The sequence below is a fragment of the Xenopus tropicalis genome, chromosome 9 (genome assembly GCF_000004195.4).
Source record: "Xenopus tropicalis strain Nigerian chromosome 9, UCB_Xtro_10.0, whole genome shotgun sequence".
Lineage (NCBI taxonomy): Eukaryota > Metazoa > Chordata > Amphibia > Anura > Pipidae > Xenopus > Xenopus tropicalis.
This window is the reverse complement of record NC_030685.2, coordinates 6,848,566-6,992,744: the sequence shown is the minus strand read 5'-3', so window position 1 is coordinate 6,992,744 and position 144,179 is coordinate 6,848,566. Positions and strand designations below refer to the sequence as shown.

The following is a 144,179-nucleotide window of genomic DNA, read 5'->3' as shown; positions in this document are numbered from 1 at the left end:
ATACTCGAGTCAATAAGTTTTTCCAGTTTTCTTGGGTAAAATTAGGTACCTCGGCTTATATTCGGATCGGCTTATACTCGAGTATATACGGTATTTTATCTACATGTATGCGGAAGTTTCCATCTCTTTAGCTGTTTAGTACCAGTTGTTGCACCCTAACCCCCAAATCTTTAAGGAAAGTGTGGTCCCTATACATATACTAAGGGGCTGATTCATTAAAGTGCGTTCAAAATTAAGTACCGATTCATCAACGACTTTTCACACGCGTTAATATGCATATCGCATGCGCTAAATAACGAATTATCGCAATGCGTTATTTTTATTGCATTTCGGTAATCAACAAATAGAAATAATATGAACTTATAATTCACAAACGCATATGAAGCGTTAAACGTGCGAAATATCGCAATAATGTGTGCGAATATTAACACCTAATTCGGGGAGGCGGTACTTAAACCACATTGTGATTTCTGAGGATCAGCACCTTCCGCACTCTCCATCTCAATACTCACAGCAGAACTGCACAAAATGGCGTTAGTCATATGATACACGGCGCGTTACGCTTACGTGCAGAATATCGCGTGTTAATATCGCATGTGAAATATATCGCACAAAACGAATAGTGACGCACTAAATCGCTCATCGCCAGATAAATAACGCCAAGAACATCGTGTCTTAATTATGACACGTGTCCTTTTAGTGAATCGATCGTTAAGTCTCAAGAAGTGATAACATTTTTAACGCATGCTATAAATAGCGCTCGTTTTATCGACCTTTAGTGAATCAGCTCCTAAGACTAGTGGTGTTGCTGAGAGATTCTGGGTTAATGACCTTCCTGGAATTGAGGATTTGAAGCGCTACAAAGGCGACCATTTTAGAGAATTCACTTTCACTTAGTTTATATCCTCCCAACCCCACCAAGGAATCCTGGTTGCCAGTAAAATGTTTCACTAGATGTGATTATTTATGGTGCAGAATTCAGAAATCTAAAGTATTTATGGATAAGGCTACTTGTAAAAACGATTTTATGAGATACAGTATGTCATATATATATATATATAGCTGCAGTAGGCGCAAGGGTCATTATAAAGGATGTCTTAGATGAGAGAGGATCTACATAACATCTGTATTCCTTATTTGAAATCTCGAGTAGGTAAGCAACTTGCCTCTTGTAATGCTGCTGATACTGATACAGAGCATTTGCTCCTAGACACCGACATAGATGGCAGGGGGACTGCCAAGCAATATTGCCTAAAATGCAGATTTGTTGCATGTATTTGTATATTTTCTTCACTGTTGGTGGAGCTAACTGATTAACAGACCCTGGAGGAGAACAGACTTCTGCTACATTACTGTCAACATATACTGTATAACTCATAACTTTTAAACTAGTGGAAATGTGTGTATATTAGTTTTATACATTTGTAACATGTTTCAATTTGCAAAAAAGAAGGGTTCAGTACCATATTAAAATCCCCAATTAAACACATTGGGGCAACGGGTATCTCTAGGATCTTATTCATTATAGCATTAAGTATGCCCAGGGTGAGAAACATACAAGGAGGAGAGTGCTATTGTAGTTTCTGGGTACTTACCTTTATCTTTTTCTGAGAGACCTACAATACGAATGTTCTTTCTTCTATAGTGGTTTTCCAAGTCCTCTACATGGGCCTGGGTCTGCCTGAGTTGTTTAGGAAGGTTTTGTAGGTCATCTCTCACCAGCCTGGTGGCATCTTCTACAGTGCTGACCTCTCCTACTCTCTCTTGAACATTATATACAGTAGATCATGTTGTAGCAGGGTAGCCATGCTAGTGGTGAGAGCTGTGGTATTGTTGTTTATGGAGGCTAGTACTTGTGCCATGTAGGTTTCGGATCCTTTCTGAGTTGCTCTGCAGGTGACATCGGAGTTTACGTGTGCAGCTCTACAGGCCCAGCATGGTGGTCGGTGCCATGTTAAGGAGTGTGGAGGTACTGGTCTAAGCGATTTACTGGATCACCCTTCGCTTTGTTCCCATTCCTGCCCATCGGATGGTAGATTGAGGCAGTGGTTCCAGGATAATTGCAAAGGTTAATGGAAGCTGCTAAAAAGTAGGTCTTGCTACAGCGCCATCTTGGACACACCCCCGCCAGAAATTTTTTATTTCTAAACCATGTATTTTGTATGTAAGGTGGAATTTTTTAAGCACCTGAGCAAAAGTTTGAGAGAAAGATTAAATAAAAGTGGAGAAAAAGGACACCCTTGCCGGGTACCTCTTTGTAAGTAAAGAGGATTTAAAATCTTTCCCATAACCAATACTTGGTCTCTTGGAGTAAATATTTTTTATAAGTTCAATAAAGTGGGTTGTAGTTGTACTATTCCCTAGCTCCGTTTGATCCCTTCCACTTCGGGAAGGCCCATCCTAAAGGATTGAGTCGCAGGTACCCCATGCTCTGAACCTATACTAGCCGTGCTATTGGCTTGGTTACAGCCAAGAAGGGGTTACACCTATATCACCAAAGGATGAATAAATTATTTTAAACACTTCTTACACTGGCCAGAGCACCAAAGCAATGATCGTAGCCATGACTGCATATATAGAGAACATTATGCTCATGATTAATTTATGTTTAAGTAGAGGGCTCTCCTACAACTGAGCCAAGATATTGGCTTGGCCAAGCAAAGCATTTTTTATCTTGTTCATGATAACTGGACCACTTGAAACTACTGGTGAAGAAAGGAGCCAAGTGAAGGTACTCTGTGGGCAGAAGAATCTGCTACAAACCCAAGTAATAATTAATAATTTACACAGACCACATTTGTTCAAGGTAAATACATTGAACATTTCAATGTCTTCGTCGTCCTTTAATGCCTCACTTCATCTGTTTTACAGGTCAAAGAATAGCTTTAGGCAGCTTTCTGAGTAATCCTCAATCCCATGAACCCTAATAATATATCTCCCAGGTAAGGCTAAACTACAATGCTTCAAATAAATTCACATTAAAATCTAAAGAACATGCATGAGTAATATGACCCAATGGAACCTGGTCTTGACCTGCACTCTTAACTTTGACAGCCTTATGTTGAGTTTCTTATTCTCTCCAGATCCAAGGCCAACTAAAACTTGTCTATTATCATCCTCCTGGATAACTCCTCTGCCTATGATACAGTCAGTCATTGGCCTCTAATGCACTAAGGTTGCATCCTGGTTCTCGACTTACCTTTCTTACTAATCTATCTCTGTCTCTTTCATTTTCCAGTTTAGCTTAGGGTGCATAGAGGTATGAACTCTGTCCTTTGTAGTTCTCCCCATACACTCTCTTTGGGGAAGCTTATCCGTTTTAAAATTTGTATACAAATGCACCGAACCCCCGAACCCACCCTGATGGATTCTGCCGAATCCCGAACCGAATCTGAACTATTTACTATTTTTGCCCCCTACAATGTAACCCTTTCCGAATGCTAATTAGCATATGCTAATTTATGCTAATTGGGATTCGGCCAAAACTGAATCCATCAAGAAGGCTGGATTCGGCCCAAATCCTGAACCTGGGATTCAGTGCATCCCTACAAATAATACCCAAAAAATTGGACACCCCTTCACTAACTACTAATACTCAGATCCAGATCTCTAATTGCCTCCTATGTACAGGCCCGGATTTGTGGCGAGGCCACAAAGGCCCGGGCCTAGGGCGGCAGAATCTTCTGGCATTTTGCTCCCATACAGAGCGCTGAGGACTTCTCCCCAGCGCTCCTTATGGGAGTCTAAATGTCCGCGCATGTGCGCTTGCGTCGGCGCAGCGCGGGGGGAGGTGTTTTGTTTGCGCATGCGCAGGGGGGAATAGGGGGCGGCCTAGGGGCGCCCGGCGCTGCCTATGTACCTGCTTTTGGATGAATCAACAAAATCTCCAACTGAATCTATTGAACGTTCATTGTCACCAAAACAGGCACTAATTCTCCTGTATTACTGTCTGTGTATGGGCATGACGGGTCTACCAGGATACCAGGAAAACTCCTGGTGGGCCCAGGTGTCGGTGGCCCTCCTGCTCCTAACCATTTGGCCTGCTTTATGGCCATTCCCTATTTCTGTATGGGATAAAGAGGAGAAATAGATGGAAGAATAGATGCTAGCATGTAAATAAAAGAGACTAGGAGAATAAAGAGGTTGGGCCAGGAAAGGAGGAAAAATGGATTGGAAAATGGGCCTAGGGTCTAAGGTTTTCTGGTGGGCCCCTGAGGTCCCAGTCCGACACTGACCCACCAACATCTGGCCTTAAAGGGTTGATTTTTCAGTTGGATCGGGGACCACATCGGCTCATTGATGTGGTCCCAGAACCGACGACGCCTATACCCACCATTTAATTTTGATTGTTTGGCGAAAGATTTTCCTCATCACTAGAACTCACAGAGACAGAGGGGGTGGGGTTTGAGAAGCTTCAGGGATGTGGCCATGTCTCTCGGACTTTACTTTCCTGCTGTGTTTTATGGCGGAGTTTTGGCACTTCCAACAAAAACAACTGTAACCCTTTCCAACACTCAGGGTCGGACTGGCCCGCCGGGACACCGGAAAAAATTCTGGTGGGCCCCGGCGGCCCAGACCCAACCCTTGCCAGCACTCCCCCTGCCTGACCGCTCCTCCCCTGATGCGATAAATTTATGCGCTCAGGGGAGGACGCCAGGTGGGGGGCCCTGCGAGGGGGGTTAGGGGGGTTAGGGGGGCCCCTGCGGGGAGGGTTAGGGGACGCGGCTGGCGGGGGCACCTGCAGGGCCCCTGGGGCGGGAGCCCCGGTGGGCACTTCACCCTCCAGTCCGACCCTGCCAACACTCCACTCCTGGTGGAAATACCCTTGCCCAGTTCAGTCTCTGGCAAACTCTCTACCCCAAGAGCTCTTTAGTCCCCCCATGTAGCACTACATATGGATTGGCAGTTGCTCCTCATTCAACACCTGCCCTCACACAGGGGACACACCCTGGAGCCTTCCAATACCTTCCCTCAGATGGATCACTCACCGGGGACCCACATGGTGGTATAGGCATCCAGCAGCAGCTAAGCAGATCTCTCCCTTTATAGGCTGGAGCTCAAGCTACAGCAGGGCACCCTTAGCACTTTTACTTTCTGTTTATGCTCTCTGGCTGGCTCTGCAGCAGGGTTTCCTTTATAACCTGCTGGTCCAATCCATGGATTTGGCTCCAAAGCAAGACACTCCCACTTTTGCAAGAAGTGCACAGGGGCTCCCAGCCAATGCGGCTACACCTTTTAGTCACCACCTACTATAATTAGATATTAAGTACATGGCTCTGCACTCTGCACCGTGGTTTGGATTATTTATCTGGATTCTGAATTTCAGTTGACCACAACAGGAGCACGTGCTCTATGGCTGGGCCCCAAGGGGTGCAAGTTTGAGTACCATTATGCTGCATGCTTTCATTTTGTTGTGTATTATGTATAAATATATATCTTGTATGTTTTCAGACCCTGGGTATCACAAGAAAACAAGAATTCTGGGAGAGTTTCATTTAAAAACAAAAGAGAAAGTTATGCTGGTAAATAGAAGCCATCACTTCTCAAACTAAAGAACTCTTACAACCAAGTGTATACATTTCTAGAGCAGAGAGAATAAACACTGTGTTGCATTAACATACCATAGGATAGGAATTCTGGGTAAAATGCTATATTTTCCTTTTTCCAAAATTTCCTACTGGCATGCCAATTCTAAGCAACTTTTCAATTAGTCTTCCTTATTTGTTTTTCATAGTTTTTGAGCTATTTTGCCTTCGTCTTCTTCTAACTCTGCAGCTTTCAAATGGGGGTCACTGACCCCGGCAGCCCAAAACTATTGCTTTGTGAGGCTCCAGTTTTATTGTTAAAGGTACTTTTTGTAACTTTTTTTTTCTATTCAGACCCTCTCCTATTCATATAACAGTCTCTCATTCAAACCACTCCCTGGTTGCTAAGGTAACTTCGACCCTAGCAACCAAATAGCAGCTGAAACTGAGCTCCTGAACTGAAAATGAACTATAAAACTACAAATAAAAAATGAAGACCAATTGCAAATTGTCTAAGAATATTACTCTCTACATCAAAAATTAACTTAAAGGTGAAGAACCCCTTTAAAGGGGATATAAACCCTACTGCACAGCGCGGCTCAACCAAACGTTACTCAGCTGTTGCTGGACTACAAATCCCAGAATAATGTAACATATAATGAAGGGTGAGGCATGCTGGGAGCTGTAGTCCAGCAACATCAGAGCTGTATTCTTAAAGCAATATTGCACAATAAAACTTTCCCAGCTCTCTAGGGCCCGCATTGGCAGCATTGAAATGCAAAAGAATCCTCCAATGAGAATCCCAGCTGATCTGTATAAATCTGGCTCCCTGTTCTCTGTTCCTGCAATTGGAGTTGGGAGCATTAAGCACAGTTTGGTAGAATTCTCATTGGTGAATTTTCTTGCATCTATAATAATGTTTTTTTGGCAACTTCTATAGCAAAACTAGGGGGCGCAGTGGGACAGCATCATGGCTGGGTTTAAGACCCCTTTAAAATGGGGTGTAGCCACTGTTTATGCTGCCTTCATTAGACTTGTTCTTTCTTTATAAAACTATCCATGGTTCTGCATAAGCTGATGAGAATATCTACATTATGGGATCCATTAACTAACAATAATTCTCCATTACAACTTCTTTTTTACAGACTGCAGTGATCCAGAAGAGATATCATCCCCTACCAGCCCCCACAGCCCTAGCATCAGCCCTCCAATGGCCAAGAACACCGAAAGGCAGCTGCCAGCATCATTAGTAAGTTCTGTTCATCATTTGTGGATTTTTAAAAATGTATATTATGCAGTTTGAGCCCCCTTAGCCCATAACAAGGTTACAGATATATAGAAACATTGGGGTAACAGTCAACCTGCTATAGTTCCAGGGGTACCCAGGGCACAAATAAGCACTCAACCCAAATCCCCCCTAACTGGCCTTCAGGCTGGGCCCCCTTAGCCCATAACAAGGTTACAGATATATAGAAACATTGGGGTAACAGTCACCCTGCTATAGTTCCAGGGGTACCCAGGGCACAAATAACCACTCACCCCAAATCCCCCCCTAACTGGCCTTCAGGCTGGGCCCCCTTAGCCCATAACAAGGTTACAGATATATAGAAACATTGGGGTAACAGTCACCCTGCTATAGTTCCAGGGGTACCCAGGGCACAAATAAGCACTCACTAAAAATCTGGGGCTGGCCTACCAGGCTACCAGAAAATAACCCAGTGGGTCTCAACCCTGTTGGGCCCTGCCACGAGCCTGCACCCTGCTCTGCTGCTTACTTTCTCTGAATTAATAAAGATGGACATATGTTCCAAAGAGCGGGAGTGGCAGTGGTTGGGGGTGGAGCAGGGATGGGTGGTGGCCCTTGAGTTGGGTACTCCATGGGCCCCGGGTACCCCAGTCTGACTCTGGCTAGAAATGTATGGAATCTTGATGTGCTCAATAAATTCCCTTTCTTCTTCCCTTCCAAACACTGCTTTAATACTAGGATCAAATTCAAGGAGACAGTGGGTGAGTCTGACATGACTTTACTCCAAACATACTTTACTAAAGAGAAGCATATTTCTGTCATTGATTTAGCAATCTTGCCCATTGAAGGAACATGTTGAAGATGAACAACAGGAAGGAGGCTGGTCTAGTGATCACAGTGAGTACCTTGTATTGCACAATTACTTGCATCAATAATTGTTGTTTTAGAAATAAATGTACAGGTATGAGATCCAGAAAAAAAAAACGTTATCCAGAAAGCTCGACATTACCAAAAAGGCCATCTCCCATAGATTCCATTATAATAAACTAAATCTCATTTTTAAAATTGTTTTTTTTTCTCTGTAGTAATAAAATAATACCTTGTACTTGATACTAACAAGGTTACAATTAATCCTTATTGGGGGCAGAACTATTATACTGGATTTATTTAGGGAAGATTTTTCAAAATTCTATTATCAAAATTCGAAATTCGAGTGTTTTTCAAAATTCATTTTTAGCCTCATTGAAAATAAATGGAACAATGTGATTCTTACCAGCATGTGACTTTCTGAGACAAAATGTGCACAGGAATATTCTGTCACTTTTTTCTTAAATAATCCAGAATTAAAAAATCTGCCTACTCTATGCTGCCTGTGTGTGCCATACTCTGCCTGCCCTATGCTGCCTGTGTGTGCCATACTCTGCCTGCCCTATGCTGCCTTTGTGTGCCATACTCTGCCTGCCCTATGCTGCCTGTGTGTGCCATACTCTGTCTGCCCTATGCTGCCTGTGTGTGCCATACTCTGCCTGCCCTATGCTGCCTGTGTGTGCCATACTCTGCCTGTCCTATGCTGCCTGTGTGTGCCATACTCTGCCTTCCCTACCCTGCCTGTGTGTGCCATACTCTTCCTGCCCTATGCTGCCTGTGTGTGCCGTACTCTGCCTGCCCTATGCTGCCTGTGTGTGCAATACTCTGCGGCCCTACCCTATGCTGCCTGTGTGTGCCATACCCTGCCTGCTCTATGCTGCCTGTGTGTGCCATACTCTGCCTGCCCTATGCTGCCTGTGTGTGCCATACTCTGCCTGTCCTATGCTGCCTGTGTGTGCCATACTCTGCCTGCCCTATGCTGCCTGTGTGTGCCATACTCTGCCTGCCCTATGCTACCTGTGTGTACCATACGGTGCCTGCCCTATGCTGCCTGTGTGTGCCATACTCTGTCTGCCCTATGCTGCCTGTGTGTGCCATACTCTGCCTGCCCTATGCTGCCTGTGTGTGCCATACTCTGCCTGTCCTATGCTGCCTGTGTGTGCCATACCCTGTCTGCTCTATGCTGCCTGTGTGTGCCATGCTCTGCCTGCCCTATGCTACCTGTGTGTACCATACGGTGCCTGCCCTATGCTACCTTTGTGTGTGCCATACTCTGCCTGCCCTATGCTGCCTGTGTGTGCCATACTCTGCCTGCCCTATGCTGCCTGTGTGTGCCGTACTCTGCCTGCCCTATGCTGCCTGTGTGTGCCATACTCTGCCGGCCCTACCCTATGCTGCCTGTGTGTGCCATACCCTGCCTGCTCTATGCTGCCTGTGTGTGCCATACTCTGCCTGCCCTATGCTGCCTGTGTGTGCCATACTCTGCCTGCTCTATGCTGCCTGTGTGTGCCATACTCTGCCTGCCCTATGCTGCCTGTGTGTGCCATACTCTGCCTGCTCTATGCTGCCTGTGTGTGCCATACTCTGTCTGCCCTAAGCTGCCTGTGTGTGCCATACTCTGCCTGCCCTACCCTATGCTGCCTGTGTGTGCCATACCCTGTCTGCTCTGTGTTGCCTGTGTGAGCCATACTCTGCCTCCCCTATGCTACCTGTGTGTGCCATACGGTGCCTGCCCTATGCTACCTTTGTGTGTGCCATACTCTGCCTGCCCTATGCTGCCTGTGTGTGCCATACTCTGCCTGCCCTATGCTGCCTGTGTGTGCCGTACTCTGCCTGCCCTATGCTGCCTGTGTGTGCCATACTCTGCCTGCCCTATGCTGCCTGTGTGTGCCATACGCTGCCTGCTCTATGCTGCCTGTGTGTGCCAGACTCTGCCTGCCCTATGCTGCCTGTGTGTGCCATACTCTGCCTGCCCTATGCTGCCTGTTAGTACAATACTTTGCCTGCCCTATGTTGCCTGTGTGTGCCATACTCTGCCTGCCCTATACTGCCTTTGTGTGCCAAACCCTGCCTGCTCTATGCTGCCTGTGTGTGCCAGACTCTGCCTGCCCTATGCTGCCTGTGTGTGCCATACTCTGCCTGCCCTATGCTGCCTGTGTGTACCATACTTTGCCTGCCCTATGTTGCCTGTGTGTGCCATACTCTGCCTGCCCTATACTGCCTTTGTGTGCCAAACCCTGCCTGCCCTATACTGCCTTTGTGTGCATACTCTGCCTGCCCTATGCTGCCTGTGTGTGTCATACTCTGCCTGCCCTATGCTGCCTGTGTGTGCCGTACTCTGCCTGCCCTATGCTGCCTGTGTGTGCCATACTCTGCCGGCCCTACCCTATGCTGCCTGTGTGTGCCATACCCTGCCTGCTCTATGCTGCCTGTGTGTACCATACTCTGCCGGCCCTACCCTATGCTGCCTGTGTGTGCCATACCCTGCCTGCTCTATGCTGCCTGTGTGTGCCATACTCTGCCTGCCCTATGCTGCCTGTGTGTACCATACTTTGCCTGCCCTATGTTGCCTGTGTGTGCCATACTCTCCCTGCCCTATACTGCCTTTGTGTGCCAAACCCTGCCTGCCCTATACTGCCTTTGTGTGCCATACTCTGCCTGCCCTATGCTGCCTGTGTGTACCATACTTTGCCTGCCCTATGTTGCCTGTGTGTGCCATACCCTGCCTGCCCTATACTGCCTTTGTGTGCCAAACCCTGCCTGCCCTATACTGCCTTTGTGTGCCATACTCTGCCTGCCCTATGCTGCCTGTGTGTGTCATACTCTGCCTGCCCTATGCTGCCTGTGTGTGCCATACTCTGCCTGCCCTATGCTGCCTGTGTGTGCCATACTCTGCCGGCCCTACCCTATGCTGCCTGTGTGTGCCATACCCTGCCTGCTCTATGCTGCCTGTGTGTGCCATACTCTGCCGGCCCTACCCTATGCTGCCTGTGTGTGCCATACTCTGCTTGCCCTATGCTGCCTGTGTGTACCATACTTTGCCTGCACTATGTTGCCTGTGTGTGCCATACTCTGCTTGCCCTATACTGCCTTTGTGTGCCAAACCCTGCCTGCCCTATACTGCCTTTGTGTGCCATACTCTGCCTGCCCTATGCTGCCTTTGTGTGTCATACTCTGCCTGCCCTATGCTGCCTGTGTGTGCCGTACTCTGCCTGCCCTATGCTGCCTGTGTGTGCCATACTCTGCCGGCCCTACCCTATGCTGCCTGTGTGTGCCATACCCTGCCTGCTCTATGCTGCCTGTGTGTGCCATACTCTGCCGGCCCTACCCTATGCTGCCTGTGTGTGCCATACCCTGCCTGCTCTATGCTGCCTGTGTGTTCCAGACTCTGCCTGCCCTATGCTGCCTGTGTGTGCCATACTCTGCCTGCCCTATGCTGCCTGTGTGTACCATACTTTGCCTGCCATATGTTGCCTGTGTGTGCCAAACTCTGCCTGTCCTATGCTGCCTGTGTGTGCCAAACCCTGCCTGCTCTATGCTGCCTGTGTGTGCCATACTCTGCCTGCCCTATGCTGCCTGTGTGTGCCATACTTTGCCTGTCCTATGCTGCCTGTGTGTGCCATACTCTGCCTGCCCTATGCTGCCTGTGTGTGCCATACTCTGCCTGCTCTATGCTGCCTGTGTGTGCCATACTCTGCCTGCTCTATGCTGCCTGTGTGTGCCATACTCTGTCTGCCCTATGCTGCCTGTGTGTGCCATACTCTGCCTGCCCTACCCTATGCTGCCTGTGTTTGCCATTACCTGGCTGCTCTATGCTGCCTGTGTGTGCCATACTCTGCCTGCCCTATGCTACCTTTGTGTGCCATACGGTGCATGTCCTATGCTACCTTTGTGTGTGCCATACTCTGCCTGCCCTATGCTGCCTGTGTGTGCCATACTCTGCCTACCCTATGCTGCCTGTGTGTGCCATACTCTGCCTGCCCTATGCTGCCTGTGTGTGCCATACTCTGCCGGCCCTACCCTATGCTGCCTGTGTGTGCCATACGCTGCCTGCTCTATGCTGCCTGTGTGTGCCAGACTCTGCCTGCCCTATGCTTCCTGTGTGTACCATACTTTGCCTGCCCTATGTTGCCTGTGTGTGCCATACTCTGCCTGCCCTATGCTGCCTGTGTGTGCCAAACCCTGCCTGCTCTATGCTGCCTGTGTGTGCCATACTCTGCCTGCTCTATGCTGCCTGTGTGTGTCATACTCTGCCTGCTCTATGCTGCCTGTGTGTGTCATACTCTGCCTGCCCTATGCTGCCTGTGTGTGTCATACTCTGCCTGCCCTATGCTGCCTGTGTGTGCCATACTCTGCCTGCTCTATGCTGCCTGTGTGTGCCATACTCTGCCTGCTCTATGCTGCCTGTGTGTGCCATACTCTGTCTGCCCTATGCTGCCTGTGTGTGCCATACTCTGCCTGCCCTACCCTATGCTGCCTGTGTTTGCCATTACCTGGCTGCTCTATGCTGCCTGTGTGTGCCATACTCTGCCTGCCCTATGCTACCTTTGTGTGCCATACGGTGCATGTCCTATGCTACCTTTGTGTGTGCCATACTCTGCCTGCCCTATGCTGCCTGTGTGTGCCATACTCTGCCTGCCCTATGCTGCCTGTGTGTGCCATACTCTGCCTGCCCTATGCTGCCTGTGTGTGCCATACTCTGCCGGCCCTACCCTATGCTGCCTGTGTGTGCCATACGCTGCCTGCTCTATGCTGCCTGTGTGTGCCAGACTCTGCCTGCCCTATGCTTCCTGTGTGTACCATACTTTGCCTGCCCTATGTTGCCTGTGTGTGCCATACTCTGCCTGCCCTATGCTGCCTGTGTGTGCCAAACCCTGCCTGCTCTATGCTGCCTGTGTGTGCCATACTCTGCCTGCTCTATGCTGCCTGTGTGTGTCATACTCTGCCTGCTCTATGCTGCCTGTGTGTGTCATACTCTGCCTGCCCTATGCTGCCTGTGTGTGTCATACTCTGCCTGCCCTATGCTGCCTGTGTGTGCCATACTTTACCTACCCTACCCTTCCTGTGTGTGCCATACTTTTCCTGCCCTATGCTGCTTGTGTGTGCCATACTCTGCCTGCCCTATGTTACTTTTTTTTGCCATACTCTGCCTGCCCTTCCCTGCCTGTGTGTGCCATACTCTGCCTGCCCTATACTGCATATGTGTGCCATACTCTGGCTGCCCTATGCTGCCTGTGTGTGCCATACTCTGCCTGCCCTATGCTGCCTGTGTGTGCCATGCTTTACCTTCCCTACCCTGCCTGTGTGTGCCATACTCTGCCTGCCCTATGCTGCCTGTGTGTGCCATACTTTGCCTGTCCTATGCTGCCTGTGTGTGCCATACTCTGCCTGCCCTATGCTGCCTGTGTGTGCCATACTCTGCCTGCTCTATGCTGCCTGTGTGTGCCATACTCTGCCTGCTCTATGCTGCCTGTGTGTGCCATACTCTGTCTGCCCTATGCTGCCTGTGTGTGCCATACTCTGCCTGCCCTACCCTATGCTGCCTGTGTTTGCCATTACCTGGCTGCTCTATGCTGCCTGTGTGTGCCATACTCTGCCTGCCCTATGCTACCTTTGTGTGCCATACGGTGCATGTCCTATGCTACCTTTGTGTGTGCCATACTCTGCCTGCCCTATGCTGCCTGTGTGTGCCATACTCTGCCTACCCTATGCTGCCTGTGTGTGCCATACTCTGCCTGCCCTATGCTGCCTGTGTGTGCCATACTCTGCCGGCCCTACCCTATGCTGCCTGTGTGTGCCATACGCTGCCTGCTCTATGCTGCCTGTGTGTGCCAGACTCTGCCTGCCCTATGCTTCCTGTGTGTACCATACTTTGCCTGCCCTATGTTGCCTGTGTGTGCCATACTCTGCCTGCCCTATGCTGCCTGTGTGTGCCAAACCCTGCCTGCTCTATGCTGCCTGTGTGTGCCATACTCTGCCTGCTCTATGCTGCCTGTGTGTGTCATACTCTGCCTGCTCTATGCTGCCTGTGTGTGTCATACTCTGCCTGCCCTATGCTGCCTGTGTGTGTCATACTCTGCCTGCCCTATGCTGCCTGTGTGTGCCATACTCTGCCTGCTCTATGCTGCCTGTGTGTGCCATACTCTGCCTGCTCTATGCTGCCTGTGTGTGCCATACTCTGTCTGCCCTATGCTGCCTGTGTGTGCCATACTCTGCCTGCCCTACCCTATGCTGCCTGTGTTTGCCATTACCTGGCTGCTCTATGCTGCCTGTGTGTGCCATACTCTGCCTGCCCTATGCTACCTTTGTGTGCCATACGGTGCATGTCCTATGCTACCTTTGTGTGTGCCATACTCTGCCTGCCCTATGCTGCCTGTGTGTGCCATACTCTGCCTGCCCTATGCTGCCTGTGTGTGCCATACTCTGCCTGCCCTATGCTGCCTGTGTGTGCCATACTCTGCCGGCCCTACCCTATGCTGCCTGTGTGTGCCATACGCTGCCTGCTCTATGCTGCCTGTGTGTGCCAGACTCTGCCTGCCCTATGCTTCCTGTGTGTACCATACTTTGCCTGCCCTATGTTGCCTGTGTGTGCCATACTCTGCCTGCCCTATGCTGCCTGTGTGTGCCAAACCCTGCCTGCTCTATGCTGCCTGTGTGTGCCATACTCTGCCTGCTCTATGCTGCCTGTGTGTGTCATACTCTGCCTGCTCTATGCTGCCTGTGTGTGTCATACTCTGCCTGCCCTATGCTGCCTGTGTGTGTCATACTCTGCCTGCCCTATGCTGCCTGTGTGTGCCATACTTTACCTACCCTACCCTTCCTGTGTGTGCCATACTTTTCCTGCCCTATGCTGCTTGTGTGTGCCATACTCTGCCTGCCCTATGTTACTTTTTTTTGCCATACTCTGCCTGCCCTTCCCTGCCTGTGTGTGCCATACTCTGCCTGCCCTATACTGCATATGTGTGCCATACTCTGGCTGCCCTATGCTGCCTGTGTGTGCCATACTCTGCCTGCCCTATGCTGCCTGTGTGTGCCATGCTTTACCTTCCCTACCCTGCCTGTGTGTGCCATACTCTGCCTGCCCTATGCTGCCTGTGTGTGCCATACTCACACTTTCCAACCGAGCACCAGTGCACATTATATATACACACATACCAACCTATTTGTACACTCACATATATATATATATATAGATACACAAACTCTTACCGACCCATATACTAATTGTAGATCTTCTTTCATGTTTTTGTCTTACCAGATCCTCGATCAGATCTGATGTCAAAAAGAGATAATAAGATACTCCCTCCTCCCAGGCCTCCATCCAGGCCTCCACCCCCACAGATGGGAGGCAAAAAGAATACAACTCATACACCCAGTTCATCAGTAAGTCTACAGACATATTAAGTTATATCTCCACATGGGAAAGTGACTATGGTAGATTCATTTAAGGAGCTGTTAATTATAAATATAATAAATAGAAAGTGCCCCATTTTCTATATACAGTACATTGATAACAGTTTCATGATTTATCACACATGGATTCATCTAGAGCTGATAGCATAAGTCAGCTATAATATATATATGAAAATTCTCCAAAAACATACAGGCAGTTTAATTGGCTTCAGACTAAAATTGACCATAGTGTATGTGTGTGATAGAGACCTTAGACTGTAAGCTCACTGGGGCAGGGACTGATGGGAATGTGATAGGGACCTTAGATTGTAAGCTCACTGGGGCAGGGACTGATGGGAATGTGATAGGGACCTTAGATTGTAAGCTCACTGGGGCAGGGGCTGATGGGAATGTGATAGGGACCTTAGATTGTAAGCTCACTGGGGCAGGGACAGATGGGAATGTGATAGGGGCCTTAGATTGTAAGCTCACTGGGACAGGGACTGATGGGAATGTGATAGGGACCTTAGATTGTAAGCTCCACTGGGGCAGGGACTGATGGGAATGTGATAGGGACCTTAGATTGTAAGCTCACTGGGGCAGGGGCTGATGGGAATGTGATAGGGACCTTAGATTGTAAGCTCACTGGGGCAGGGACTGATGGGAATGTGATAGGGACCTTAGATTGTAAGCTCACTGGGGCAGGGGCTGATGGGAATGGGATAGGGACCTTAGATTGTAAGCTCACTGGGGCAGGGGCTGATGGGAATGGGATAGGGACCTTAGATTGTAAGCTCACTGGGGCAGGGGCTGATGGGAATGTGATAGGGACCTTAGGTTGTAAGCTCACTGGGGCAGGGACTGATGGGAATGTGATAGGAACCTTAGATTGTAAGCTCACTGGGGCAGGGGCTGATGGGAATGGGATAGGGACCTTAGATTGTAAGCTCACTGGGGCAGGGGCTGATGGGAATGTGATAGGGACCTTAGGTTGTAAGCTCACTGGGGCAGGGACTGATGGGAATGTGATAGGGACCTTAGATTGTAAGCTCACTTGGTCAGGGACTGAATGATGTATAATTACTGTAAAGCACTGTGTGGTACTATATAAATACAGGTAATAAATAAATAGTATTTAGATACCAAACACATTGAAAAAGTTGTTCTTTATTATCTCCTTGATAACAGATAATCATTACAGACCATAAGAAGACAGCAGCTGATTCACAACGTGAGTATTCCTATTATAATAAAGGTGCCTCCATAAAGGCAAAAGAATAAGTTTATAATCTGAACTAAAAATAAACCGTGGAAATATAATTAAAGGAAACTAAGTGGGAGTAAGAGCTCTGTCTATTCATTGGCTGATATTACATAGCATGTCTATTGACCTGAAATGTCTAAACACATTTTATTACCATACCTCCCAACATTTTGAAAATGGAAAGAGGGACAAAAAGAAATGCCGCATGTAATGCAGCAAATTTTTTTGACCACGCCCATTTTTGCAATCACACCCCCTAAATACCACTCCCATTTGACTAAATTTGGCCTGTTATTTAAAGTTTGAACACATTTTGGGGGGTTTTGGGGTCTTATTTTATGTGTTATTGCAGTTTTGTTCAAAAAGCTGAAATTGCCCTTTAAATTGTGAGTCTCAGTTTCCCCATGAGACCTGTTTAGCTTATTAGTTATAACTGTATCTCAGTGCTCTCTGCCAAAAGCCCACTTATTAAATTAAATGTGAGAAACAATGTATCTAAGTGCAGGTAACACTCGTTAAAATTTCTGGGCTCTCTGCCAAAAGCCCACTTATTAAATTAAATGTGAGAAACAATGTATCTAAGTGCAGGTGTAGCTTTTTACCTTTCTGGGCTCTCTGCCAAAAGCCCACTTATTAAATTAAATGTGAGAAACAATGTATCTAAGTGCATGTGTAGCTTTTTACCTTTCTGGGCTCTCTGCCAAAAGCAACTTATTTAAATAAATGTGAGAAACAATGTAACTAAGTGCAGGTGATGCTCCCTAAGATTTTTGGGCTCTCTGCCAAAAGTCCACTTATTTAATTAAATGTGAGAAACAATGTATCTAAGTGAAGGTGAAGCTGTTTACCTTTCTGGGCTCTCTGCCAAGAGCTACTTTTAATTAAATTTGTATTGTTTTTTAGCATTCAGTGCAGGAGATCAAAGGGAAATTAGGGACTTTTCACTAAGAATCCGGGACTGCGGGTTGAGCTGTCAAAAGAGGGCCTGTCCCACGAAAGTCGGGACAGTTGGGAGCAATATATTACTTACTCTTTACTGCAAGCTAGAGTGCTATATTTATTCTGCAGAAAGCTTTACCATACCTGAGTAAACAGCCCTAGAAGTTCCCTGTTTGTTTGTTTAAGATAGCAGCTGCCATTTTAGCCTGGTCTCAGTAGCTTCCGTGCTGCATCTCTAGCTGGTAGCTCAGATTACACAGCACAGTTGGGAGGGGGAGAAAATTCTGATGGGAGGGGAAGCTAATTCCGAGGGGGAGCAGGAGAAGGAAGGGGGAGAGGAGTAAACTGAGCAGACTCGTGCCCGTTGCCCTGAAGGATTTTTCTGAGAGCAGGAAGTCTGACACAGAAAAACATGTGTACACAAGAAATCCTGTGTTTCTTTTGATAGAGGACTCAGTGCAGCGTTTCTGTGAGTGCTTATGGCTGTTTTTACATAGACCTTTCCGGTGTTGGACTGGCCCACCAGGATACCAGGAAAACTCCCAGTGGCCCCAGGTGTTAGTGGCACTCCTGCTCAACCAACCATTTTCCTTGTATGCCTTTGCCTAAACAATAATATGTATGGGGAAGTAATTAAGCGAATAAATAATGCGAATAAGGTTTTCTGGTGGGCCCCTGGCACCCCAGTCTGACACTGGAACTTGCATAGTTTTTACCTTTCCTTCTCCTTTAACCCTTTAAGTGCTTTGTGACGATTTTCAGAAATGTCATAAAAACCGTTCTGTTTAGCATAGCTTTGTAGTTTGGTAGTTTGCAGTAGAAAGTTGTATTTACCCATTTTTGTTTTGTCAGAATGTGTACTTGCAGATAATATATATGGTTTTCTAGGGTCTCCATACTGTTAGGGGGGTATTATGGCACATAATACACATACCGGGTGCAAAAACTGCACGAGCCGGATAGTCTTATGTGAAAATTCATATGCACTATTTTTATTTGGGTGCCCCTGTACCCCACATAGTTTGGTAAATCTATGCATATAGGGCATCAAACTGTTCAGTAGGCCCCTGGCATTCATATTTAGAAAGTTTTATATTGATACATTACAAAATGTGGGGGTACATAATGGGGTAAAATGCAAGCTTTGTGACGATTTTCAGAAATGTCATAAAAACCGTTCTGTTTACATAGCTTTGTAGTTTGGTAGTTTGCAGTAGAAAGTTGTATTTACCCATTTTTGTTTTGTCAGAATGTGTACTTTCAGAGTTAGGGGGTCTTATGGCACATAATGCACATGCCGGTAGCTTATATTGCACTAACTTTCTTTTGGGGTCTCTAAATGCCAGATACAGTGCTGATCCTATGCACAATGGGCATCAAACTGTTCAGTGGACCCTTGGCTTTCATATTTAGGATGTGTTTTCTTGGTACCTAATGTTATGTGGGAGATAAGGTGCTTGAAAGTGGAAGGTTTGATGCGATTTTCAGGTATTTCATCAAAACCGGCAAATTTGGGAAAGCATTGCGACTCTGTAGTTTGGAGTAGAAAGACATGGGTGCCCATTTTGAATGAACCTGAATGTGTACTTTCTGAAAATATATGGTTTTGGGGGGTCAATGTTTTTTGTTGTGTTTTTATCCCACAGAAAATGCAGTAAATGTGTTGAATTTTTAGTAGCTAAAGAGATCGTGGTACCTAATGTTATGTGGGAGATATGATGCTTGAAAGTGGAAGATTGGAGGCGATTTTTTAGAATTTTCATAATTTTTTATAGAACTTCTAAATTCAGTAAAGCATTGCCGTTTGGTACTTAGGAGTTGGAAGACATAGTTACCCATTTTGGATTCGGCAGAATGTGTATTTTTCAAAAATATATGGTTTCCTGGGGTAAACCTAATGTTCCAGGATTTTTGGCTTTGGAATATAAAGTATGCCGTATTCTGCTGTAATGCTTTGAAAATTTAGTAATTTACTGCTGGGAGTTTTTGATCTATAGAAGTGAGAAATCTCCATAAAACTATATACAGTATATCAGGTATTGGCACGTTCGTGAGACATGAGGCTTTACAAATCAGTTGAATTTTTGTCCATGAAATAAAATATATTTCTGGTATAATCCCTATATCATGAAAGATAGCATTTTTTTTTGTATTTTGAGCTCTAAATCTTGTTCCAGAAGTGGAAATACACAAAAGATTTGGAAAGCTCAGGTTCTCCTGAAAAAAAACCAATACATAGTTTGCCTACCTAAACTTAACCCTTCCCCCTAAATTGAGAGAGCACAGAATGTTTACAAAACGTCTGGCACTGAGGGGAACCGAAATGTCAAATTCTGCTGGCACTTAGAGGGTTAAAGTGGTATAGATGCCCTTTATTAAAACAATAAACAAGGAAAATAAAACAAACATGGTACAGATCATTTGCACCTTGCCACAGAGGTTGTCATAAAAAGTAGCTTTTTGCACTCCTACAATGTCGATGTTTCTCCTCAATTCAGCAAGGCCTGTGTTCAACTACACTAGAGTAGGCAGTGGATATGAGCCATAAGGGAATACCCTGAATTTCACTCTAGCTTGCATGTCATTCGTGCATTTGTGTAAACTATGGGGTCCCAGTGGTTGAAAGGCTCTGGGAAGCCCTACACTTACCACCAGGCAGGGGTTGAGCAAGGTAGTGCCAGTGGGTACAAAAATCTAGGAAGTCATTGTCCTTGCAACCTGGTTACAGTTAAGTATGGCATCAACAGCTTTGGCAACCCCTAGCTGAGCCAGTCCCACATTGCTGGAACCACTGTTTCATGGAAATCCAATGTATACTGCATGAGTTATGTGAATATCTTTTGATTTAGAGAGGCTTTCACTGCATCTCTATATATGAAACTCATGTAAAGAAAACAAAAACTACTGACACTTTTTATTGCCAATAAAGAAATGTGATTGATACATTTAACTGATTAATATATTGCTTTATTGTTTCCCTACTAGGCATAAGAAAAGCATTTCACGATGTAGTATCCCAGCTAAAACTGGAACCTCACACAACATCAAAATTAACATGTATGGATATTCTGAGCATAGGGAAGGAATCAGTGAAGAACACTGAGCTTGATACTTTTGGAGACATTCCTTGGTGTTTTTTACATAAAATAATGGCTCTTGATAGCACTGCAAGGAACACAACTATAAACAGTGAGGGAGGAGATGTCAGCTGGTATGACAATCCATTTCAAAATCTGGAACCAATCACTCAGAATTCCATCCATCCTCTAGATGTTGTATGTGCTGTCCTCCATTGTTCAGATAACTTTTTGCAGCAGGAAATAATATCTAAAATGTCTATGTGCCAGTTTGCCGTCCCCTTGATACTCCCGCCCAGTCATGAACAAGACTGTACCTTCCTGTTGTGGGCCTTGAGAGGTATTGTGAAACGATGGAGACCTCAGTCACTGACAGAAAGCAAAGGCTTTATTGAAGACAATTTAGTAAATATCAAAATGCCAACATTTTCCTTTGTGAGACTTGGAGACTGCAACATATCTAAATCCAGAATTCTTAATCAACTACTTTGCCAAACTCAGTCGTACTATGACATTTTTGTGAATCGGGATATGCTTTGCGAAAATGCAGAAAAAACAATTGCTGATGGCTTAGTGGAAATGTCTTGGTTCTTTCCAGGAAGTGTTAATAAATCTGAACTCTTTCCAGAACCAGCTGCCATTATTAATTTGCGGGGAGATTTGGCGACCCACTGGAGACAGTTCAACTTCCTGACACATGTTTCATCGGCTGTGTTCATATTTACAAAGTATTTTTCTGAGAAGGAATACAAGTTATTTTTAAATTGTAAAAATATCAACACCGACTACTATTTTGTCATTGATTCAAGTGACGACATAGAGACAAAGAAAATATTTGTAACTCTGAAAGAGTTGTCGAAGGTACTGAAAGTCCATGTACTCAAAAGTAATCACAGAAATATTAAAGAACTAATTAGGGCAATGCAACATTATGTTGCAAAATATCTAGCAAAACATGAAGCCCAATTGAGCCTCCAGGATCTAGCAGATGTCGCCACTAAATTTGGTTTCCAGGTAGATGAGAATTCTACAGAATGTAAAAAGGCTAAAACACATGCAGATTCAATTACCAATGAGATTAAGAATGTGTTCGAGTATAAGAAAAAAACAATGCCTCTCCAGGGAGTTCCATGGAAAGAAATATCCAAGATAGAAAAAGAGCTGTGTAGAATGAAACACCAAGGAAGCACTAACATCGATATTTATAAAAGGAAACTAGAAAAGAAATGTTCTGAGCTACACAGGACACAATACGAGTGTGAGATACCTCATGGTATAAGAAACTATATGAATAGTTTAATGACATTGTCTGTAGTTGAAAAATGTTATTTGATGGGATGGATGAAGTTCTATCTGGATGGAATAACAAGAAGCAATCTGTCAGGCTTGCAGGCTGAGTACAAAGAAAAATGTAATGAGTTGCCTGCAAATCCAAGTGAAATAAATAAACTACATGACAACATTTCTGATAGTTCTTTAGGAGTCGATCATTTTCTACGTGAGGTTGGGCAATTCTATGAGGCAGAATGTGCCATGGTCAAAGAAAAACACATACAACCAAATGAAAAGAAATTTTATAGGCTCCCAGGATTAGCTGCTGATCTACTTCTGAATGGGTTCCCATTGGAGCTGATAGATGGAGATGCCTCCAATATCCCTTTACAGTGGGTCACTGATGTTCTAACAGAGCTAAATAAAAAGACAGCTGGAAGATGCAGAATGAGAGTAATCACAGTGCTGGGAGTGCAGAGCACAGGGAAATCCACCCTCCTGAACACCATGTTTGGGCTGCAGTTCCCTGTGGCCAGTGGGCGATGCACACGAGGAGCCTTCATGACTTTGATTAAAATAAAGGAAAACTTACAGAAGGAGCTGGGTTGTGAGTTTATTATGGTGATTGACACTGAAGGTCTGAATGCTCCAGAACTGGCTTCTCTGGAGGACAGCTATGAACATGACAATGAGTTGGCAACTCTAGTGATTGGGTTGAGTGATATCACCATAGTGAATATAGCCATGGAAAACACCTCTGAAATGAAAGACATTTTACAGATAGTAGTCCATGCATTCCTTAGAATGAAAGAAGTCGGAAGGAAAAGCAACTGCTTCCTCGTCCATCAGAATGTCAGTGATGTGTCTGCTTATCTGAATAACAGAATAAATAGGAACAAACTCTTGAATGAACTAAATGACATGACACGCGTTGCGGCAAAAATGGAGAAGATAGATGCTCCTATGCAGTTTTCTGACATTATGAACTATGATCCTGACAAGCACAGTTGGTACATCCCAGGGCTTTGGCACGGTGTCCCACCAATGGCTCCCATAAACTTTGGGTACAGTGAAAACATCTTCAAACTGAAAAAATATTTGATTAATTTCATGAAAAAAAGCCAAAACTCTGGTCCTCAAGACATTGATTCTTTCACAGAATGGATGAACAGTTTGTGGAAAGCTGTAAAATACGAAACATTTATATTTAGTTTTAGGAACTCACTTGTTGCTGAGGCTTATGAGCAATTATCTATGAAATACTCTGAGCTGGAATGGAATTTCCGCAGTCAGGTGTATTCATCGCTGACAGAGCAAGAAAATATTATCAAAAACCAACCTCAAAGCAGAATTACATGTGTAACAACAGAAATATTAGAACATAAAATGCCTCAATTACTGGACAGAGAAGAGGCCTATATGAAGGAGCAGTTAAAACTATTTTTTGACAGCAGCAGTAGCAGAATGTATGTTGCAGAGAGATATCGGGCCGATTTCATGGGCTATGTCAAATGCTTGCGAAAGAACATGGAAGTCATTATTTCAAGTAAATGTTGGGAAGCAGTGAAAATCCAGAGTGGGAAACATGAAATACACAACATGCAAGAGACTTGCCTTAGATTAATTGAAGAAAAAGTGGGTATATATTTGAAAACTCATACCAGGAATGCAAGAGATATGAGTAACGCGGAGCTGAGAAAAGAATTCGATTTAATTTGGGATAAAATTCTGCAAGAGCTGCAGGTGGGTCGGTTAAGAAAACGCAGAATTGATAATGAAATGTTGGAGCAATTAAAAAGAGAAATGACGAACAGGGGAGGTAGTGTAAAACAAACACTGCATAATGTACTCACTTTGAAATACTACGGACAGAATGAATTTAAGATGGAAAAAACCTATATCAACATTCCTTTTTGGTCAGCAAAAAATTTTCAAGAATTCTTTACAAACGGCTGCTATAACAAACTAGCTAGTGCTGCATGGCTATTGGAACATCAGTGCCAGATCTACGTCACCGACAGAATTAACACAGGAGAAGATTACAATGAGATTTACTGTCAGGAGCTGCTGAACATAATCAATCAAAAACTGAACCAAGAAGAAGTTAGAAAACTTCACCCCACTGCCTCATTCGAGGCTAATCTAAAGTTACACATTTTGGGAACGGCGGCTCCTCAGTTTCAGAAGATGCACGATGACTTTGGCTTGAAAAATGACCCCAGACTTCTCATCAATAGACTAAAACCACAATATTTTGATATATTTAAGAACAAACTACAAGAGAAAGATGAATCCAACGCCCGAGCTAAAGATTTCTGTGATCAGTGCCTGAAGCCTGCAATAACTGACCACATTTACAAGAATCTGGGCAAAGACATAACCCATGACATTCTGAAAGATCCTGCTGACGTCAGGTTCAACAGTCAGAATCAGTTTCACTTTAGGATTCTGAAAGAGCTGCTCGAAATGAACACATTTGAAAATTACGCAGAATATATAAAGAACTATGAGATTTATGTGAAAAGGTGGATTTCAAAATACATCATCACGAAATATAAGACAACAAGTGGCTTGGATGTGTTGATAACAAAAATAATTTCTTCTATTGCTGAAAAAATCCAATCTGCTCTTAATGATAAAAATGTCCAACGGAGTCAGAATGTTTCCGAATTTTGTAAATTCTTTCGGCAGAATCTGGTTAAACATTTGGTGATTTCCGACAATGCAATGAAAGTAATCATTTTCCAAAACACAGTGGATATCCACCGACTTTCAAGCAATATTACATTTCATCTTAAGAAATGTCAGGAAGAAATCAGATCAGAAATGAAACAATTGGGCATTGAATCTATACTTGCCTGTCTGTCTCTAAAACCTCAAGATGAGTTGCTCAAGAAGGTGTTGGGATGTGGGAAGAAGTGTCCATTTTGTAATGCTCCTTGTGAAACCAGAGGAGATGACCATCAGGAACACTTTGTATCTGCTCATCGGCCCAAGGGTTTAGCCCAATACACATTTGCAGAAGACAACAATCTTTGTACAGCATCATGTTCCACCGATATCATTTCTAATGGGGCATTTAGGAATCCAGACACAGAAGGAACTTGGCATCCATATAGAGAATATAGATCTGTCTATCCCCAATGGATCATACTGCCAGAGATAAACCCAACATATTCACTTTACTGGAAGTTTGTTCTTACACAGTTCAATTATGATTTTGCAAATCTTTTCCAAGCGAATCCAGCAGATATCCCAGAGGAATGGCTGAAAATTACTCAGAGACAAGCTCTCAGCAGTTTACAAGACACCTATTACATAAAATAGATACCACCATTCCATGCAAGAAAACAGACATCCATAAAAGGAAAAAAACCCCGTTGCTGAATTAAAAGTTTAAGTAAAGTATTCCGTTAATCAGCTCTATAACAAGGACAATCTTGTAAGGAACTATAATTACCCTTTGAATACCTGGGAATCACAACACAGGCCATTTTCAACCCCTTACATATACAAAATGCAAGGAAAATAACATTTCTACTTCAACATGCTGTGCAACAATTGTAGAGCTCAGTTAACGCATTAAAACAAATGTTGACAGCTTCATTAAAAGAATATTGTCAAGGAAAAACATGTTTTTAAAAACAAACAGTTTTTTTTCAATTTGATTTTAAAATTTGACATGGTGCTTACTTTGACACAGCCTTACTTTCCCAGTTGCCCTCAACCATGTGACTTGTACCATGATAAACGTCAGCCTGTCTTAACTGCTGCCCTACAAGTTGACGTGATGTCACCCCATCCCTTCCCCCCAGCAGTGATTAGCAGAACAATAGGAAGGTAACAAGATAGCAGCTGACACCTCTGCTGAAGGATTCAGCTGCCGGAACTGATAGTGCCCCCGTGGGCTAATAGCTTTGCTGGTACTGCCTCCCAATAATTTAGGGTGACTAAAGGCATTTCTCTCCAGCTAAAATGTCCCATGTTTGCAGAGGTGGGCAGTCAAGCACGGGGGGGGGGGGGGTCGCAATGCGATGGATCATTGCTTCCACCTCTTAATGACAAGCGGCGGGGGCAATGACTAAAGAGAGGGTACTAGGAGAGGCTCCTGCCTGGTGCCCCCCAATCGTTGCGCCCTAGATAGATGCCTCCTCTGCCTACCCCTAGTTCCATCCCTGTGTGTATCTATACAGTAGATACACATAGTATGAACTTTGTAAATAACGGTACAATGAATTTAATAAACAATAACTCCGGATCTTAATTACATTATACAGTGAGAGGCAGAAGTAGTGGCACCCAAAATACATTAAACAGGGAGAGACATTGGGTTGTGGCACCACAAACAGATTAAAGGTGAAGAAAACCCAACCTTTTATAATACTCTTCTCTCTTTTACTTTACTGTTTGCCTGAACCAAGCCTGAGTTCTTTTCACCCCTGATGTTCATGTATCATGAATTACATAAGGCTACTCAACAACTCCAACTACTTCTATCGTTTTGGAGAAGATGCACATTTTTCTTTATAATTATATGGGATGGTAAAGTCTGTATTGCTAAATATATCAATATTAGAAGGCAATTTTATCATTGAACATTGTACCAATTGTCAGTAATAGAAGCAGCTTTTAGCCCCATAACAAGTACATTTAGTATGCTGTCTTTCTTGCCCAATATACAAGGAGATGTTCCTTTAGAGAAGCATTTTAGTATCTGATGCCGATGTCAGTGCCTTTGGGAGATGGTGATCTCTAAGGGGCAATGAATATCTTTATACAGCTTTTTCAAAATAAGTAGAGTTAATAGAATTTATGCTGAAAATATAGTCTACATATTCTATTCATTAAAATTATTTTTTATTTTTTATTATTAATAAAGCTCTAATGGATCAATATTTTAGCAGATCAATATTTTAGCAGATTTACTAAAATTTTTAAATTCAACTACACTCGTTTCCCAAATGTCTAACATTTACTATAAAAAGTCACAAGGAAATGTCCCAAAAAACTTGACTTTTTTCGAATAACCGCTGCGACAATTCAAAAAAGTCAAGTTCTTGGTCAAAACCCAGCATCAAAAAGAACAATATACAAGGAAAGGGAAGGGACCTCTGCCACTCTCACCTCTCACAAAAGTTGCAGCGTTTTTTCTGTGTAACTTTTGGCGCTAAAAATTTTATTCGAAATTAAAAAACAAACAATGGTTAGTAAATGAGCCCCTTTCTGTACCTTTGTAATCAGCAGAGTTAGTTTAAATAGAGATAACGAGCTTTGAATAAACTACTTCCTTCCTTAACCCTTTGTCAGGAAAACAAATTAGGGGCCAAATTGACTAATATTTGTTTTTTTTCTGGCCTTAAAAGTCATATAAACTCGACGTGGTATAAATTCAAATTAAACTCGATCATTGCTACATTATAAAATGTCCCGATAATGCTTGAATCATTCATGCGAAAATTTCAAGTTTGCATTAGAAACTTCTAAATTTTTTGAGTTGAAAGTATAGTTAAAACTCAAAAGTCAAAACAAAATTTTTTGTTTATTTTTCCCAAACAGGAATTTCTCCGGCAGCCATTTTAGGAGCATTGGCACTCATTCTTGGAAAACAATAATGTGTTTAAGTTTCACTTGAAACTGGGTGAAATAGAAAACAATGATGGAATTAACTTCCCCTTGAAACTGGGTGAAATAGCAAACAATAAGGGGATTAACTTCCCCTTGAAAATGTGTGAAATAGAAAACAATGATGTGATTAACTTCTCCTTGAAACTGGGTGAAATAGCAAACAAGAAGGGGGATTAACTTCCCTTCAAACTAGGTGAAATAGCAGACAATAAGGAGATTAATTTCCCATTGAAACTGGGTGAAATAGTAAATAATAAGGGGATTAACTTCCCCTTGAAAATGTGTGAAATGGAAAACAATGATGGGATTAAAGGAACAGTAACACTAAAAAATAAAAATGATTTAAAATAATTAAAATATAATGTACTGTTGCCCTGCACTGGTAAAAGTTGTGTGTTTGCTTCAGAAAGACTACTGTAGTTAATAGAAAAAGCTGTTGTGTAGCCATGGGGGCAGCCATTTAAATTGAAAAAAGGAGAAAAGGCACAGGTTACATAAGAAGATAACAGATAAACAGTGTAGAATACAATGGGAATCTGCTACTTATCTGTTATCTGCTTAGTAACCTGTGCCTTTTCTCCTTTTTTCAATTTAAATGGCTGCCCCCATGGCTACACAGCAGGGTATTAATATAAACTATAGTAGTGTTTATGAAGCAAACACACAACTTTTACCAGTGCAGGGCAATAGTACATAATATATTAATTATTTTTATACACTTTCATTTTTTGGTGTTACTGTTCCTTTAACTTCCCCTTGAAAATGTGTGAAATAGCAAACAATAAGGGGATTAACTTCTCCTTGAAACTGGGTGAAATAGTAAACAATAAGGGGATTAACTTCTCCTTGAAAATGTGTGAAATGGAAAACAATGAGGGGCTGTCACTCACTATACTATTCCCTACTATTCTAAGCCTCCATAGGACTCAATGGTACTCTACAGATCAAACCTGCTGAATTTGTTTTGACAAAAAAAAGTTAACTAAACATTAATAAACCATTAATTATCGGCGTTATTTTAGAAATACTCGAAAACATCCGAGTTCTGGTAAAAATCCATTCATAAATCTCGAAATTATCTAGAAGTAAGAAACAAATCTGATTTATCTGATAAATGTGCCCCCCGGGTGTCGAGATATAATTAAATGAGGATGTGAGAATACTGACACTGGTGTAAAAAAAAAATTTAACTCTTCATAAATTAAAAAAAATGATAAAATAAAAACTTTCTCTTGATTGACAACCATTGTCAGTGTTTTTATTTTCTTTTTGTTGTGTAAACATTTAGAATTAGATTCCATTGACCATTGTGTTACTGTATGGTACATTGTTACAATCTCCCACCATATTGTTCTGCCCTCACTACGTATTACCCTGGGGCAGTGTGTAGTTTGACATACAGCTAAACTCCTCCCTTCATCCATTCACTGAGACAGGTTGGTAGGCTTCAGTTTATTTATTTATTTTATGACTATGAGCTGTTAACACTGCTAAGATGGCAGCTATAATGAACCTTTTTCTGTATTACCCATAGTCACATGGTAAAGTATGGTAGGCTGAAAAGGCCATTTTTTTAAGCAATCACAACAAACCACTAGGTGGCGCAATAAAACAATGCTGGAGTCATAACAGTATGGCTATATATAAATATTTATATATACAAAAACAAAATATATACAGAAAGAGTTTGAAGGGCATTAATTACAATAAAACACAACTCGTTGAGTTTGGTGAGTTTGGTGTCTGTTCCACATTCTTCCAAATGTATTCGAACAGTCTTCAGTCTTTCTCAAAATGTGGGTGCTCATCCCTCTAGAGGGAATAAATCCAGTGGCCACAAAATCTCCCTGAAATGACTTTCCACCAGCAATAAAGTGAATCGTTGGTGGGGAGACACAAGTCTTGCTTCGTTGTCAGAAGTTGTGTGAAGTTTCCTTCAATTCGCTTCATTGCCGGTGGAAAGTCATATCGAGGAGATTTCACAGGAATTGGATTTATTCCCTCTAGGGCAGGGATCCCCAACCCTTTTCACTTGTGAGCCACACGCAGATGTAAAAAGTGTTGGTGAGCCACACCCAGAAGCAAAAAGTGTTGGTGAGCCACACCCAGAAGGAAAAAGTGTTGGTGAGCCACACCCAGAAATAAAAAGTATTGGTGAGCCACACCCAGAAGTAAAAAGTGTTGGTGAGCCACATCCAGAAGCAAAAAGTGTTGGTGAGCCACACCCAGAAGGAAAAAGTGTTGGTGAGCCACACCCAGAAATAAAAAGTATTGGTGAGCCACACCCAGAAGCAAAAAGTGTTGGTGAGCCACACCCAGAAGTAAAAAGTGTTGGTGAGCCACATCCAGAAGCAAAAAGTGTTGGTGAGCCACACCCAGAAGAAAAAAGTGTTGGTGAGCCACACCCAGAAGCAAAAAGTGTTGGTGAGCCACACCCAGAAGCAAAAAGTGTTCGTGAGCCACACCCAGAAGCAAAAAGTGTTGGTGAGCCACACCCAGAAGTAAAAAGTGTTGGTGAGCCACACCCAGAAGCAAACAGTGTTGGTGAGCCACACCCAGAAGTAAAAAGTGTTGGTGAGCCACACCCAGAAACAAAAAGTGTTGGTGAGCCACACCAAGAAGCAAAAAGTGTTGGTGAGCCACACCCAGAAGTAAACAGTGTTCGTGAGCCACACCCAGAAGCAAAAAGTGTTGGTGAGCCACACCCAGAAGCAAAAGGTGTTGGTGAGCCACACCCAGAAGCAAAAAGTATTGGTGAGCCACACCCAGAAGTAAAAAGTGTTGGTGAGCCACACCCAGAAGTAAAAAGTGTTGGTGAGCCACACCCAGAAGTAAAAAGTGTTGGTGAGCCACACCCAGAAGTAAAAAGTGTTGGTGAGCCACATCCAGAAGCAAAAAGTGTTGGTGAGCCACATCCAGAAGCAAAAAGTGTTGGTGAGCCACATCCAGAAGCAAAAAGTGTTGGTGAGCCACACCCAGAAGTAAAAAGTGTTGGTGAGCCACATCCAGAAGCAAAAAGTGTTGGTGAGCCACACCCAGAAGTAAAAAGTGTTGGTGAGCCACATCCAGAAGCAAAAAGTGTTGGTGAGCCACATCCAGAAGCAAAAAGTGTTGGTGAGCCACATCCAGAAGCAAAAAGTGTTGGTGAGCCACACAAGCATGAATAAAGTTCCTTGAGGATGCAAAATAAGGGCTGTGATTGGCTTCTGGCTGTGATTGGCTTGTGGACTTCTGCCCCCCAGGAGGCTCTGCTTGGAGCAAAATGGTGGCTTTGTGCTTCCAAAACTTGTCTACAAGCCAGAAATGTAAAAATTGCACATACTCTGAGGCCTCTGGGAGCAACATCAAAGGGGGTGGTGCCCACAAGCAACTGGTTGTGGATCCCTGCTCTAGAGGGATGAGCCCCCACAGTTTGGGAAAGACTGTTCTAGACAGACAGATGAAAGAGGGACTTTTTTCTCCTTCCAGGGGAATCTATCTACCTACTTAAGAGACCCTAACACAAGCTGGGGCTGCTTTCATCATCTTAAAAGCCCCAAAGTAAATGACGGTGTTGAATTAACTGTCCTTGTCTACTTCCTTGGGGTTTTTTTGAGGTGTGTTTTAAGACAGAGATGTTTTTGTATAGTGCAATAAATTGAGGGTGGAGGGTGGAATCCAATTACTTATCTGATTTCCTGCTTCAACTACTAAAGAATGTAGCCTGACTGCCAGTGCCTCACATTGCCCGACTAACATGAAGCCGGGAGAGATACGTTGTAATAACGGACTGATTCTGACTGGATGACAGGTAGGCAAATGATCTTGGGAATTTATGAAATGCTCGTGACCTGGGGTTTCCAGACAAGGGGTCTTTTTTTCATAATTTGGAGCTCCATTGCTTAAGACTACTAAAGAACATTCAAACTTTAAATAAGCCCTTAAGTTGTGGGATTCTGTTAGACCCTTATAAATGCAACTCTGCTGTTTGGCTCTATTAACTGATTTCTACCTTTTTCTAGTTATTTTCTCTGGTGCCCCGGCCGCATTAGGCAGCTCTGAAGCTTAGAAATGAAAGTGATTGCCCGATGAGCCAGACGAGCCAGTTGGCCCCAAACCAAAAACATTGACGTTTGAGCCAGAGCACTGGCTGTAACTAAAAAAAACTTATAAAAAAGACCTCATTTCTTATAATTCTACTAGAAATGAGTGATCCAGAGGGCCACTGGTATTTTTTGGAAACCCATTTCTAGCACTTACTGGGCAGCTGGCTAAATGGAGGAACAGTGTCAGTCTGCTGCTCCCAGAGAAGGTACAGGTTGGAGCTAGAGAACAGATAACTTGTCAAATCCCCTTGAGATAAGAGTTTTTCAAAAATGTTGGGGTTTTTGCTTAAACCGTGGTGTGTTGTATTTGTTGGGGGTGTGTGCAATGGGCTATTGTAGAAGTTCTATTGTGTTCCGTTTTGGTCATAATTGACCTAAAGAAAACAGCATGTACCTTTGCACCCATAATAACCATAATATAGAATATGAAAAAATAATCTTCTGCATAAGAGTGCCCTCCTATCATTAAATTTTGATCAAGATGGCTGAAAAGAGGCATTACTTGAGCTGACTTAATTGTCCAAGCAGCCAGAAGAGGAAAATTCTGAAAAAATTCCCTATAACATATGAAGATGTATTAATTTATCCCTATCACTGTCAGCCCAAACAGTGCTTGGCTTCAACATATTGTTGATTTGATAACTGGAGATGGAGCTGGAGATGGCGCCAGGGTCTTGCAACATATCAGTACCAAGAAGATTATAGAAGTGACATCATCTGACCTGTCAAATAATTGTTTGCAGGTTCCCAATATGTTGTTCTGTTAGCTTTATAGCCTTTCTAATTAAGTACATTTCATATATTGTCTTTATACGTACTTCTTTGTTCTAAAAAGTTATATCTCTATATACGACGCTGTACAGCTGGGGAGTTGTATACTTGTTGCTGGGGACCCATAATTAAATATATTCTACATCCATTAATGGATACTATGAAAATAAAACAATGATAAAAGTATACCCCCTCAAAAAAATCAACATTTATCCCAAATGGACCATGGCAGCCAGCCTACCTATGTTTAAATAGAATTGAATCAATATATAAAAAGACAAATTTGCGATACCCCCACCTCAGTTTGCTGTACTTCCACCTCATAAATTCATTAAGCTGGGCTTGGTAGTCTATTAAAATACAAAGTTCATAAATCTTTTGATAATGATAATAAAAAATGGTCCAACGTTCATATCAAAAGGAATAAAATATTTACGATGAGATAATGAGCAATGACTGATAGTAGTTACATAGTTACATAGGGTTGAAAAAATACCAGTGTCCATCAAGTTCAACCCTTCCAAGTAAACCCAGCACACCTAACCCACACCTACCAATCTATACACTCACATACATAAACTATAAATACAACCACTAGTACTAACTGTAGGTATTAGTATCACAATAGCCTTGGGTATTCTGATTGATCAAGAACTCATCCAGGCCCCTCTTATAGGCATTAACAGAATCTGCCATTACCCCATCACTAGGAAGGGCATTCCCCAACCCCCTCACTGCCCTCACCGTGAGGAACCCCCTACCCAACATCCCCCGGCAGGGCATTCCCCAACCCCCTCACTGCCCTCACCGTGAGGAACCCCCTACCCAACATCCCCCGGCAGGGCATTCCCCAACCCCCTCACTGCCCTCACCGTGAGGAACCCCCTACCCAACATCCCCCGGCAGGGCATTCCCCAACCCCCTCACTGCCCTCACCGTGAGGAACCCCCTACCCAACATCCCCCGGCAGGGCATTCCCCAACCCCCTCACTGTCCTCACCGTGAGGAACCCCCTACCCAACATCCCCCGGCAGGGCATTCCCCAACCCCCTCACTGCCCTCACCGTGAGGAACCCCCTACCCAACATCCCCCGGCAGGGCATTCCCCAACCCCCTCACTGCCCTCACCGTGAGGAACCCCCTACCCAACATCCCCCGGCAGGGCATTCCCCAACCCCCTCACTGCCCTCACCGTGAGGAACCCCCTACCCAACATCCCCCGGCAGGGCATTCCCCAACCCCCACACTGCCTTCACCGTGAAAAACCACCTACGCTGCTTCAAATGGAAGCTCCGTTCCTCTAATCTAAAGGGGTGACCTCTGGTGCGCTGATTGTTTTTATGGGAAAAAAGAACATCCCCTATCTGCCTATAATCCCCTCTAATGTACTTGTACAGAGTAATCATGTCCCCTCGCAAGCGCCTCTTTTCCAGAGAAAACAACCCCAACCCTGACAGTCTCACCTCATAGTTTAACCCTTCCATCCCCTTTACCAGTTTAGTTGCACGTCTCTGCACTCTCTCCAGCTCATTAATATCCTTCTTAAGGACTGGAGCCCAAAACTGCCCCCCATACTCACTGTTACTGCCCCCCATACTCACTGTTACTGCCCCCCCATATTCAAGGTGAGGCCTCACCAGGGACCTATAAAGGGGCAAAATTATGTTCTCATCCCTTGAGTCAATGCCCTTTTTTATACAAGACAGCACTTTATTTGCTTTAGTAGCCACAGAATGACACTGCCTGGAATTAGACAACTTATGATCTACAAAAACCCCTAGATCCTTCTCCATTAAGGATACCCCCAACACACTACCATTCAGTAGATAGTTTGCGTTTATATTATTCCTACCAAAGTGCATAACTTTGCACTTATCAACATTGAACCTCATTTCCCAGTTTGCTGCCCAGTTTTCCAGTTTAGCTAAATCGCTCTGCAAAGCGGCAGCATCCTGCATGGAACTTATAGTTTTGCACAATTTAGTGTCATCAGCACTAATAGAAAAAGTACTCTCTATTCCCACCTCCAGGTCATTAATAAACAAGTTAAAAAGCAAAGGACCAAGGACTGACCCCTGCGGTACTCCACTAACCACACTGGTCCAATTAGAAAATGTTCCATTTACCCCCACTCTTTGTAATCTATCCTTCAGCCAGTTTTCTATCCAATTACAAATATTATGTTCTAGGCCAATATTCCTTAATTTGATCATTAACCTTCTGTGAGGTACTGTATCAAACGCTTTAGCAAAGTCCAAGTAGATGACATCAACTGCCATTCCAGCATCAAGGTTCCTACTCACCTCCTCATAAAAGGCAACTAAATTAGTCTGGCAAGATCTGTTACGCATAAAACCATGCTGGCACAAACTAATAGTATTGTGAACTGCAATGTATTCAAGTACCCTATCCCTTATTACCCCTTCCAAAAGTTTTTATAAGCTAAGAATAAAAGTTCTTAGAAGATAATAAATGAGCCAGAGCCAGAAATGGAGAGCAATGTCTTCTCCATTGACCAAGCAAGTCTCACCCAGCCGTATTGACCTCTCCACCAGTACTCAGGGCCGCTGCTGGCCAAATGGGTGCCCTAAGCAGAAATTTACTTTTGTGCCCCCTCCCCCAAATATTACACACAGTGCCCCCAATATCCCCCATAGACAATGCCCCCATAGTAAGTGCCCCCAATAGCCCCCATAGATAATGTCCCCATAGTAAGTGCCCCCAATAGCCCCCATAGATAATGTCCCCATAGTAAGTGCCCCCAATTGCCCCCATAGATCGATCAAACTATACGGGACAGCGGGATGCGCTATAAAAACTGGTGGGACAGTGTTCGGGGGTATGTTATAATATATAAAAACAATTTTTTGAGCAGCTGGGATGGTGCCCCTCTGGGAGTTGGTGCCCTATGCAGACTACTCTGCAGAGTACTCTGCTTATAGGGAGCGGCGGCCCTGCCAGTACCAGCTACTTTTCCACTGATGAACTCCTCCATACCTGCTCCCACAACACCCACCAACCCACACAAAGTCCATGGCTAGTTACATCAAATATATCTGTATCCACAGTATGTTACTATGTACATAATGGTACTATATTTAGGGGCACAGTTACTAAAACGTGTTTTTTTCTGGCCTTGAAACACGATATGATACCCACAATCATTTTTGTAGATCTAAAATGTCATGACAATGCTTTTATCGTTCCTACAAAAATATCACAATTGCGTTCCAAGAGTCAAAAAATGTTCATGCTGTTAGCGCCACGAGAAACTTTCTCGCTTTGATGCCTGGCTTTGGAAGCCTCCATAGGACTCATTGACACTCGACAGATCAAACCTGGCGAAAAGATAGTCCCAATGAAAGTGTAACCAAAGCGTTAACGAATTCCGAAATGTGCGTATTTGCACAAAATATGATTTTTTCGTGGAAATTTACTGAAAACCACAAAAAACTCGTGAAATTTTAACAAACTTTTCACATACATTCCGAAATGTTCTATAATTTAGAAAAAACACGAATTTATCTCAAAATTGTTTAGTAAGTGGGTCCCTAAGGACTTTTTTTTTACTTTTTTTTAACTTATAGAACATTTTTGCAAAAACTTTGTTAAAATTCCACAAGCTTTTCATGGTTTTTATTAAAAAACCACAAAAAAATGTGTTTTACGCAAAGACTATGAACATTTCGGAATTCGTTAAAGCTTTGGTTAAACTTTCCTCACGACTATGTCTTCACCAGGTTTGATCTGTTGAGTCCTATGGAAGGTTTCCAAAGCCAGACATGGAAGGCATCACAGGCAGAAAGGTTTTTGTGGATTAACGAACTTTTTGGCACAAAAATTTTGTGACTTTCGGAACGCAGTTTGTACAAATGATAAAAGCATTTTCAAAGACATTTCAGAACTTCAGAAATTATCGTGGTTACTACGAATTTTTACCATATCGTGATTTAAGCCCAGAAAAACATCAGATTTTAGTAAATGTGCCCCAAAGTCTATAAACTTTATTCAAGTGGAATAAAACCAATGAGTGGGAAATACAAATTTCTATAGAAATGAGATTGTAAAAGAGACATTTTCAGTTGCGTTAGAAAGCTGGATAATTGTTTCACTTTATATCTGTTGTTTTTTTTGAGGCTTCTACTGCAACAAATTTCACAAAATAAAAAAAGCACAAATGTCTACTCATTTATTAAAAGATCAGGATCTAAAAAGTATGAACGGCTAAAACCGTGGAACGAATAGTTATGGGCGGAAAGATTCGGCATGGATGGATTTGTGGCAAAATTTCCACGTTTCAGCAAAAAGAGCGACAAAATTCACCGCAAGTCCAAAGATTGTCATGAGCCCCAAAAGAATTGTTGTGCGTGACAATTTTTTTTTGATGTGTGTCATTTTCACAGTTTCGCAAATTGTTTTAACAGACTTGTTCAGTGCTGGGAAACTGTGCTTAATGCTCCCAACTCCAATTGCAGGAACAGAGAACAGGGAGCCAGATTTATACAGATCAGCTGGGATTCTCATTGGAGGATTCTTTTGCATTTCAATGCTGCCAATGCGGGCCCTAGAGAGCTGGGAAAGTTTTATTGTGCAATATTGCTTTAAGAATACAGCCCTGATGTTGCTGGACTACAGCTCCCAGCATGCCTCACCCTTCATTATATGTTACATTATTCTGGGATTTGTAGTCCAGCAACAGCTGAGTAACGTTTGGTTGAGCCGCGCTGTGCGGCAGGGTTTAGTGCCCCTTTAATCGTACTTCATCAATAACTTTTTTTTTTCATTTTTATATTAACTTTGGACTTTTTGTTTTTACTAAAGAAGAAGGCTCCACTTTATCCTGATAGTTTATCATGCAAATGAACTTTGAATTGTTGTTACTCCGCTATGAGTTCTTATTCTTATGGTGAGTTGGAAATATTACATTTTTTGTTTATCCCTAATTAATTGTAGGCATCCTTCCATCCACCTCCCACAACACATACTGGTAAGTCCATACACGACTGAGTGGGCCTTGTGTTTGTGGGTGAATAAGGGGGGGGAGATCCGATTCCATAAAAATCTATAGCCGTTATTGCATACTGCTGTAGAGTGTCAATGAGAAATCATTTCTGATAATATAAAAGCAAAAAGCTACTCCTTTGTTGTGTTTAAAGGGCACATACTGTGTCGGGTATGTTTCCCTTGAAGAGGGTAGCACCAGTAAAGTTCTAATTTAAAATGTTATCCTAGACTGTGTGTTCAGACATTGGCCATGATGATGTAGGTGGAAAGATCAATCATGTCTGTGCTGGGGAACAGATGTTCTTTGTTTGGGTAATGCCACTGTGGTAGGGTTGCAGCTGTGTGATAAATAGGACTGAAAATTAGGGATGCACCCAGTCCAGGATTCAGTGGTCCTTTTCAAACCCCTTTTCAAGAAATCAGATTCGGTTCGGTAATCGGGAGAATCTCTCAGGAAGGATTAGGGTTCGGCCAAATACTAAAATAGTGGATTCGGTGCATCCCTACTGAAAATTATGGAAACTTTTTGATTGTGCCAAAAACATTGACCGTCCTTATGACTGGGGAATGACTTGTCCCCTTTCTGACAACTGTGTTGTCTACAAAAATGTTGATGTTTTTGGGTGGAACGTTGCTCAGAATGCTGACTCCCTCACCTCTCTAAACCATACATGCACTTTCTATCTGTAGCTGGTTTAGGTACCTAAAGAAAAGAGGAAATGCCTTACCGTTGGAGACGCCCGCAACCCAGGCTGAGAGGTATAAGTGGAAATTCTACTGACCTTGCATGTCTATAAGCTTGTTAAGCCTTAGTTTGGTCGTGTTGTGCATCTTGTAAGAGTTTGGTCATGGTTAGATAACAAGATGGAAGGCTTAGGTGAATGTTTATGAATTAGTAATTGATTGTATATAAGGAGTGAAGGACAGGGCAGAATCAAAGATAACCCCCAAGGCACCAGGTCTAAGGAAATGGTTTGATAATGGAGTTGTTAATTGTGATAGATACTTTTGGGATGTTGTAGTTGTTGAATGGGGGAAAGAGAATTTTTGTCTTGCCAATGTTTAATTTAAGGTATCGTTGGGATATCCGAGTAGATATAGCAGATAAGCAGGAAGAGACAGGATTTATGAGGGCTGAGATCAGGAGAGGAGAGATAGGTTTGAGCATTGTGTGCATAAAGGTGCATTTCAGGATGATGAATAATAATTTTCTGATAAAATTATATCTGTCAGTAGATGTAAAAATCTGTGTTGTTTAATTTGCTCCAAAATAGGTACTGATGGCGAGCCAAGAAGTAACTATGTTAAGGACATGATCGAAAAAATGAATAGCATGGGCAGACCAGATGCCACTCACAGCAATACCGGGAAACCAAAGAATGTAAGATGTCTGGAAAGACAGCCCCCATCCCATTCTCCATCCATGCTCCATCCTATGCTCCATTCCATTCTCCATACCATTCTTCATCCCATGCTCCATCCCATTCTCCATCCAATGCTCCATTCCATTCTCCATTCCATGGTCCATCCCATTCTCCATTCCATTCTCCATACCATTCTTCATCCCATGCTCCATTCCATTCTCCGTCCCATTCTTCATCCCATGCTCCATCCCATGCTCCATCCCATGCTCCATTCCATTCTCCATCCCATTCTTCATCCCATGCTCCATCCCATTCTCCATCCCATGCTCCATTCCATTCTCCATTCCATGGTCCATCCCATTCTCCATTCCATTCTCCATCCCATTCTTCATCCCATGCTCCATCCCATTCTCCATCCCATGCTCCATCTCATTCTTCATCCCATTCTCCATCCCATGCTCTGCTCCATCCCATGCTCCATTCCATTCTCCATTCCATGGTCCATCCCATTCTCCATTCCATTCTCCATCCCATTCTTCATCCCATGCTCCATCCCATTCTCCATCCCATGCTCCATCTCATTCTTCATCCCATTCTCCATCCCATGCTCTGCTCCATCCCATTCTTCATCCCATGCTCCATCCCATTCTCCAACCCATTCTTCATCCCATTCTGCATCCCATTCTCCATCCCATGCTCCATTCCATGGTCCATCCCATTCTCCATCCCATGCTCTGCTCCATCCCATTCTCCAACCCATTCTTCATCCCATTCTCCATCGCCTGCTCCATCCCATTCTTCATCCCATGGTCCATCCCATTCTCCATTCCATTCTCCAACCCATTCTTCATCCCATTCTCCATTCCATTCTCCATCCCATTCTCCATCTCATTCTTCATCCAATTCTTCATCCCATTCTTCATTCAATTCAAAAAGCCCAGAAATCATGAAATTGAAGGCTGGAAACAGAACCCAGCATGTCAATGTGAGTTTTTTTCTATTTCGTGCATCATACTGATAAGGGGGGACATAGGTCCTTACTGCTTTCCCTCAGTGCCTGGGCCTCCCCAAAGGAGCCGGTTATGCTCCCTCTATTCTTATTTCACTAAATATAGAATCTCATTTTGCCTTTGCTATTTCTCAGTCTTTGGGAGAAATATAGCCTACAATGAAGCCATGAATATAATATACAGAGCAATTTTAATGTTCATACTTGTTACTTACAGCAATCCTATTTAGAGGAAAGATCTCCACAGCCATTGGATGTTCCCAGATGTGAGTTCTTTATTCCAAGTTCAATCATTTGAGATTTTGGTATCTTTATAGTTAAGTGATGTACTGATTTAATGCAAAAGATCATATCTGTATGTGCACGGCTGGCTTTAGTAAGGATTATGCTTTGAGCAATATCCCACTTGAAAAAATTGCATAAAAAATGGCTAGTAAGCCTGGAACTAGAATTCCAGACAGATTTCTAGTACATTTATCATGATCATTTCATCTAATTTAATCCTAATTATTTTATTTATTTTTCTTGTAAGACCCCCAATCTAATCTGAAAGCATGTCTTAGACAAAGGCCATGTTACTCACCACCCCCTATACCAGATACGTCAACCACAACTCAGAGTGGAACTTCTTCACCTACATCTCCAGTAAGTCTACAGATTTTCTGTGCGTGTCATGGAAAGTAATAATTGGTACTTGGTCAGTAAATAAAATATATTTATTTATTGAGTTAAAGTCCAACTTGGGAAGTGCATTGCATTAAATTAATAGAAACTTTGTATTGTAATCTTGATTGACTGACTGAGTACACATGGGGCTCCATTGTTTTCTTTGGCTTTTGGTAGGACCAGGCAATACTTTGGGAGAGAAGAATATTGTCTACATATGCAGATGTTTGTTTATCATGTTCAGGTTTTTACTGAAATAATTCCTATGTTCTAGCGTTGTTGATCCCCCAAAACATAGGACTGCCCCTTAAGGGCAGCAAATAGGAGCAACCTAAAGGGCAATTATGGCTTGAGGGAGCATTCTCATTTCACTCTTGGGTATAGGAGAACAAATAGACATTCTTTCTGAAGAGGACTAACGAATACATTCAATTACATTGAGATTTGGGTTGAACACCTAAATGCTTGTTTGCTGTTGTAGATGCTATTGGCTATTACTAAATGGCTTACACAACATTGTGTTAAGATATCTGTTTTGTGCCCATTATTGCGGACCTAAACTATAGCTGAATGTCAAAATGGGTCTTACAACAGGAAAAGCTTAAGAAAGTTGTAGCACCCAGATGTGGCAGTTGTTCTTCATAGGTTTCACAGCCATAAGGTATAGCTTGGGAAAGGAGTATTAAATATTTGCCGTTGCCCATAGATTTGCCTTTCTATAACACTGTGTAACATCTCAGTGTATACAAGAACAACCATAGCCAAGTGTTGTGTCCATTATGTTTTGCTTGCATTTGATATATATATGGCTGCAGGTTGCCAATAAGCAGCAAGTATAGGCCAAAAGGAGATGGCAGTAACGTAGTTTCTATGTTCCCTACGTTTTAAGATAATAGCAGCTGGTAATTCTTCTACTTTGGGTACCAACCCTATATCTAAGAGTCAGCAAACCCACAGACCATATGGTAGAAGATAAACACATTTTTTTTTTATAGAAGTCTTTAAATCAATCAATGATTAAACGTCATGAAGAAGATGGCATCACCAAAGTTTTTCATGGTGAGTTCTGTTTTATGATTTGAACTACATACTCTCAGTACTATTGGGTGTAAGAATATTAACTGATAAATGCACCTTCACTAACTCATTTTCAAGCAGCAATTGCCTGATCCCTGAGTGCACCCCGGGGGTACATGCCATTTCCAACTAAGTGAATGGTAAAGGGATTCAGGGAGCTTTGTCAGCCGCCATCATGGTTCTCTTTCACTAAACTATAAACATTATTTTTAGGCAAGAACTATTTTTATTTAGATGAAAGTGTGCTTTTTTTCCTTTAAAATGGCTACCCATTCCATCCCAGGGAATTTATAAACACTCATTACTGGTCCTCACAAGGCACAGCCTTAATATTAGGGAACCATAATGTATAAAACTGTAACTAAGCCAGTCATTGGTTACATGGGGGTCAATTTCTGTAAGTAGGACAAGTCAAAGGGGATGTAAACCCTACTGCACTGCATAACCAACCAGCTGATCTGTATAAATCTGGCTCCCTGTTCTCTGTTCCTGCAATTGGAGTTGGGAGCATTAAGCACAGTTTCCCAGCACTGAACAAGTCTGTCCCTTTATCCCCATGTCTGATTCCTGTGCCATATAATGACGGGAAAATGCCATCATTATCTCTATATGTAAGGTACCAGCAAGGGGCCTGACACAGTGCTGGGAATCAGCATTCTCATTGGTCACTTCTCTTGCATCTATTATAAAGTTTTTTACTTAATGCTTACTCGGAGAGGACTATCTTGATCAATATTCATGTTCAGTTCTGATATAAAGTCTCAAAGTCTGATATATATCTCATCTTAATTATTTACGTTTTCTCCTTTACTAGACGTTCAGTCGGATCAGAAAGTCAGAAGAACTAATGAATGGTGTCTCCCTCCAAAGCCCAGTAGGAATTATCAGCTTACATCATTAGTAAGTCTGCAGAGCAAATACATGATTTATGGTCCGAGAGAATTGAAGTATGTGCAACATTTATTTAAGATATACATATATGTAAATCCATAATTGTTAGTGCATCCCAATGTACATTTTAGGCCATAGAGACAGAATTTTCTATGCTTTACAGATAAGCAAAGATCTTATGTCAAATATTGAGTTTTAGTTTAGGAAGGCCTAGCCTTGCTTGGCTTTCATTTACGCCCATGGAGTCAGCATTCGCTGGTCTGTGTATTGTACAAAATCCTTGCCAGCATCAAACCCTCACTCTCAGTTTAACCAAACATTTATTTTTTTATACAGGAACCATCATTGAATGAAGAGGAAGCTTCTAGTGCTGAAACAAGTAAGTGATTACCCATTTCATCACCATTAGCATCAATGAATTTCCCTGAGGCCAACTGGACATCTTATACATTACTTTGAAATGCCCTTTGTGACATAACTTGATGTCCCATGGGGTTTAATCTTTCAAAATGAGACCTTAAAAAGCATAGAATTAGGCCGTTATAGGAATTTCCCCATGCTAAATGCAATTGCATAGGGTCATTTGAGGTATAAGGACCCTTTAAAGGAAAACTATACCCCCCAAACAATGTAGGCCTCTATAATAATATACTGCATTAACAAGCTCATATGTAAAACCCTGCTCTAAATAAACCATTTTCATAAAAATATACTTTTTTAGCAGTATGTGCCATTGGGTAATCCTAAATAGAAAACTGCCATTTTAAGTACTAAGGGCCACCCCCTGGGATCATAGGATTCACAGTGGAACTTATGGAATACCCCCATAAGTCACACGTTTTTAGAAACTGCACACCTCTAGATTTTTAGTTGTGGTGTAGTTTTTGCTCTAAATTTAGCCCCTGTCATACAGATACCATAAAAACAGATACCAAATTTTTAATTTTTTTTTTTCTGAAACACTATCACAGTCACAAAGTCCAAAGTAAATTTGAGAATTAAAAACCAACGAAAATTTTAAAATGAAGGCATGATATGAAAGAACAAGTTATCCCGAGTAAAACGATACCCCACATGCATGGGTGCACCTAAAGACACGGCCTCCAAACACCCCAAAACAGGGGCAATACATGAGAGCAATTTCAGCTGGAAAGTTTGGAGCTGCGCTCTAAGTGCACATCATGCAGCTTTTCAGTCTAAACACCCCCTTACCTGTGAAATACCCCCACACACTATATGTTTTATGAAAGTGCACACCTGTAGCTAGTCAGCAGCACCATTCTTGCTTTCCTACATGCAGAATTGTGGACGCAGTTCTCCATAGAAGTTTGCGGTTTGGCCTGAAATAAAGAAAAAAAAATATCCAAAGTTAGATTTGTCCTCAAAATTGCCATAACAACAAAAAACCCCCACTAAAATATCATTCTGCAAGTTCCCCTGAACAAAATGATACCCCACATGCATGTGTAGGGAACTGGTAAAACTCTGGGTCCCCTAGTATTGGAGAGCTATGAAGGGTCCTGAATGTAATGGGAAGTAAGTCCCTTGTTCCTGGGTCACAGCATGACCCCTTGTGCAGTTCCACAGTTTGGCCATTAGATGTCACTGTGGTTATAAAAGGCTGAGCAGCCATGAGGCTGAGGCCATTTTTTGTGGAGCTCTCTTTGAGGAAACATGCAGAGAAATCTAGGTAGGTTTAGAAAGAATAGGCAGCTCCTGTTATAGGTCACACAAGGTGTGATAGACAGGCAGGGCTATTTAGTGAGCAGCATTCGCTCCAACCAGGATTGTAGAGGCATTATAAGCCGGGGTATAATACTGCCCAGAGTAGGGTAACAGTGTACAGACCTAGGGTTAGATAGTGATCACCCAGGTTCCACTGGAAGCATATACCTGAAAGCTGGGAGTTAACCCATTGTGCCCTGCAGCTAAAGGGTCATTGTGACTATTCCTTGTAAGTACTGCCTATTCTGTGTAATGCTACTGCCTGCCTATTCTGTAATTACTCCTAAGTGGCTGTGTAAATAAACAGTTCATGTTTCAATGTTAAGAACCACTGGCGCCCATTTATTGAGAGATACAACACATATCCACCCGGCCTCCATACAAAGCGAGGGCTCACCCTTGAAGGATACAGTCTCATCCTGGGTAAAATACGGTGTAGCTTGTGGTAATTAAAGGGCTAATTTACTATAAGCTTACATTTGGCGCGGCCTGTACCAGGTGTTGTGTTGTGAGAAAGACGCTGGCAGGAAACTTCTGTGGTTCTTAGTTTCCGCACACGACACGTCTACTAATAATTAAGGTACAATGGAGGCAGAGCAGAAAAGCCCTGAGATAGGAAGTGAAATGGATGACATGACCATGATAGAGCACCGTGAAGTGTATGAATGGGCAGTGTATGAAAAAATAAATCCACGGCAAGCATTTGCTGTGGACCGAGTTCACAGGGACAAACCCTTGGACCTTGTTGATAAAAATGTGGAAAGTTACGACAAGTTGTCCGGCTCCTATCGGCTTGCTGACAAGACATCACGAAAAAAGGGGTGTTTAACATTATTATATAGGGCTCCGAGGGATGTGTATGATAACACAGGGCCCTATACTATTTTCCCGGAGGGTGCCTTTCCTGATGGCTGCCCGGTCGTATGCTCCAAGCGATGCAGGTCTGAGACAGAGAAGGGTGGTGTGAAAGTGGAAGCACCGACACCCATGGCAGTATCAGAGGGTGTGGAGCGTATGAAAATAAGAGAGTCTGGCCCTCTCACAACCTATAGCCCTCAGACCGTTGTAGTAGCAAAGACTAAATACCCAAAGCTGAAGGTTTTCTCAGGGATGGCCCCTGCCCCCGAGGGAGAGCAGGAGTTTGAGGAATGGCAAGAAGCTACTATCCAAATGATAGAAGAATGTCCCTGCTCAGAGAGGGAGAAAAAGATTAGGCTAACTGAAAATCTGCTTCCCCCTGCTAGCCGAGTGGTAAAGATGTTTTGCAAAGCCCACCCTGACGCTTCAGTTAGAGACTGTTTAAGGGCGCTAGAAGATGTATATGGTACCTGTGACAATCCTCACACCTGGCTTCATATGTTCCAAAGTCTGAAGCAGAGAGAGGAAGAGGATATTTCAGCCTTTATTAAAAGATTGGAAGATGCCTTGTGGAAGTTGGTATCTAAGAATATAATTACTATTGCTGAGGTAAATGAAAAAAGGAGAAATCAGCTCATGTATGGGATGTTAGGAGGACATCCGGTGGCCACTGAACTGCGTATAATGTATCGCCATGGGTCACCCCCGGCCTTAAGTGAGCTAATGAGTAAGGTGAAGGAACAGGAGGCTGAACTCAGATACCTTGCCCATTCGGCCAAAGGCGAGGAAGCTTCTACCTCCTCTCCCAGGAAGTTAATAAAAGGGGAATCTAAGGGACAGCTGGGAAAGAAAGAGGGCTTCTCCCCCAAGTCTCCCAAGTATAAAGCGCATAATTATGTTGGCCACCCAGCACGATCAGAGTGTTACTGTTGTGGACAGACTGGGCATCGGGTTCATCAGTGCCCTCTGCCAGCTAATCAGCCAGATATTCATAGTAATATTGGACAGCTCCCAAAGAAAAGGAGGAGACTTGTAAAGAATTCCTGGCCCGGGAGTTTACCTGTTAAAGGGCATAGGTGCATCTTTAGCCTCCTAGTAAATGGTGTTCCAGCCACTTCTTTATTTGACACTGGCTCTCAATTGACTATTATATACCGGCCCTTCTATCAGCAGTACCTCAGCCATGTCCCTTTACAGCCTGTGGGTCTTGTGCCTGTTTATGGAGTGGGAGAAAATCCTGTCTACATGGACGGATGTTTGGAAGTGCAGTTGCATATCCCTGGCCTGGTGGGAGACAGTGAGCCCCCACTTAAAGTTATTGCTTATGTGAGCCCTCTCACCGCTGGCAAGAATTCAGCCCCTGTGATTGTTGGCTCCAATGTGAAAGCAGTGGAAGAAGCCTTCATTAAATTTCTCCAGCCAAGAGAAGGGACTCCTTTGACTGCATTGCCGATAACTCCGGAGTTGCAGGAAATATGTCAGACATTTGCCCCTGAATCGCCTGGAGGCTGTGTAGGAAATCCTTGGCGCCCGGGGGAGATTCCACCAGGGGGAGAGCAAAGTCTTCAAATTTATGTGGAAATTGTGCCAGCGACCAGTGGTAGCTTCTTCCTGCTAGAGACTGATCCCAAGGAAGCTATCCGACAAGGCTGGGAGGTAATTCCAGAACGAAAGGACTACCGTCATAAATGCCCCCGGACTGATGTGGTAACGGTGAGGAATATCACCTCCCATTCAGTGGTAATTCCTGCATGGCACACTGTAGCCCACTGTTATCCCATGGAGTGTCTAGACTCTTTCCCTGCTCAGTTGGGGAAACCTGATACTCAGTTAAAGTTTAACCTGGAAGACTCTGATGACTCCCCAGAACACCAGCAAATGTTGGAAAAGAAATTGGCTAAATACAGTGATGTATTTTCAGTTGACGACATGGATGTGGGGTGTGCCAAACATGCTGAGCACAATATTCGATTGAAAGATCACACTCCATTTAGGGAGCGGTCTCGGCGGATACCCCCAAGAGACCTTGATGATGTGCGGGACTACTTAAAGAAAATGAAGGAACAAAACATTATCGTGGAGTCACGAAGTCCCTATGCCTCCCCCATGGTCATTGTCCGGAAGAAAAACGGCAGTGTTAGGCTATGTGTGGATTACAGAACCCTGAACAGACGCACCATCCCTGACCAGTACACCTTGCCCCGTATCGATGAGGCTCTTGATGCCCTGCATGGCAGTGCTTGGTTTTCAGTAATGGACCTGCGGTCTTGGTACTATCAAATCCCTATGAGTGTGGAGGATCAAGAAAAGACTGCATTTATCTGCCCTTTGGGGTTCTATCAGTTCACCCGCATGCCCCAGGGCATAAGTGGGGCACCGGCAACATTTCAGCGCCTTATGGAAAAAGTTCTGGGTGATTTAACGCCAAGGCAATGTATAGTGTATCTAGACGATATTATCGTTTTTGGCTCTACTGTGGAAGAACATGATAGTTGCTTGTTCAATGTACTTGAGCGCCTTAGAGAGGAAGGGCTCAAACTTTCCCTTGACAAGTGCAAATTCACACGAAAATCTGTGCGCTTTGTAGGGCATGTTGTGTCCACACAAGGGATTGCTACGGAGCGAGAGAAAGTGGCTGCTGTACTGACTTGGCCTAACCCCACTAATTTAACAGAACTGAGATCATTCTTAGGGTTTTGTGGCTATTATCGGAGGTTTGTAGAGGGCTACTCCAAGGTCGCGTATCCCTTGAATGAGCTGTTAAAGGGGAGTGACCCTAAAGACTGTAATGCTACGACTACTCCTTTCCATGACAAGTGGACCCCAGCATGCGAAGACGCCTTTCAAACACTAAAGAAAAAGCTCACTGAGGCACCAGTGCTTGCTTATGCTGATCCGAAGCGGCCGTATGTCCTACATGTAGACGCCAGCTATGAAGGGCTAGGAGGTATTCTTCATCAGGAGTATCCTGCCGGGTTGAGGCCGGTTGCTTATGTTAGTAGGAGTCTTAGTTCCAGTGAAAGGAACTATCCTGTACACAAGCTGGAATTTTTGGCCTTAAAGTGGGCTATTACAGAGAGGCTACATGACTACCTCTATGGGGTTCAGTTTGAGGTACGGACTGATAATAATCCATTGACTTATATTTTGACTACTGCCAAATTGGATGCGACTGGTCATCGCTGGTTGGCTGCATTGTCTAATTACCAGTTTTCTTTAAAATACAAACCTGGCCCGAGGAATGTAGGGGATGATGCCCTTTCCAGGCGCCCAGGTCTCCCTCCTCAGCTGGAGGAGGAAGAGTGGGAAGAGTTTCCTGGCCCTGCTGTATCCGCTCACTGTGCTACAGCTGCTGTACAAGGGAGTGTATAGTCTTCTCTGAGCTGCGAGCAGTAGATTCACTAGGCGGTGGAGCAGACTCTGTTCCCACTATGTACTGTTACCCTACCGTTTTGGGAGTGCCGGAGAACTCTCAAGTGAGGGCCCGAGACATGATCCGGCTACAGAAAAGAGATCCGGTGATTCCGGTGCGGGAGGCTGTTTCCCGAGGGGATTCTAAATATATAAGGGGTGCCATACCAAAAGAGAGTACCTTCTTCCTAAAAGAGTGGAACAAATTGGAGATTTTAAATGGGATCCTTTATAGAGTTCATCTCTTTCATGATCACCCAGGAAGAAGGCAATTGGTACTTCCCCAGGCCTATCGGAGGGCCGTTTTGCGGAGTTTCCATGATCAACATGGACACTTGGGGGTGGAGAAAACCTATGGGCTTGTGCAGGACCGGTTCTTTTGGCCTAGGATGCGGGAGGAGGTTGCTGACTACTGCAGGAGGTGTGTGCCTTGCTTGCAGAGAAAGACTTTGCCTACCCGGGCCGCCCCCATGGAACACTTAAAGAGTACTGGGCCTTTGGATCTTGTATGTATGGATTTTTTGTGCATTGACAGTGACTCCAGTGGTGTAGGCAATGTCCTGGTAGTAACTGACCATTATACCCGTTATGCACAAGCCTATCCCACTAAAGACCAGAAGGCTGTGACAGTAGCTAAGGTACTTTGGGAGAAATTCTTTGTCCATTATGGGCTCCCCAATCGGCTCCATTCCGATCAGGGGCGTGACTTTGAGAGCAGATTAATAAAGGAGTTGTTAAGTCTGCTGAATATTGATAAGAGTCGTACCACGCCTTATCACCCAGAGGGGGATGCTCTACCTGAACGTTTTAATCGAACTCTGCTGGATATTTTGGGTACACTGTCTGTTACTGCCAAGCAGTCTTGGAGTCGACATGTAGGGGCGATGGTACATGCATATAATTGTACCCGTCATGATTCTACTGGGTTTTCCCCATATTTCCTTATGTTCGGAAGGGAGGCCCGACTGCCAATTGACTTTTAGCTGGGTGTATCCACTGATGGAGTAGGACAACAAGAGCATTATCAGTATGTGGCCCGTCTTAGAGAAAGTTTGAAAGAGGCCTATCGTCTGGCTGAGGGGAACACAGCCAAAATAAATGCTGGGAACAAGAGACGCTTTGATTCTAGAGTACGGTACAGAGAATTGCTACCGGGTGATAAAGTGCTCCTTCACAACTTGGGTCAAACTGCCAAACACAAGCTAGCAGACCGTTGGAGGAAGGACTCATACGAAGTGGTAGGTAAATTACCTAATATTCCGGTGTATCAAGTTTGTGGTCTGGACGGGAGGGTTAAGGCATGGCATCGCAACCATTTGCTTCCGGTACCTCAAGTTCCCTCCGTGGATGAAGAGGGTGATGCTGCATCTAGTGGAGAAGAGGTACCTACTAATGGTGGAGTCTGGACAGTTGCCAGTCCAGGCATCTGGTGGCGGTTTACCACAGAGGGGTGGTTTAAATGTTAATTCCCCTTCATATCAGCCCAGTGATATTGGAGAAATAGCTTCTGCTTCTGATGTGGCTAATAGCTCAAGCACACCCATTGATTCTGGCCCAGGGCTGTGTCAGCCAGTGGCAGGAGTGGTGAGAAGGGGTGATCGTATCAGGCGACCTCCACCAGTGTTTACTTATGACACTTTGGGAAGACAATGTTATGCTGTGCCCTGTCATCCCAATCCACCGTATGCTTTGGCAAGTTTAATTGATGCTCATGCCAGGCTTGTTAACATGATGCCTCTGTATTACTGATTCTTGTTCATTTTGTTCAAACTTGTTTTTCTATTTCAGAAACCATTGTACCCTGGTAGCCCTATGGAGGGGTTACTGAAGCAGATGTACTGTGTTTTTGATATATGCTAATATGTTCTTGCCGGGACGTAAGAATTTCACCAGGGGGAGAATGTAGGGAACTGGTAAAATGTGCCTTTTCTAACTCTGGGTCCCCTAGTATTGGAGAGCTATAAAGGGTCCTGAATGTAATGGGAAGTAAGTCCCTTGTTCCTGGGTCATAGCATGACCCCTTGTGCAGTTCCACAGTTTGGCCATTAGGTGTCACTGTGGTTTTAAAAGGCTGAGCAGCCATGAGGCTGAGGCCATTTTTTGTGGAGCTCTCTCTGAGGAAACATGCAGAGAAATCTAGGTAGGTTTAGAAAGAATAGGCAGCTCCTGTTATAGGTCACACTAGGTGTGATAGACAGGCAGGGCTATTTAGTGAGCAGCATTTGCTCCAACCAGGATTGTAGAGGCATTATAAGCCGGGTATAATACTACCCAGAGTAGGGTAACAGTGTACAGACCTAGGGCTAGATAGTAATCACCCAGGTTCCACTGGAAGCATATACCTGAAAGCTGGGAGTTAACCCATTGTGCCCTGCAGATAAAGGGTCATTGTGACTATTCCTTGTAAGTACTGCCTATTCTGTAATTACTCCTAAGTGGCTGTGTAAATAAACAGTTCATGGTTTCAATGTTAAGAACCACGGGCGCCCATTTATTGAGAAATACAACACATATCCACCCGGCCTCCATACAAAGCGAGGGCTCACCCCTGAAGGATACAGTCTCATCCTGGGTAAAATACGGTGTAGCTTGTGGTAATTAAAGGGCTAATTTACTATAAGCTTACACATGGGTGCACCTAAAGACACGGCCTCCAAACAGCCCATAACAGAGGCAATACATAAGAGCAATTTCAGCTTGAAAGTTTGGAGCTGCGCTGTAAGTGCACTTCAAGCAGTTTATCAGTCTAAACACCCTCTCACAAACTACAGGTCCTTCTCAAAAAATTAGCATATTGTGATAAAGTTTATTATTTTCTTTAATGTACTGATAAACATTAGACTTTCATATATTTTAGATTCATTATACACAACTGAAGTAGTTCAAGCCTTTTATTGTTTTAATATTGATGACTTTGGCATACAGCTCATAAAAACCCAAAATTCCTATCTCAAAAAATTAGCATATTTCATCCGACCAATAAAAGAAAAGTGTTTTTAATATAAAAAAAGTCAACCTTCAAATAATTATGTTCAGTTATGCACTCAATACTTGGTCGGGAATCCTTTTGCAGAAATGACTGCTTCAATGCGGCGTGGCATGGAGGCAATCAGCCTGTGGCACTGCTCAGGTGTTATGGAGGCCCAGGATGCTTCGGCCTTAAGCTCATCCAGAGTGTTGGGTCTTGTGTCTCTCAACTTTCTCTTCACAATATCCCACAGATTCTCTATGGGGTTCAGGTCAGGAGAGTTGGCAGGCCAATTGAGCACAGTAATACCATGGTCAGTAAACCATTTACCAGTGGTTTTGGCACTGTGAGCAGGTGCCAGGTCATGCTGAAAAATGAAATCTTCATCTCCATAAAGCTTTTCAGCAGATGGAAGCATGAAGTGCTCCAAAATCTCCTGATAGCTAGCTGCATTGACCCTGCCCTTGATAAAACACAGTGGACCAACACCAGCAGCTGACATGGCACCCCAGACCATCACTGACTGTGGGTACTTGACACTGGACTTCAGGCATTTTGGTATTTCCCTCTCCCCAGTCTTCCTCCAGACTCTGGCACCTTGATTTCCGAATGACATACTTTGGACCACTGAGCAACAGTCCAGTGCTGCTTCTCTGTAGCCCAGGTCAGGCGCTTCTGCCGCTGTTTCTGGTTCAAAAGTGGCTTGACCTGGGGAATGCGGCACCTGTAGCCCATTTCCTGCACGCGCCTGTACACGGTGGCTCTGGATGTTTCTACTCCAGACTCAGTCCACTGCTTCCGCAGGTCCCCCAAGGTCAGGAATCGGTCCTTCTCCACAATCTTCCTCAGGGCCCAGTCACCTCTTCTCGTTGTGCAGTGTTTTCTGCCACACTTTTTCCTTCCCACAGACTTCCCACTGAGGTGCCTTGATACAGCACTCTGGGAACAGCCTATTCGTTCAGAAATTTCTTTCTGTGGCTTACCCTCTTGCTTGAGGGTGTCAATGATGGCCTTCTGGGCAGCAGTCAGGTCGGCAGTCTTACCCATGATTGCGGTTTTGAGTATTAAACCAGGCTGGGAGTTTTTAAAAGCCTCAGGAATCTTTTGCAGGTGTTTAGAGTTAATTAGTTGATTCAGATGATTAGGTTAATAGCTCATTTAGAGAACCTTTTCATGATATGCTAATTTTTTGAGATAGGAGTTTTGGGTTTTCATGAGCTGTATGCCACAATCATCAATATTAAAACAAGAAAAGGCTTGAACTACTTCAGTTGTGTGTAATGAATCTAAAATATATGAAAGTCTAATGTTTATCAGTACATTACAGAAAATAATGAACTTTATCACAATATGCTAATTTTTTGAGAAGGACCTGTATATGTTTGCTGAAAGTGCACACCTGTAGCTATTCAGCAGCGCCATTCTTGTTTTCCTACATGCAGAAAAGTTTGCGGTTTGGCCTGAAATTAAAAAAAAAAAAAGTTAGTTCTCTCCCAAAAATTGTCATAACAACTAAAGAACCTGCCCAATTTAGCCCCAAAATATATTCTATTTACCTTTATCTGTTTTGTTGAACATCTTTTGGCTGTATAGTTTCATCTGTATTCCTGCAAATCTTCAGGTGATGCTGCTTTTTTTTTTTTTGTTTCTTTTTTTTCTTATTTGCTTTTTTTTTGTTTGTTTTTATTATATAACACCAAACAGAAAATCTGCAGAATTATTTGGCACCAAATATTCACACTGTCAAAATAAGAAACTGTAGCCCAGAAATACAGGTACCTTATAATCCCACTGAAAGCAGAGTGTTTGAGATGCCAACAATAAATCTTGTCATTAGACAGGGAAGGGTCAAGCCAACCGGACGCCCAAGGAAACCCGGTCGGCCACCTCGCCCGTACCCCTTACCCCCCTCACTCCCCGTGAAATGCGGGCTAGGGGTAGGCAGGAGATGTTTCTGCCTGGCGCCCCACAATCGTTGCAGCCTAGGCAGGTGCCTCTTTTGCCTACCCCTATTTCCGGCCCTGGCATTAGCTAAAGAGGAGATGTGAAATAATGAATTATTGCATAAGTTGCATAGAACCACAATTCTGAAAAAAGCTGAATTCCTTCACTAAGAACAAAATATATATTGCCCAAAATAAAGGCCTCAATATCTGCATGGAAAGCTGAGCTAATGAGTTATCAAGATAGTTTCTCTCCAACCAAAACAGCTATGCCATCAGCACAATACTATTACTCATAATAAGGAGAAAGACTTCAATTAGCATAGGTGTTGAAATGTAAACTCCCATCTACCAACAAACTTTACATTACATTACATTAACATTTATTTATAAAGCGCCAACATATTTCGCAGCGCTGTACAATAAGTGGGTTCCATACATTGGGCATACAGAGTAACATATAAAGCAATCAGTAACCGATACAGGAGGGGAAGGGAGCCCTGCCCAAAAGAGCTTACACTCTACAAGGAGTAACATATAAAGCAATCAATAACCGATACAGGAGGGGAAGGGAGCCCTGCCCAAAAGAGCTTACACTCTACAAGGAGTAACATATAAAGCAATCAGTAACCGATACAGGAGGGGAAGGGAGCCCTGCCCAAAAGAGCTTACACTCTACAAGGAGTAACATATAAAGCAATCAGTAACCGATACAGGAGGGGAAGGGAGCCCTGCCCAAAAGAGCTTACAATCTACAAGGAGTAACATATAAAGCAATCAGTAACCGATACAGGAGGGGAAGGGAGCCCTGCCCAAAAGAGCTTACAATCTACAAGGAGTAACATATAAAGCAATCAGTAACCGATACAGGAGGGGAAGGGAGCCCTGCCCAAAAGAGCTTACACTCTACAAGGAGTAACATATAAAGCAATCAGTAACCGATACAGGAGGGGAAGAGAGCCCTGCCCAAAAGAGCTTACACTCTACAAGGAGTAACATATAAAGCAATCAATAACCGATACAGGAGGGGAAGGGAGCCCTGCCCAAAAGAGCTTACACTCTACAAGGAGTAACATATAAAGCAATCAGTAACCGATACAGGAGGGGAAGAGAGCCCTGCCCAAAAGAGCTTACACTCTACAAGGAGTAACATATAAAGCAATCAATAACCGATACAGGAGGGGAAGGGAGCCCTGCCCAAAAGAGCTTACACTCTACAAGGAGTAACATATAAAGCAATCAGTAACCGATACAGGAGGGGAAGGGAGCCCTGCCCAAAAGAGCTTACACTCTACAAGGAGTAACATATAAAGCAATCAGTAACCGATACAGGAGGGGAAGGGAGCCCTGCCCAAAAGAGCTTACACTCTACAAGGAGTAACATATAAAGCAATCAGTAACCGATACAGGAGGGAAAGAGAGCCCTGCCCAAAAGAGCTTACACTCTACAAGGAGTAACATATAAAGCAATCAGTAACCGATACAAGAGGGGAAGAGAGCCCTGCCCAAAAGAGTTTACAATCTACAAGGAGTAACATATAAAGCAATCAATAACCGATACAAGAGGGGAAGGGAGCCCTGCCCAAAAGAGCTTACACTCTACAAGGAGTAACATATAAAGCAATCAGTAACCGATACAGGAGGGGAAGGGAGCCCTGCCCAAAAGAGCTTACACTCTACAAGGAGTAACATATAAAGCAATCAGTAACCGATACAAGAGGGGAAGAGAGCCCTGCCCAAAAGAGCTTACACTCTACAAGGAGTAACATATAAAGCAATCAGTAACCGATACAAGAGGGGAAGAGAGCCCTGCCCAAAAGAGCTTACAATCTACAAGGAGAAAGGGTTGAGGCACAAGGTGTGGGAATGGGCCTGACCAGAGTTGTGAGAGGTGTGGCACAGGGTATTGCTAAACTAGATTAGGGTAAGCCTCTCTAAATAAATGTGTTTTTAGAGATCTCTTGAAGGCAGAGAGATTGGGAGAAAGTCTGACAGTTTGTGGGAGCGAATTCCAGAGAAGGGGGGCAGCCCTTGCAAAGTCTTGAATGCGAGCATGTGAGGAGGGAATGAGAGAGGAGTTGAGGAGCAGGTCAGTAGAGGAGCGTAACAAGCGGGTTGGATGGTATCTAGAGATTAGTTCAGACATGTAGGGTGGGGCAGAGTTATGGACTGCTTTAAATGTGAAGGTCAATAGTTTGAATTTTATCCTGGATGGTAGGGGAAACCAGTGCAGGGATTGGCAGAGTGGCATGGCAGAGGGATTGGCAAAGTGGCATGGCAGAGGGATTGGCAGAGCGGCACGGCAGAGGAGGCGCGGTTGGAGAGGTGTATGAGCCTGGCAGCAGTATTCATTATGGACTGGAGAGGGGACAGTCTTTGGAGGGGAAGGCCAATTAATAGGGAGTTACAGTAGTCCAGGCGAGATATTATAAGAGAGTGAATAAGAATTTTGGCAGCATGTTGGGTGATAAATGATCAGATTTTTGAGATATTTCTTAGGTGAAAGTGACATGATTTGATAAGTGATTGGATATGAGGAGTGAAGGACAGGGCAGAATCAAGGATAACCCCAAGGCACCGGGCCTGGGAAGATGGCGTGATGGTAGAATTGTTAACTATTACAGATACCTCGGGAACAATGTGGGCGTTGGATGGGGGAAAGAGAACCAGTTCAGTTTTAGAGAGGTTTAATTTAAGGGAACGTTGGGACATCCAAGTGGAGATAGCGGACAGGCAGGAAGAGATGCGAGTTAGAAGCTCTGGGTTGAGATCAGGAGAGGAAAGATAGATCTGAGTATCGTCAGCATAGAGGTGGTACTGACAGCCAAAAGAATTGATTAGTTTGCCCAGTGTATAGAGAGAAAATAGTAAGGGGCCCAGGACAGAGCCTTGAGGAACCCCGACAGAAAGAGGTAAGGGAGAAGGTGATTCCCCATTGTAAGAGACACTGAAGGATCGATCTGAGAGATAAGATGAAAACCAGGATAAGGCAGTGTCACGAAGGCCAAGAGAGCGGAGAGTCTGGAGGGGAAGAGGGTGATCCACAGTGTCAAAAGCAGCAGAGAGATCAAGAAGTATTAGTAGCGAGTAGTGTTTTTTGGCTTTAGCCGAAAGGAGGTCATTTGTTAGTTGGGTTAGAGCAGTTTCGGTGGAGTGTTGTTGTCTAAAACCAGATTGTAGGGGATCCAGGAGGTTATTGTCAGAGAGGAATAGCGTCAGTCGGTTGTATACTAGGCGCTCAAGCAGTTTGGAGATGAATGGGAGCAGAGAGATAGGTCGGAGGTCAGTAGGATTGGAGGGATCAAGGGAGGGTTTTTTCAGAATAGGGGTTACCAGTGCATGTTTCAGTTGGGAGGGAAAGATTCCAGTAGAGAGTGAGAGATTGAATAGATGAGTTAAGGATTTGATAAGACGGGTTGGCATTGCGTAGAAGTTTGGTAGGAATGGGATCAAGCGGGCAGGTAGTAAGGTGGGAGGAAGACAGCAGTTTTGAGACTTCAGTCACTGGGGAGAAGGAGCCAAGAAGAGACTAGGGAGCATGTAGGGAGGGAGGGGAATGGTTATGGGGATTTAGTTGTGCATACTGTAGATACTGTGCATACTGTACACTAGTAAAACCTAAAATGTCACCCAGAAATACATATAGCCATAGCAACTGCCCTGAAAGGGTAGCTTATAAGGTGTCAGTAAAAAAAACCTTGTGGCATCAGCAGGGGAGATGAAATCATCCGCAGGCAAGATGAAACATCATGATCATCACGCGCCACAAATTTTTAGGGGCCCAGTCCGTCACGCAACACCTTGGTTGGCTATACATAACCTAACATAACATTTTAGGTAAGGAAACACTCAAACTAACCACAACATAAAATTCTGACCTGAATACATACACCATAAGGCTATTATATTAATTTTGCACAAAGCGGGATGCCAATAATTATTATAAATTCTATCAGTGCACAACAATTTGTTACCCTTTCAATAGTGCAGCCGAGGATGGTATATCTCAAAACATTGTTTGAAACATAACCCGGGGTTGCGAGGGCACTTAGGGCAGTAGTACCGCGTATCTCGTCTTATACCCCTTTTGTGGCACACTCTGCAAGCTTTCTGGGCAAACACTTTTCCAGGTGTGGGTGGAAGAGTATCAATAAAGTGCTTCCCAATCAATCGGGCCACATTGTCACTAGGGGGCCACGCCACTAAACAACAGGGCAGGGAGTATCTGCAGCTGGTATTTATAGTAGGATAATTTGGGGCCTGGTACTGCTGCCTTATATACAACGTATGAATTTCGAAGGGCCATTTGAATTAAGTATATACCAACTTTTTTGTACCAGGCCTTAGTTTTTCAAGTGGCGTTGTAATAATGTTGGAGTGGATCAGTTCTGTCAACGCCACCCATATACCTGCTGTATTCCCTGCTACAGAGAGGTTTAGTTTTAGGGGGCTATTAACCCTCTGTACCCCAGTTACTGACTCATCATGGATTGTCGGCAGCATAAATACATTTTTTGTTTCATAATAATTTATGGCAAGGAGCTCATCATTTCTTAGGGTATAAACTTCTCCACGATTCAGTTTTTTGCAGACCAGATCCCTGGGCAATCCTGTTCGGGGAAGATTTATTGTGCCACAGGCTGGGGTATCCAAAGAATATAGGGCTCTAAACAGGGGGATACTAGAGTAAAAGTTATCCACATATAAGTGGTAACCTTGGCCCAAAAGTGGAGAGATGAGCTCCCATACAATTTTGCCACTGACAGTTAAATCAAGGGGACAGCCAGGGGGTGGCAGAAAAAACAGGGATAGACAACACTGTAGTGGTATCCCAGTAGGACTCCAAAGAATTTGCTTTTATGAGACCCATAGCTAAAGTGAGTCCCAAGAACTTTTTCATTTCGGCAATGTCAGTGGGATGCCATGCCTGCGCTCAAGCATACCTAGGTAGGGGATTATGGGCAAGGTATTGCTTGGCGTATAAATTTGTATAGATGACCATATCCTGTAGGATGGCCTCAGTGATATATAATTGAAAAAAATCAATTGGTTCAAAATTCCTGGTGTCCACCTTAACACCAGCGACTGCAGTAAATGCGAGGATCTCAGGGGGAAAATTACAAGGAGGCCTCCACGCAGGCACTCCTCCAGCTGCAGCATCAGCCCTATCACCCTCTACCTCATTTGGAACACTCTCCTCTACCTCCACCTCCATGGGCTCCTCAAGAGCACTAACTGTGCTACTACTTCACCCCGACTCCTCAGTAGAGGAGTCACTCTCTGAACCAGGGGGCACATACTCGGAATCAGAGTCACTGAACTCCTCCGAGCTAGAGGCCATGCACAGTGCAGCAGCCTCTTCAACTGAGAACAACTTTCTGGCCATGTTGCCAAAAAAATATTTTCAAACTAAAATAACACCCTAGTCCAAAATGCCCCCAATCAGTCACACAAAAAATAGAGTAAATCACAATATGATCAGAAGCCAGAAAAATCTAACAGCTATGCAAAGACAAACTACAGCAACACAGGCAAGGCAGACACTAGAAAAAAAAACAGATAAGACAAACAAATCTGGCAAATAAAAAAAAGCAGCTTTGGTTTCAACCCCCCCCCAGCAATAAAATGCAATAAAATCACTGAATATACAAAAAAAGTGATTATGATCTAATTACTATTGAAATAAAGGTAACACAATCAAAGTTCTGTAAATACAACCAAGAACAATCAATAAGCAAGAACAGTAAATGAACAGCAACACAAATCTAAAAATGCAATGAAACCACTGACAAATGCAAGAAAATGCAAGAAAAGAAATGTGATTATGCCGTGTGACTTGCGTTCAGGGTACCTGAACACTTGTCACACTGCAAAATCAAGGTAACAAGCCATATAACAGTAATAAAAGTATAACGCATAACTTAAAAAACAGAGTAATAGAGTAAAACAAGTAATAAAACAGAAATAAAGCACAATGCAGAACTGAAAAAGCAATAAAACAAATAAAATCAATAATATAAAATAAAACTGATCAAACAGTGATTGTGTATAAATGCTAAAAATGGAAAATAAAATAAAGGCAAAGTAAAAAAAAAATGTGCGCACACTTGTATGTGTATGTGTATATGTGTGTGTAAGTGTATGCCTGTGCAAAAAAAGTAAAAAAAAAAGTGTAAAACTGCAAAGAAAAGTAAAATCAGTCAAAAAAAATGTGTGAAGTGTATAAATAAAGCTAAATTGGTACCTGGGGGCAGGCAATGCAGATCTCAAAGGCAGGCAGGCAGATCTTGGTGCTGGAGGGTCGCAGGGGGCTGCAGGCAGGCTCCACGAGTGAGGGGGCGGCGCCTGGGGCTGGCTTTAAATACCCCATGCAGCAGGCACGTCCTGATGATGTCGCTGCGACTTGGGGTCACTCTGGGGGCTGAGGAGGAGCAGCACTGGTAAGCTCGTTGTCTAGGGGGTTGTGCTGCTGACAGCGCGTCTCTGCACTCGGATTGATTGGCGAGTGCAGAGAATGCGCTCCCTTAATGTAAAACGTAGCTTCTACGTGCTTGGCATACAACGACTTTTTATGCCAGCACGTAGAAGCTACGTGCTTGGCAGGGAAAGGGTTAAGGGGTCCATTTAATAACCATCTGATTTTTTTTCTCAAATCAGATTTTTATCGCTAAAAGTCACAGAAAAAAAAGGTCACAACTTTTCTGAGATTTACTATGTGACAATATGGCTAAAAATCCGAATCCGACAATTCGGTATCTAAAACTTACCGAGATCATGTAGAAATAAATGGCAGAGGTCCCTTCTTTTTCTTGGAAGATCTTTCTTTTGTTGCAAAACTTTCGAGATTTCTGATTTTGATATGTAGAGGTTTTGGCGCGACAACCAGAAAATTTTCACGCCAATAATTCCAAAAAGTTTTAGTTGCTTTAATTCTTTCTAACACAGACTTTTCATATTGGATTTTTTTTAGTAAATCTCAGACATTCAAATTTTGAAATTAAAAAATGAGAAATGATAGAGTTTTAGTAAATCTGCCCTTATGGGGTTTTCAGTGCCAACAGCCAACTTGATAGAAACTTGATAGCAAAGCTAGAACAGGTTCTTTACAGCATCTATTCAGTGAGCAATATCCAGGAAATAATAAGTAATATAGTGATGTAATGTGTCAAATATTGATTTCTATCCATTTATTGTTCTCAGCAGGTAGAAGAGAAGCATTTGCAGATATATTATCACAACTGAAGATGCAACATTGCAGGAAGTCCAAACTGTCACTTAAGGATGTTCTAAGCATTGGAAAGGAATCTGTAACGAATGTTGAGCTTAAGACTGTTGAAGACATCCCCCAGTATTTTTTGCAGAAAGTCATGGCTCTTGATGTTGGAGCAAGAAACACAACATTAAACCAACCATCACCTGGCCGGGGAGATGCATGGGATCTTACGTTCAATGAATATAAAAGCATGGATTTGCAGAATTCCATCCATCCACTTGATGTTCTTTGTGCTGTTTTTCATTGTTCAGATAACTTTCTGCAGCAGGAACTCATATCTAAAATGTCTTTGTGCCAATTTGCCGTCCCTCTGATCCTTCCACCTGGTGATGGCACCGAATGTACCTTCTTGCTGTGGGCAATGAGAGGCATTGTAAAAAGGTGGAGGCCTCACTCATTAGCTGAAACAAGAGGCTTCATTGAAGACAATCTAGTAAATATACAAATGCCAATGTTTTCTTTCGTAAGACTAGGGGAGTGCAACTTATCCAAATCCAAAATCATTAATCACCTGCTTTGCCAATCTCAGATTCATTATGACATTTTTGTGAACCATGATATGGACTGCGGGAATGGAAAAAAAAGAATTTCAGATGGACTAGTGGAAATTTCTTGGTTCTTTCCCGGAAGTGTAAATAAATCTGAAATATTCCGAAACCCAATGGCAGTCGCCAATTTACGAGGAGATTTAAAGTCCAACTGGAGACAATTTGCATTTTTGGCAAACGTTTCATCAGCTGTGTTTATATTGACAGAAAATGTATCCGAGAGGGATTGTGAATTAATTATGTCATGCAAAGATGCCAAAAAGCATTACTATTTTATTGACATAAGCGCCGACAAGCAGCCAAATAAAGAAACAATAGAGATAATGAAGATGATGTCTGAGGAACCTAATGTTCACTTTTTGAAGACCAGTATTAGACATGCCAAAGAACTGGTTAGGCAAATACGACAGGTAGCCCTTAAACACTTTGAGACCCAAGTAAGTCTGCAGGATCTGGCTGCTACAGCCTCTAAACATGGCATCCGAGTAGATGAGAATTCTCTGGAATGTCAGAAAGCCAAAGCACAAGCAATTTCAATCGCAAGTGAGATAAAGAATGTATCAGAGTTTAAGAAAAAAATAATGCCTCTCCAGGGGGATCTATGGAAAGAATTATCCAAAATAGAAAAAGAGCAATGTCGAATGAAGTACCAAGGAGACACTAACATTAATACGTATAATAGGGAACTGTCAAGGAAATGTTTTGAGCTACACAGGACACAATACCAGTGTGAGTTACCGCGTAGCATAAGGAACTTTATGAATAGTTTAATGACATTGTCCCCAGTGGAACAGAGTTATTTTATCAGATGGATGAAGTATTATTTGGAGGTAATAACGAGAAAAAGTCTGTCAGGCTTACAGGCTGAATACAAAGAGAAATATCATAAACTGTTAAAAAATCCACATGAATTGAATCAATTATACCATGAAATGTCTGAAAGCTCTTTGGGGGTTGATCACTTTCTCCGTGAGCTGGGGCAGTTCTATGAAGCAGAATGTTGTATGGTTGATGGAAACCAAATACAATCAAATGAAAGGCAATTCAGTAAACTCCCTGGAGTAGCAGCTGATCTCCTGCTGGATGGGTTCCCATTAGAGCTCATAGATGGAAATGCCTCAAATATCCCTCTGAAATGGATAACAGATATTCTAAAACAGCTGAACAAGAAAATAGAGGGAAATTGCAGAATGAGAGTAATCACGGTGCTGGGAGTGCAGAGCACAGGGAAATCCACCCTCCTGAACACCATGTTTGGGCTGCAGTTCCCTGTGGCCAGTGGACGTTGCATACGAGGGGCATTTATGACATTGATTACAGTGAAAAAGAACTTACAGAAGGAGCTGGGTTGTGACTTCATTCTGGTGATTGACACTGAAGGTCTGAAGGCTCCAGAAATGGCTTCTCTAGAGGACAGCTACGAACATGACAATGAGCTGGCAACTCTAGTGATTGGGTTAAGTGATATCACCATAGTCAACATGGTCATGGAAAACATCACAGAAATGAAAGACATTTTACAGATAGTAGTCCATGCGTTCCTTAGAATGAAAAAAGTTGGAAGGAAACACAACTGCTTCCTCGTACATCAGAATGTCAATGATAAGTCTGCTTATCTGAATAACAGAATAAATAGGAACAAACTCTTGAATGAACTAAATGACATGACACACATTGCAGCAAAAATGGAGAAAAGAGAAGTTCGTATGAATTTTTCTGATATTATGACCTATGATCCTGACAAGCACAGTTGGTACATCCCAGGGCTTTGGCATGGTGTCCCACCAATGGCCCCAATAAACTCTGGGTATAGTGAAAACATCTTCAAGCTGAAAAAATATTTGTTTGAATTCATAAAAAAAAGCCAGAACTCTGGTCCTCAAGACATTGATTCTTTCACAGAATGGATGAACAGTTTGTGGAAAGCTGTAAAATATGAGACCTTTATATTTAGTTTTAGAAACACCCTTGTTGCTGAGGCTTATGAGCAATTATCTACTAAATACTCTGAGCTGGAATGGAATTTCCGCAGTCAGGTGTATTCATGGTTAATGGAGCAAGAAAATATTATCAAAAACCAACCTCAAAATAAACTAAAATTTGTAACAAAGGAATTACTTCCGAATGAAACAACTAAATTATTGGACAGAGAAGAGGCCTATATGATGGAGCAGTTAAAGTTATTTTTTGACCAAAGCAGTAGCAAAATGTATGTTGCAGAGAGATACCGGGCCGATTTCATGGGCTATGTCAAATGCTTGCGGAAGAACATGGAAGTCATTATTTCAAGTAAATGTTGGGAAGCAGTGAAAATCCAGATGGGGAAACATGAAATACACAACATGCAAGAGAGTTGCCTTAGATTAATTGAGGAAAAAGTGAATATACATATGAAAAACCAAAGAGCAAAGTCACGTGATTTGAGTAACGCAGAGCTGAGAAAAGAATTTGACTTAATGTGGGATAAAATTCTGCAAGAGCTGCAAGTGGGTCGGTTAAAAAAACGCAGAATCGACAGTGAAATGTTGGAGCAATTTAAGAAAGAAGTGGCAAACAGGGGAAGCCTCGTCATGGAAATACTGCATAATATACCATCACTCAAACATTATGGACAGAATCCTTTTAAGATGGATAAAAGCTATATCAACATTCCTTTTTGGTCAGCAAATGTTAAAAAATTCTTTACAAATGACTGCTGTAAAAAACTAGCTAGTGCTGCAATGTCCTTAGAATATAGGTGCCAGAACTACGTCACTGACAGAATTAACACGGGAGAAGATTACAATGAGATTTACTGTCAGAATCTGCTGAACATAATCAATGAAAAACTGAACCAAGAAGAAGTGAGAAAGCTCAAGCCCACTGTCTTGTTCGAGGTTGATCTAAAGTTACACATTTTAGGCACGGCGGCTCCTCAGTTTCAGAAGATGCACGATGACTTTGGCTTGAAAAATGATCTCATACTTTTCATAAATGGAATAAAACCACAATATTTTGAAATATTTAAGAACAAACTACAAGAGAAAGATGAATCCAGCACTTGAGCTAAAGATTTTTGTGATCAGTGCCTGAAGCCTGCAATAACTGACCACATTTACAAGAATCTCAGAAAAAGAAATAACCCACGACATTCTGAATGATTCCTTGGGCATCAGGTTCAACAGTCAGAACCATTTCCACTTTAAGATTCTGAAAGAACTGCTCGAAATGAACACATTTGAAAATTACGCAGAATATATAAAGAACTATGAGATTTATGTGAAAAGGTGGATTTCAAAATACATTGAAATAAAATATAAAAAGAATTCTGGCTTGGATGTGTTGATAACAAAAATTATTTCTTCCATTGCTGAAAAAATCCAATCTGCTCTTAATGATAAAAATATCCAACGGAGTTGGAATGTTCCCGAATTTTGAGAATTCTTTCGGCAGAATCTGATTAAACATTTGGTGATTTCCGGCAATGCAATGAAAGTAATTGTTTTCCAAAACACAGTGGATATCCACCAACTTTCAAGCAATATTAAATTTCATCTGGGGAAATGTCAGCAAGAAATTAGATCAGAAATGAAACAATTGGGCATTGAATCTATACTTGCCCGTCTGTCTCTTAAACCTCAAGATAAGTTGCTCAAAAAGGTGTTGGGATGTGGGAAGAAGTGCCCATTTTGTAATGCTCCTTGTGAAGCCAGAGGAGATGACCATCAGGAACACTTTGTATCTGCTCATCGGCCCAAGGGTTTAGCCCAATACAGATTTGCAGAAGGCAACAGTCTTTGTACAACACCATGTTCCACCGACATCATTTCTAATAAGGGAATTTAGGAATCCAGACACAGAAGGAACTTGGCATCCGTATAGAGAATATAGATCTGTCTATCCCCAATGGATCATACTGCCAGAGATAAACCCAACAGCTTCACTTTACTGGAAGTTTGTTCTTACACGGTTCAATTATGATTTTGCTAATCTTTTCCAAGTGAATCCAGCAAAAATCCCAGAGGAATGGCTGAAAATTACTCAGAGACAAGCTCTCAGCAGTTTACAAGACACCTATAACATAAAATAGATCCCACCATCTATTAAAGTCCATGCATCCATTAACCCTTTTACTGCCAGCTGTTTTGGTCAAAGCGGAACTTGTATTGCCAGACAGTTTTTGAACATTTTGCACTTTTCACTTTAGGGGCCTTTCCTCGGGGGGACTTTTAGTTTACCCAGGAAAACAATATATCGTTTTTTTCAGAACAACCTAAGCTTTCAAAATATGGTAGAATTTTTGTGTAATTCCAATTCTGTAACAAGATATAGACTTCTAAATGTCTAAAAATGCAAAAAAAATTCGAATTTTCCATAATATAAACACACATACTAGAAACAAAAATTATTTTATGCACGAATATACAACTGATTTGGAAAGTCCCATGTCTCCTGAACATGCCAATACTAAATATATATAGTTTTATGGAGATTTGTCACTTGTATAGGTCAAAAACTCCCAGCAGTACCCTACCAAATTTCCAAAGCACTGCTCCAGAAAGCTGCATACTTTAGATTTCAAGGACAAAATTTCCACTAACAGAAGGTTTATCCCAGAAAATTGTACATTTTTGGAAAGAACAGATTCTGGGTAATACAGAATAGGCACAACAGTCTGTCTACTCCAAACTATCAAGTCGCAATGCTTTCCTAAAGTTATTAGTTTTTATCAAAATTTGTGATTTTTTTTAAAAATTGCTTCAAAGCTTCCAGTCTATAGTATCTTATCTCCTACAGGCCATAAAGTAACCAAATAAAACACCTTAAATATGAATGCCTGGGGTCCACTGAACAGTTTGATGCCCAATATATATAGGTTTAGCTAAGTATGTGGCATGTAGGGGCCCCAATGTGAACATACCCCCATATGATCAATCATTTCTGTTATTTCAGCTCCAGCAAAATCAACACATTTACATCATTTATGTGGAATAAAACTAGTAAAAAGTATGCTCACCCCAGAAAGTCATATATTTTTGGAAAGTACACATTCCCCCGAATCTAAAATGGGTATCCATGTCTTTCTACTCCAAAGTACCAAGCCACACAGCTTTTCTAAAGTTAGCAATTTTGATGACATTTCCAAAAATCCCCTCAAAGCTTCCACTTCGCAGCATCTTATCTCCTACATAGTGTTAGGTACCAAGATAAAACACCCTAAATTTGAACGCCAGGGGTCCACTGAACAGTTTGATGCCCAATATGTATAGGTTTAGCTAAGTATGTGGCATGTAGGGGCCCCAATGGGAACATACCCCCAAATGATGTATCATTTCAGCTCCAGCAAAATCAACACATTTACATCCTTTATGTGGGATAATGCTACAAAAAAAGTACACTCACCCCAGAAAGCCATATATTTTTGGAATGTACATATCCCCCGAATCTATAATGGGTAAACATTTCTTTTTGCTCCAAAGTACCAAGCTGTAAAGCTTTCCTAAGTTTGCAGATTTATATGACATTTAGAAAATCGCATAAAAATGTTGCAATTTGCCGCATTTATCTCTCACAATTTCTTGATAAAGATCAGATAAAGGCAAATCACCCCAAATAGGAACACCTATGGTCTACTGAACAGTTTGATGCCCAATATGCATAGATATACCAAAGTCTGCGGTATGTACTGACCCCAAAATGAAAATAGCGCATAAGGATTTCTCGCCTGCCAGCTCAGCTTTTGCACACAGAGCCCCCTGTCAGTGTATTATGTGCCGAAACTTCCCCTAACTATACAGAGACCCCCACAAAACCATATATTTTTGGAAAGTACACATTCTGACTAATCAAACAAGGGTAAAGAGTCCTTTCTAAACCAAAGTACCAATCTGCAAAGCTTTCCTAAAGTTATTGGTTTTTATGATATTTCAGAAAATCGCCTAAAAATGTTGCAATTTGCCACATTTATCTCACACAATTTATTGCGTACAAAGGCAAGTCACCCCAAATGGAACACCAGAGGCCTACTGAACAGTTTGATGCCCAATATGCATAGATATACCAAAGTCTGCAGTATGTACTGACCCCAAAATTAAAATAGCGCATAAGGATTTCTCGCCTTCCAACTCAGCTTTTGCACACAGAGCCCCCTGACAGCATATTATGTGCAGTAACCCCCCCTAACTATACAGAGACCCCCAAGGAAACCATATATTTTTGGAAAGTACACATTCTGATGAATTCAAAATAGGCAAAGTTATTTTTGTACACCAAAGTTACACCTGGCAAAGCTACGCTAAAAACAGATTAGGAACACTTATACAGGGATAAAATGCGATAAAACCACAAAAATTGTGCAAATCAGTGAAACAGCAAAATAAGTCACATGAAAATGTAATTAGTGGTCAGAATATCTGATCCAATAGTCACGCTGTCAAAATAAACAGTTTTTAGGTAAAAGAAATTAAAAACAAAGTGGCAAAATGAAAAAAAAACAAAAAAACAAAAACCAAAGTGTTTGTGTATACATGTGTGTACATGTGTAAAAGTTGTGTTATAGTGTGTATATGAGTGTAAATAAGTGAATAAAAGTGTGAAAAATGGAAAAAAAACTGCTAAAATGTGTGCTGTAAGTGTGTGTAAATGTAAGTGTGTATAAATGTATGTAAGTGTGTGTGTAAGTGTGTAAATGCAAAAAAAAAAGTCCTTACCTGTCCTGAAGACCCGATCGCCTCCTCTTCAGTGGGCCGGCGCTCCTGGGGGAAGTATGAAGCAGGAAGCAGCAGACGCGATGCGATCGTGTCTGCTGCTTCCTGGAGGGTCCTGCGAGCGATCGTCTCGCAGGACCCTCATGACAGCCCCCCTGGCACATTGCCCAGGGGGGCTGTCATGGATAGAAGCTCTCTGCAGCAGCGGCATGTGCCGTTTAAATGCCAATGACGTATGGGACACATCGTTGGCATTTAAGCCCTTTTACTGCATCAACGTATGCCATACGTCGTTTGCAGTAAAAGAGTTAAAGGAAAACCCCCCGTTGCTGAATTTGAGTATTTTTGTGCTTAATGCCACATCTCTGTTTGTCAAAAGTAAAAGCTTAAGCAAAGTATTCCGTTAATCAGCTCTATAACAAGGATAATCTTGTAAGGAACAATTTTTACCCTTTGAATACCTGGGAATCACAACACAGGCCATTTTCAACCCCTTACATATACAAAATGCAAGCAAAATAACATTTCTACTCCAGCACGCTGTCCAAAAATTGTAGAGCTTGGTTGATGCATGAAAACAAATGTTGACAGCTTCATTAAAAGAATATTATCAAGGGAAACCATGTTTTTAAAAAGAGCAAAAAGTTTTTTTTTAAATTTAATTTAAAAATTTGACATAGGTGCCCTCAACCATGTGACTTGTACCGTGATAAACTTCAGCCTTTCTTTACTGCTGCGCTACAAGTTGACATGATGTCACCCCATCCCTTCCCCCCCAGCAGCCGATTAGCAGAACAATAGGAAGGTAACAAGATAGCAGCCCCCTGACACCTCTGCTGAAGTATTCAGCTGCCGCAACTGATAGTACCCCCATGGGCTAATAGCATTGTTGGTACTGCCTCCCAATAATTTAGGGTGACTTCAGGCATTTCTCTTAAGCTAAAATGTCCCATGTTTGCCCCATGTGCCATTAGCCTCAATTAGCTTGTACAGTAAAGGAGATATACAGTAGATACACATAGTATGAACTTGTAAATAACGGTACATTGAATTTAATAAACAATAACTCCAGATCCTAAATACATTATACAGTGAGAGGCAGAAGAAGTGGCACCCAAAATACATTAAACAAGGAGAGACATTGGGTAGTGGCACCACAAACAGATTAAAGGAGAATAAAACCCAACCTTTCAGCCCCGTAACAAGTACATTTAGTATGTTGTCTTTCTTGCCCAATATACAAGGAGATGTTCCTCAGAGAAGCATTTTACTATCTGACGCTGATGTCAATGCCTTTGGGAGATGGTGATCTCTAAGGGGCAATAAACATCTTTATACAGCTTTTTCAAAATAAGTAGAATTAATAGAATTTATGCTGAAACTATAGTCTACATAATCATTTTATTAAAAAACATAATTTTTTATTATTAATAAAGCTCTAATGGAGCAATATTTTATTGTTACACTTAGGGGCAGATTTACTAAAATTTTCAAATTCAACAACACTCTTTTGCCCGAATGTCTAACATTTACTAAAAGAAGTCACAAGGAAAAGTCCCCAAAAAATCGACTTTTTCAAACAGCCGCTGCAACAATTCGAAAAGTCAAGTTCTGGGTCAAAACCCAGCATCAAAAAGAACAATCTACAAGGAAAGGGAAGGGACCTCTGCCATTGTAAATCTCCAAAAAGTGGCAGCGTTTTTTCTGTGTAACTTTTAACGCTAAAAATTTTATTCAAAATTAAAAAACAAATAAACAATGGTTAGTAAATGAGCCCCTTCCTGTACCTTTGTAATCAGCAGAGATAGTTTAAATAGAGATAACGAGCTTTGAATAAACTACTTAACCCTTTGTCAGGAAAACAAATTAGGGGCCAAATTGACATATGTTTTTTTTTTTCTGGCCTTAAAAGTCATATAAACTCGACATGGTATAAATTCGAATTAAACTCGATCATTGCTACATTATAAAATGTCCCAATAATGCTTGAATCATTCATGCGAAAAGTTTGCATTAGAAACTTCTGAATTTTTTGAGTTGAAAGTATAGTTAAAACTCAAAAGTCAAAACAAAATTTGAGTTTAAATGGACATTCATTTTCATGAATCCTCTTTATTTTTCCCAAACAGGAATTTCTCCAGCAGCCATTTTAGGAGCATTGGCACTCATTCTTGGAAAACAATAATGTGTTTAAAGGAAAAAGAAAGGTAAAGTCACTTGGGGGTGCCACCGGCAGTTTAGGAAGTGGAAGGCGGAAGGAGGAAGCGCTGCGCTCCAGGTGCCCCGGGCTGGTGCTATTTTCTCCGAACAGGGGCACCAGCCCGGGGTACAAGGTAAGCGGTTAAAGTCACTTGGGGGTGCTTAACATTTTGGCACCCCCAAGTGACTTTGCCTTTCCTTCTCCTTTAAGTTTCACTTGAAACTGAGTGAAATAGAAAAGAATGAAGGGATTAACTTCCCCTTTAAACTTGGTGAAATAGCAAACAATAAGGGGCTTAACTTCTCCTTAAAACTGGGTGAAATAGCAAACAATAAAGGGATTAATTTCCCATTGAAACTGCATGAAATAGCAAACAATAAAGGGATTAATTTCCCATTGAAACTGCATGAAATAGCAAACAATAAGGGGATTAACTTCCCCTTGAAAATGTGTGAAATAGAAAACAATGATGTGATTAACTTCCCCTTGCAACTGGGTGAAATGGAAAACAATGAGGGGATTAACTTCCCCTTGGAAATGTGTGAAATAGAAAACAATGATGGGATTAATTTCCCCTTGAAAATGTGTGAAATAGAAAAGAATGATGGGGTTAACTTCCCCTTGAAAATGTGTGAAATGGAAAACAATGAGGGGATTAACATCTCATTAAAACTTCAAGGACAGGCTGTCACTGACTATTCTATTCCCTACTATTCTAAGACTCAATGGTTCTCGACAGATCAAACCTGCTGAATTTTTTTTGACAAAAAAAGTTAACTAAACATCAATAAATTAATTATGGGCGTTGTTTTAGAAAAACTCTAATTTTTCGGGGAACAATAACAAAAAATCAGAGTTCTGGTAAAAATCCATTCATAAATCTTGAAATTATCTAGAAGTAAGAAAAAATCTGATTTATCTCAAAATTACTTGATAAATGTGCCCCCGGGTGTCGGGATATAATTAAATGAGGATGTGAGAATACTGACACTGGTGTAAAAAATAAAAAAAATTTAACTTCATAAATTAAAAAAAATTACAAAATAAAAACTTTCTCTTGATTGACAACCATTGTCCATGTTGTTATTTTCTTTTCGTTGTGTAAACGTTTATGCAGAATTAGATTCCACTGACCATTCTGTTACTGTACATTGTTACAATCTCCCACCATATTGTTCTGCCCTCCCTACGTATTACCCTGGGGCAGTGTGTAGTTTGACAAACAGATAAACTCCTCCCTCCATTCATTCACTGAGACAGGTTGGTAGGCTTCAGTTTATTAACAAAGGGGTATTAATAACCTAGGGGCTAGGGATGGATAATACCTACCAACGATGCTTCCACAGGGCTGGATGGGGTAGGATTTATGCAGAATAACTATGAGCTGTTAACACTGCTAAGGTGGCAGCTATAATGAACCTTTTCCTGTATTACCCATGGTCACATGGTAAAGTACGGTAGGCTGCAAAGGCCATTTTTTTTAAGCAATCGCAACCTATACATTAAGAAACCACTAGGTGGCGCAATAAAACAATAAAACAATGCTGGAGGCATAACAGTATGGCTATATATATATATATATTTAAATATACAAAAACAAAATATATGCAGAAAGAGTTTGAAGGGCATTAATTACAATAAAACACAATCATAATAAAATCTCGTTGAGTTTGGCGTCTGTTCCGCATTCTTCCAAATGTATTTGAACAGTCTTCATTCTTTTTCAAAATGTGGGGGCTCATCTGTCTAGAGGGAATAAATCCAGTGCAAAATTTCCATCTGCAATAAAGTGAATCGTCAGTGGGAAGTCTTGCTTGGTTTTCAAAAGCTGAAGTTTCCTTCAATTGGCTTCATCACTGGTGGAAAGTCATATCAAGGAGATATCACAGGAACTGAATTTATTCCCTCTAGGGCAGGGATCCCCAACCCTTTTCACTTGTGAGCCACACGCAGATGTAAAAAGTGTTGGTGAGCCACACCCAGAAGCAAAAAGTGTTGGTGAGCCACACCCAGAAGCAAAAAGTGTTGGTGAGCCACATCCAGAAGTAAAAAGTGTTGGTGATCCACACCCAGAAGCAAAAAGTGTTGGTGAGCCACGCCCAGAAGTAAAAAGTGTTGGTGAGCCACACCCAGAAGCAAAAAGGGTTGGTGAGCCACACCCAGAAGCAAAAAGTGTTGGTGAGCCAAACCCAGAAGCAAAAAGTGTTGGTGAGCCACACCCAGAATCAAAAAGTGTTGGTGAGCCACACCCAGAAGTAAAAAGCATTGGTGAGCCACACCCAGAAGCAAAAAGTGCTGGTGAGCCACACCCAGAAGCAAAAAGTGTTGGTGAGCCACGCCCAGAAGCAAAAAGTGTTGGTGCGCCACACCCAGAAGCAAAAAGTGTTGGTGAGCCACACCCAGAAGCAAAAAGTGTTGGTGAGCCACACCCAGAAGCAAAAAGTGTTGGTGAGCCACACCCAGAAGCAAAAAGTGTTGGTGAGCCACACCCAGAAGCAAAAAGTGTTGGTGAGCCACACCCAGAAGCAAAAAGTGTTGGTGAGCCACACCCAGAAGCAAAAAGTGTTGGTGAGCCACATCCAGAAGCAAAAAGTGTTGGTGAGCCACACCCAGAAGCAAAAAGTGTTGGTGAGCCACACCCAGAAGCAAAAAGTGTTGGCGAGCCACACCCAGAAGTAAAAAGTGTTGGTGAGCCACACAAGCATGAATAAAGTTCCTTGAGGATGCAAAATAAGGGCCATGATTGGCTATTTAGTGGCCCCATGTGGACTTCTGCCCCGCAGGAGGCTCTGCTTGAAACAAAATGGTGGCTCTGTGCTTCCAAAACTTGTCTCCAAGCCAGAAATGTAAAAATGGCACCTACTCTGAGGCCTCTGGGAGCAACATCAAAGGGGGTGGTGCCCACAAGCCATTGGTTGGGGATCACTGAGCCCCCACAGTTTTGGAAAGACTGTTCTAGACAGACAGACGAAAGAGAGACTTTTTTCTCCTTCCGGGAGAATCTTATCTACCTACTTAAGAGACCCTAACACAAGCTGAGGCTGCTTTCATCATCTTAAAAGCCCCAAAGTAAATGAAGGTGTTGAATTAACTGTCCTTGTCTACTTCCTTGGGGGTTTTTGAGGTGTGTTTTAAGACAGAGATGTTTTTTTGTGTAGTGCAATAAATTGAGGGTGGAGAGTGGAATCCAACTGATTTATACTTATCTGATTTCCTGCTTCAACCACCAAAGAATGTAGCCTGACTGCCAGTGCCTCACATTGCCCGACTAACATGAAGCCTGGAGAGATAATAACGGGCTGATTCTGTCTGGATGACAGGTAGGTAAATGATCTTGGGAATCTGTGAAATGCTCGTGACCTGGGGTTTCCAGATAAGGGGTCTTATTTCATAATTTGGAGCTCCATTGCTTAAGCCAAACATTCAAACTTTAAATAAGCCCAATAGGATGGTTTTGCCACCAATAGTGCCTTAGTTGCCGTCAAGAACAAGGTGCTTTTTTATTAAAGCAGAGAAAAAGGTATTCAGTCAATAAATAAGAATTTTGGATAAAATCCATGGAAGATAACAATTCCATATTTTGGCGCCTTCGGGATAATGGGTTTCCGGATAACAGAATCCCTTCCTTCACTTTCTTTTATTTCTTTCATTAGCCCAACATAGTACAGTAATGTTATTGGTTAAACACTGAGAAACGGCGAAGCTTTCCTAGGCAACTCAACAGGCTTGATGTTTTATGTTTTATTTATTTTTTGTTTCTAATTTACACCCTACTGTAAGTGGGGAGATTTAAATGGATTAAGAAATCAATCCATTAATTTCTGCCTTTCTCTAGTTATTTTCTCTGGTGCCCCGGCTGCATTAGGCAGCTCTGAAGCTTAGAAATGAACGTGATTGCCAGACGAGCCAGTTGGCCCCAAACCAAAAACATTGACGTTTGAGCCAATGCACCAGCTGTAACTACAGAAAGCCATTAACAAGACCTAATTTCTTATAATTCTACTAGAAATGGGTGATCCAGAGGGCAAACTGTTAGTTTTCAGCCACTGGTATTTTTTGGAAACCCATTACTAGCACTTACTGGGCAGCTGGCTAAATGGAGGAACGGTGTCAGTTGGCTGCTCCCAGAGAAGATACAGGTTGGAGCCAGAGAACAGATAACTTGTAAAAGGTTTTAATTTTAGAAGAGATGATGATCAAATCCAGGGTCGGACTTGGCCGCCGGGACACCGGTGGGCCCCGGCTCTAGTGGGCCCCAGCAGCCCAGACCCGACCCTATTGCCGCTTCTTCTGGCCTCCGATGTCCTCCCCTGACGCGTTTCATGTATGCGTGTTCAGAGGAGGGACCCTGCGGGGGGAGGGTAGGGGTACGTGGCGGGGTCCCTGCGGGAGAAATGGCCAAAGGAGGCACCTTGGGGGGGTCTGCAGCCCCCAGTCCAACCCTGATCAAATCCCCTTGAGATAAGAGTTTTTCCAAAATGTTGGGGTTTTTGCTTAAACCGTGGTGTGTTAAATTTGCTGGGGGTGTGTGAATGGTCTATTGTAGAAGTTCTATTGTGTTCCGTTTTGGTCATAATTGACCTAAGGAAAACAGCATGTACCTTTGCACCCATAATAACCATAATATAGTCTTCTGCATAAGGGTGCCCTCCTATCGTTAAATTTTGATCAAGATGGCTGAAAAGAGGCATTACTTGAGCTGACTTAATTGTCCAAGCAGCCAGAAGAGTGTTGTGAAAAACCTAGGAAAATTCTGAAGAAAGTCCCTATAACATATGAAGATGTATTAAATTATCCCTATCATTGTCAGCCCAAACAGTACTTGGCTTCGACATATTGTTGATTTGATAACTGGAGATGGAGCTGGAGATGGCGCCAGGGTCTTGCAACATATCAGTACCAAGAAGATTATAGAAGTGACACGATCTGACCTGTCATATAATTGTTTGCAGGTTCCCAATATGTTGTTCTGTTAGCTTTATAGCCTTTCTAATTAAGTACATTTCTTATATTGTCTTTATACGTACTTCTTTGTTCTAAAAAGTTATATCTCTTCATACGATGCTGTACAGCTGGGGAGTTGTATACTTGTTGCTGGGGACCCATAATTAAAAATATTGTACATCCATTAATGGATACTATGAAAATAAAACAATGATAAAAGTATACCCCCTCAAAAAAATCAACATTTATCCCAAATGGACCATGGCGGCCAGCCTACCTATGTTTAAAAAGAATTGAATCAATATATAAAAAGACAAATGTGCGATACTCCCCCCTCAGTTTGCTGTACTTCCACCCCATAAACAGAAATCTTCGTAGTCTATTAAAATACAAAGTTCATAAATCTTTTGATAACGATAATAAAAAACGGTCCAACGTTCATATCAAAAGGAATAAAATATTCACGATGAGATAATGAGCAATGACTCATAAGCTAAAAATAACGTTCTTAGAAGATAATAAATCAGCCAGAGCCAGAAATGGAGAGTGAAGAATGAAGTGTGATATTGATATTTTTGGGATATTCCAGTCCAGGGATATTCACTCAGCAGAGTCTTCTCCACTGACCAAGCAAGTCCCGTCCAGCTGTATTGACCTCTCCACCAGTACCAGCTACTTTTCCACTGATGAACTCCTCCATACCTGCTCCCTCCACACCCACCAACCCACCCAAAAGTCCATGGCATCGAAGTAACCACAATAATTTCTGTAGTTCTAAAATGTCTTGACAATGCTTTTATCGTTCGTACGAAAATACCGCAATTGCATTCCAAAAGTCACTAAATGTTCGTGCCGTTAGCAACACGAGAACCTTTCTGGCTTTGGAAGCCTTCCATAGGAGTCAATGGCACTCAACAGATCAAACCTGGTGAAAACATAGTCCTGAGGAAAGTATAACCAAAGCATTAATGAATTCTGAAATGTTCGTAGTCTTTGCGCAAAGCACGATTTTTTTGTTGGAAAACCATGAAAAACTTGTGGAATTTTAACAAACTTTTCACATACATTCTGAAATGTTCTATAAGTTAAAAAAAGTTAGAAAAAATACGAAATTATCTCAAAAAATTTTAGTTAATGGGCAATCGACAAATCGACAGATCAAACCTGGTGAAAAGATAGTCCCGATGAAAGTATAATCAAAGCGTTAACGAATACCGAAATGTTCATATTATTTGTGCAAAATACGATTTTTTCATGGAAATTTACCGAAGACCATTATTTTCCCCTGGTTTTATAACGAAAACCACGAAAAACTTGTGAAATTTTAACGAACTTTTCACATACATTCCGAAATGTTCTATAAGTTAAAAAAAACTTAGAAAAAATACGACATTATCTCAAAAAAGTTTAGTTAATGGGCAATCGACAAATCGACAGATCAAACCTCGTGAAAAGATGAAAGTGTAACCAAAGCATTAACGAAAATGTTCATATTCTTTGTGCAAAATATGTGCAAAATAATTTCTTTAATTTGTGGAGTTTCATTTAACTTTTTGCATACATTCCGAAATGTTCTATAAGTTAAAAAAAAATAGTTAATGGGCAATCGACAGATCAAACCTGGCGAAAAGATACTCCCAATGAAAGTGTAACCAAAGCGTTAACGAATTCCGAAATGTTTGTTTTCTTTGTGCAAAATATGATTTTTTCGTCGAAATTTACGAAAATCACAAAAATACTTTTTTTAACAATTTTTTTCACATACATTCCGAAATGTTCTATCATTTTTTGAGAAAATTTCATATTTTTTCTAACTTTTTTTTTACTTATATGCATGCGAAAAGTTTGTTAAAATTCCACTCATTTTTCGTTAAAAAACCAAGAAAAAATTGTGTTTTGTGCAAAGACTATGAACATTTCGGAATTCGTTAAAGCCTTGGTTAAACTTTCGTGGTTTTTTTTAACGAAAACCACAAAAAATTTGTGGAGTTTCAATTAACTTTTTGCACACATTCCGAAATGTTCTATAAGTTAAAAAAAAATAGTTAATGGGCAATCGACAGATCAAACCTAGCAAAAAGATACTCCCAATCAAAGTGTAACCAAAGCGTTAACGAATTCCAAAATATTCGTTTTCTTTGTGCAAAATATGATTTTTTCGTCGAAATTTATGAAAACCACAAAAATACTTTTTTTTAACAAATTTTTTCATATACATTCCGAAATGTTCTATAATTTTTTGAGATAATTTCATATTTTTTCTAACTTTTTTTTTTAATTATAGAACATTTCGCAATGTATGTGAAAAGTTTGTTAAAATTCCACTCGTTTTTTGTTAAAAAACCAAGGAAAAATTGTGTTTTGCGCAAAGACTATGAACATTTCGGAATTCGTTAAAGCTTTGGTTAAACTTTCCTCGGGACTATGTTTTCGCCAGGTTTGATCTGTCGAGTCCCAGTGAGCCCTATGGAAGGCTTTCAAAGCCAGACATGGAAGGCATCAAAGGCAGAACGGTTTTTGTCGCTTTACGAGCTTTTCGGCACAAAAATTTTGTGACTTTCAGAACGCAATTCGTACAAACGATAAAAGCATTTTCGTAACATTTTAGAATTTCAGAAATTATCGTGGTTACTACAAATTTTTACTCTATCATGATTTAAGCCCAGAAAAACATCAGATTTTACTAAAAGTGCCCCAAAATCTATAAACTTTATTCAAGTGGAATAAAACCTATGAATGAAAATGACTTCCAATGAGAGAAAAATACAAACGTATATAGAAATGAGATTATAAAAGGGACATTTTCAGTTGCCGGATAATTGTTTCACTTCATATCTGAAACAGCTGGGATTCTCATTGGAGGATTCTTTTGCATTTCAATGCTGCCAATGCGGGCCCTAGAGAGCTGGGAAAGTTTTATTGTGCAATATTGCTTTAAGAATACAACCCTGATGTTGCTGGACTACAGCTCCCAGCATGCCTCACCCTTCATTATATGTTACATTATTCTGGGATTTGTAGTCCAGCAACAGCTGAGTAACGTTTGGTTGAGCCGCGCTGGGCAGCAGGGTTTAGTTACCCTTTAATCGTACTTCATCAAAAACATTTTTTTTTTCATTTTTATATGAACTTTGGACTTTTTGTTATGACTAAAGAAGAAGGCTCCACTTTATCCTGATAGTTTATCACGCAAATGAACTTTGAATTGTTGTTACTCCGCTATGAATTCTTATTCTTGTGATGAGTTGGAAATATTATTTGTTTGTTTATTGACTGATAGACTGGGCAGCCATGTAGGGAAATTGCTGATTTTTAATTATTAACGTAAAGCATCAATGTTCGACATGTATTTATTGTAGGGATGCACCGAATCCAGGATTCAGTTCAGTATTTTTGGCAGGATTTGTTTTTGGCCGAGTCTATGGTCCTGGATGAACTGAATCCGAATTAGCGTAAATTAGGATTTGGAATGGTTAAATGTTAGGGGGGAAAAATTTCACCACGTGCCAATTTTTTCGGTATTCGGCCGAATCCATTGGGATGGGTTCGGGGGTTCGGCCAAACCCAAAAAACTGGGTTTGGTACATCCCTAATTTATTGTAGGCGTCCTTCCTTCCACCTCCCACAACACATACTGGTAAGTCCATACACGCCTGAGTGGGCCTTGTGTTTGTGGGTGAATAACAGGGGGGATCCGATTCTAAGCTCCATAATAATCTATAGCCGTTATTGTCTACTTCTGTAGAATGTCAATGAGAAATCATTTCTGATAATATAAAAGCAAAAAGCCCACTATAAGTTACTCCTTTGGTGTGTTTAAAGGGCACATACTGTGTCGGGTATGTTTCCCTTGAAGAGGGTAGTGCCAGTAAAGTTACAGTAGCACTTCTACACATCAATGCATCTAATTGAAGGTGTTATCCTGGACTGTGTGTTCAGACATTGGCCATGATGATGTTTGGTGGAAAGATCAATCATGTCTGTGCTGGGGAACAGATGTTCTCTATTTGGGTAATGCCACTGTGGTAGGACTGAAAATTAGGGATGCAGCCAGGCCAGGATTCGGTGGTTCTTTTCAAGGAATCGGAGTCGGTTCGGTAATCGGACGAATCTCTCAGGAAGGATTCGGGGTTCGGCCAAATACCAAAATAGTGGATTCGGTGCATCCCTACTGAAAATTATGGAAACTTTTTGATTGTGCCAAAAACATTAACTGTCCTAATGACTGGGGAATGACAACTACTGTATGTTGTCTACAAAAATGTTGATGTTTTTGGGTGGAAGGTTGCGCAGAATGCTGACTCCCTCACCTCTCTAAACCATACATACACTTTCTATCTGTAGCTGGTTTAGGTTCCTAAAGATGAGGAAATGGCTTACCGTTGGAGTCGCCAGCATCCCAAGCTGAGAGATAGAAGTAAAAATTCTTCAGATGTAAGTTCTTGTTCCACTGCTGATAAATGACAGTTATAGGACCCATTATCCAGAATGCTCAGGACGAAGGGTATCCTGGATAAGGGGTCTTTCCATAATTGGAATCTCCATACCTTAAGTCTACTAAAAAATCAATAAAGCATTAATTAAACCCAATAGGGCTGTTCTGCCCCCAATAAGGGGTAAATATATCTTAGTTGGGATCAAGTACAGGTACTGTTTTATTATTACAGAGAAAAGGGAATCATTTAACCATGAAATAAACCCAATAGGGCTGTTCTGCCCCCAATAAGGGGTAATTATATCTTAGTTGGGATCAAGTACAGGTACTGTTTTATTATTACAGAGAAAAGGGAATCATTTAACCATTAAATAAACCCAATAGGGCTGTTCTGCCCCAATAAGGGGTAATTATATCTTAGTTGGGATCAAGTACAGGTACTGTTTTATTATTACAGAGAAAAGGGAATCATTTAACCATGAAATAAACCCAATAGGGCTGTTCTGCCCCCAATAAGGGGTAATTATATCTTAGTTGGGATCAAGTACAGGTACTGTTTTATTATTACAGAGAAAAGGGAATCATTTAACCATGAAATAAACCCAATAGGGCTGTTCTGCCCCAATAAGGGGTAATTATATCTTAGTTGGGATCAAGTACAGGTACTGTTTTATTATTACAGAGAAAAGGGAATCATTTAACCATGAAATAAACCCAATAGGGCTGTTCTGCCCCCAATAAGGGGTAATTATATCTTAGTTGGGATCAAGTACAGGTACTGTTTTATTATTACAGAGAAAAGGGAATCATTTAACCATTAAATAAACCCAATAGGGCTGTTCTGCCCCAATAAGGGGTAATTATATCTTAGTTGGGATCAAGTACAGGTACTGTTTTATTATTACAGAGAAAAGGGAATAATTTAACCATTAAATAAACCCAATAGGGCTGTTCTGCCCCAATAAGGGGTAATTATATCTTAGTTGGGATCAAGTACAGGTACTGTTTTATTATTACAGAGAAAAGGGAATCATTTAACCATTAAATAAACCCAATAGGGCTGTTCTGCCCCAATAAGGGGTAATTATATCTTAGTTGGGATCAAGTACAGGTACTGTTTTATTATTACAGAAAAAAAGGAAATCAGTTTTAAAATTCTGTATTATTTGAATAAAATGGAGTGTATGGGAGACGGGCTTTCCGTAATTCAGAGCTTTCTGGATAATGGGTTTCCGGATAAGGGATCCCATACCTGTACTATACTCATTGACTACTTGACTCTCAAAACAGTATTTCCTCATTCATTTACCCTCATCCCGGCAATGTATTCGCTCTCCAACCTTTAATTTATTAATATTATTATTCAAAGCACAAGAGGAAGGCAGACGTTACAGATTTTAACCAATTATTCCATTTTCCTTGTAGTAAATAGCAGATAAAATGTAATCAAATTGATAATGAACTAAAGGGAGTCATTCAGTAAACGTTTTTTCTTCCTCTTTGTTTCCTTCTTCGGGCAAAATAATTCCAGCGATACAGTTTTTTGGAAAAATCCCCAGTCCAACCTAAACCTTTCATCTTGGACAGTGAGTATCTGTTCCTTTCTGTCATGTTAATATATATATATTTTTTGATAATTAAACACATCAGCAATACTTTTGTGCATCTAGTTCTCAAAAATATATATTTTCCAGCAGATGTTCCAGTGAAGTTATTATTTATAAGCTTTTAGCCTTATATTCAGGCAGTTCATGTTCACACTGTACATAGTAAAAAGCAAATAAAGATGGAAATTCTAAAAAACATAAACCCTGTATTTATATTTATCATGTAGTATTGACTATGCATGTCTATAAGCTTGTTAAGCCTTAGTTTGGTCATCTTTTGCATCTTGACCAGTGGTCATGGTTAGATAACAAGATGGAAGGCTTAGGTGAATTTTTATGACTTAGTAACTGATTGTTTATAAGGAGTGAAGGACAGGGCAAAATCAAGGATAACCCCCAAGGCACCAGGTCTAAGATAATGGGTTGATAGTGGATTTGTTAACTGTGATAGACACTTTTGGGATGTTGTAGTTGCTGGATGGGGAAAAGAGAATTTTTGTCTTGCCAATGTTTAATTTAAGGTATTGTTGGGATATCCGAGTAGATATAGCAGATAAGCAGATAGAGACCGGAGTTATGAGGGCTGAGATCAGGAGAGGAGAGATAGGTTTGATCATTGTGTGCATGAAGGTGGTGTTGGAAACCATATGAGTTCATTAGTTTGCCAAGGGTGACAGAGAGAATAAGGGGCTTCGGACAGAGCCTTGAGGAACCCCAGTACAGAGACTTAAGGGAGAAGATGATACTCCACTGTAGAAGACAATGGAAGAGTGATTTGAGAGGTAGGAGGAAAACCAGAAAGGGCAAAGTCACAAAAGGAGAGGGTAATCAATTTTTTGTACAACATTTCTGTCAGTACAGAAATAATATCTGTGTTGCTTAATTTCCTCTAAAATAGGTACTGATGGCGAGCCAAGAAATAACTATGTTAAGGACATGATCGAAAAAATGAATAGCATGGGCAGACCAGATGCCAATACCGGGAAACCAAAGAATGGAAGAAGTCTGGAAAGACAACCCCCATTCCATTCTCCATCTCATTCTCCATCCCATGCTCCATCCCATTCTCCATCCCATGCTCCATCCCATTCTTCATCACATGCTCCATCCCATTCTCCATCCCATTCTCCATCCCATTATCCATCCCATGCTCCATCCCATGCTCCATCCCATGCTCCATCCCATTCTCCATCCCATGCTCCATCCCATTCTTCATCCCATTCTTCATCCCATGCTCCATCCCATTCTCCATTCCATTCTTCATCCCATTCTTCATCCCATTCTCCAACCCATTCTCCATCCCTTTCTCCATTCCATTCAAAAACCCCAGAAAACATGAAATTGAAGACTGGAAACAGAACCCACCATGTCAATGTGAGTTTTTTTTCTATTTCATGCATCATACTGACGAGGGGGGACATAGGTCCTTACTGCTTTCCCTCAGTGCCTGGGCCTCCCCAAAGGAGCCAGTTATGCTCCCTCTATTCTTATTTCACTAAATATAGAATCTCATTTTGCCTTTGCTATTTCTTAGTCTTTGGGAGAAATATAGCCTACAATGAAGCCATGAATTTAATAAACAGAGCAATTTTAATGTTCATACTTGTTACTTACAGCAATCCTATTTAGAGGAAAGATCTCCGCAGCCATTGGATGGTCCCAGATGTGAGTTCTTTATTCCAAGCGTTGTAAAAATAATTGGAGATGTTGGTATCTTTATAGTTAAGTGTTAGATGTACTGATTTAATGCAAAAGATCATATCTGTATATGCATGGCTGGCTATGGGATTATGCTCTGAGCTACATCTCACTTGAAAAAATTGCATAAAAATGGCTAGTAAGCCTGGAACTAGAATTCAAGCCAGATTTCTGTTATATTTATCCTGATCATTTCATCTTATTTAATCCTAATTATCTTATTTTTCTTGCAAGACCCCCAATCTAACCTGAAAGCAAGGAGTCTCAGGCAAAAGCCATGTTATTCACCGCCCCCTATACCAGATACGTCAACCACAACTCAGAGTGGAACGTCTTCACCTACATCTCCAGTAAGTCTACAGACAGTGTGTGTCATGGAAAGTAATAATTGGTACTTGGTCAGTAAATAAAATATATTTATTTATTGAGTTAAATCCCAACTTGGGAAGTGCATTACATTAAATGAATAGAAACCCTGTATTTGATTGACTGACTGAGTACACATGGGGCTCCATTGTTTTCTTTGGCTTTTGGTAGGACCAGGGCAATACTTTGGGAGAGAAGAACATTGTCTTCATATGCAGATGTTTGTTTATCATGTTCAGGCTTTCACTCAAATAATTCCTATCTTCTAGCGTTGTTGCCCCCCCCCCCCAAACCATAGGACTGCCCCTTAGGGGCACCAAATAGGGGCAGCCTAAAGGGCAATTATGGCTTGAGGGAGCATTCTCATTTCACTCTTGGGTACAGGAGAACAAATAGACATTCTTTCTGAAGAGGACCAACGTATAGGACAATTACAGTGAGATTTGGGTTGAACTCCTAAATGCTTGTTTGCTGTTGTAGATGCTGTTGGCAATATGACTAAATGGCTCACACAACATTGTGTTAAGATATCTGTTATGTGCCCGTTATTGAGGCCCTTAACTATAGCTGAACCTCAAAATGGGTCTTAAGGTGGCAATACACGTTAAGATCCGCTCGCTTGGCGAGGTCTTCTCCTGATATCCTCACCTACGGGTGGGCGATATCGGGTGAATTTATGCTAATTCGGTCATTTGATCCTGGGGCCAAACGATCAATTAGAATGCCGGTAATAGGTGCAGTTGGTTCTGGGAGCCGATGCTCCCGATCTGACTAAATTTTTTAACCTGCCAGATGTCGGTCGGGCAGGCCGGTCGTTTGTGCCCCTACACGGGCCGATAAGCTGCCGAATCTGTCTAAGGGACCGCTATCTGCAGCTACAATTGGCCCATGTATGGGCACAGGAAAAGCTTGAGGAAAGTTGTAGCACCCAGGTTTGCCAGTTGTTCTTCATAGGATTTCACAGCCATAAGGTATAGCTTGGGAAAAGAGTATTAAATATTTGCCGTTGGCCATAGTTTTGCCTTTCTATAATACTGAGAAACATCTCATTGTATACAAGAACAGCCATAGCCTTAAGATTTTTTGACATATATAGCTGCAGGTTGCCAATAAGCAGCAAGTATAGGCCAAAAGCAGATGGCAGTAACGTTGCTTCTATGTTCCCTACATTTCAAGATAATAGCAGCTGGTAATACAGACTGTCTTCTACTTTGGGTACCAACCTACATCTAAGGGAGTCAGCAAACTCACAGACCATATGGTAGAAGATAAACACAAATATTTTTTTGTAGAAGTCCTTAAATCAATCAATGATTAAACGTCATGAAGAAGATGGCGTCACCCAAGTTTTTCACGGTGAGTTCTGTTTCATGATTTCAACTACATACTCTCAGTACTGTACATTGGGTGTAAGAATATTAACTGATAAATGTACCTTCACCAACTCATTTTCAAGCAGCAACTGCCTGATCCCTGAGTGCACCCCGGGGGTACATGCCATTTCCAACTAAGTGAAAGGGATTTGTCAGCCGCTATCATGGTTCTCTTTCACTAAACTATAAACATTATTCTTAGGCAAGAACTAATCTATAAACTAGATTAATGCATTCTTTTTTCCCTTGGCTACCCATTCCATCCCAGGGAATTTATAAACACCCATTACTGGTCCCCACAAGGCACAGCCTCAATATTAGGGAACCATAATGTATAAAACTGTAACTAAGCCAGTCATTGGTTACATGGGGGTCAATTTCTGTTAGTAGGACAAGTCAAAGGGGATGTAAACCCTACTGCACTGCATAACCAACCAGCTGATCTGTATAAATCCGGCTCCCTGTTCTCTGTTCCTGCAATTGGAATTGGGAGCATTAAGCACAGTTTCCCAGCACTGAACAAGTCTGTCCCTTTATCCCCATGTCTGATTCCTGTGCCATATAATGACGGGAAAATGCCATCATTATCTCTATATGTAAGGTACCAGCAAGGGGCCTGACACAGTGCTGGGAATCAGCATTCTCATTGGTCACTTCTCTTGCATCTATAATAAGGTTTTTCACTTAATGCTTACTTGGAGAGGACTATCATGATCAATATTAATGTTCAGTTCTGATATAAAGTCAGATATCTCATCTTAATTATTTACATTTTCTCCTTTACAAGACGTTCAATCAGATCAGAAGGTCGGAAGAACTAATGAATGGTGTCTCCCTCCAAAGCCCAATAGGAATTATCAGCTTGGATCATTAGTAAGTCTGCAGAGCAATCATATGATTTATGGTCTGGGAGAAAATTCATGCCAGCATTTGGCTTTGCCAAAAACAGCGAAAAATTTGCGAAGTGGCGAGAATGCAGCATGTAAAAAAATAATTGGCGCCCACGACTATTCTTTTGACGTGCAACTATTTATTTTTACCCCACAACTATTCTTTGACGCGCGCCTTTTTTATTTTTGACGTCGCGACTATTCTTTGACGCCTGCAACTATTTTTTTTGACGCATGACTATTTATTTTGATGCCGCAACTATTTAGATGCCTGTGACTATTAATTTTTCCGCAGCAAATTTTTTCATCCGTTTCGCGAAACGCAGAAATTCACTGGTAATCCACGCCTGGCAAAACATTTCGCCCATCACTAGCCAGCATCAAACCCTCACTCTCAATTTAACCAAACATTTATTTTTTGTACAGGAACCATCATTGAATGAAGAGGAAGCTTCCAGTGCTGAAACAAGTAAGTGATCCCCCATTTCATCACCATTAGCTTCAATGAATTTCCCTGAGGCCAACTGGATACAGGACTTTTTATACATTACTTTGAAATGCCCTTCGTGACATAAATTTGTCACTTGGGGTCAAAACGAGACCTGCATCACTTCCTGTCAGCTGATCTCTGAGGGAACACACAGCCCATCACTAAATGGCGGCTCAAGGGAAAGGCTGTAAAAGGGCAATATTTACTGATATATATATATTCCAGTTGGGGGAGATTCTTTAATAGGTCACTTAATATAATATAAACTGTCTGTTGGTTACGTATTCATTCTGGGGGTATAGTTTTCCTTTAATGGTATGGGTGAATATGAATCTGTGCCATAATAAATAGAAAGGGGGGTTGTTAGGGGGTTATGATGAAAAAATTACTATAAAAAATTACTATGAAAAAATTTTTTTTTGCTTGATGATGGGAATGGAAGGGCTTACAGTCACTTACTTCATATTGTTGGCCATTAATGGATGTCATTATTCACCATTTAAATCTGCTAAAATAGAAACATAAACATACATACAAACTTAATTAAGGGGCCCATTTACTAACCATCTGATTTTTTTCTTCTCAAATCAGATTTTTATCACTAAAAGTCACAACTTTTCCCAGATTTACTATGTGACAATACGGCTAAAAATCCGACAATTCGATATCTAAAACTTGCCGAGATCATGTAGAAATAAATGTCAGAGGTCCCTTCCCTTTCTTGGAAGATCTTTCTTTTGTCTGGAAACTTTCGAGATTTCTGATTTCGATATGTAGAAAGTTTCGGCGCGACAACAAGAAAATTTCAACTTTTTACGCCAATAATTTCGAAAAGTTTTAGTTGCTTCAATTCTTTCTTAAACAGACTTTTCAGATTTTGACATTCAAAAATGAGAAATGATAGAGTTTTACTAAATCTGCCAACAGCCAACTTGATAACAAAGCTAGAACATCTATTCAGTGAGCGATATCCAGGAAATAATAAGTGATGTACTGATGTAAATTGTCATATATTGATTTCTATCCGTATATTGTTCTCAGCAGGTAGAAGAGAAGCATTTGCAGATATTTTATCACAACTGAAGATGCAACATTGCAGGAAGTCCAAACTGTCACTTAAGGATGTTCTAAGCATTGGAAAGGAATCTGTAATGAATGTTGAGCTTAAGACTGTTGAAGACATCCCTCAGTATTTTTTGCAGAAAGTCATGGCTCTTGATGTTGGAGCAAGAAACACAACATTAAACCAACCATCACCTGGCCGGGGAGATGCATGGGATCTTACGTTCAATGAATATGAAAGCGTTGATTTGCAGAATTCCATCCATCCACTTGATGTTCTTTGTGCTGTTTTTCATTGTTCAGATAACTTTCTGCAGCAGGAACTCATATGTAAAATGTCTTTGTGCCAATTTGCCGTCCCTCTGATCCTTCCACCTGGTGATGGCAGCAAATGTACCTTCTTGCTGTGGGCAATGAGAGGCATTGTGAAAAGGTGGAGGCCTCACTCATTAGCTGAAACAAGAGGCTTCATTGAAGACAATGTAGTAAATATACAAATGCCAATGTTTTCTTTTGTAAGACTGGGGGAGTGCAACTTATCCAAGTCCAAAATCATTAATCAACTGCTTTGCCAATCTCAGATTCATTATGACATTTTTGTGAACCATGATATGGACTGCGGGAATGGAGAAAAAAGAATTTCAGATGGACTAGTGGAAATTTCTTGGTTCTTTCCCGGAAGTATAAATAAATCTGAAATATTCCGAAACCCAATGGCAGTCACCAATTTACGAGGAGATATAAAGTCCAACTGGAGACAGTTTGCATTTTTGGCAAACGTTTCATCAGCTCTGTTTATATTGACAGAATATTTATCCGACAAGGATTATGAATTAATTTTGTCATGCAAAGATGACAAAACACATTACTATTTTATTGACATAAGTGCCGGCAAGCAGCCAAATAAAGAAACAATAGAGATAATGAAGAAGATGTCTGAGGAACCTAATGTTCACTTTTTGAAGACTAGTATTAGACATGTCAAAGAACTGGTTAGGCAAATACAACAGGTAGCCCTTAAACACTTTGAGACCCAAGTAAGTCTCCAGGATCTGGCTGCTATAGCTTCTAAACATGGCATCCGAGTAGATGAGAATTGTCTGGAATGTCAGAAAGCCAAAGCACAAGCAATTTCAATCACAAGTGAGATAAAGAATGTGTCAGAGTTTAAGAAAAAAGCAATGCCTCTCCAGGGGGATCTATGGAAAGAATTATCCAAAATAGAAAAAGAACAATGTAGGATGAAATACCAAGGAGACACTAACATTAATACTTATAAAAGGGAACTGTCAAAAAAATGTTTTGAGCTACACAGGACACAGTACCAGTGGGAGTTACCGCGTAGCTTAGAGAATTATATGAATAGTTTAATAACATTGTCCCCAGTGGAAAGGGAATATTTTATCAGATGGATGAAGTTTTATTTGGAGGTAATAACAAGAAATAGTCTGTTAGTCTTACAGGCTGAATACGAAAAGAAATACAGTGAACTGTCAAAAAATTCTTATGAATTGGATCAATTATACCATAAAACGTCTGAAAGCTCTTTGGGGGTTGACCATTTTCTCCGGGAGCTGGGGCAGTTCTATGAAGCAGAATGTTGCATGGTTGATGAAAAACAAATAAGATCAAATGAAAGACAATTTACTAAACTCCCTGGAGTAGCAGCTGATCTCCTGCTGGATGGATTCCCATTAGAGCTCATAGATGGAGATGCCTCCAATATCCCTCTGAAATGGATAACAGCTGTTCTGAAAGAGCTGAACAAGAAGATAGTGGGAAGGTGCAGAATGAGAGTAATCACGGTGCTGGGAGTGCAGAGCACAGGGAAATCCACCCTCCTGAACACCATGTTTGGGCTGCAGTTCCCCGTGGCCAGTGGACGTTGCACACGAGGAGCCTTCATGACACTGATTAACGTGAAAAAGAACTTACAAAAAGAGCTGGGTTGTGACTTTATTCTGGTGATTGACACTGAAGGTCTGAAGGCTTCAGAAATGGCTTCTCTGGAGGACAGCTATGAACATGACAATGAGTTGGCAACTCTAGTGATTGGGTTGAGTGATATCACCATAGTCAACATGTCCATGGAAAATGCTACAGAAATGAAAGACATTTTACAGATAGTAGTCCATGCCTTCCTTAGAATGAAAGAAGTCGGAAGGAAACGCAACTGCTTCCTCGTACATCAGAATGTCAGTGATGTGTCTGCTTATCTGAATAACAGAATAAATAGGAACAAACTCTTGAATGAACTAAATGACATGACACACATTGCAGCAAAAATGGAGAAAAGAGAAGTTCGAATGGATTTTTCTGATATTATGACCTATGATCCTGACAAGCACAGTTGGTACATCCCAGGGCTTTGGCACGGTGTCCCACCAATGGCCCCAATAAACTCCGGGTATAGTGAAAACATCTTCAAGCTGAAAAAATATTTGTTTGAATTCATGAAAAAAAGCCAGAACTCTGGGCCTCAAAACATTGATTCTTTCACAGAATGGATGAGCAGTTTGTTGAAAGCTGTAAAATATGAAACATTTATATTCAGTTTTAGAAACACCCTTGTTGCTGAGGCTTATGAGCAATTATCTATGAAATACTCAGAGCTGGAATGGAATTTCCGTAGTCAGGTGTATTCATGGCTGACAGAGCAAGAAAACATTATCAAAAACCAACCTCAAGATAAACTAAAATTTGTAACAAAGGAATTACTCCCGAATGAAACAACTAAATTATTGGACAGAGAAGAGGCCTATATGACAGATCAGTTAAAATTATTTTTTGACCGAAGCATTAGCCAAATGTATCTTGCAGAGAGATACCGGGCCGATTTCATGGGCTATGTCAAATGCTTGCGGAAGAACATGGAAGTCATTATTTCAAGTAAATGTTGGGAAGCAGTGAAAATCCAGATGGGGAAACATGAAATACACAACATACAAGAGAATCGCTTTACGTTAATTGAGGAAAAAGTAAATATACATATTAAAAACTATAGAGCAAAGCCACGTGATTTGAATAACGCAGAGCTGAGAAAAGAATTCGACTTAATGTGGGATAAAATTCTGCAAGAGCTTCAAGTGGGTCGGTTAAAAAAACGCCGAATCGACAGTGAAATGTTCGAGCAATTTAAGAAAGAAATGGCAAACAGGGGAAGCCTCGTCATGGAAATACTGCATAATATACCATCACTCAAACATTATGGACAGAATCCTTTTAAGATGGATAAAACCTATATCAACATTCCTTTGTGGACAACAAAAAAAGTTAAAGAATTCTTTACAAACAACTGCTATAACAAACTAGCTAGTGCTGCAACGTCCTTAGAATATAGGTGCCAGAACTATGTATTGGACAAAATTAAAACGGGAGAAGATTACAATGAGATTTACTGTCAGAATCTGTTGAACATAATCAATCAAAAACTGAACCAAGAAGAAGTGAGAAAGCTCAAGCCCACTGTCTTGTTTGAGGTTAATCTAAAATTACACATTTTGGGCACGGCGGCTCCTCAGTTTCAGAAGATGCACGATGACTTTGGCTTGAAAAATGACCCCAGACTTCTCATCAATAGACTAAAACCACAATATTTTGATATATTTAAGGACAAACTACAAGAGAAAGATGAATCCAACGCTCGAGCTAAAGATTTCTGTGATCAGTGCCTGAAGCCTGCAATAACTGACCACATTTACAAGAATCTGGGCCAAGAAATAACCCACGACATTCTGAAAGATTCCTTGGACGTCAGGTTCAACAGTCAGAATCAGTTTCACTTTAGGATTCTGAAAGAGCTGCTCGAAATGAACACATTTGAAAATTATGCAGAATATATCACAAACTATGAGATTTATGTGAAAAAATGGATTTCAAAATACATCATCATGAAATATAAAAAGACAACTGGCTTGGATGTGTTGATAACAAAAAATATTTCTTTTATTGCTGAAAAAATCCAAAGCACCCTCAGTGACAAAAATGTCCAACAGAGTCGAAATACTTCTGAATTCTTTGAAAAATTCCGAAAACTTTTATGTAAAGACTTGGTGATTTCCGACAATGCAATGAAAGTAATCCTTTTCCAAAACACGGTGGATATCCACCGACTTTCACGCAATATTAAACTTCATCTTCAGCAATGTCAGCAAGAAATCAGATCAGAAATGAAACAATTGGGCATTGAATCTATACTTGCCTGTCTGTCTCTTAAACCTCAAGCTGAAATTCTCAAGAAGGTGTTGGGATGTGGGAAGAAGTGTCCATTTTGTAATGCTCCTTGTGAAGCCAGAGGAGATGACCATCAGGAACACTTTGTATCTGCTCATCGGCCCAAGGGTTTAGCCCAATACAGATTTTCAGGTGACAACGGTCTTTGTACAACAACATGTTCCACCGCTATCATTTCTAATGGGGCATTTAGGAATCCAGACACAGAAGGAACTTGGCATCCATATAGAGAATATAGATCTGTCTATCCCCAATGGATCATACTGCCAGAGATAAACCCAACAGCTTCACTTTACTGGAAGTTTGTTCTTACACGGTTCAATTATGATTTTGCAAATCTTTTCCAAACAAATCCAGCAGATATCCCAGAGGAATGGCTGAAAATATCTCAGAGACAAGCTCTCAGCAGCTTGGAAACCATGTATAACATAAAATAAAGGATATTTGAATTTCAGGGGGGCATTAACTAATGCTTAATTTTTTATTCATGATTTGTGGGGTTCCAATTTTTTCACTATTATGCGACAAAACTGCAACAAATCCAAAGGCAAAAATACCTTATCTTAAACCTGTTGAGATCATGTCAATGGTAGACATCCCCTTTACAACTGTAAGATCTTTCTTTGTAATTTTAGAGGTTTTCGGGTCTTGTTATGTTTCCTTTGGGCAAGAATACAAAAAAGTTGCAGTTTTTGCATTTTTTTCCCGTATCTTTTATTGTTCATGCTTTTTTAAGTTTGAATCTTTTCATAAATAAATGACATTCGTGGAAACGGGTCCAGTCGTGGTTTCAAAAAACTCCAAAAGCACGAAAATCCGAATGTGGATAAATGGGCCTCCCTGTATTTTTAACTTCTTTTAATGCCACTTTTATGTCTTTGAAACTTTTTTAATTGATTACACAAGAGAAAAACAAACCTCCCAGGTGGAAGATTTGAAATCAAACTGTACTTTTTAATGAGCATTAATGCTAATAAGTAATCAGTAAAGGAGAGCCTTTGGAGTATCATGAGCTATTATGACCTAAATAAAGCCATTTGGCCATGACCAGAAATAAATCTTACTAAAGCTGTGTGTTTAGTTTGTGCCTTTGAAAGAAATCTCTCTTTATAAGTAACATTGGACATGGGAATAGGAGGAACGGTGACACAAGGTCTAGAGGCAAAACAACTTGTAGGGAGAACCCGGGTAATAACTTCTTAAAGGGACAGCACAATCAAGGGAAGCACTCCAAGAAGTAATGCAACAAAAATCACTTTAATCACTCATCTTGTTGGGAGTCATAGCATGCAGGTAGAATCACAATTACAAACAGGCTTTCTTCCATAATTCAATACACATGTACTATGCCAGTGTCCAGAAGACATCAGCCTTACCAGGGGTAGCTACCTTTGGCTCTTCACCTCTGTCCCCAGTCTCTATGGGATCTCCTGTCCCCACCTGGCTCAGCAATCTGGCACTCCCTGTGGTGCCCCTTTGCTATTCCAACAGACCTTTAACTGGCAGACTCTCAGCCCGAAGCTCCTTGAGCCTTCCCTCTAGCCTACCCCTATCCGCTTGGGTCCCTATTCTGTGGATGATCCACTAGAAACACTGTTTCCTCTACTCTCCTGGTTGGGGCAATAGGCGGCCCGTACTACATAACCCTTACTCAGACACCTAGTGCCTGCTCAACTTTCAGCTGCCCTGTTCTGACCTTACTCTGTATGCAGTTCTTCTCCTCCAGATGACCTCTTCCTGTGTTTTCCCATAAAGACCCTTTATTCTCGGTGTGGTCCCCTTTTTATACATTCTACCCCACATTGCTCTAGTGGTCGGGGTGTGAACTGCACTCATAAATTTTTAATAGCTTTTAACAAAATTCTACTGCCACCTAGTGGCCATTTAAAGAAACACATACAGATAACATCCATTTTTCACCTTCTTACAAACTTGCTATGTACAGGGAAACCATTAAATACTAATTATTTTCTATTGCCTCTGAAGTAATTGCAAGGGCACTAAAGTGCCTAAAATCATGTATTTTAGTGCCCATGCACAGAGCACTTGCATTGGGGGCCAAGGTTGCATTCAGCCACCATTTCGAGGTTTAGTCAGTCAAATGGGGTCATAAAAAGATCTCTCCATAATCTGTGCAGAGTGATGCCATAAAACAATATCAGTCAAGGTATTCACCTACACTAGGGATCCCCAACCTTTCTTACTCATGAGCCACAGTCAAATGTAAAAAGACTTGGGGAACAACACAAGCACCATAAAAGTTCATGGAGGTGCCAAATAAGGGCTGTGATTGGCTATTAGGCAGCCTCTATGACCCTATCAGCTTACAGGGGCTTTATTTGGTAGGAAATCTTGTTTTTATCAACCAAAACTTGCCCCCAAGTCAGGAATTCAAAAATAACTCCCTGGTTTGGGGGCACTGAGAGCAACATCCAAGGGGTTGGGGAGCCCCAAGCCACTCATTAGGAATCATTGCCCTACACTAAATGCAATGGCATAGACACAAACTGAGATATATCTCAGTACATTGTAGTCCTGCCTCTTACTAATGCTTATTCTCTCACATCCTCTGGCAAGCACAACTGTTCTTCATTGAGTCTCCTTACTCCAAGCTCTAAAGACCAACAGTCCCATCATTTAACTGTGTGCATCCCAAGAGAAAGGCTTCTTACATTTTCTTTCTCTCCTTAAATGCAGTGGTGGTGGGGCTACCTGCTGCTGCAGTGCATTGCCATGTTCTACCCCACAATAGAATAACCATTGTATTGTACCTACTATAACACTCTGGGCAGTGAGCAGAAGATGAATCCTCTATCCTAAGAGCCCTACTCAGAGAATACAAACCCCTATATTCTTCTTCCCAAGACTTTGTCCTTATTAATGTGTTAATATGTACATTGTATTAGCTGCTCACAATTGGTTTCTACAGGAAGTTACAGACCCATATCCTTACTAAACAATGCTATACTTATGACCAAAATAATAACACATAGTATTAAAACAGGCTTACTGTCTATTATACTTCTGTTTTTGTAGGGCCATCATAACATTTTTTTTTGCCTACGAGGCAGGTTATATTGGATTTCACCCCAGAAAAAGGATAGAAATGCGTTAAGATAATTGAGAACTTCTGTCCAAAATGCTACTATACTGTGGCATTCTCAGTTCAGATGGGAAAGCCTCCACCATTCTACATCTGAAATATTTAGCTTCTTCCAACCTTCCCATGGCTTTAAAGGAACAGTTCAGTATAACAATTAAACTGGGTAAAATAGACTGACTGCGCAAAATAAAAAATGTTTTCAATATAGTTAGTTAGGCAAAAATGTATTCTATAAAGGCTGCAGTAAGCGGGTGTCTAACATAATGGCCAGAACACTACTTCCTGCCGAGCGGGCGTAGACTAGACAGGATGGGACAGAGCGGGAGTAGACTAGACAGGACGGGACAGAGCGGGCGAAGACTAGACAGGATGGGACAGAGCGGGCTTAGACTAGACAGGATGGGACAGAGTGGGTGTAGTCTAGACAGGATGGGACAGAGCGGGCGAAGACTAGACAGGATGGGACAGAGCGGGAGTAGACTTGACAGGATGGGACAGAGCGGGAGTAGACTAGACAGGATGGGACAGAGTGGGTGTAGACTAGACAGGATGGGACAGAGCGGGCGAAGACTAGACAGGATGGGACAGAGTGGGTGTAGACTAGACAGGATGGGACAGAGCGGGCGAAGACTAGACAGGACGGGACAGAGCGGGAGTAGACTAGACAGGATGGGACAGAGCGGGCGAAGACTAGACAGGATGGGACAGAGCGGGCGAAGACTAGACAGGACGGGACCGAGCGGGTGTAAACTAGACATGACGGGACAGAGCAGGCGTAGACTAGACAGGATGGGACGGAGCGGGCATAGACTAGACAGGACCGAGTGGGAGCATAGACTAGACAGGACGGGACAGAGTGGGCATAGACTAGACAGGATGGGACGGAGCGGGCGTAGACTAGACAGGACAGGACCGAGTGGGAGCGTAGACTAGACAGGACAGGACCAAGTGGGAGCGTAGACTAGACAGGATGGGACAGAGCGGGCATAGACTAGACAGGACAGGACCGAGTGGGAGCGTAGACTAGACAGGACAGGACCGAGTGGGAGCGTAGACTAGACAGGATGGGAAGGAGCGGGCGTAGACTAGACAGGACGGGACAGAGCGGGCATAGACTAGACAGGATGGGACGGAGCAGGCATAGACTAGACAGGATGGGAAGGAGCGGGCGTAGACTAGACAGGATGGGACAGAGCGGGCATAGACTAGACAGGATGGGAAGGAGCGGGCGTAGACTAGACAGGACGGGACAGAGCGGGCATAGACTAGACAGGATGGGACGGAGCAGGCATAGACTAGACAGGACGGGACAGAGCGGGCGTAGACTAGACAGGATGGGAAGGAGCGGGCGTAGACTAGACAGGACGGGACAGAGCGGGCATAGACTAGACAGGATGGGACGGAGCAGGCATAGACTAGACAGGACGGGATGGAGCGGGCGTAGACTAGACAGGGCAAGACAAGACAGGATGGGCATAGACTGAACAGGACAGGATAAGTGAGGAGCAAATGCAAAGATCAGGAGTGAGGAGCAAGGAGCGAGAACAGGAGCAAGACCAAGGAGCAAAGGAGCAAGGAAGCAAGACAAGGAGGCAGAACAGGAAACACACACTAGGGACAGGCCATGGTGCTTAATATCAACCAATGTTCAGGCGACATGTGTGAGGAGGGCTGGGCTTAAATAGGGCAGAGTCAGCCCTGATTTGCTGGCCCCACCTAGCCAATAAGGCTGCTGGGGTGATGTTACCAAGCCCAGGACACAGGTGAAAGAAAACACAAGGCAATCACCTCTTGCCAACAACCAGGAGGTCCTGGGATCAAACCCCAGCAGATCCTAACAGATAACTTATTCTCCTCCTGGTTTCACCAACCCTATTATTCATTGATAATCAGTTCTAGCCTTATTGATGGTCTAGATCAGGGGTCCCCAACCTTTTTTTACTTGTGAGCCACACTCAAATGTAAGACGTGTTGGTGAGCCATACAAGCATAAAATAAATCCTTTGGGGATACCAAATAAGGGCTGTGATTGGCTATTTGGTAGCTCCATGTGGGCTGCTAGCAGGGGGTTCTGTTTGGAGCGTCAATGTGCCTATCCCAAACCTCCCTCATAAAAAGTTATAGTGAACCATGGAATCCGGACATCAGACTGCTTTTCCATGCCTAAACAGACTGTAATATTGCCAACAGGTCTTCTGCCTCATTAAGCCTTGAAGAATATGATACAAACTGACAAAAAAAAAAAAAAAATGTATTAGCTACAAATATGAACTTCAGCACTTTGTTGTACTGTACGGGGCAATAAGTGTACTTTCTCTAGAAAGTCCCAACTATTTTTGCTTATCTCATTTCCTTCTTCGAACATAAAAGCCCTGCAAGGAGTGCGACTGTCAGCTCGTATCTGCCACTTCCTGATTTACCTGCAGCCGGAGGAGCAACAAACGGACTGAGCTGCTTCACGTTCTGCTTGTATGAGAGGTAGGTAAATCATCTTGGAAAAGTATATACTTGCCCTTTATAGTACAGTAATGGAACACAGGGAGTTTCACTAATGATTTCGCTGTTTACTGGGTACGGCCGGGGGGGGGGGGGGGGGGGGGATTCTTTACAGGTAACTGCTTGCTGGGTGTCAGCCAAATTCTCTCTTCCATTTCTCCCTTCTTTGTAATTAACATCCAACCGCTAATTTCCTCTGCTTGCTTATCGGGAGATTTAGTAACATAGTAACATAGTAAGTCAGGTTGAAAAAAGACATACGTCCATCACGTTCAACCATAATGCCTATATATAACCTGCCTAACTGCTAGTTGATCCAGAGGAAGGCAAAACCCCATCTGAAGCCTCTCTAATTTGCCCAATTCCTTCCTGACTCCAAGATGGCAATCGGACCAGTCCCTGGGGCAACTTGTACTAAGAGCTATCTCCCCTACCCCTGTATTCCCTCACTTGCTAAATACCCATCCAGCCCCTTCTTAAAGCTATATAATGTATCAGCCAGTACAACTGATTTGGGGAGGGAATCCCACAACTTCACAGCTCTCACGGTAAACAATGGAAAAACAGAACCTCCCTTCTTCTAAACGGAGTGGGTGCCCTCGTGTCCGTTGGAAGGACCTACTGGTAAATAAAACATTAGAGAGGTTATTATATGATCCCTTTATATATTTATACATAGTTATCATGTCACCCCTTAAGCGCCTCTTCTCCAGTGTAAACAAACCCAACTGGGCCAGTCTTTCCCCATAACTGAGACTTTCCATACCCTTTACCAGCTTAGTTGCCCTTCTCTGGACCCTCTCTAACTCAATCATGTCCCGTTTGAGCACTGGAGACCAGAACTGAACGGCATATTCAGCATTTATTGCACTATGATTGGGTGTGGTTTCTTTTTGTTTGCTCCCCCCCCAATAAGTCATTGGCTGGTAGTGGTATCTCCTTTGCTATTCACTGCTCTGATTGTTCTGACTTCATATTGATAGAACATCAGTAGGCAGATCTCCTCCAGTTAGGACCCTCCAATCAGGACCCTCCGTTCCTGGCATGTTCTGTGACTAAATAAAGTCTTTCACTGGAGGAGATCTGTCTTCCGCATCATCCAAAATAAATAAAAAAAACATTGTTTTCCGTTGGAATTATATCTGCTTCCATCATGGAAACTTCTATGTTCGGCTTTACAACCTGTACAGTTTGTAGTAATCTGTATTGAGCATCAGAATTGGCAAATACGACTGGGAAGACAAAGCAGCTAGAGGTGTTGGACCACTTTGTGTTTCTATTCTCAAAACTTGACAGCGCCCCCCACTGAAGCGTTTGGGAACTGCATGACAATTGATAATCCCCCTTGATATTAATGGGAGGCTTGATGATTACATTTTGAGCAGGTAGAAACATGCCCTAGCTGTTTGCATTCCTTCGCTAACCCTTTGTTATGTCTGCTAAAACATGTTTTTCCTGTTTCTTTTGTACTTTTGAATTGGACAATGTAAGTATTTTTAGATTAACTGGAACTTTTCTGTTTTATTTCTGTTTCGCTGATTTGCTTCCTGGTGGCGGAACATTTAATCAACACTTTTCTTTTTAATAAACTAAAGCCCCCCATCAACCCAATGATAGGAAAGGTACTGTGGTTGGCACTTTATATGGCAATGGATAATGGCAAATGGGGCAGTTCAGGGTTTTGTTTTGTCCCCTGGGCAGACACCAAAATGTTCCCTTTCATTTATATGGCACTGTGTGATAGATACAACAGGGGGGCAATTGTAATCGCTTTGTCACTGCCACCAAGCTGGGAATTACCCTACAGAAAAGAATATTTGTGCATGCAAAGAAGACACTGGGGACATCCATTCATGCAACTCTAACAAGTAACACCTGTTTCGATGAGTTGAATGATATTTGGGTAATCTTTTCAAAGTAACTCCACAGCATTCACACCTCTGTGAGTTTCAGCTGTCACCTCTCTGAAGAGTTACAAAGTGCCATTGTGATTGGATTAGTGGAAGAGTATATATGCTGAGGACTTCCCATACCAGTCAGTTGTACTGAAGAAGCTGCTCGGATGAGTAGTGAAACGTCTTCAATGATTACTTAACAAGTCCAGTTGCTTTAGATTTATTGGAGAAGCTGCTCGGCTGCTCTTCAATGATTACCGTATATACTTGAGTATAAGCCAATCCAAATATAAGCCGAGGTACCTAATTTTACCTAAGAAAACTGGAAAAACTTATTGACTCGAGTATAAGCCTAGGGTGGGAAATGCAGCAGCTACTGCTAAGTTTTAATAATCAAAATAAATACCAATAAAATTACATTAATTGAGGCATCAGTGGGGTATATGTTTTTCAATTTTTATTTCAAAGAAAAACAGTAAACTAGCTCTGTAAGCGGAGAAGAGGGTCAACAAAAACAATATGAGTACTACCCCACGCTCATTGCACATTGGCAAACTGGCAGCAGACCCGGCCCCGGAGGGATGTAAGGGGGGATAAGTATTGCTAGTGGGAGCCTAGGCCAGGGCACTGGAGGGTCTGGTTGCAGGTGGCCTAATTTGCACACAAAGGACAGAGGGTGCTAGTCTAGAGGGACCCATGGCATCTGACTCGAGTATAAGCCGAGGGGGACTTTTTTCAGCACATTTTGGGTGCTGAAAAACTAGGCTTATACTCGAGTATATACAGTACTTAGCAAGTCCAGTTGCTTTAGATTTATTTATACTAGATAAAGACACTGGGGCCATTGACATGAATGGACTATAATGGTACCTTGGTTAAGCAGATTGTAATGGTGACCATACACAGGCGACTCTGCATGGTATCCAAACTAGTTGACCCATTGGACACTTGAGTAGATAAGTTTGGGGACCAGCATGATAAAGGCATTATCCAGGTTTTACTTTAGTTAGTGCGCTAGTTAGCATTCATTAGTGTAGTATACAGCAATTTATTATGCAACGGGAAACTTTATATACCTTTTATGGAATAGAAAATCCATCATAACATAATTGGTTAATAGAACATTTTGGTTCCATCCTGTATCTGTTATGTAGACAAGTTCATCTTCATCTTACTATATGTAATCCTGTTTAACCTGTTTTGTTTATGGTGTTGACTGCATAGGTTATGGGGTTGGTTGACACAACTAAAATACTGACCAATGTCAGAAGTTCTCTAAACTTACAATTGTCACTCAGCAGCTTATACAGCAAAACACACACCCTACCCCAGTGGATCTATGGTCCGTATCACATTGTATCTGGAATCAATTTAATTGCGTGTATGATTTAGAATCTGGTAGGACACAGACACAAGGAGAACCTTCTAAACTTCATACACATTGTTCCCTGGTTGCAGTCAAACCTAGGAGTCCAACTCTGAATTGCACCACCATGGTAGACATTAGGCTCTAAGTTAAGGCAAGAACCTCAAAGCCATGGGCTATGGCAGGTAGAGAGAAGAATAAAGGACAAATAACTGTATCACAGACTTTTGTGGTCATGCAAGCAGAAGCTCAAGGGAGATTGATCAAGTTTGTGGCTGTTCCACAAAAAGATATCCAACGGGAGGGCTATCATCTCATCCGTCTTTTCTGGTCATCAATAAATGTCAGTGGACACTTCCATTGGTCATGCTTATTCTGTGAAATAAACAAAAATAAAGGATGGAAAAGAGTAGTTGGACCTGCTTATCCCATCCAAACCCTACACAAAAACCAGCAGGTCCATTGTGATCTGTATAGTTTTAGGAAGATCAGAGTTGACCCTTTCATTTATTCCTACATTGTCAGCAGGTTCAGAATCCTAGATGAAGATAGGGGGAAATGTCTTATCCTTTGAGACCCCAGAATTCCAGACAGAGAGGGAGTACTGGGAATCCTGCAAATGTAAGTTCTCGTTCCTTTTTTAATTGTTGATAGTCCGTTAATTTCCATAACAGTATTTTCTCGGTCACTTTCATCTCGACTATGTTTTGGTTGCCCAGGGTACCTATAATTCTTCATGGGTTGAATAAATGGACAAATGGGTGTCAGGGGTCTACAGAGTTTAACCAATAATTACAATGTTCTTCATATTGATATGGTAGTCGGCAGTTCATTAATTTGACGATAAACGATAAAAGCATCTTTTCCCTATTTGTTTTTTTCATTATTCTTGGCAAATATATTGCAGCGAAACAGCTTTCCGGAAGAAATCCAACATGATCCAATAAGACCTGAAAGTGAGTATTTTCTAAAGCTTCTCTATTCTGTGAGGTTAATATATTAAGGGATTGGGTACATTGCAGGTATACTGACAGAGTTGGCACCGCTTATGCTGTTTTACTGTACGATTGTTCATAAAACTATTAATTTACTAAGGACTAGGTGTGAAGATGGCGCTATGCCTAATGCTCTTGGTCTTCAGCCTGGATAAAACTATGCTAAGGCCTCCTGCTAAAGGCTCAGGACCTACCAAGGCCGGTGGTAGAGAAGAGAGGTCACTGGCAATGCAGAAAGGGTGGAACTAGTATTAGATAAATTATTAATGTTCAATATGTGGCCCTTCAGTTATTATTGAGGTGCTAGTTAAATACACTCACAAAATAATCATTAGGCAATACCTTTGTATTTTTACTTATGCTTTGCTATACTAAGGTCTCCACTAATATCAGGAGACCAAGAGAAATGTCCTCTTTGCCCAACCCTAGAACTGTCCTTCATCCTTTTTATTGCTTGATTGGAGTTCAAGAGACTGGCTGTAGCTTTAACCCAACCATTTATACATCCAAGAGAGTCATTACCTGCCAAATGGGCAATTTTAACATTGACTTGCAAGATCTAATTCAACACTGAGGCTGCCCTGAACTTTCCCACTCTATTTTTCCTAGGAGATCAATCTCCTTGTATATCAGTACCTTCCTCCTTTATTTCTTTATGGAGCACTAAAGGCGAAGACACACGGAGCTACTTAGTAGAAGCTACTTGTCACAGCTACTAAACACCAGAAAATCCCCTGCCATAGATAATACTGAGAACTGCCTCTGCTAAAACACATGCAGAGCCTAGTACCTAGTATGCAGAGCATTGGTAACACAACATTATATTTAGGAAGAGATAATAAAAAATTATTCTATTCTATATTTATACAGTATATGGTTGTGTGTTTTTTGGAAGGATATATAAATAATCTTATTATATACATATAGAAATCAGTGTTTAATCTTCTCCAAAATAGATCCCGATGAAGAGGAGAAACCAGAGGTTAACTATGTCAGGGGAATGATCAGAAGGATAAATAGTATGAGCATCAAACCAGACACCAATGGGAGAAACATCCAGAAACCGAAGGACATAAAATATCAAGAAACAAAGTCTCCATCTTATTCAAAAAGCCCAGAAAACATAAACTGGAAGACTGGAAATGGAACCCACCATCTCAATGTGAGTTTTATTCTATTTGACGCATCCATTTGGGAAATAGCAAGTGCAGTAAGGGCTGTTCCTACTTAATTGTGTCTAATATGGGGCAATTATGGCATTTCCCTGTACAGGCTGTGGGCTAACTTTGGTTCCTACTGCTTGTGAAAGGTTTATTGGCTGATTTTGACACCCCCATCACATTAGCCCATATCCTAAACTGGCCTTTGGTTTGCCAGCAGTTTTCCTAATCGGAACCCCCAATCGGATGTTTCAGCAATCAGCTGACCAATACATGCTGCCTGCTGTTTAGTTGCTATGGGTTACTAGACCTTACCAAACTTTGTACCTTTTATTATGTTACCGACTTGTCAGCAGCGCCCCTGACACAGGTTCATGGGTTCCTACTAGAAGGGTGTGTGATCCCCCATTTATATGTTTATCTTTTATATGAGATTACCTTCACTGGTAGTAAAAATGACTTCAATATAACATGTATAGAGCGATTAAGAGTTTATACTTATTTACAGCAATCCCATTTAGAAGACAGATCTCAGCAGCCTGAGGATATTCCCAGACGTGAGTTCTTTTATTCTAAATACTGTAAATGAAGATTTTATATTCATGTGATGTACTGACCTGGGATATAGATATCCAGAAAACTATACAATAAAACAAATTTCTGCTATAATTATCATTTTCTCACCTGTAAGACCCCCAGTCCGACCTGAAAGTTCCCTGGCCTGCTATGCCTAATTCTCTTGGTCTTCAGCCAGGGTAACACTATGCTTAGGCCTCCTGCTCCAGGCTCAGGGCCTACCAAGGCCGGTGGTAGAGAAGAGAGGTTACTGGCAATGCACAAAGGGTGGAACTAGTATTACATCAATTATTAATGTTCAATATGTGGCCCTCCAGTTATTATTAAGGTGCTAGTTAAATACACTCACAAAATAATCATTAGGCAATATAATATACCTTTGTTCTTTTACTTTTATACTAAGGTCTCCATTGATATCAGGAGAAATGTCCTCTTTGCCCAACCCTAGAACTGTCCTACATCCTTTTTATTGCTTGATTGGAGTTCAAGAGACCGGCTGTAGCTTTAACCCAACCATTTATACGTCCAAGAGAGTCATTACCTGTCAAATGAGCAATTTTAACATTCACTTGCAAGATCTAATTCAACACTGAGGCTGCCCTGAACTTTCCTACTCTATCTTTCCTAGGAGATCAATCTCCTTGTATATCAGTACCTTCCTCCTTTATTTCTTTATGGAGCACTAAAGGCGAAGACACACGGAGCTACTTAGTAGAAGCTACTTGTCACAGCTACTAAACACCATAGATAAAACTGAGAATTGCCTCTGCTAAAACACACGCAGAGCCTAGTACCTAGTCTGCCGAGCATTGGTAACACAATATTATATTTAGGAAGAGATAATAAAAAATGATTCTAATAAATATACAGTATATGGTTGTGTGTTTTTTGGAATGATATATAAATAATCTTGTTCTATGTGTATAGAAATCAGTGTTTAATCTGCTCCAAAATAGATAAAGAAGAGAAACCAGAGGTTAACTATACCAGGGGAATGATCAGAAGGAAAAATAGTATGAGCATCAAACCAGACACCAATGAGAGAAATATCCAGAAACCAAAGGACAGAACATATCAAGAAAAAAAGTCTCCATCTCGTTCAAAAAGCCCAGAAATCATGAAACGGAAGACTGGAAATGGAACCCACCATCTCAATGTGAGTTTTATTCTATTTGATGCATCCACTCGGGAAATAGCAAGTGCAGTAAGGGCTGTTCCTTCTTAATTGTGCTTAATTGGGGCAATTATGGCATTTCCCTGTACAGGCTGTGGGCTAACTTCGGTTCCTACTGCTTGTGAAGGCTTTATTGGCTGATTTTGACACTCCCATCACATTAGCCCAGCAGTTTTCGGATGTTTCAGCAATCAGCTGACCAATACATGCTGCCTGCTGTTTAGTTGCTATGGGTTACTAGACCTTATCAAACTTTGTACCTCATGGGTCCCTACCAGAAGGGTGTGTGACCCCCCATTTATATGTTTATCTTTTATATGAGATTACCTTCACTGGTAATAAAACTGACTACAATACAACATGTATAGAGCGATTAAGAGTGTATACTTGTTATTTACAGCAATCCCATTCAGAAGACAGATCTCAGCAGCCTGAGGATATTCCCCGATGTGAGTTCTTTTATTCTGACTATTGTAAATGCAGATTTTATATTCATGGGATGTACTGACCTGGGATATAGATATCCAGAAAACTATAAATTATCTTTTTCTCCCCCGTAAGACCCCCAGTCCGACCTGAAAGGAAGGCGTCTCAGTCAAAGGTCAAGTCTTCCACGGCCATCAATACCAGAAAAGCCAACCAACATTAAGAGTGAAACTTGTCCACCTAAATCACCAGTAAGTCTACACATTGTGTTCCCTAATAATGATAATCCATTGATGTATCATACTGTATAAAGTATTGTTTCTGAGATTGAAAAAAAATGTACTTCATGTTCAAACCTTCACTTGAATTCCTACTTATCTTCTGAAGCCGTGTTTCCCAAAATGTAGGGCTTCCTCAGCCAGGGAACGAAAGACTGGGGTGGTCAGACTAAAGGTCAGTTCAGGTTGAATTTGGAGGGCCAAGGCATTCTTTCTGAAGAAGCTCCACCTGAATTTTAGCTAGGGTGACATATAGGTTGATCACTGGAGATCGGAACTATGGTTCAATGGTTCAAGAATCAACTATTAGTAACTATGTAGGCTGCAGGCTAATGTTGAGCCTCAATGAAACCATATGGAAACCATAGTGGAAAGTTGTAGCTTTTAGTGATCCCAAGATTCCTTCAATTGCACCATGTATAACTTATACAGAGCTATGGAACATTGGCCCCTCCCATCAATTAGAACAAGAGGCATGATATGTTCAACTTACAATTTATATACAATCTATTGATTCAAAGTCATTATTGCATCTGCAAGTATAAATATTCACTGTAATTTGTTTCACAGCAGCAATTAAAGACAGTGGCGGTTAACGATCTAAGGAAAAATAGTGTCCGAGAAAGTTCTCAGAGTAAGTATTTTAGGGCTGAAAGATATGTGAATTATGTATATATTTTTAAATTTCACGGCAGTTGAATCAAAATTCTATGATTTTAGCTCTATACGGGGTCCATATTGTTGCTTTAAACCCCAGAAATAAAACATGAACAAGATAAAAATCACACTTGAGGTTTTTTCATTGAACCCAACCTATGAATGTTTCCAAAGAGATTCCGTTTCACTAAATTATGTGCATTTTAGGCAAAGGTATCCATTTCATTTTCTCCTAAAACTATACTTGTCCCTCCCTGTCAATATAAAACATGTGACAACTTTTATATGATGAAACCATGAGGGCGCAGTAGGACAAAGTAGGTGGAACCGATTGTCTTTTGTACCCCACGGTACTAGGACTCCTCAGAAATGACATTGACTCAAGATCTATAAGAATTTATATTATAGTCAAGGAACTTTCCTTGTGAGGACCACAGGTTGTCCAAAATGCAATGTAGGTATTAACTTTGTAAGAAAATAATGCTCAATTGTGACATCTCCATGTACATCTTCTCTTTCACAAGACTTTCCGTGTGATAAGAAAGTCAGGGCAATGAAAGAAAGGAATCTCCCTCCAAGGCCTGCGCTACCAAGCCGGGTCTCCGAAGTCAAGAGAGAGACTTGTCCACCTGAACCATCAGTAAGTTGGAGTAAGAGCTATGATAGTTTATGCACAGTAGAGATAATAGAGATCATTTATGAAGGCAAGAACAATGTGCAAAGCACAAAATGAATGCAAATAACCATGTTTCTATCTACCATGCATGTCCCAGAATTCCAGCAGATGTGAAGTCATGTTCAGCTTGGTAAATCATGCGTACGCTAGTTTAGCTATGTCAATTTGTGCTCAAATCGAGTCACTTCCAGAAAGCAGATGTGCTTGTTGTCATTAAAGGAGACATATAGGATAAAGGAAACCCCTAACCCTGTAGGCAATTATGAATAATATACGGTGCTGGTTTCCCTTTGGGCTAAACATTAATCCTATCTGTAACAATGGCCCCTTTATTGGAGCTTCCTATAGATCCTCCCAGGTCCCTGTCTGGGTTTCAAATGAGGGGTGGGTGTGTCCTGCCAGAAGCACAGTAGGAGGGGGAGAGCCAATCACAGCCCTGCAGTCACACAGGCACAGACAGGCTTCAGCCCCACAGTTTGGGAACCAGAGTGTTAGGAGAACCCTGGAAGTAAGAACTGCTTAAGTTAGGTGTTAATGTTAGGGCTCTCACTGCATCCATGGCTTCTGTACCCCATACTTTCCACCAATCATGCATCTGTGTGCAGTCATCAAAGGAGACTAAACTTGCTTATTTGTGCTACGCTTGTAAATTGACTTTTCTCGTTATGCATAAATGCTCAATTCCTTAATTTAATCACTAGAGGGCAGCAACCCCTAAAGTTGACCTTGGTTAGGATTCCTCTGGAAGGTTCCAGCAAAAAGGGAGGTCCTGAGGTCTAGAGCCTTTTTAAAGTACCTTACTCAATGCTGGACATCTTGGAAACTCTACAGTAAGTGCTTGCCCAACCAAGGCCCAGGTAGACAACTGACATAGCTCATTTTTACATTCCCCCAAGTTTTGCTTCTACGCTGGTATAATAAAGCTTCTCCAGATGGATGAACTGAGCTGTATAGAAAACAAATTAACATGGTGTATAATTGCCTTGACAGCAACCTTTGAACACGGTAAATGCCAAGCAGCAAGAGGAAAAGTATGGCCCCGATCATTGTCACAGTGAGTATTTGTTTAATAGTCTCTATTTTAAATGCTTGTGAAGATCATTTTTTGCAGAGAGATTAGGACAAACATTGATAAATAGAAAAAAATGATGCAAAATATACATTTTTCTATTGTTGGGTTCCAGGTAATAAAGGATTGTGGCCACGGGGCCTCATTCACAAAGCGCAGGGCATGTTGAAACATTAGATGCAGATATTTGCCTATGCCTTTCCTATAAATACAGCTCAGCAGTGCTGGTTTTATGGGTGTGGCCTGGGGGTGGTATATGGCCATCCCCCGTTGACACTAGTTTGCCCATCTTTCATTCATAGAACCCCAAGAGCACCACCAAGAGCAAGGAGCTACTAGCCACCTACATATGGCAGATATAAAGTTCATGGCTTCAGACTGCAAACGCCATTGCCCAGGGGCAGCAGGTAAGTGCATAGGCCTAAATAAGGTGCTTTTGTTATTGGGGAAATGGTAAATGGCCCTATGAAAGCTTGTTTGGTAACATACATGATGCTCATTTTGCCGCCATTTTATTTACATTTACATTATAGATTTAGTGATCTGATTTTATTTCTTTACTAGGTTCCCAACTAAGAAATCCTAAAAGGCGGCCTCTTCCCATTTTTTCTCAACATCAGCCATACAAACACTCTGATGAACCTGACCTGGATCTTTATACAGACCCTTCATGTGTAAGTCTATGGTGTTGGTTTAGGTGATTTATCAAAATGGGTGCTGGATCAGTAAGTAGAAATATGGAAAGTAATAATGATGTCCTGGTCTTGCCTCCAAGCTTGGGGTGCTTTTATTGCATATAGGGCTGTCACCTTTCTTTGCAGACAATACTGGCCTTGGGTTTGGGGGCGTACAGTGATGTCACTTGGGGGCGGGGTGATGGCATAACAGGGCAGGGGAAATGGGCGGGCTAAGCAGAGGTATGGGTGAATAGGTTGGGGCAATGAGTGGGAGGGGCAGGGCTGAGGGGGTGGGAGGGGCCAGGGTCAGGGAAGGGGGGAATTTTAGGTAGGATTGCCACCTTTCTTTGCAGACCATATTGGCCTTGAGGTTCGGGGGTGGATAATGACATCACTTGGGGGTGGGATGATGGCATAACAGGGCAGGGGAAATGGGCGGGCTAGGCAGAGGAATGGGTGAATAATTTGGGGCAATGAGTGGGAGGGGCAGGGCTGAGGGGGTGGGAGGGGCCAGGGTCAGGGAAGGGGGGAATTTTAGGTAGGGTTGCCACCTTTCTTTGCAGACAATACTGACCTTGAGGTTGGGGGCAGATAATGACGTACTTGGGGATGGAGTGATGACATAACGGGGCAGGGGAAATGGGCGGGCTAGGCAGAGGGATGGGTGAGTAGGTTGGGGCAATGAGTGGGAGGGGCTGGGCAGAGGTGGTGCTCTACTTAAAAGAGGGTAATCAGCCAGGGAAGGAGGGAATTTTAGGTAGGGTTGCCACCTTTCTTTGAAGACAATACTGGCCTTGAGGTTGGGGGCGGATAATGACATCACTTGGGGGTGGGGTGATGGCATAACAGGGCAGGGGAAATGGGTGGAACTGACAGGGCAGAGGGGGTGCTCTACTTAAAAGAGAGTGATCGTCCAGTGTCAGGGAAGGAGGGAATTTTAGGTAGGGTTGCCACCTTTCTTTGAAGACAATACTGGCCTTGAGGTTGAGGGCGGATAATGACATCACTTGGGGGTGGGGTGATGGCATAACAGGGCAGGGGAAATGGGTGGAACCGACAGGGCAGAGGGGCTGCTCAACTTAAAAGAGGGTGATCAGCAAGGGTTAGGGAAGGGGGGAATTTTAGGTAGGGTTGCCACCTTTTTTTGCAGACAATACTGGCCTTGAGTTTGGGAGCGGATAATGACATCACTTGGGGGTGGGGAGATGGCATAACAGGGCACGGAAATGGGTGGAACGGGCAGGTCAGAGGGGGTGCTCTACTTAAAAGAAGGTGATCGGCCAGGGTCAGGGAAGGGGGGAATTTTAGGTAGGGTTGCCGCCCTTACAAATTTACCAGCGAATATACCAGCAAAATTTGCAATACCAGCACCGGCTCTGGTTGGCAACTCTAATTGCAGACCTATACCTGGGTATAAGAAACAAAAGCATAAAATAATTCTTAAATTTGAAGGAATATACATAAGCATAGAGTTACTTACCAGCTTAATTGCCAGGCACAGATATAGACAACAGAAAATAACATGCAGTCATTAGAGACGTTGGCTACAGTACTTGAAACCAGTTATCAAGAAAAATCATACAGTTCATATATTCTTTTGAAAGTGTTACTTCTGTCTGTAAACTAAACCTCCACTTTCAATTTATTGCAATACTTATTTTGGTACAGGATCAGGAACCCATTTCCCAAGAGGAAGCATCTTCCAGTACTACACCATGTAAGTGATTAATCACCATCAACATAATTTACACTACTGTTCCCCAAGACCCATTGGACATAGGGCATTTTCAATGCTGTATATAATAAGGGTAAACCAGACATGACAGTAACTACTTACCAGTCACCTGAATGGCAAATAGGCTGTCTAGGGGAGACATTATAATGAGTAGTAGTATGGCTTGTGAAATAGGAAGTCAGTGTTCCCCAAGAAGTTCATATAATGTATTGCTAGAATGTATGATATAATGATTTATAGCCATATATTGTTCTCAGCAGGTAGAAGAGAAGCATTTGCAGATATTTTATCACAACTGAAGATGCAGAAGTCTAAACTGTCACCTAAGGATGTTCTAAGCATTGGAAAGGAATCTGTAATGAATGTTGAGCTTAAGACTGTTGAAGACATCCCCCAGTATTTTTTGCAGAAAGTCATGGCTCTTGATGTTGGAGCAAGAAACACAACATTAAACCAACCATCACCTGGTCGGGGAGATCAATGGGATCTGACGTTCAATGAATATGAAAGCATGGATTTGCAGAATTCCATCCATCCACTTGATGTTCTTTGTGCTGTTTTTCATTGTTCAGATAACGTTCTGCAGCAGGAACTCATATCTAAAATGTCTTTGTGCCAATTTGCCGTCCCTCTGATCCTTCCAACTGGTGATGGCACCGAATGTACCTTCTTGCTGTGGGCAATGAGAGGCATTGTAAAAAGGTGGAGGCCTCATTCATTAGCTGAAACAAGAGGCTTCATTGAAGACAATCTAGTCAATGTATGTATGCCAACGTTTTCTTTTGTCAGACTGGGGGAGTGCAACTTATCCAAGTCCAAAATCCTAAACCAACTGCTTTGCCAACCTCAGACCTATTATGATATTTTTGTGAACCATGATATGGACTGTGGCAATCAAGAAAAAAGAATTGCAGATGGACTAGTGGAAATTTCTTGGTTCTTTCCTGGAAATCTTAATAAATCTGAGATGTTCGAAGAACCCGTGGCAGTCACCAATTTGCGAGGGGACTTGAAGTCCAACTGGAGACAATTTGCATTTTTAGCAAATGTTTCATTAGCTGTGTTTATATTGACAAAGTATCTATCTGAGAAGGATTATGAATTAGTTTTGTCATGCAAAGATGCCAAAACACATTACTATTTTATTATTGACATAAGCGCCGGCAAGCAGCCAGATAAAGAAACAATAGAGATAGTGAAGAAGATGTCTAAGGAACCTAATGTTCACTTTTTGAAGGCCAGTATTAGAAATGTAACAGAACTAGTCAAGCAAATACGGCAGGTAGTCGTTAAATGTTTGGGGAGCCCTGTAAGCATTCAAGATCTGGCTGATACAGCCCCTAAACATGGCATCCAAGTAGATGAGAATTCTCTGGAATGTCAAAAAGCCAAAACTCAAGCAATTTCTATCACAAGTGAGATAAAAAATGTAGCGGAATTTAAGGGAAAAGCAATGCCTCTCCAGGGAAATCTATGGAAAGAATTAGCCAAAATAGAAAAAGAACAATGTAGGATGAAGTACCAAGGAAGCACTAACATTAATACGTATAAGAGGGAACTGTCAAGGAAATGTTTTGAGCTACACAGGACACAATACCAGTGTGAGGTTCCTCGTAGCATAAAGAACTACATGAATAGTTTAATGACATTGTCCCCAGTGGAAAGGGAATATTTTATCAGGTGGATGAAGTTTTATTTGGAGGTAATAACAAGAAAAAGTCTGTCAGGCTTACAGGCTGAATACAAAGAAAAATACAACGAATTGTCAAAAAATCCAAACAAGTTGAATGAACTATACCATAAAATGTCTGACAGCTCATTAGGGGTTGATCACTTTCTCCGTGAGCTGGGGCAGTTCTATGAAGCAGAATGTTGCATGGTTGATGGAAACCAAATACAATCAAATGAAAGGCAATTCAGTAAACTCCCTGGAGTAGCAGCTGATCTCTTGTTGGATGGGTTCCCATTAGAGCTCATAGATGGAGATGCCTCCAATATCCCTCTGAAATGGATAACAGCTGTTCTGAAAGAGCTAAACAAGAAGACAGAGGGAAGATGTAGAATGAGAGTAATCACAGTGCTGGGAGTGCAGAGCACAGGGAAATCCACCCTCCTGAACACCATGTTTGGGCTGCAGTTCCCCGTGGCCAGTGGACGTTGCACACGAGGAGCCTTCATGACTTTGATTAAAGTGAAAGAGAACTTCCAAAAAGAGCTGGGTTGTGACTTTATTCTGGTGATTGACACTGAAGGTCTGAAGGCTCCAGAAATGGCTTCTCTAGAGGACAGCTATGAACATGACAATGAACTTGCGACTCTAGTCATTGGGTTGAGCGATATCACCATAGTCAACATGGCCATGGAAAACATCACAGAAATGAAAGACATCTTACAGATAGTAGTCCATGCGTTCCTCAGAATGAAAGAAGTCGGAAGGAAACGCAACTGCTTCCTCGTCCATCAGAATGTCAACGATGTGTCTGCTTATCTGAATAACAGAATAAATAGGAACAAACTTTTGAATGAACTAAATGAAATGACATGCATTGCGGCAAAAATGGAGAAAATAAATTTGTCTTTGGATTTCACTGATATTATTACTTACAATCCTGACAAGCACAGTTGGTACATCCCTGGGCTTTGGCACGGCGTCCCACCAATGGCCCCAATAAACTCAGGGTATAGTGAAAACATCTTCAAGCTGAAAAAAAGTTTGGTTGAACTAATGAAAGCGAGCGAGTGCCCGGCTCCTCAGAATATCGACTCGTTCATCGAATGGATACAAAGTTTGTGGAAAGCCGTAAAATTTGAGACTTTTATTTTCAATTTCAGGAATATTCTGGTTGCTGAAGCCTATGAGCAACTGTCTACTAAGTATTCAGAACTAGAATGGAATTTCCGCAAACGGGTTTATTCTTGGGTGACAGAGCAAGAAAATGTGATCAAAAACCAACCACAAAGTAAACTAGAATCCATCATGACAGAAATTCTAAATAATGAAACAAGTAAGCTATTGGACAGACAAGAGGCCCACATGACAGAGCAGCTGAAATATTTCTTCGACACGGGAAGTAATAGAATGTACCTCGCCGAAAGATACAGAGCAGATTTCCTGAGCTACGTCAAATGTCTCCGAAAGAACCTGGAAGTTATTATATCCAACAAGTGCTGGGAAGCTGTTCGAATTCACAGCGGGAAGCAGGAAGTTCAAAAACTTCAGGAGTGTTGCCAGAAATTTCTTGAAGACAAAGTTGACATCCATATGAGAAACCAAAACTTGAAATTACGTCACATGAGCGACTCGGAATTAAAGGAAGAGTTTGAGTCTATGTGGGAACAAATTCTGTCCGAATTACAGGTGGGTCGTCTGAGGAAACATAGGATTGACGTTGAAATTCTAGAGCAACTTACAAAGGAAATGAGAAACAAAGATGGTGCCGTTCAGGAGAAACTTCAGAGCATTAAATCCCTAAAAGATTATGAACAAAACCCCTTTGAGATGAATAAGAGCTATGTTACCATTCCTTGGTACTCACCAAAAGGCTTCATCGAAATAATCAACCATGGCTGCTATAAGAAGCTAAGTCAGATTGCAAAGTCATTAGAAAGTGATTGCCAGATGTACGTGAAAGATATCATTAACACGGGAGAGGATTACAATGAAATATACTGCCAGGAACTGCTGACCATGATAAATTACAAAATGAGCAACGAGGAGGTGAGAAAGCTTTACCCCAATGTGTTGTTTGAGGTTGATCTGAAGTTACACATTTTAGGAAGAGCAGCCACTCAGTTTCAGAAGATGCACGACGACTTTGGCTTGAATAACGACCCCAAACTGCTCATAAACAGGCTAAAGCCGCAATACTTCTCCATATTTCAGGACAAATTACGCCAGAAAGACGAATCCAAAGTCAGAGCTAGAGCTTTCTGTCAACAATGTCTGAAGCCTTCCATCTGTGGCTACGTTTTCAATCATCTCGGCAAAGAAATAATCGACGACGTTCTGAACAATTCTTTAAACATCAGGTTCAACAGCCAGAGCCATTTCCATTACAGTATCCTGAAAGAACTGCTGGAAATAAACCGATTCGACCACTACGCCGAATATATTGCCCACTACGAGTCCTATGTGAAAATGTGGATTCTGAAGTTCATTGAACAGAAGTATAAAAATTCCAAGCGCTTCGATCAGTTGGTCACGCAAATCCTTTTGTCCGTCGTTAATAAAATACAAACGGCTCTCGGGGACAAAAACGTGCAAAGGAGCCAAAGTATTACGGAATTTTTTGAAATATTCCGTGGCATTTTAAGCAAACACTTGGTGATTTCCAAGAACGCGGTGAAAGTCATCATTTTTCAAAACACCGCCGATATCAGGCAGTTTTCGCACAACATTGACGTTTTTCTTGTAGAAACGCAAGAACAAATCAGGGCAGAAATTAAGTCTCTGAGCTTCGAAGTTTTACTTTCTCATCTTCTGATGAAACCTCACATTGAATTGTTCAAGAGAATCATTGGATGCGGGAAGAAGTGTCCATTTTGCAATGTCCCTTGTGAAGCCGGAGGAGATGCCCACCAAGAGCACTTTGCATCTGCTCATTGGCCCAAGGGTTTGGCTGAATACACATTTTCTGATAAGAATGTTCTCTCCAAGACAACATGTTCCACAGCTATCATCTCTAATGGTTCTTTCAGAAATCCAGACACAAAAGGAAAATGGCATCCGTATAGAGATTATCGAACTGTCTACCCCCAGTGGATCATACATCCAGAGAGAAGCACAAAATCTTCACTGTACTGGAAGTTCATTTTTGCCCAGTACAATAAGGACTTTGCAAAACTCTACCAAGCAAATCCAGCAGATATCCCAGAGGAATGGCTGACAATAACAGGGGAACAAGCTCTCAGTAGTTTAAAAGAAATATACAATATCAAATAAATCACAACTTCTACATGAATAACTGTGAAAATGCTCATAGTCCTGGGTAGCAACCAGAGATACTTTGTAGGCCTTCTTACAAAGTTGTAAACCCAACCATAATGCTGTCCAACTGGGCCCCCTAGTTCTACTTTAGAAGTTGCTTAAAAAACGTAATTATAGATGTAAGGAGATTCACCAATGAGAATTCTACTCATCAAAATCTTAATTATAAATGCAAAAAAATCAACCAATGAGAATGCTGATTCCCAGCACTATGTCAAGCATCTTGCTGGTATCTTACATATAGAGATAATGATGTCATTTTTCCCTTCATTATATGGCACAGGAATCAGACATGGGGATAAAGGGACAGACTTGTTCAGTGCTGGTAAACTGTGCTTAATGCTCCCAACTCCAATTGCAGGAACAGAGAACAGGGAGCCAGATTTATACAGATCAGCTGGGATTCTCATTGGAAGATTCTTTTGAATTTTAAAGCAGTTGCGGGCCCTAGAGAGCTGGGAAAGTTTTATTGTGCCATATAATGAAGGGAAAAATGACATAATTATCTCTATATGTAAGAAAGCAGAAAGATGTCTGGCATAGTGTTGGGAATCAGCATTCTCATTGGTCAATTATTTTGCATTTATCAGACTTCTCATTGGTGAATTTTCTTGCATCTATAATTATGTTTTTTGGCAACTTCTATAGCAAAACTAGGGGGCGCAGTGGGACAGCATCATGGCTGGGTTTACATACATGCTTGACAACAGTCAGTTCACTGCTTCTCTATGACTATTGGTGGTGTCGCTCCAACAGAGTTAATAGTTGTAGGCAGAACAGTGAGCTGGGAGTACCAGGCATCAGATCTGGGAGTGGGTAGGCTGATAACTTTAGAAGGAATAGTTTATGGAGGGCTTGATTAATTCAATTGTTAAATATCATGGATCAAAATATATAATTACTTGCAATATTATGATGTGTTAGTATCGCTATTGTATACATACTGTATAGCATATTGCTGAAACAGGGCTGTTTAGGTATTTTATTTATGGTTCTGGTTGCTACGTTCATAGGTACTAGGGGCAATCGCCATGGCTCTGTCTGTATGGTTAAGAAGCTCTTGCACTACCCTGTCTTATCCTTTTACCCTCAATAGTAACAAATGGAGAGATAAACACAACAGGGCTTCTTTGCTATGAGGATGTGGCAAGAAATGGAGCAAAACACCAGGTTTTTGCCCACGATGCCCCTTTGTTTACCAGCGTCCTTTGCATGCTGCTGTTAGATACAAATCATTCCACCCAATTCCAGTGAAGCAGATAGATATTCACCTAAAGATGGCCATACACGGGCTGGTTATAGCTGCTGATATGGGTCCTTTAGACCGATTCGGCAGCTTATCGGGCGGTGTAGGGGCACCAACGACGGGCCTGCCTGACCGATATCTGACCTGAAATCAGGCAGATATCGATTGGGCAGGTTAGAAAATTCAGTCGGATCGGGGGCTGCAACGGCTCGTTGATGTGGTCCCCGAACCGACTGCGCCCATTACCGTTGTTATAATTCAATTGTTTGGCCCCGGGGCCAAACGACCGAATATGCCTAAATTCTCCCGATATTGCCCACCCGAAGGTGGGGGTATCGGAAGAAGATCTGCTTGCTTGGCGACCTCGCCAAGCGAGCAGATCTTAACGTGTTTGGCCACCTTAACAGTGATAGGGGCAGATGCTTGTGTTGACCATGTAAAGGTTGGCAGAAGGGTGGGAGATGGGTGCCTCCTAGCCAGTGCTCTTTGCATTGGGGCAGTGCCACTGTACTATATACCAGTTTATTTATATTACAGTCTTTCTGTGTTCTTGATACTTGTACTGAGATGTATGAACACTACTGCAATTTATTTACACATTGTATACGTCTGTATATGTCTGTAATGGCTTTTCTAGTGGTTAGGTTGGACTTGTGTTCACCCAAAAACTCTGTTCTTTACGAGGTATTAAACATTGTAAATACTTTGCAGTTTGTTGACAGATTGTTACTTTGGGGGCTGAGTTATAAAAATTCACTTTTACGTTTTTTAACTATTTGCTCAAAACTAATGCAATGGGGAATATACTCAAGAATATTCTTAAGAACCACAAATAGTCTGTATTTATTAGAGACATGGGGATAAAGGGACAGACTTGTTCAGTGCTGGGAAACTGTGCTTAATGCTCCCAACTCCAATTGCAGGAACAGAGAACAGGGAGCCAGATTTATACAGATCAGCTGGGATTCTCATTGGAGGATTCTTTTGCATTTCAATGCTGCCAATGCGGGCCCTAGAGAGCTGGGAAAGTTTTATTGTGCAATATTGCTTTAAGAATACAGCCCTGATGTTGCTGGACTACAGCTCCCAGCATGCCTCACCCTTCATTATATGTTACGTTATTTGTAGTCCAGCAACAGCTGAGTAATGTTGGGTTGAGCCGCGCTGTGCGGCAGGGTTTAGTGTCCCTATAAACAACTAAACACATCTAAAAATATTCTAGGGTCTGTATATTTAAACATACATATTTATAGGCACAGATTGAAAATACACCGCAGTAAAGAGACTTATTCTCAGTAACTCCTGCTGTGGGCACACAAACAAGATAAAAACCATAAGTTTCTACACAAATTCTGTTCTACAAAGCCACAGCCGATGCTCTTGTGTTACAGGAAGCCGAGGTTTATGAAGGTAAAAATAAAAGAGAGGCTCGACCCAAATACCGACGGACTCATTTGCCCACAGAGGAGTAAGCGTGCCCCTATTTCCAGCGATCAAACAGAACGTTTAATATTTATTGTGATATATTCCAGTTTTATTGTCCCAATGTAATGAACTATGAGCTCTTTATCCTCTTCCTTCCTTGGTAACTGGGTCTCTGTTTCTTGAAACACAACTAAAAGCCAAAGAATATGGGTAGAACTAGCCCTATAGCAGTAATGATCCAGGCCTGCAAAGTTATACACAGCAGTGCCCCATCTAGGCCATCTTTAGAGTGTCAGTGGCACTACACATGCTCAGTGTGCTCTGAGCTGTTCCAAAGCAGAATCAGAGGTGACATCTGTCATATAATTTGATGCTATAGGGCTGATTTTGGGGCAATTCTGATGCAAAATGCACTGGTTGCATGTAATGTGAAACTGAATTTAATGTAAATCAGCCTTGTAGCATGAATTGTATGCTGTTTATAACGTATATTGTAAAGAAGGGTTTGAGAGAATCAAAGATCCCCCCCATGAGAGATTTTAATTGGTAGGGGAAGGTAGAATGGAGGGGCAAATAAAAGTAACGCGTTACAATGACTGGTGACAGTGCCGGACCATGGAGATCTTGTGCCCTAGACACATGGTGACCCTGTTGCTTCTCTGCTCCCCCCCCAAACTCCCTGCTCTCCCATCAACCCCTTCGACTTCTGAACTCACATGTCCCCTGTTCCCTTCCATACCCACTATAAAGACGCAGAAATTTTCCAACTGTGCCCTCCTTAATGGTGTGCCTGGGGCTCCTGCCTCCACTATCTGCTCCTAGTTCCAGCCCTGACCTACAATTTCCCCGGCCTCCTGGGATTATATTCTACAGGAAACTAGGGGACTTGCTAAAGAAAGATGTAGACAAGCAGCCCGGGGAGAACAGATGATTAATCAAGGCCAAAACTGCCAGCAGTGTTAGTAATGTCTTCATAGAAGTTGAGGGAAACAATGTAAAGGTGAAGATTCACTTCCTAATTTCTGTTAGACAAAGGAGGGAACTATTAAATAAATACTAACTCTTTAGATTCTGATGATAGTTTACGTTTGAGCAACATGTAGAAATCAGGTTGATATTTTGCCCATTTCTGTACCTGCTGTGAGTACTAGAAAAGAAATGGTGTGGCCCATATCAACCCTGAGGACCATGTGAAGCCTGTGACACATATCAAGCCTGAGGCCCATATCAAGCCTGTAGCCCATATCAAGCCTGAAGACCATATCAAGCCTGTAGCCCATATCAACCTCGAGGACCATATCAAGCCTGTAGCCCATATCAAGCCTGAGGACCATGTGAAGCCTGTGACACATATCAAGCCTGAGGCCCATATCAAGCCTGTAGCCCATATCAAGCCTGAGGACCATATCAAGCCTGTAGCTCATATCAACCCTGAGGCCCATATCAAGCCTGTAGCCCATATCAAGCCTGAAGACCATATCAAGCCTGTAGCCCATATCAACTTCGAGGACCATATCAAGCCTGTAGCCCATATCAAGCCTGAGGACCATATCAAGCCTGTAGCTCATATCAACCCTGAGGACCATATCAAGCCTGTAGCCCATATCAAGCCTGAGGATCATATCAAGCCTGTAGCCCATATCAACCCTGAGGACCATATCAAGCCTGTAGCCCATATCAACCCTAAGGACCATATCAAGCTTGTAGCCCATATCAAGCCTGTAGCCCATATCAAGCCTGTGGCCGATATCAAGCCTGTAGCCCATATCAAACCTGTAGCCCATATCAAGCCTGTAGCCCATATCAAGCTTGTAGCCCATATCAAGCCTGTAGCCCATATCAAGCCTGTAGCCCATATCAAGCCTGTGGCCCATATCAAGCCTGTAGCCCATATCAAGCTTGTAGCCCATATCAAACCTGTAGACCATATCAACCCTGAGGACCATAACAAGCCTATAGACCATATCAACCCTGAGGACCATATCAAGCCTGTAGACCATATCAACCCTGAGGACCATATCAAGCCTGTAGACCATATCAACCCTGAGGACCATATCAAGCCTGTGAACCATATCAAACCTATGATAGCTGAGATACTGGCAATAGTCCCAGTCATGCATCATGGAGTCATAGAGAAGCCCCCCAACTCCCTCCTGAACTACAACATTTAACTCCACCCCATTTTCTGTTGAGTGCAGAGGCATTGGTGGGCACCATCTCAAGGCAACTACTCTGCATTTGCAAGTCATTCCAGACACGGAGTGTATGAGTCGCAACTGATCTGTACATGGAGGTTGGAGATGAAGATTCAGCAATACGAGGCAGCATCACAGACACTGTGGACCAATAAAAATGCAGCGGCTCTTATGGCATTGGCCAGAGCACACAGATGGCCACATATGCATCTATATACTTATCCATTACGTTTACAAATAATAAAATGTATATTAGACAGTATTTTTTGGTTTCTAAGCCCTTTCAACTCAGCTAAGGAGACCCTGTAGTGCAAAGTCATGCACTAATGGTCACCATGTGAACAGTATCTGTCACCTCAGCCTCACAAGGGTTATTTTTATTTGTTGCCCTCTCAGGCTTCGATTGTGTGAAAATCACACATGCAATGTGAACTGTAATACTTTACTGCTCAGTGTAGAGAAAATTCAAAGGGGAACAACGGCTTCCAAACCAACATCTGTTAAAGAGCAACACACAACACAGAGACCCCTAATCCACCTATTGCTGTAATCTGTTCCTTCAATGAGTAGGAATAAATACCATTTTATATGCTGAAATCCAGCTGCAAAACTGTTCTTCTCTTTCTGCATCGTTTGAAATCCTGGCAGGGGAGGAGGCATGCTGGGAGTTGTAGTCAAGCAACATCAGGGTTGTATTCTTAAAGCAATATTGCACAATAAAACTTTCCCAGCTCTCTAGGGCCCGCATTGGCAGCATTCTCATTGGTCACTTCTCTTGTATCTATAATTAAGTTTTGGGTCAGTAGAATTCTCATTGGGGAATCGGTTTCCATGTGTAATTACATTTTTTATCAACTTCTATAGAGAACTAGGGGGCGCAGTGGGACAGCTTTATGGATTAGTGTCCCTTTATGCAGACAGCTGAGTGGCAAAATTAGTAAACGGAAAGGATTATATGTATCTAATTGGGAGATCAACAGGCAACTGATCAAACTAAAGCAGTAAGAATGGCCAAAGTGTTGGCAAGACCTGATCTGGTTCAGCCAATAAGTAACTGTGGATCCATCAATATCATATTATAGTTCTAATCAGGATAAGCCCTTATGCCACCACTGAGCAATAAACCCAGCAAGGAACTGATATAGGCATCCTGGGCACAACCTGTTCTTGGGATATAATAGTTTATATTATAGTATAATATAATCTACCCAGGAAATCTCTCGTATAAACTTCAATAGTTATGAAAGAGTTTGAATGCAATTGGTCCTGTTCATAATTATCCATATGTTGTGCACCAACACTATATTCCTATATTACTATATTATTACTATAGTGTGTGAAATGTCATATTGGCTAAAAGACGTCAAATAATTTGTTGAACCAAAAGCCATGTGATTGGCGACCAACTTTCCAATGTGTGTGTCTGTGAGTTTGTGGGTTGGCCATAGTGACAAATGACATTGTCATCAATACCAGAAGATAACTCTTTCCGAGGTTGGTTTTGATACCTCAAGGATTATTATTATTATTATTATTATTATTAACATTTATTTATAAAGCGCCAACATATTCCGCAGCGCTGTACAATAAGTGGGTTCCATACATTGGACATAAAGAGTAAAATATAAAGCAATCAATAACCGATACAAGAGGTGAAGAGGGCCCTGCCCAAAAGAGCTTGCAATCTACAAGGAGTAACATATAAAGCAATCAATAACCGATACAAGAGGTGAAGAGGGCCCTGCCCAAAAGAGCTTGCAATCTACAAGGAGTAACATATAAAGCAATCAATAACCGATAAGAGCTTACAATCTACAAGGAGACATACAGAGTAACATATAAAGCAATCAATAACCGATACAAGAGGTGAAGAGGGCCCTGCCCAAAAGAGCTTACACTCTACAAGGAGTAACATATAAAGCAATCAGTAACCGATACAAGAGGGGAAGAGAGCCCTGCCCAAAAGAGCTTACACTCTACAAGGAGACATACAGAGTAACATATAAAGCAATCAATAACCGATACAAGAGGGGAAGGGAGCCCTGCCCAAAAGAGCTTACAATCTACAAGGAGACATACAGAGTAACATATAAAGCAACCAATAACCGATACAAGAGGTGAAGAGAGCCCTGTCCAAAAGAGCTTACACTCTACAAGGAGTAACATATAAAGCAACCAATAACCGATACAAGAGGTGAAGAGAGCCCTGCCCAAAAGAGCTTGCAATCTACAAGTAGAAAGGGTTGAGACACAAGGTGTGGGGCTAAAAGAAATCCTGATATCACTAATTTGTGTATATATATATAAGAGAGTCCACACGACAGCACCACACTCCAAAGATTGTTACCATGTAGCTGCCCCTGTGCACGGAATACCATATAGATACCGAATCAAACACAACCAGCACCAAGAGTCTTGTGGTTCAAATAAATATTATTGTATTATGTACCACTGACGTTTCGGTCCCTTTTGGGACCTTTTCCAAGGTACATTTGAAATATTTATTTGAACCACAAGACCCTTGGTCTTATATAGGGAATAAAGTGACAAAGTATCACATTGAAAGGCATTGGTGCAGGAGTGGTCAGTAAGGTAAGTGACTATAGGCCAATCCCATAAAATGTAAAATTCATGTTTCAGAACAATGTAGAGACACTGGTGTCAACATGCAACTGATTTGCCTTGTGATTTTAGGTTATTTTCCCATGCCGTTAGGTTTCCTTCATCTAAAAGTTAAATATTTACCCTGGGGGCAGCAGTCTGGCATTCAAACCAGAGATGGGCCTCATTAAGTGGAACCTCACCAATCAGATACAAAAACAGTTAAAAATGAAAAAGTACAGATATTTTGTCAAATTAAAAATAACAATATGCTACATGGGCTGCTCTCTTTTAGCTTTTAGAAATCTAGGTAGTTTCAGTCTTTAGTTTAGTGATGATTCTGACAGGCTGGGCATATATGATACTTAATATTTGATAAATACTGAAGCTTTTAGCTAGAACATTTGGCTCCAGGACAAAATGCCATTTTTATGCCCTTTTTATCCATTATTATTAAAGCAAAAGAGTCAGGCTGCATTTCTTGGGCAGAGCAAATAAAAACACTTATATAATGAGAATGGAAAACTTATCTCGTGGGTCTTATCTTCATATCTTTGTACCTTCATATTTAAGCAGAAACCAACAAATGTCTGAAAATTGTCGCTGTTGTCAGAGTTACATTGATCTAATTATAATCGGAGCAAATGCAAACCTTGCAAAAGGTGATTTGGATTTGGACGAATCCAAAATGGAACCCTAGAGTCAGGCAGCCACGGAATATACACAAAGACACATATGAGTTTGGCATCATTTTACTTTGCACAACTGAATTATTACAGGGCCTGGTTCTTGTGAAGCATGGGGGGTTCCAACACCTCTTGTATAAAAATAACAACGGAGATTAATTGTGTTAAATGTTCACAGAAATTCAATTTCACAGTGATACTTCTCTTTCTCATTTCAGTGTCACAGGGAAATAACAACCACATTGTGTGAAGGAAAAGCACAAGGTTCTAATATAAATATGCAATAAACAGGGTTGTGCACATTCATATTCATCATATATTCATAATGGATAGAAGTATAACTGCAAGTTTTTATACACTGATATATTCTATTCTATTATCATAGTATCATGGCTAGAAATGTTTAGCTATGTGTTTTGAGTCCTTGTACCAGCCCAAAGTCACCAAAGCTCTATAGAAATAAAGCCCCATGCCCCATGAAGATGCCCACAGTAGCTCTCCATCTTTTGCCTTGCCCAACTACTGCACATGCTCAGTCTGCTCTTGGCTGATGTCAGTGACCTGAGCTTAGGGATCGACTCACAATATTGTATTCTGAACTTACTCCACAAGCCAAGAGGTTGAGAAGCCTAATTAAAGTATTGATTTATGCTTTCAAAGTTGTCCACAGGGGGCCACCATCTTATTACTCTGTTAGACCATCTTTTATAAGATTTAGGGCTTGCAAAAAAAAATTCCTCCCGCCCGCCTAATGGCTGGGGCAAAGGTGCTGGGTGCAATGCCATAAATTGCCTTGGTAAGGCTCCAGCTGGCGGCTGGAAAGAGAGAAAGGAAAATACCTCACGCCCACCTAATGGCTGGGGCAAAGGAAGTGAAGCATGATTAGGCAGAAGGAGCATGTGCGAAGCCCCCAGCTAAAAGATAAGCCAGCAGCTCTTCCCTAATGGGAACACAGCTCCTCCACTTTTATCAAGCTTCCTCCTGACAACCTAGAGGCCAGAGGACCAAGTGTTTCTCATTCCGATACTAGACTTGATCTTAGCCAAAAGGCAGAGAAGCGATCTCATTTTGATGATATTAAATCATTGTGTGTGAGTCCTACCTGAAGGCATGGGCTCCGATGCTTATGTGTCCAAGGCTTTCACCAATCAACAGCATGTGCGGGCAGATCCACCCTTGCCTAAGCTAGTGTGAGAACTACCAAGTCTTGGCCTAGGGTCAAGCCCAGAGGACTATGACACCTATCCAGGGTGCACAAATCAAACACAAAAAGGGTGCAGAAGTGTACGGGTGCAATGCCATTAATCGTCTTGGTAAGGCTCCAGCTGGCAGCTGGAAAGTATAAAAGAAAACTACCTCCCGCCCGCCTAATGGCAGGGGCAAAGGAAGTGAAGCATGATTAGGCATAATGAGCATGTGCGAAGCCCCCAGCAAAAAATAAGCCGGCAGCTCTTCCCTAATGGGAACACAGCTCCTCCGCTTTCATCAAGCCACAGCTTGAGCAATTAGCAATAATCACGCCTCGGTTAGACCTCATTGGCTATGACACTGCCACTGCGCAAAACACCTAGGGTGAGAACCACCAAGCCTTGGCCTAGGATCAAGCCCAGAGGACTATGACACCTATTCAGGGTGCACAAATCAAACACAAAAAAGGTGCAGAAGTGTATGGGTGCACTGCCATTAATCACCTTGGTAAGGCTCCAGCTGGCAGCTGGAAAGTATAGAAGAAAAATACCTCCCACCCGCCTAATGGCTGGGGCAAAGGAAGTGAAGCATGATAAGGCAGAAGGAGCATGTGCGAAGCCCCCAGCAAAAAATAAGCCGGCAGCTCTTCCCTAATGGGAACACAGCTCCTCCACTTTCATCAAGCCACAGCTTGAGCAATTAGCAATAATCACGCCTCGGTTAGACCTCATTGGCTATGACACTGCGCAAAGCACCTAGGGTGAGAACCACCAAGCCTTGACCTAGGATCAAGCCCAGAGGACTATGACACCTATCCAGGATGCACAAATCAAACACAAAAAGGGTGCAGAAGTGTATGGGTGCAATGCCATTAATCACCATGGTAAGGCTCCAGCTGGCAGCTGGAAAGTATAAAAGAAAAATACCTCCTGCCCACCTAATGGCTGGGGCAAAGGAAGTAAAGCATGATAAGGCAGAAGGAGCATGTGCAAAACCCCCAGCAAAAAATAAGCCGGCAGCTCTTCCCTAGTGGGAACACAGCTCCTCTGCTTTCATCAAGCTTCAGCTTCAGCTTCAGCAATTAGCAATAACCACACCTCAGTTAAACCTCATTGGCTATGATACTGCCACTACACAAAGCTTTTCTGCAAAAATGTTGCTGAGCAGACTGGGGATTTCATTCACATCCTGTTTATAATAGTGAGAGCACAAACTTGTCAGCCACTTTGCATATGCAAATCAGCATGCCTGGGAAGGAACATTGTGTTTGCGGAAAGGTTCCCCTGTACATATCATGTCGTCTTGTTTTTTGTATATTTATATTATATTATATATATACTGTATATAGGAACATAGAACAGCAGGCACTCACATTTAAGGTAATATAGAATGCCTGGGTGCCGTATAAAGGATATCTGTAATATATATATATAATAAAGTATATTTTTCAATAAAAAAATGGAGCTTTATTTCTCTTCGAGCTTTATTTCTCTTCGAGTCTTCCTCGAGCCTTCTTCTTCTTCAAGCCTTCATCGTCTTCTTCGAACATAAACATAAACATTCTGAACTTACTGCACAAGCCCAGAGGTTGAGAAGCCTAATTAAAGTAATGATTTATGCTTTCAAAGTTGTCCACAGGGGGCTGCCATCTTGTTACTTTGTTAGACCATCTTCTATAAGATCTGGCTCCTGCACATGCTCAGTTTGCCCTGGGCTGCTGTTGGGAGGCGGAGCTTAGGGAACATAGTAAATTATCAAAACAACAGCACAAAGCCAATGGCTGCATAAATATGCAAAAGAATCCCCCAATGAGAATCCCAGCTGATCTGTATAAATCTGGCTCCCTGTTCTCTGTTCCTGCAATTGGAGTTGGGAGCATTAAGCACAGTTTCCCAGCACTGAACAAGTCTGTCCCTTTATCCCCATGTCTGATTCCTGTGCCATATAATGACGAAAAAATGACATCATTATCTCTATATGTAAGATAAGATCACAATGGCTGATATAGTGCTGGGAATCTAATTAGCATTCTCATTGGTCAATGCTCTTGTGTGTATTTTTTTTCCTTCAACCTCCATAAAGAACTAGGTGGAACCTAAAAATGATCCCATTGGCTCAGAGACACAGGTGCATCATGGGTACATATAAACTAGCGCTGCCCTATTATACACATTTTATTACAGGATACCAATAAAAACAAGCTTTAGCTCAGTATTTACACATAACTTGTTTCCAACAGACTCCCAAATATTCCCATATCCCCATCCCCCAAAATATCAGCTCAGAAGATAATTGTGGCTTTTTCTAATCAAAACACATTCTGAATTCTATCCTTCTACAAATGACTCTCTCTAACACTTGCATTACACTGACCAAATCAAAGGGTTGCTGAGCAGCCTGGGGGTTCCATACACAGCCTGTTTATAATAGTGAGAGCCCAAACTCTGAGCTCAGTGTCAGTCACTTTGCATCCTGGGAAGGAACATAGTGTTTGTGCAGAGGTTCCCCTGTACATATCATGTTGTTCTGCCTATACACCTACTGGCACAGTTTGGCCTCTCCCCGTGTGTAATGCACACAAACCCCCATGCAACTGCTTCATAAACACTTTGAGAGAAGTTATTGTTTTTTTTGTGTGGTTGTATATAAAAGAAAGAAAAGCCCCAGTGCTAAAGCCAGTAATATTCTGTACCTTAGCCATGGGGGGGAGTGTAAGGTGCATATACAGTCACTGTATTACATACAGACAAACCTTTCCAATGGGAAAGTTTATTCCCAGAGGGGCTGTTGGGTAATAGCAAAGTGACTGAAACTTTTGTCACAGCTTCTGCCTCTGTTTCCAACCTTTGTAACTTATATTTGTTACACAGCTCAGTATTTGGAATCATTACAAGGTGGAAAGAAAAGAGCCACACAATAAGGATTCAGCTAAAGTCTCGCCCCAAGCTCAAAAGGACTTCAGTTTTTTAGGGAGCAGCCAGATAGGATTGTGATTGGTTGGCTAGTATGCATGTTTAATAGTGACCAGACCAAGCAGGCAGGGGAAAGAAGAATATTGTCGATCCCTAAGCTCAGGTCACTGACATCAGCCAAGAGCAGACTGAGCATGTGCAGTAGTTGGGCAAGGCAAAAGATGGAGAGCTACTGTGGGCACCTTCAGGGGCATGGGGCTTTATTTCTATAGAGCTTTGATGGCTTTGGGCTGGTACAAGGGCCCAAAGCACATAGCTAAACATTTCTAGCCATATTCTTTTTTAGGCTTTAGTTGTCCTTTAAAGGACAACTAAAGCCTAAAAAATAATATGGCTAGAAATGTTTAGCTATGCGTTTTAAACCCTTGTACCAGCCAAAATCCACCAAAGCTCTATAGAAATAAAGCCCCATGTCCCTGAAGGTGCCCACAGTAGCTCTCCATCTTTTGCCCAACTACTGCACATGCTCAGTCTGCTCTTGGCTGATGTCAGTGACCTGAGCTTAGGGATCGACAATATTCTTCTTTCCCCTGCCAGGATGCAAAGTGACTGACACTGAGCTCAGAGTTTGGGCTCTCACTATTATAAACAGGCTGTGTATGGAACCCCCAGTCTGCTCAGCAACCCTTTGCTTTGGTCAGTGTAATGCAAGTGTTAGAGAGAGTCATTTGTAGAAGGATAGAATTCAGAATGTGTTTTGATTAGAAAAAGCCACAATTATCTTCTGAGCTGATATTTTGGGGGATGGGGATATGGGAATATTTGGGAGTCTGTTATAAACAAGTTATGTCTAAATACTGAGCTAAAGCTTGTTTTTATTGGTATCCTGTAATAAAATGTGTATAATAGGGCAGTGCTAGTTTATATGTACCTGTACCCATGATGCACCTGTGTCTCTGTGCCAATGGGATCATTTGTAGGTTCCACCTAGTTCTCTATGGAGGTTGAAGGAAAAATATATATACACAAGAGCATTGACCAATGAGAATGCTAATTAGATTCCCAGCACTATATCAGCCATTTTTGTATTATCTTACATATAGAGATAATGATGTCATTTTCCCGTCATTATATGGCACAGGAATCAGACATGGGGATAAAGGGACAGACTTGTTCAGTGCTGGGAAACTGTGCTTAATGCTCCCAACTCCAATTGCAGGAACAGAGAACAGGGAGCCAGATTTATACAGATCAGCTGGGATTCTCATTGGAGGATTCTTTTGCATATTTATGCAGCCACTGGCTTTGTGCTCTTGTTTTGATAATTTACTACGTTCCCTAAGCTTAGCCTCCCAGAGCAAACTGAGCATGTGCAGGAGCCAGATCTTACAGAAGATGGTATAACAAAGTAACAAGATGGCAGCCCCCTGTGGACAACTTTGAAAGCATAAATCATTATTTAAATTAGGCTTCTCAACCTCTGGGCTTGTGCAGTAAGTTCAGAATGTTTATGTTTATGTTCAGTACACAAAATACAGCATTTCTAATGATTTTCAATTTTAGACTTTAGTTCTCCTTTAATCATGAATCTTTCTGTATTTGTGCCATATTCAACTGGATTCAGGATAATACGGGGAGAAACAATGCCAAACATAGTTTAGTACGCTGCTTTTACAGGGTATAGAAGAAAATCACACAGTTTGCTTGTGGCCCCACACAAGGGATTGCTGCAGTGAGACATGAATAGAGGCCAAAGCTTTAAGCAAGGACTGTAGTTTCATAGGAAGCAGAAAGGCAGGATTGTGATTGGCTAGCTTGTATGCATGCTTAATATTGAATAGGCAATGACTAGAATGCAGAGGTAAAAGGAAATTTGAATGATCATAGCACGGAAATTACAACAGATAAATAATGATAATTCATAAGAAGAAGGTTTAATTGTTCCTATTTTTAAATAAGATAAAAAATACTTTTGGCTTTACTGTACCTTTAAAAGTATTTAAAAAGAACAAAAATCATGACATTGTATAAAATAAGCCGTCCATGTTTGCACCTACTGTATGTATGATCCTTGGGGCGGAGGAATAGCTTCACGGAACCAGTCTCCACCTTCACACTCCCCACCACAAGGGACCCCTATGAAATGGCGGTTGCTATAAGGCACATAACACATGTTCATTTCTCGGATGGCTTTTTGTGTAGCTGTGAAAGACTCCCCTGGCATAAACAGAAATAGCACCACATGTATCAAACTGACACCTTCAGAGCGCTGATTATCAATAACCCTCTAAGGCTGATTCCCAGCACTGTGTCAGGCCCCTTGCTGGTACCTTACATATAGAGATAATGATGGCATTTTCCCGTCATTATATGGCACAGGAATCAGACATGGGGATAAAGGGACAGACTTGTTCAGTGCTGGGAAACTGTGCTTAATGCTCCCAACTCCAATTGCAGGAACAGAGAACAGGGAGCCAGATTTATACAGATCAGCTGGGATTCTCATTGGAGGATTCTTTTGCATTTCAATGCTGCCAATGCGGGCCCTAGAGAGCTGGGAAAGTGGGCAAATTTGCCCATTGTTGACAAATGAGCCCCAGTGATGGCATGGAAATGACAAGCTGAGCTCATTAGGATGCTCAATGCTACTGGTACAGGTATGGGACCAATTACCCAGAATGCTGGTTTTCTGGGGTTTTCACAATTTGAATCTTCATACGTTGTCTACTAAAAAATAATTTAACCATGAATTAAACCCAATAGGGCTGTTCTGCCCCCAATAAGGGGTAATTATATCTTAGTTGGGATCAAGTACAGGTACTGTTTTATTATTACAGAGAAAAGGGAATCATTTAACCATGAAATAAACCCAATAGGGCTGTTCTGCCCCCAATAAGGGGTAATTATATCTTAGTTGGGATCAAGTACAGGTACTGTTTTATTATTACAGAGAAAAGGGAATCATTTAACCATTAAATAAACCCAATAGGGCTGTTCTGCCCCCAATAAGGGGTAATTATATCTTAGTTGGGATCAAGTACAGGTACTGTTTTATTATTACAGAGAAAAGGGAATCATTTAACCATGAAATAAACCCAATAGGGCTGTTCTGCCCCCAATAAGGGGTAATTATATCTTAGTTGGGATCAAGTACAGGTACTGTTTTATTATTACAGAGAAAAGGGAATCATTTAACCATGAAATAAACCCAATAAGGCTGTTCTGCCCCAATAAGGGGTAATTATATCTTAGTTGGGATCAAGTACAGGTACTGTTTTATTATTACAGAGAAAAGGGAATCATTTAACCATTAAATAAACCCAATAGGGCTGTTCTGCCCCAATAAGGGGTAATTATATCTTAGTTGGGATCAAGTACAGGTACTGTTTTATTATTACAGAGAAAAGGGAATCATTTAACCATTAAATAAACCCAATAGGGCTGTTCTGCCCCCAATAAGGGGTAATTATATCTTAGTTGGGATCAAGTACAGGTACTGTTTTATTATTACAGAGAAAAGGGAATCATTTAACCATGAAATAAACCCAATAGGGCTGTTCTGCCCCAATAAGGGGTAATTATATCTTAGTTGGGATCAAGTACAGGTACTGTTTTATTATTACAGAGAAAAGGGAATCATTTAACCATGAAATAAACCCAATAGGATGTTCTCACTGCTGACACCCACTCTAATAATGTGCAATATATAGTGAAACTGGATCATTTTGTTGAACTTGGATATTGCAGTCACTCCCTCATCTGAGGTACTAAGCTTTTAGCTTTGCCAGCCCCTCCTCTGCAGCTCCCATACATATAGTGCAACCCATGCCCCAGCCTCATTACCTCTACCTGTTACTGAACCTACCTCATAGGAATGGAAGGGTAAGTACAGCACGGGACAATTTAGCACATAGGTTTGTAGATCAGCCCCTCTGTCTCAATTCATTGTATCAGTGAACCAATCAGTTAGGATTTAGCAAACACACCAATACCCTGGTGCAGTTTAAAGGGGAAGGAAACCCTGCTGCACAGCGCTGCTCAACCAAACGTTACTCAGCTGTTGCTGGACTACAAATCCCAGAATAATGTAACATATAATGAAGGGTGAGGCATGCTGGGAGCTGTAGTCCAGCAACATCAGGGCTGTATTCTTAAAGCAATATTGCACAATAAAACTTTCCCAGCTCTCTAGGGCCCACATTGGCAGCATTGAAATGCAAAAGAATCCTCCAATGAGAATCCCAGCTGATCTGTATAAATCCGGCTCCCTGTTCTCTGTTCCTGCAATTGGAGTTGGGAGCATTAAGCACAGTTTCCCAGCACTGAACAAGTCTGTCCCTTTATCCCCATGTCTGATTCCTGTGTCATATAATGACGGGAAAATGACATCATTATCTCTATATGTAAGGTACCAGCAAGGGGCCTGACACAGTGCTGGGAATCAGCATTCTCATTGGCAGATACTTTTGCTTTTTTAATTAAGTTTTTTTTTTTGTTTGTTTGTTTGTCTTTTTAATCTTTTTACCAGTAGATTTCTTATTGGTGAATGTTCTTGCATCTATATTTCTGTTTTCCAGTAAATTCTATAGCTAAACCAGTGGGAGAGTGTAATGTTTGGGGCATACAGCCCCTATGAGGCAAAGTGACTAAAACTTTGATCACAGTTTGTGTTCTCACTATAATATATGGGCTGTGTGTGTATCCCCATTGACTTTGCCTTGGCCACAATAAGGAGTTGTGTATTGGCTATTGGCTATTGGCTATTGGCTATTGGCTATTGGCTATTGGCTATTGGCTATTGGCTATTGGCTATTGGCTATTGGCTATTGGCTATTGGCTATTGGCTATTGGCTATTGGCTATTGGCTATTGGCTATTGGCTATTGGCTATTGGCTATTGGCTATTGGCATGTGGAAAATGGAAATTGTGTGTTGAGAACGTGAGTGTATATATAATAGTTCAACTTGTTTTTGTGTTTAGTTGAAGAACCTGCAAATACATAGATAGTTATATTTCCAATCTTTGTGGGCTTTTGCTAACTTATTAATACAAATGTGAAAATGCAGTGTAAAGCCTCACATCCTGGCCCAAATGCAATGCTTGATGGGAAATTGTAGTCTTACTTCCAAATAAAACCCTATCAATGTAGCAATGTTATCACACACACAAATACTGCATATGGTTTCTGTCCTCCTGAAAAGTCACACAACTAGGGATGGGCTCAATTCAGGATTCAGCCAAAGTCTCGCCCCAAGCTCAAAGTGACAGAGAAGGGCTTCATATTTTTTAGGGAGCAGTCAGACAGGACTGTGATTGGTTGGCTTATATGCATGTTTAATAGTGACTAGGCAGAGACTAGAGCAAGCAGGCAGGGGAAAGAAGAATATTGTGAGTCGATCCCTAAGCTCAGGTCACTGACATCAGCCAAGAGCAAACTGAGCATGTGCAGTAGTTGGGCAAAAGATGGAGAGCTACTGTGGGCACCTTCAGGGGCATGGGGCTTTATTTCTATAGAGCTTTGGTGGCTTTGGGCTGGTACAAGGTCTCAAAACACATAGCTAAATTAATTTACAGCCTTTAGTTTCCCTTCAAAGTTGCATGCTCAGTAGGCTCTGGGCTGTTGTTAGGAGGCTAAGCTTAGGGATCATAGCAAATAATCAAAAAAGTTGCACTGATTTCTGTGTTGCCATGTAATGTAATGTGGGTTTTAGAGTTTGTTTGTATTGTTTAATGAAACATTCCCAGCTTTCCAAAACTGGTGGCTTCTTTAATATGCAAAAGAATCCTCCAATGAGAATCCCAGCTGATCTGTATAAATCTGGCTCCCTGTTCTCTGTTCCTGCAATTGGAGTTGGGAGCATTAAGCACAGTTTCCCAGCACTGAACAAGTCTGTCCCTTTATCCCCATGTCTGATTCCTATGCCATATAATGACGGGAAAATGACATCATTATCTCTATATGTTAGATAATAACCAAACTTTACTCAGGTGTTGCTGGAATACAAATCCCAGAATAATGTGACGTATAGTGAAGTTAGCGATAGGAGCTGTAGTCCAGCAACAAAAGGTTGTATTATTAAAGGGACACTAAACCCTGCTGCACAGCGCGGCTCAACCAAACGTTACTCAGCTGTTGCTGGACTACAAATCCCAGAATAATGTAATATATAAAACTTTTATTGTGCAATATAGCCTAATGTTGCTGGACTACAGCTCCCAGCATGCCTCACCCTTCATTATATGTTACATTATTCTGTGATTTTTAGTCCAGCAACAGCTGAGTAACATTTGGTTGAGCCGTGCAGTAGGGTTTACATCCCCTTTAAATGAGAAGACAGACAGTACTGCAATTGGTTGGTTTATATGCATGTCTAATGGTCAACAGGCAGTGATTAGAGCAAGCAGGCAGAGGAAAGCCCCTAAGCTCAGATCACTCACATCAGCCAGGAACAGAGTAAGCAAGTTTGGCAAAACAAAAAATAAAGAACCACTGTGGGTATGTTCAAGCACATAGGCTTTTATTATTATTGAGATTTGGTAAAGCTGAGCTGGCAAAAAAAACTACATTTCCAAACAAACATGCCCTTTTCAAGAATATCAGTGGAAGAATGGCTGAGTAGGCTGCGGCAGGGGGTGCAGGTTCATATGCAGCCTTTTTATTATAGTGAGAGCACAAACTGCAAATGCACTGGCTGCTAATTTGCATATGCAAATCAGCATATCTGGGAAAGAATGCTGTGTTTGTGCAAAGGCTTCCCTGTACATAGCATATTTTGCCTATACACTTTCTGGCACAGTTTGGCCTCTCCCCCAGTCAAATGAACAGAAATCCCCATGCAACTGGTTTTTCATAAAAACCTCATTCTATCAAGTGTTGTTTTTTGCTGCAGTTGAGAAAGCTGGGAAGTTAATTGAAGCTTTGTGTTAGGTGGATTATAGGTTGGATGTTACATAGTGCTTTTTGATTGTATCTAATTGGCTGTCCAATAGTTTTTGTTCGTTTGCATCCTGCCATTTATGTGCAAAAATGTGCCGTGATGTTGTCTAAGCATATGGCTCAGTAGGCTTTTCTAGAATAGAGAGCTTTTATGGGTTTGTATGGATTCCATAAAAAGCCAAATTATACACAAGTAATAGAAGAGATATTGCCCCATAAGGCTTTGTCTAAAGCTGGGTTGGTCTATGTGTTTTTCTGTTACTAAGATGAAGGGGTTAAAATCTCTCTTATTATCTCTATATGTAAGGTACCAGCAAGATGCCTGACACAGTGCTGGGAATCAGCATTCTCATTGGTCAATTCCTTTTCACTTATAATAAGATTTTTTTACCAGTAGAATTCTCATTGGTGAATTTTCGCGCATCTATAATTATGTATTTTTGCAACATTTATAGCAAAACTAGGGGGCGCAGTGGGGCAGCTTTAACTTACTGCTATGCTATTTGGCATTCAGCCAAAGGTGTCTCCATGAACCTATTTATCTTATTGATTATTACCCATAATCCCATGCATCTCCATTAGTTGCTGCTCAAATTCCAATGCCCAGAATGCCCTTTATTAGTAACTTGGAAAGTGTTGGGGTCTGTATGTATGCAGAGCCTCTTTTTCATGCATGATGTCAGAGAGCAACCCTGGAGGCAGATGTCACTATCCATTTAATATGTCACTTATTACGATACAAATCATCTGTTGGTTAAATAATTATTCTGGAGGTATAGTTTCCCTTTAATAGCAGATGAGTATAGGCAGTGGCTAGAGGGAAAAGGCAGAGGGAACTCTGGATCATCATAGCACAGAAAATGATGCAATAAAAAAGTTCCACCTAAAATTCCAAATAAAATAAAAAATGTTTTTTGCCTTTACTGTTCCTTTAAAACCAAAAATCCTACTTTTCAGAACCGTAGATGACATTTTATACAAGGGTTGTAAACCCAACCATGATGCTGTCCCACTGCGCCCCCTAGTATTGCTATAGAAGCTTCCAAGACACATAATTATAGATGCAAGGAAATTCCCCAATGAGAATTCTACTGACCAAAAACTTCATTATAAATGCAGAAGAATTGACCAATGAGAATGCTGATTCCCAGCACTGTGTCAGGCCCCTTGCTGGTACCTTACATATAGAGATAATGATGTCATTTTCCCGTCATTATATGGCACAGGAATCAGACATGGGGATAAAGGGACAGACTTGTTCAGTGCTGGGAAACTGTGCTTAATGCTCCCAACTCCAATTGCAGGAACAGAGAACAGGGAGCCAGATTTATACAGATCAGCTGGGATTCTCATTGGAGGATTCTTTTGCATTTCAATGCAGCCAATGCGGGCCCTAGAGAGCTGGGAAAGTTTTATTGTGCAATATTGCTTTAAGAATACAACCCTGATGTTGCTGGACTACAGCTCCCAGCATGCCTCACCCTTCATTATATGTTACATTATTCTGGGATTTGTAGTTCAGCAACAGCTGAGTAACGTTTAGTTGAGCCGCGCTGTGCAGCAGGGTTTATATCCCCTTTAAAGCTAAACTGCAACCTTGAATGGCTTCTCTGCTCATGAGATCTCCACAGCTGGTAACTGTCTTATTTATTCTTTATTTCTCTCTTTTTAGAGCTCTCTGAAACTTTTTCCGCTTCCCCCGAGACTTGGTATTTGAGTTTGTTTCCTTGGACGTCTTTCGTGAAATCGCTACCTGCTTGTGCATGTTCTGTACTGATCTGAAAGTGATTTCCTTCTGAGCCCGTTTATCCAGAAAACCCGCATTTCCCTGGGACCTTTACAAGTTCAACTCTCCACCATATATTTTCCAATATAAGCTAAGTATACTCTGATTCATTGCTGTGTTTTATAATCATTTTGTACACACAGCCGGAAAACAAAAAGAATTGGGTTTGCATCATTTGGTGCTAGGAGTGGGGGTTGCCCAAAACTATGAATCCAAAGGCCACTTGTGCCAATGTATGTTACAGATGTTAATGTTCTGAAAAGTTCAATATCCAGTACTAGCTTGCCCGTGTTTGCGTCTAGTCGGCTAGAGCCAGGCGAGGTGGGATTTATTTGTGGTTTTGCTATTATCAGTTTTGTGTTTGGACTTGTGTTGTGGCACGGTCCTTATAGACCGATATATTTTACTTCAGTGTGGGTTTATTCACAGCTACATAGAAATGCCGAAATCCAAGACCAAAGCGGTGGAAAAACAGAGCCAGAAGGGGGGTGCAATTCCCGGGTGGTCTAGTTTTGGACCCTGGGCACCTGTGGTTGAACTCGTGGTGAAATGGGCCAACCCTCTGTCTTGGATAGAAGTGGGTGTCAATATTACCCCTGCTCATGTGATAAAGGGTATCAGATCTCTGGACTTGGAGAAACGAGGAAAGAAAGAGCAGAAGGCAGCTGGGGAGATGGGATGGCTTCTGGTTACTGCACTCCGTGCATTAGACGAGTCGGTAAAAAAGCAGGAGAGTAAAATCACAGAGCTAGAAACAAAGATACAAATGTTAGAAGCCGCAAATACAGTTTCCAAAGAGGTGGTTGAGTCGGCCTCACACCGCGCTCAAGATCTCGAGGATAAATGTACTGCATTAGCGTGCCGCATTGTGAATGCTCGGCAAAAACGCACTAAGGGTAAATCATGCAAACAAGCAAGTGCTACTCAGGTGAGAACAATTGTGCGGCATCCAAAATGGGATCCCATTAGTTGGAAGGGAACTCTGACAGATTCAGAAGATGAGTGCAATTTTGTGTTAGATGAGGATGAGGATGAAATTGAAGAAGATGAAGGGTCAGATGAGAATGAGAAATATTCAGCTAGAGCGGTCATTAGAAAAAAAGCGGTAAAGAGTTCGCCTAACGAGCATGGCAAGGCAGAATTTACACCAATTGAATTGCTAGAGATTTACAAGCAATTCAGACAGAAACCTGGGGAGCGTATTTTAACGTGGTTACTGAGAGTATGGGATGAGGGGGGAGAAACCGTACACCTAATAAAAGATGACAGGAGACATTTGGGTTCTCTCGCTTCTCACCCCGCACTGAGACAGAAACTAAAGGCTTTGCCACTACCAGAAAAAGTAACTTTAGTGAAACTGCTGTTACAAGCCGTCAAGGGTAGATGGTCAGACCCAGCGTATCTGGTGGAGCAAAAACGGTGGGACACAGTAACTGAAGGTATACAGCGGCTGCGTGAAATAGGGATGCTGGCAGCTATATACAGTGATACATTCCAAGACCCTGACTTGATCCTTTTAGCCAATAAGACGTTCGCTCGCTTTTTTAACTCCTTCATCGATCAGGCTCCAGCGCCGTTAAAAAATGAAGTGAAAATTATGTTCAAATACCCACAGAGACTGACTGTGTTAGATGCCACCGTTTTGCTAGGAGGGATTGGAGTTATGGAAGTGGAGATGCAGCCCCATAAAGAAGTCCATGTAGTGAACGAAAAGGTCAAACAAAATGAGGGTGGCGAGGGGATACAGATCACCCCCAAACAAATGTTTACTGACTTGTTAAAAGCAGGCATTGCATATGAGCAAATAGAACAACAACCCATCTCCGCATTGTTAGAAATGTGGAAAGAGAAGTGTCAGGAAGTGAAGGAAGTGAAGGAAGTGAAGCCATCTGCCCCACCAGCAGAGGAGGAGAAACTGCAGACTGAGAGCAGACTCTATCCTAGGCTGTGGCAGTGGCTGACCCCCTCCTCAGCACAATGATGGCCAAGAGGATCCCCTGAATCGGTGAGGGCTCTCACCACAGTAAGGGTAATAAAAGCAGGGGATCTTCGTCCTTATGTTCCGCTAACAATTTTTTGGTCAAAGGGCTACCAGCAAAATGTACTTGCTTTGATAGACACAGGTGCAGAGGTAACCATTTTGCATGGCAACACTGAAAACTGCCAAGGTGAAGACGTCGTCGTTAATGGATTTGGCGACTCTGAGACAAAAGCAAAGCGCCTACGGGTGCAATTAGCGATAGATAACTCCCCACCATTTGCTGCCAACGTGCTGATTTGTAATATTAAGGAATATATTTTGGGCATCGACATTCTCCAAGGGAGAACAATCCATACCGATCATGGGCAGTTTAGTTTTGGTTCTAAGGCACATCGGGTGCGGCCCATTAAACAGATACAGAGATGCCATGCAAAATGGACCCCTGTGGTCATACCCCCCCCAAGTAAGGTTGTAAATATAAAGCAGTATCACTTGCCTACGGGTCAAAAAGAAATTGGAGAGACGGTTAAGGAATTACTGCAGGTGAATATCATTCGACCCGCTGTAAGTCCTTTCAATAGTCCGGTGTGGCCAATGTTGAACCCTGACTCATCCTGGTCCATGACAGTTGATTACAAAGCACTGAATAAACACGCACCGCCTTTAACCACTGCCGTTCCTGAAATTGTCTCGATTGTAGAAGACATTAAAAAGCACGCAGGGGAATTTCATGCCGTGGTCCATTTGGCTGATCCATTTTCAAACATCCCAATTTCACCAGATTCCCAGGATCAATTTGCATTTACCTGGAATGGCCAACAATATACGTTCCAAGTTTTACCACCAGGTTATCTCCATTCGGGGACCATTTGTCATGGACTTGTCGCACAAGATTTGCAAGCCTGGCAGCACTACGGGCAGGACTTTGGTGTGCACTTGTTTCATTATGTGGGTGATGTCCTTATCACAGGAACACAAGATGCTGTGGAAAAGACTTTGCCCCTCTTGTGCACCTACCTGAAAGAAAGAGGGTGGGAAGTAAATCAGGAGAAATTGCAGAGCCCTGCAAGGGAGGTGGAATTCCTTGGTATCATTTGGTCTGGCCCTGTAAGGAGAATTCCACAAAAAGTCTTAAATACCATTGAAGGATTTACCACCCCAATGAACAAGAAAGACGCACAATCCTTTGCTGGACTGATGGGGTTTTGGCAAGAGTTTGTTCCACATTTGGGGCTTATTTTACGGCCCATTCATGATGTTGTGAGAAAGAAAACCGTGTTCCACTGGGGGCCTGAGCAGAAACAGGCTTTTGCGGAGGCAAAGGCAGCAATCAAACAGCACCAGGCACTGGGCACTTTGGATACATCTTTGCCTTTTGGACTAGAAACAACAGAAGAAAGCAACATTGCTACTTGGAGCCTGTGGTAGAAGAAGAATGATAAGCACATTCCATTAGGCTTTTGGTCCCGGCAGCTTTCCGGAGCACAGACCAAGTATTCTCCATTGGAAAAACAGCTCCTGGCTGCCTACTGGGCCTTGGTACAAACAAAACAAATAACTGGCAGTCAGTTAGTTCAGGTGAAAACTGGTCTCCCCATAGCTGGATGGGTTAGAGGCACTGAACTGGGTGATAGCACAGGAGTTGCACAAAATCAAACTCTCATGAAGTTGAAAAGGCATCTACAAGAGAGAGCACAGTCAGAAACAAAAAGACTGTCAAAGTTACAAGAAGATATGGAATCGACGGTTACCTTTTCAGAGACTGAAACTCCACCACAACATTCCGCAATCACTGAAGTATCTCCATACGTGGAAGCCCCACCGTATGAGGAGTTACATGCAGAACTACAAGCAGTGAGTTGGTTCATAGATGGCTCAGCAACAGTGGCCAGAGAGGGTCAATCATGGGTAGCAGCATCCTTCCGTCCTGCAGATGAAACCATACTCATTCAGCTGGGTAATGGTGGGTCCAGCCAATATGCTGAGTTACAGGCTGTAGTGATGGTTCTTCAACATACGCTGTTGGAAGAGAAAGTCATCATCTATACTGACAGTTGGGCAGTCTACAAAGGATTGACACACTGGCTCCCCGACTGGAAAAAAAGAGAATGGGAAATCCATGGAAAGCCTTTGTGGGGTGGACGAGAGTTATGGGAACAGCTCTGGCAAACAGGTATGCAAAAATCTGTAGCCATAGGACATGTAGATGCTCACACTCCCTTGACTACTTTCTCCACCTGGGCTTACCATCAAGCAGACCAGTTGGCTGGAGTATGCCGTATCAACAATTCATCTGTTGATGATCAAGAGCTAAAAGTGATGGCCAAATGGGCCCATGAACAGTCCAAACATTTGGGAGAAGAGAAGACATATCAGTGGGCAATTCAAAGAGGAATGCCAATATCTAAATTCCAAGCGAAAGCTGCAATACAGAAGATCAGAAGAATACTGTTGAAGTGCTATCTACATTAATATCCATGTATGATGTACCTCAAGAAATCCATTCAGACAATGGGAGCCATTTTACTGGTCAGATGACACAACAATGGGCCACTGACCATGAGATCATCTGGATCTGCCATACTCCATATCATCCGAGAGCAGCTGCCCTAACTGGATGCATGGACAGATTGATCGAAGAGGGTATCTGCAAAAACACACCCTTCCAGACTTTGCAAGCTTGGGTGACAACTATCCCACAGGTGGTGTTCGATCTCAACAATCGCCCACTTGGGGGAGCCACACCATATTTGAGACACATAGGTACAGTGCCTTTGGAGCCTGAGAGCAAGGCTCTAGAGATACAGGTAATGCCCGTTTGTGGCATCCGACCGACTCTCCTAGAAAATAATGAATGGTTGTGTTATGTGGCAAAAGAAACCACAATAAGCCGAGGGCAAGAAAACAATGTTCCCCTTGGGATTGTGCTGTACAACACCACTGCCTATACATTCTCATTAGAAAAACATGAACAAACCGTCACATATGACATGGGTGGGTTGGTACAAGACGCTGGTGGGTGGGCATGTAAAGTTACAGCAGGAGGTGCCGATGTTCATTTTGAGGCAGGACAAGCTGTGTGCACCTTAAAAATCTCAATAGCAGCCCCAGATAAGGTAGATATGCCCGGAGGGGACATAGGAGGAGGGAAAGTAACTGTGTATACTCCAGGGAAGAGAAAGGAACATGGAGAAATCATTGCCGTGGGTGAAGGGAATACTTATCTAGTGTTTTGTGAGGGAACTGATGCTCCTCTGTATGTTCCTGCCTACAGGTTGTCCCATCTGGCCTGAAGCAGGAGATCATGACCCATTGAGAATTCTTGAATTTTGATGACAATTCAGTATACATCTGCCTCAAAGCAACTGCAGGGGCTGCCAACCACATGGACTGTTGGGTCTGCTCTCATCTCCATCCACATACATTGGCTTTGTATTTAATACTCATATTCTTGACTAGACATCAGGCTGGTAACCTGACTATAGGCACTCTGGCTAATGTATCCCTGTGGTAAATGTCTGCAACCAATGGGCACTGTGGGTACAGCTAAAATCTCTATGATTGGAGAAGCGAACTGGAAATGGACAATGCTGGCATAGTCATGGTTCTGATTGTTTTGATACCATAATCATAAAACTATTGTGTAACCATACAGGTTATGCGGAAACCCATTATCCAGAAAGCTCTGAACTACGGGAAGGCCATCTCCTATAGACCCTATTTTACTCAAATGTAATCAAAATAATCAAGTTATAATAAAACGGTACTTTCACCGTACTTGATCATAAGCTGCAATTAATCCTCATTGAAGGAAAAACAACCCTATTGGGGTTACTTAATATTGAAATGATTTTTCAGTGCACTTTAATTATGGAGATCCAAATTACAGAAAGATCCCTTATCCAGAAAACCCCAGTTCCTGAGCATTCTGGATGACAGGTCCCATACCTGTTCATATAACCTTGGTGTAACCATACATATAACCTTGGTGTACTGTAACCTTTGTGAAACCATACATATAACCTTGGTGTAACCATGCATATAACCTTGGTGTAAGCTTTGTGTAACCATACATATAACATTGGTGTAGCCATGCATATAACCTTGGTGTAAGCTTTGTATAACCATACATATAACTTTGGTGTAACCATACATAACCTTGGTGTACTGTAACCTTTGTGTAACCATGCATATAACATTGGTGTAAGCTTTGTGAAACCATTCATATAACCTTGGTGTAACCATGCATATAACCTTGGTGTAAGCTTTGTGTAACCATTCATATAACCTTGGTGTAACCATGCATATAACCTTGGTGTAAGCTTTGTGTAACCATACATATAACATTGGTGTAGCCATGCATATAACCTTGGTGTAACCATGCATATAACCTTGGTGTAAGCTTTGTGTAACCATACATATAACATTGGTGTAGCCATGCATATAACCTTGGTGTAACCATGCATATAACCTTGGTGTAAGCTTTGTATAACAATACATATAACTTTGGTGTAACCATACATATAACCTTGGTGTAACCATGCATATAACCTTGGTGTAAGCTTTGTGTAACCATACATATAACCTTTGTGTAACCATACATATAACGTTTGCATAAGCTTTGTGTAACCATACATATAACCTTGGTGTAACCATGCATATAACCTTTGTGTAAGCTTTGTGTAACCATACATATAACCTTGGTGTAGCCAAACATATAACCTCGGTGTAATCATAAATATATAACCTTTGTGTAACCATACATATAACATTGGTGTAGCCATGCATATAACCTTGGTGTAACCATGCATATAACCTTGGTGTAAGCTTTGTGTAACCATACATATAACCTTGGTGTAGCCATACATATAACCTCGGTGTAACCATAAATATATAACCTTTGTGTAACCATACATATAACCTTGGTGTAACCATACATAGAACCTTGGTGTAACCATTTATGTAACCTTTGTGTAACCATACATATAACATTTAAATAGCCACAAGCCTAATTTTCAGGTGGAAGGCAGTATATTTTCCTTGTTTCCTTGAGTGTATTTTGCCCCATCGCTACCAGTTTGTGGATGTTCTGTACTGATCCAAGTTTGATTTCCTTTTGAGCCTGATTTTCCCAGATTTCAATGGTCAACCATATATTGATCAATAAAAGCTAAGTATAATGAAATGTATTGCTGTGTTTTATAATATAATAATCAGTGTTTTATAATCAGTTTGTACACATAGGGGGAGAACAGACAGAACGTTTAATCCTAATTAGAGAATATTTGGTTAAACATGATAGGGGTAATGTGGGTAAAGGGCAAAAAAAGGCTACTTTCTGTCCATTGTGCCCCTCGGTGCTCTTCCACTTTTGCCCCCTGAGGTTGTAAACAAACCCTGACTTGTAGATGACTTAGACATGAATGGATTCAGTAATACAGACTTTTTTAAATTGAATATATTTTATTTGGTTTCCGATGCTAAAGCAACAGGGAATAATCCTGAATATCTAGATAATGTAATTCTAACAGAAGAAGTATAAGCGTAATGATAAGTAGTAAAATAAAAGCAGCTCGAGTGTGATTTAATATTCTAGCAACTTGTAGATAATAGCAACCTAAGTAAACTTGTATTCTATCCCCTATATCAGATTCTGTTTTGACCATTGCCTACATAGAAAAACCTCAAAAATGGGTACAGGTATAGGTCCCATTATCCAGAAAACCATTATCTGGAACAGGGGTCCCCAAACTTATTTACCAGTGAGCCGTATTCAAATGTAAAAAAGATTTGCCGAGCAACACAAGCACAAGAAGTTTCTATGGGTGCCAAATAAAACCTGTTATTGGCTATTTGGTAGCCCCTATATGAACTGGCAGCCTACGGGAGGTTCTGTTTGGCAGTACCCTGGGGTTTTTTTTCCAGGAATTCTAAAATGAGGCCACTGGGAGCAACATCCATGGGGTTGGTGAGCAACATGTTGCCCCTGAGTCACTTGTTGGGGTTCACTGATCTAGAAGTCCATCTCCCATAGACTCCATTATACACAAATAATTCTAAATTTTAATAATGATTCCCTTTTCTCTGTAATAATAAAACAGTACCTGTACTTGATCCCAACTAAGATATAATTACCCCTTATTGGGGGCAGAACAGCCCTATTGGGTTTATTTAATGGTTAAATGATTCCCTTTTCTCTGTAATAATAAAACAGTACCTGTACTTGATCCCAACTAAGATATAATTACCCCTTATTGGGGGCAGAACAGCCCTATTGGGTTTATTTCATGGTTAAATGATTCCCTTTTCTCTGTAATAATAAAACAGTACCTGTACTTGATCCCAACTAAGATATAATTACCTCTTATTGGGGGCAGAACAGTCCTATTGGGTTTATTTAATGGTTAAATGATTCCCTTTTCACTGTAATAATAAAACAGTACCTGTACTTGATCCCAACTGAGATATAATTACCCCTTATTGGGGCAGAACAGCCCTATTGGGTTTATTTCATGGTTAAATGATTCCCTTTTCTCTGTAATAATAAAACAGTACCTGTACTTGATCCCAACTAAGATATAATTACCCCTTATTGGGGCAGAACAGCCCTATTGGGTTTATTTAATGGTTAAATGATTCCCTTTTCTCTGTAATAATAAAACAGTACCTGTACTTGATCCCAACTGAGATATAATTACCCCTTATTGGGGCAGAACAGCCCTATTGGGTTTATTTAATGGTTAAATGATTCCCTTTTCTCTGTAATAATAAAACAGTACCTGTACTTGATCCCAACTGAGATATAATTACCCCTTATTGGGGCAGAACAGCCCTATTGGGTTTATTTAATGGTTAAATGATTCCCTTTTCTCTATAATAATAAAACAGTACCTGTACTTGATCCCAACTAAGATATAATTACCCCTTATTGGGGGCAGAACAGCCCTATTGGGTTTATTTAATGGTTAAATGATTCCCTTTTCTCTGTAATAATAAAACAGTACCTGTACTTGATCCCAACTAAGATATAATTACCCCTTATTGGGGGCAGAACAGCCCTATTGGGTTTATTTCATGGTTAAATGATTCCCTTTTCTCTGTAATAATAAAACAGTACCTGTACTTGATCCCAACTAAGATATAATTACCCCTTATTGGGGCAGAACAG

The 144,179-nt window shown here is 41.8% G+C and overlaps 3 protein-coding genes and 3 pseudogenes across 6 annotated transcripts; 4 read left to right on the top strand and 2 right to left on the bottom strand.

Moving 5' to 3' along the window:
- The first annotated feature begins 20,382 nt into the window (after nucleotides 1-20,382).
- LOC116407643 (up-regulator of cell proliferation-like) lies at nucleotides 20,383-25,178 on the top strand. The gene has a single exon (XM_031893362.1). The coding sequence runs from the start codon at nucleotides 20,383-20,385 to the stop codon at nucleotides 24,907-24,909; it is 4,527 nt and encodes a 1,508-aa protein (XP_031749222.1). The 3' UTR covers nucleotides 24,910-25,178.
- A 35,007-nt stretch (nucleotides 25,179-60,185) lies between these two features.
- Nucleotides 60,186-64,217, top strand: LOC116407642 (annotated as a pseudogene).
- A 22,319-nt stretch (nucleotides 64,218-86,536) lies between these two features.
- Nucleotides 86,537-91,840, top strand: LOC116407770 (up-regulator of cell proliferation-like). Its single transcript, XM_031893762.1, has one exon. The coding sequence runs from the start codon at nucleotides 86,575-86,577 to the stop codon at nucleotides 91,219-91,221; it is 4,647 nt and encodes a 1,548-aa protein (XP_031749622.1). The 5' UTR covers nucleotides 86,537-86,574; the 3' UTR covers nucleotides 91,222-91,840.
- Nucleotides 91,841-96,292: 4,452 nt separating this feature from the next.
- Nucleotides 96,293-114,175, top strand: LOC116407728 (interferon-induced very large GTPase 1-like). 4 transcript variants are annotated; one of them, XM_031893628.1, is made up of 15 exons: nucleotides 96,293-96,365; nucleotides 100,170-100,265; nucleotides 100,552-100,600; nucleotides 101,596-101,801; nucleotides 102,308-102,356; nucleotides 103,332-103,531; nucleotides 103,950-103,998; nucleotides 104,111-104,226; nucleotides 104,827-104,887; nucleotides 105,435-105,550; nucleotides 106,577-106,640; nucleotides 106,958-107,062; nucleotides 107,220-107,329; nucleotides 109,001-109,049; nucleotides 109,325-114,175. In XM_031893628.1, the coding sequence occupies exons 2-15, from the start codon at nucleotides 100,203-100,205 to the stop codon at nucleotides 114,007-114,009; spliced, it is 5,922 nt and encodes a 1,973-aa protein (XP_031749488.1). In that variant the 5' UTR covers nucleotides 96,293-96,365; nucleotides 100,170-100,202; the 3' UTR covers nucleotides 114,010-114,175. The 4 variants fall into 4 exon arrangements, with proteins under 4 accessions (XP_031749488.1, XP_031749487.1, XP_031749485.1 ...); XM_031893627.1 differs by having other exon boundaries at nucleotides 104,824-104,887; nucleotides 109,328-114,175; XM_031893625.1 differs by having other exon boundaries at nucleotides 104,824-104,887.
- Nucleotides 114,176-123,617: 9,442 nt separating this feature from the next.
- LOC116407889 lies at nucleotides 123,618-123,773 on the bottom strand (annotated as a pseudogene).
- Nucleotides 123,774-124,375: 602 nt separating this feature from the next.
- On the bottom strand, nucleotides 124,376-124,537 carry LOC116407891 (annotated as a pseudogene).
- Between the last annotated feature and the right edge of the window lie 19,642 nt (nucleotides 124,538-144,179).

Bases quoted from the DNA above. Each gene is read 5' to 3' on its own strand.
- LOC116407643 (XM_031893362.1), top strand. From the start codon at position 20,383: ATGGCTCTTGATAGCACTGCAAGGAACACAACTATAAACAGTGAGGGA.
- LOC116407770 (XM_031893762.1), top strand. From the start codon at position 86,575: ATGCAACATTGCAGGAAGTCCAAACTGTCACTTAAGGATGTTCTAAGC.
- LOC116407728 (XM_031893625.1), top strand. From the start codon at position 100,203: ATGTCTTATCCTTTGAGACCCCAGAATTCCAGACAGAGAGGGAGTACT. The intron at 100,266-100,551 runs GTAAGTTCTCGT...AATATATTGCAG, and splicing joins GTACTGGGAATCCTGCAAAT to CGAAACAGCTTTCCGGAAGA. The intron at 100,601-101,595 runs GTGAGTATTTTC...TCTCCAAAATAG, and splicing joins TGATCCAATAAGACCTGAAA to ATCCCGATGAAGAGGAGAAA.